General features: G+C 37.6%; 2 protein-coding genes across 4 annotated transcripts; one reads left to right on the forward strand and one right to left on the reverse strand.

The window, feature by feature from the left end:
* Nucleotides 1-17165: 17165 nt before the first annotated feature.
* On the forward strand, nucleotides 17166-59377 carry CMC1 (C-X9-C motif containing 1). The gene is made up of 4 exons (XM_041466252.1): nucleotides 17166-17272; nucleotides 29645-29737; nucleotides 57757-57847; nucleotides 59066-59377. The coding sequence occupies exons 1-4, from the start codon at nucleotides 17248-17250 to the stop codon at nucleotides 59178-59180; spliced, it is 324 nt and encodes a 107-aa protein (XP_041322186.1). The 5' UTR covers nucleotides 17166-17247; the 3' UTR covers nucleotides 59181-59377.
* Nucleotides 59378-65599: 6222 nt separating this feature from the next.
* AZI2 (5-azacytidine induced 2) lies at nucleotides 65600-87743 on the reverse strand. Of its 3 annotated transcripts, none has more exons than XM_041466249.1 (9): nucleotides 87462-87743; nucleotides 83902-84171; nucleotides 79104-79333; nucleotides 76503-76628; nucleotides 76084-76183; nucleotides 74346-74494; nucleotides 71834-71895; nucleotides 69078-69193; nucleotides 65600-66299 (listed from the first exon to the last, which is right to left on the reverse strand). In XM_041466249.1, exons 2-9 carry the CDS (start codon nucleotides 83903-83905, stop codon nucleotides 65911-65913), a joined length of 1176 nt encoding a protein of 391 aa, XP_041322183.1. In that variant the 5' UTR covers nucleotides 83906-84171; nucleotides 87462-87743; the 3' UTR covers nucleotides 65600-65910. The 3 variants fall into 3 exon arrangements, with proteins under 3 accessions (XP_041322183.1, XP_041322182.1, XP_041322185.1); XM_041466248.1 differs by having other exon boundaries at nucleotides 83896-84171; XM_041466251.1 differs by lacking the exon at nucleotides 83902-84171 and having other exon boundaries at nucleotides 87462-87742.
* Nucleotides 87744-144179: the final 56436 nt, after the last annotated feature.

Genomic DNA, 144179 nt, shown 5'->3' on the forward strand with positions numbered 1-144179 from the left:
TGCCCTCTCTCTGATCTTTATTGGCTCTTCACCCCAACAAGAGACACCAGCCTCACACTGATCTGGTTCTGTTTGCCACAGAGCGCTCCCCAGCTGCAAAGTGCCATGAACATGTCTTGAGATAATGGTCCACATTTGCAGAAAATGCTTCAGAGAAATCATGGGCCCTAAATTTATTATTTCCTCCTCATTTACCTGAACCCCAACTTTAGCCAAGTTTAATGACAAAAATTCCCCCAACCCTGAATTATTAAGCAAGTATTAAATGTAGACTTAGTTCAATAATGGAAATCCTGAACTCCCACTTACACCCAAACCTGGTTCCTCAGTCACTAAGACTGTAATCCTTTTATGTATAATCTCTATTTTTTTTTTTTTTTTTACATTTTGCTATTAGCTTTAGGACACAAAAGCAAATATCTGAAGTGCTCCAGCACAGTAAGGATAATTGTAAAAGTGGGAGTTACATGCATATTTATTTAGGGAAGCTCATCTCCTGGAAGGAGTGCTTTTTAAACTGGAGACTACATCCACCAGCAGCAGTGCCAAAACTTGATGAACTGAAATAAAGAGGTAAATTTACACAAAATTTACTTTTGTGGAAATACAAAATGAAACATAGGCTTAAGCATCCTCTTTGAATCACCTGAGACCCACTTCTTTAATTTACTAGACATTTGGAATTGCACACAGAAAAGGAATGAGGTGATTCTTCTTCCCAAGCTAACATAACATAAAGTTGTTAATGTCTAATTTTGAACTCTACCTTTGTGCTTTAGCAGACCAGAAGACAGAGCTTGACAAACTGGAGTATTTATCCAGACAAAAATAGCCACTCAGCTGTGCTTTAGTGCCATTTTCTGTCACACCAGCATGACAGCACTAAGTGTTTAGTTCAAATAAGTGGTTCCACGTCCTCTGATAATACAACATGGTTCCAGCATTCTGTTCACTACAATTTCAGCTCCATCAGGGGTGGCACAAGACAGCTCAGTATTCCCAGAGATTTTCAAACTGTGGTGCATGTGTTCTATTATGCACTCAACCCGTCTGGTCCATTTGGACTGGATTCACCAGGGAATACAATTAGCCGGCCATTTTATTTACACAACCCAGCCTGCCAATTTGTCTGGAGATTTAGTTATTTTTTATTTTTCTCTTTCTTGCAGTCTTGAATTATTTCTGATGTGGCAACTATCTGTAGCACAGATTCTTCTTCCACTGGGCATTAGTGTGTAAGGCAACCAACTGTTGGGGGACTTATCTTGGGGCAGTCAAGATCTTCAGATTTGAAGCAGTAGTTATTTCCTCAACAAACTCAAGTACATTGTTCTTTTAAATGAGCCACTAAATAAGACTTCTTCTTAACGTGCTGCCAAACACATAATGGAGAATACGAACAAACAGCAACAGACAACAGCACAAAAACACAGGGGAATGAATTAATTCTGCTCCCTATTGCACAACTAATCAGTGCTCCCAAAGCAGGACACTATTGCTGCCCTGAAGATCAGAATTTGATACAGGCTATTTAGTGTTTTAGGGAAATATTTAAAAAAATGAGACAATAAATGACTTTATCCAAAGAACAGAGAATTTAAATAATCTCATCAAGCCTCACAGAGCCACCACTGTCACTATATTTGAGATATACTTTCCAAAGTTCTGTTAGTACATACAACACAAATATTTAATGTCAAAAAATAAGACCAAACATAAAAAGAAACATGAAAAACCACACTCATTCAAATGCACTCATTTGAAATGGTAAATATATGAAAATATTGTGTGCTTTTTCAGACAAGAAGGTTCATATATTACTGATTTTATGATGCCAAATATTTTCTGCCAAAGTCTTCACTATTCTTTTCTTCCTCTGTCTGTCTCTCTTCTCCTGCATCAAAGAAAAATCTCTCAGCCTCCATTTTTATATTGAGGCAACACAGTCTCAAAACGTTTCATACAATTAAAAGGAAAACTTAGTAAAATTGAATCACCTTTCATTAGATATGGATTTTTTTTCCTCTGCTACTACTCAAAACAAATTGCCTGCCTTTCAATTTGCCTAATGACTTTAATAATCTTTTTTCCAAAAACATGCTGCCCCTGGACAAGCCCATAAAATATGTCCTAAGGTATCCTCTTGCCAAAAGCTTTTCCCATAAGCTTTTCCAGTCAGCTTCAAGAAATTTACTGGGTTCTTGTAACAATTTATAATCAAAATTTCATATGAAACTTTTGGCAACATATCTATAAAGAATTCAAATTATTTAAAAAGTTATTGTATACATCGCAAACAAAAAATTACTGATGAGATTGCATAACATATCTCATAACTGTACAGGTTTCTATTACTGTAAGTCTTTTTGTGAGCAATAATAAGTCAAACTGAAAGTATTACCAAAAAAAAGGGTTAAATGAGAAAATATTATCCATGCATTTATGGTGATAGACTGCCACAAAGTAGCTGGAGCACATGAAATGTTCACTCTGCTCACTAACACCAAGCACATTCCCATTTACATTAAGAGGCTTGAAAGCAAAAACCAGAACTTTTATGGGACTACTTAGCTCGAGGGTCCCTTATTTCTCAGGCCAGTCCACCGTTTTTCTTTTGGGAAAACATTTGGGAATGTTTTCCCAAAGCATTGTGTGTTACTAGCTCCCTTCTCAGGGAAGTAGAAGGTCCTAAAATCCCTTCTCCCTACTCTGTAACTTCATATTGCGTATATAGCAATTAGAACAAATACTCCCGGTGGGTTCAGAGCATCTATGAAGCTACAGGAGGAGAGGGGGACACATTGTCAGGGAAAATGAAGTGGTTGCCTGGTCGCCTATTCTGTAACTTCATATTGCGTATTTGTTTGGTGGGCTGACATAGCAATTAGAACAAATACTCCCGGTGGGTTCAGAGCATCTATGAAGCTACAGGAGGAGAGGGGGACACATTGTCAGGGAAAATGAAGTGGTTGCCTGGTCACTGTGGCAGAGCACACTGAGCGCTGACCTGTGAAGGAAAAGTCTTAAAAATACTGACAACACACCATAATCAAGCAATTAAACACTTAATACCAAGTTTTTGCACCTTCATCAATACCATTGCAAAGATGTTCTAGAGTTTTGATTAACTGCTGGTAAATTTAACATATTTAGGGAGACTAGATTTTGGGGGTCATAAGGGTTTTCTAGAAAACACACTAAGCATATCATTGCTTTCATAAATTAGGGCACCTCAGCAATAAACAGGAAAACTTCCAGAATACATTTAACAGTGTATAAAAACATCTGAATGCTAGTTCATGGATTAGGACAGTAATTGTCTTTGTTCTCCCCTCCAGCTGAGTAGAAGTCTTCACACATTGTATTGCTGGAGTAGGATTGGTGGAAGAATTTGTGCTCCCACACCAAAAAGCAGAGCTGTCTGGCCACTGTAATCACTGCTGGGATATAAGGTTCATGTAACTTCTTCAACAAGACTGGTAGTAGCTATATTAAGAGCTGTGTGATATCTAGTTATCTATATTAAATACCTTGTAAGTAATTTAATGTTCTTTGTTCCTTGCTGAACCTCCCTCCTCTGTTTCTCTCCTGTCTTCTACATACACAATATTAAGATCAGAGAACAATATTCACAGGGTCATTTTTATTTCCTGCTGATGAAGGACAGTCCCTTGGCAAATATGGAACAGTTACATCAGAAAGACGACATTAAAAAAGACAGCTGTTGTTAAAAGGCAATACAGTAAAAAAGCCAACAATGTTAAAAAGTGCCCAGAATATTCAAATTCAAATTTTCAGAAAACTCTGAAATAATTATATCTGCCCTTAAGCCATTTGCCTGAGTACAACTGCACACAGTGAGTGGGTAGGGACACTTTTCAAAGCCTGTGACTGTGAAGAGCAGATCACTGGGTACTGTTGGTCACAGGCAGGAGGCAAAAACTCTGCTTAAGAGGGAATGGAAGAACATAAAGACAGCTGCTAAAGGTAGGCAGAGTTTACCCTGATGTTGGAGTTTCTAAAGCAATGATGTAGATACAGCTCCTTTCCAAGCCAGAAAGGTGCCTTAACACAATGAAAGAATCAACCCAACCACATAAAGATGGCTTACAGAGTACCTGAATGACAACTTTATTCCATTCCTACTGGAGAAAGTGAACTCTGGGCCGAGGTAAACTGATAAAGGGACAAGTTTTCTCCTATAGTACAGAACAAGCCAAGCCAAAGCCAAGCTCAGAAAGTCAAAAAAAAATGTGTCCACTTCTGTCTCCGTACCTGAATGAAGTTGTTGAAGCAGTTTCTCTTCTCATGAATTTCAGACTAGAAGTTCAACACACTGCACCTCATGTGCAAACTTCATTCAACATTCACAGCTTGACCATTTCCCAGACTGCTTACAAGGATTTCCTTTCAATTTATAAATACAAGTTTACTTTTCACTTTTGCAGTATTCTAGTTTATGCTTAGAAGAAATAGCACATGTCTATCCCACCAAATCCATGTGCACATTTGGAAACGTTTGGGGTTGCTTAAGGTGTTCTTCGTTTTCTATCTGTTTTCAAGAACAGCAGGTTAATTTAAGAACTTATTTGAAAGGCATCTATCTGGTCACATGTTTTCCGCTGCAGTCTCCAGACAGGGAAAGTGAGGAGGGGAAATAAAAAACAACAGTTGTCATTAATACACACAGCCAATTTATTTTGTAGTTTGTATTTCTGCATTCTAGGTTTGAGCATGTAAAAGGGGTCTGAATCTTCTGAGAATTTCTCCTGAAAGAGATTGCTGCTTGTCTGCACTTCTGGATGTTGCAAAATATTCAGTGCTGCTTGAAAGGGAAAAGATAGTTTTCCCAGCCAAAATAGAATTTAGTTTTATAAGCTTTATCAAATAATTTTCCAGGTAATATTAAAAAACAAACATATTAACCGTTTAATATGAAAAATACAAGAATTTTCCTTTCAAATGTGGGTCAAAATTACTTTTAACATTTACAATAAGAGCTGGAGAGAAAATTAAACATTTCTAGCTAAACATTTAGCAATATTCTTTAAAGTTTCCTGCATTTCAGACAGATTATACAAATGTTAAACACCTTTTAATTCCTACACAGATTAATAGTTTTTCATATGTCCCATGGACACTTTTGTCATCATTCACCATCAATTACTCAAATACATCATAACTCACCCTCTCTCAATCTCAATCTCAGGTTTTTTTCTGTAAAACAGATAACATCCATATTAACATTCCAGGAACTAGCCTAGCTCTTATGAAATAGTAAGAGAATGAAAACAAGTATTTTGTTAAGTTTTTTCTGGACATACAAAAGAAAAAAAACCCCATCAGCACACAAAGAAATTATGCAAATCACCTTTGTAAATGTACTTGAACAATCTGGAGATTTGTTAGTTGAAAACAATAGAGTATTTCTGGTCCTCTGATAATTTTAATGGTAAAATGACCTAGGTGTGCCCCCATAAAACCCAAATACTGCATTCTTCATCATTATTGCCATCACAATTGGAGATCTAAAGCTTGACATTGACACATACAATATCTGGTAGTCCAGAAATCAATAAGAGCAGTGACCTGCTTTCAATTGAAAAGCAGGAAAAATCTCTCCCAAAGGTCTTAATGTCTATATGTCCTTCCAGCTAACCACCAATATACAAAAAAAGAAAAATGCAGAAGCCTCAAACATGATGATAAAATGGACAGAAGTGAAAAAAACACTTGTTTTAAACAACTATGATTCAGACTTATTTACATTACTAGTTGGGTTTTTTCATACTGCAGAAGTCAGAAGTGGTCTGGAGTAAATGACAGAGGAGAGAGAAACTGAATGAAAAGGTGTTAAGAAGAGGTTATGACAAAACCACCTAGCCAGAACAGCACAGTACTTCCAGAACTACAGTAGTCTTCTGACTAGAAGTGTGTGAAAAGCTAGGAGGGTATTTCTGATGTACATCAAACACAGTAAAAGCTGAAGTGAGACCTCAAAGCTCTTTTTATTTTCTGAAATAGGTGATGAATTTAATTATGCAGAAACAGAACTGGTATGTGCACATCTTCTTCTGAAGGCCCTGCAGATCCTTCCTAAAAAATGGTTCCTTTATGGTTGCAAAGCCTCCAACTCCAAAGAGTTTTAAGTATGTTAGTACTTGCTGCTCTCCCTTCACTGCAGACTCCAGCTCCTCCCTGAGTCAGAGTGAATGCACTTCTTTTAAAAAAACAACTATTCTGACAATATGCTCATCCTTTCCCAGGGTTTACTGCCAATTTCAAATGCCTAACTGCTCTTGTGAACTGTGGGGATATCCAAACTAAGTGGAATAAAAAATTACCTTTTTCCCTCCTCTAGTCTCTCCCTAACTCAGCTGCAGATTTTCCCCTTTGCTAATGCAAGTATCTTTCCTTTACAATAAAACCAAAATTATCTCTTGATTTCCAACATTATTGTTACAGATCAACACCAATTCTGACTTTGTATTTACATTAGCATTGCTCTTTAAAACAAATTTGGTAGTTTCTCAGCAGTAGCACCACATTTCTTTAATGCTTATTGACAGGCAGGTCAGTAGCCAGTGACTTTTTTTTTTTTAGTGACTGTATTCTTTTGTTCTCTTTGCAGTACCCACAAGGACTTGAATGACAGAAAGTTCATTTTTCTCCGAATGAACATCTGATTAGAGTAGCCCATGCTTTACCCCCCTTTGGGAGACATGCTGTCAGCCAGCAAAGCCATGGTGGTTGTGGTAGCTGTCACTGCATATCCAACAGCTGCTCCGTTACACATTCCCTAACCTGGCAAGAACTGTGCCGCAGAGATTCTGCCACTTTTCCCCACCCTGGCTCTGTGCTGCCCTGGCCCTGTCCCTCCAGCAGGCAGGCTGGCCAGCAGCTCAGCCTGCAGCTGCTTCCCACCCTCCCAGTGCTGCTTCACCACAGCAGGAGCTCTCCTGAAGGTGCTTTCTATGGCCTTGGCCCTGGAGAGTGAGTGTCACCCCGCCAAGGAACCAGAACTCCGCAGCTGTAAGCTCACGGCTCCCTAACCTGCTCGGCACCCGCATTGTGCAGGTACTGGCACACTGTGGGGTCTTTGCTGCACCAACAGAAGGAAATTATGGGGTGAAAATTATGCTGAAGTGGACATTTTGAATTATTTATGCTCAAGGCAGAACATGGCTTGATGAATAGAAAGTCAATCAAATGATCTCTGTATCTTGCCCCAATATGAAAAGAACTATGTCAGTGCAGTAGCCATGCTCTAGCCGAGTGCTAGCTCAGAACATGGGCTAGGTAAGACCTCAATGCAAATTTCATTCAATAGATGGATGTCCTAACCATCACCTGCACAGTCATTTCAGTTTAATGCTAAAGAGTTCAGAATGTTATTTTAATTACACAAAACTAGATATTGTAATATTTTCTTTGGAACAATCCTTTACATTTCCATCTTTGTTGACGATGTGACTAGAACATGAGATATAGATAACAGATATAGAGATATATCTATTTTATATATATTATATATTAATATATATATATTAATATGTATAGAAAGAGTTTAAACTGCCACCACAGCTGGTTACATCTTTGCACTAATGGCAGGTGTCCTGGTTAGGATTATATTTTATGTCTCTCACATATGAGTAGCTCTGTGCTCCACAATGAAATCCAGAACTGAAATCAATGTGAGACATTCTTAAACATCATATGGTTCTAGAAGCCTGAAGGTATAGCAAACTGCATTAATTTTTTTTTTTTAATTAACATATATTCCTGCTTGGGTAAACCATACAGAGCTTAAAAAAATTAAATTCAAAATTTTCCCTAATTTTTTGGCTAAGTGATAGCCAAGTGAAAAATAGTTAATCTGACATTCCAAATGCAGTGTTTCTTTAGAACTCAGGGGTTAAAATCTAGCTGTTACTACTAATCTGCTGCTCTGCATCAGAAAATCATGAAATTCAAACTTCAACTTCCCTTTCTACAGCTTATCCCAGCATGGGAATTGATTCATCACACACTGCAATCAACTTTTTGGTACTTGACTGAATACAAATTATGATACCAAGGGAGATTTACATGTTTGTGTCATAGAATACAGTGCTCATGAAAAAAAACAGCTGGTTTATCCACTGCAGGGATTCAGTTACATTTCCAAATACCCATTCAAAATAAAGCAGAGAAGGACTGAGAGGATGGGCATTTTAATTGTTTTCTCTGCCTTTCTAATTCTCTATGTTTGTTTATGTAACTGGTCATTTTTAAATGGATTGTCTTCCATTTATCTCAATCCTTTGATTTACCAGAGATACCAAATTTGCTCTCCCATAATCTTGTTATAGAAGTTCTGGGAAATCTCACAAATGTTATGAACCTTACTGAAAGTTTAGAGAACTGAATATTCTTTTCTCTAAAATGTGAATTAGTCACTGAAATTAAATAAAAGGTGTTCTAAAAAGTGTGTGTGTGTGTGTGTGTGGGGAAACTCCAAGAAAGAATGAATTTGAAAATACCTGACCAAAAATCCCTGCTTTTCTGAGTTGATTAATACTTAGTCCCAGTTATGTAAAAACATGACAGAAAGCTAAATATTAAAGTTACACTTTTTTTTGACACATCCCCATTCAGCCATGTCTGATGCTGTGCTCCTTTATAATTCTGTACAAAAAGTCAGAAAGAGAATTAAATATCTATATATATTAAACTTTTACTACATTTCACATATATTACCAATGTATAATGGTAACAGATATGCAGTAGATGTTTTTTATGCTAAATATGACATTTGTAATGTCCTCTTGCTCTCTTTGCACTTATTCAATTCTGCTTGTTAGGCCATTTCAATTGTTTATACTGCAAGATTTTTGGAACAGATATGCTAACAATGCCTGAAAAAACAGACTCAAATCTCTCATACTGATGTTAATAATGCACAATGATCAGACTAATGCTGAATAAATAGTAAATAATAAAAATAGTAAATATATAATCCAACATTACATCTTATTAGGAAAAGTTGAGAAATATAGGACACACCTTAACTACGTATTTAATTGGAGGGCAAACAGAGAACTATGAAATCCTAAACCATAGTATCTGTATTCAACTCCCAGTTTCAGTGTGCCCTAAATTAATATTGTCACCATTGTAACTGAAGTTTCAGAACTGTCTAGCACTTCCTAGATCTTAAAGGATTTGTTTTACTAATTTTGCCAAGGGTTTCTATTGAGTATCCATTTCTGTATCAAGCTTCAGTTACATTACAATATATGAGGACATACATGTCCTCATATAATTTTTGGTTGTGAGTAAAGGTTGAACCTTGGTGGTAAAGCAAAGGGCATGGTTAATCAAATGCTTTGCAGCAAAGAACTTGAATGTGGAAGTTGTCAGGCTCTTATGGCCTCCTAAATGCAACTGGAATCAATGGGATAAATCCCTCAAGTTTTCACCTGGATTCTGTGTATTACAACATCTCACATTAATCAGTCTCATATCTCATGTCTTGGACTAATTAATAATTCATGATTCTTTAGACAACACTACGGTTTGACACATCAGCAGTGACCAACCCTTGCCCACCAACCAGCCATTAGAACCCTGGGAGTCACCCAAAGCCTGTATTACTTAGGGATGCACATATATCCCAGGCAGGGAATTAGGTACACACCAGAATCAGATTGCATAGAAATACTTGTTGAGAGCTGAGTTTTCAAATAAGATCTCCCCTGTATTCAGAGCTCACTTAACACTGAAATGAATGTCAGTAGGCGAAAGTACAGCAGCTATAAAACCACACTCAGCAACACAAAAAAAAAAAAAAAAAAAGAGATGAGAAAGGGAGATGAGGGTAGAAATAACATTTGTTTGCAGGTACAACACGAATTTATCCCTCAGCTTGAAAATATGGGACATTATAATTTCACTGCCTTCACCAACAAGTCTCCTTTACTCACAAACAGGCAAATGCTTAACTGCACAACATAGATAAGATACTAGGAAATAAGAAGTTGATTTTCAAAGCAATGAATGTCTTACAAAGAAGCATGCAAGACTTTTTTTTCCCTTACTGAATTTCAGGTTATGGAGTTATATGACTGCCAATTCTTCCTCTTGACAGCAGCCATACCACAGTAACTAAAACCTCAGAATCAGTGCTGGTCAGCTGAGGTTCCTTAGCAGAGTAGTGTTAAACTTAAAGTCACACTGAATTTTCCAGACTGGTGAATATAGAGAAGCTAAGTGTTCAATGTTATTACTGTTGCATCACTCTTATGCACCTAAAAACTAAAGAGGAGGGAAAAGATTTTACAAAAACATGTTCTGACCATATCTGTTGGAGTTGAAAAGCATCTTCCTCTACTCACATTCTGTTTATCAGACTTTAAGTGACAAGTTTGAATTAGAAACAAAGGCAGGATAGATATTCAAATGTGAATGTTAAGGGAAAAATTCCCGCTATCTTGGATGGTATTTTTTATTTAATGGAGAAAAAGACAACCAACCAAAGACTTCTCAACAATATAAACTAAGTAGGTATGTAAGTATAACATCATAGATAATTATGTAACACTGTGAATCTGGTTGGATAGGTGTGAGCATTTTCTGTAAGTTAAATACTGAGAGCTAGGTGCATGCAAAAAGAAGCCATCTGCTGACAGAAAGATTTTTTGAGAGAGCACCAGGATCACATTTGGCAATGACATTCTTTCCCTTTCATTTAATCATTTGTCTCTACATACATTAATAAGTACCTTTTGTTTCATCACCTTTTTCTTCTGACCTGATGACTCAGATCTTCTGTTATCCAATGATGACAATCCAAATGTAGAAGGATGGATTGTTGTTAGGCTTCATTTCCTGTTTATGAGTAGTGTTACAATCTCAAGTAATCTGAATGGACTATAAATTGAGGAGCTTGATCTTCAGATCTCTAGTCTATCACTAGCATTCCTCCACAGTGCCAGGCAAACTGCTTAAGCTCTTTGTGATTTATTTTTCCTTCTCTAAGATTCTTTGTGGTTTAGAGATGAAAGAAGCAGCTACTGCAGTTGTACCTCAAGGCAGAATGGTGATTCTACATTACAGGGTGGTGTGCTCTATGAGAAACAAACATTTCCAGAACTAAAGAAACAGACAATGATTCTTAAGAGGCTCAACCAGCAGTTAAGAGGATTTGTATCTGTAATCAGGGATTTACTAAACAAAATGAGTATGTACAAACAAGACTAGCACTCGAACAGGACTGACTATGTAGTGCATTTCAGTTATTAAAGGCTTACTCTTTCTTTTTCTACAATTCCTGACACCAAGGGTGGAGCTGTAACCTCTCTCTGTGTTAAAGAATGGATTGGAAGGTACCTTAGAATTTCAGAGCTTGCCTCCATAGAGATGTTCTCTGCTGTGGCACAAAAAACCCAAACAAATTAAAACCATACCAAGGAGTGGTTAGGCTAGTACTAAGGCAAAGACAGCAAGAGGGCTCTTGTGCCAGCTCATATACCTAGAGGACTGCACCACACAGTAGTTACTGTGGCCTAGAGCCACATTGAACACTGAACCATTTCTTTTTTAACATTTATCTTCTAGGATTAGCCCTTCTCTGTGTGGCACATAAAAAAAATGGGAAAAGGTAAAGCAAGAAAAAGGGTAAGCAGCTTTTCAAAGAACATCACAAAGAGAAATAAAACTTACAACTGGATGCAGAGCTGCAAGGAGGGGAAATGAAAATTCTAAGCTCCAGTAATGACTCAAATAAATTTCTAAACAAAACTTGCAATACAACTGAGAGTCACCCTATAGTTGTTGTGAATGTATTCAGACAGAAAAGTATTCTGACCACAGCCTGAAAAGTAACTCTTGTAAGCAAGGTAAATCAAACAATGAAAGCTTACAGTCTGCTTTGTTTTGGTGGCGGACCATCCCTTCCTCTTACACTACTGAACTAATAATACCTAAAAATCTTAATGACAGTCAAATGATCTACACCTGCTATAGAGTTTATAATTTTGGGATACATCTGAATCTGTTGATATAAAAGAGGAATTTTTTAGCAAACAAAAGCCAGTGAAAGAGTGTGCTCTTGTGTGCAGACTTCAGAAAAGAAACAGAACTGTTTTTCACTTTGCCAATCCCATCTAGTAGTGACTGGTAAAAAGAATTATTATTTGATGCAATTTTTCAACTTGAGTGGATGGCCAGTTCCCTATATACAACTTCAGTGACACCTTGCTAGGGACAGCAAGTTTTGCTATTCACCCTGATTAGATGGTCCCAACTGCCCTGAAACTTGAGTGGAAATTCAGGCCCATGAAAGGAAAGATTTCATTCTTGGTGAAGTGGTAAGAAACAGTCCACAGGACTCGAGGTAGGCACTACCACCACAGAGCTTACCACCAAGCAACAAGCCATGTGTTCTTTGAGAGCAAGAAAGGCCAAGGCAATGCAGTGCCAGTGCCTGCACTGTGAAAATACTGCACAAGTCTCACATCACTTAAGTGAGGCTTGACAGGCTGCAGGTTCAGAGGTCTGCAACACACTGGCATCCACTAACATCCAGAACAGGCAGAATTAGAGAATCATAAGACAGGGCAGAAATAGTTCAATATGCTTAATGCTCCTACAGTAACAGATTCTGCTGTAAAGATGTCCTATCCTTAAAGAGACATATGGATGGGTTTAATTCTGTAGGGGAATAAATACAAAATGCTGAAACTTGTACAACAGAAAGACACTAAAACTCCTTTGTGTTTTTCCCTCTTCTGGAAAATGTCTCAAGTCAGTGAAAATCTCAGATAGCAATTGCAAATAAGGCCCTCAACAACTTTGCAGTAACTTCAGTAAGAATACTTTCCCTCCAGAAAAGAAGGAAACACTTCTTTGATTCTAAATATTCTCATTTAAAGCTCCCCCACATCTCACACCTATGAATGAATTTCACATGGGTAAGCTTAGCAAAGAATCACAACCCTTTACTGGTAGTCGTATTTCATGAAACAAGATCAAAAACACCAACAGCGAGCAAACATGTCTAAGAGGTGCCACTTGAAAATAAGCCTTTGAACTCATTTGACCAAGACTATTGTTTAAAAAAAAAAAATCACACCTGTGTGCAGACAGATAGGCTCTCTTTATCTGGTAAAAACAAGGTGTGGGGACTCACGGGACAGATAATTAATCTCTATTGCTATCTATAGTTTCTTTGTTAACACTGTCTTGGTTGAAGTGCGAAAATATGTTCACACTTTGGAAAATGGGTGATTAGCTAATCAAATGACAATATGAATCTTAGAAACAGAGAAATTACTGTAACCTACCATCACTACTTCTGACTATATAGGGTTTTTAAAATTTTGTAAGAAAAACATTATCTCAAGCACCCTTCAAGACTATAAGGAAAGTTATTGTATCTTCCCCACTGTAACAATCAGTGCAGAAATTGTGACCACCATCATCAGTCTATTTCCAATACTGCACCCAGTATTTTACCCTCAGGGAATTAATTGCAGGGAGTATTTTCTTTGTATAGACAAACTCCAAGAAACTGTGACAGAGAGATGACATAAGCAGCACCAAACAACCAGGGGCACTCTGCTCTGTTAGGGCCCTGTTAAGGAGCAGTTGTGTGCATTAAATAGTACTGGTCTTACACCAGTGCCCCAGGAGATGTCCCAATTAAGCAAGTTTAGCAGATAAGTGTTTCAGTCAAACGAAGCATACAGTACAAACTTGTATCCAAGTGCTACATGGCAAATGCCCCACACATTTCAGCACAACTTCACAGGGCTGCCCAAGTTGTGCAAGATTCGTATTAAAAAAGATCTGACTAAAGACAATTTGCATACTCCAGATGTCATTTCAAAACTCTCTCCTGGGATAAGATACAAGTTAAGTTAGACCTCATGTTTAAGGAAGACCCACTTTGCACTTCTTTTTTTTTTTTTTTTTTTTTTTTTTTTGTTCAATAAACTATCCCTTTAGACCCTTGGATGCTCCTACAGGATGGAGCTCATTTTCACAGGCACTTCCACATTAATGAAGGAAGTAAATTTTTCTTTTCTCTATATAAGTTGATGATCATATTAACATCAAGACTGCATATAAAACATGTATTTACAAAGTTTTGCTTGTACCACTAAAATTCTTGATATCCACCTAACACTTCACATCTCTCACACAGTAACTTTCTCTTTTCTGGTGGCAAAAACTGTTCTGCTTCTGTTTATTCAAGCTGCTGTAAGAACATAATTATCCTGTGTCATTGAGCCAGCCATTGTGCCACTTCCTGGGATCACTGCACAGGCTCCCAAGTCAGACACAGGATATTACTCCTAATATAAAGCCCTTTGTGGACAGTTGCTACCTGACTGTCTTATGCTATTCCTGCTCTGCATGTCAGCCTTATTTGCTTATCTGTCAAGATAACACTTTCTCTGATACTTTCTAATTTCTGATAATTGCTACTAGACCCAAATAGCATGAGACTGTTATCAGACTCACAGCTGCATATGCCCTCCCTCAAAAACTATTTCTGACCCTCAAATCTCCAGAACTAAGTTGTTCTGTCAACTTTTATTCCTTTGTTCTTATTTCCTCAAGGTGTGTCTTAGTCCCTTTTGCACTTCTCAGCATTCATGGTTCTTGTCTGTCAGACTTGGAAAACTCACAGAAAGTCCTGTTTCTGCTTTCCAGACCTGCTCCTGGAAGAAGCAGCAGCAGCAGACAGCTTCTCCAAGCTACAAAGCTATTGGACATTTATTTTTGTAGGTACTGTTTCCATGAAAGAAGCAGCAAAAGTTCTGGCCTGAAACAGATCAAATTAACACAACACACAGAGCTGACATGTAAGTTCAAAGATCTTCATTAGTAAAAGAAACCATGAGAGTTCTAATTTTGCAGAGCGTATATAAAATATCAGTAGCCAAGAGTTTAAGAGCAGCAAAAATTACTAACTTAAATAATGGTTTTTTTTAAAAGACTCAACTTACTTTGAAAGCATACATTCCCCTTTTTTGGCTCTCATGCTGAAAGCTCCTCTTTGTATCATGTGTTTTCTTGTATTTTCTCTTTGTAGATTATATAAGAACTCTTTGCAGATTGGCTGGTATCTTTTTTTTTAACACTCTCTTATATTCATTGCAGAAGTGGCATAGCCAAAATCCTTTAATAAAACAAATACAAACAAATTCACATGTTGCATTTGCATTGCATTGTTCAATTATAATTCTCAAAACAGTACATAAACATTAACTGAAGTGGTATAAAGTTACAGAAAACCAGTGTAATATTCATATTTTACTCTAAGGAATGAGATCAAACTTGTGGTTAAAAAAAGGAAAGCATAAAGGCACTTAATGGTATAAAGCAGAAATACTCTAGATCAGTAAGGCCAAAAGCATTCATGTAGAAGCTTTTCCCTACATCACGCTCTACTAATTTCTGTGAATGCACCAACACGAAGAACTTAGCTCTTAGTGTGGCCTCAAGTTGAAACAATATATTTCCTAATAAGGAGACTAAATTCTCAAATGGGGAAAATAATGTCAGTCTGGGGAAAAACTTGAAACTTTGATGGAAAATCATTCTAATAATAAATAACCTGGTATTATCTAAATTCCTTCTACTGAATTTTCTAGACTGCTTATTATCTTCCAGAGGCATACAATCTGGAAGTTTGGGGAAGGCTCCTGGGTTTCTCACTTCCCTGAGAATGTAACATTTAAAACTCATCTTTCCACTGTACAGAAAGTAACAGCGCCAGCTAATAGAGGAAATGCTATATTTGGAAGAATTTTTTCAGCCTCCTGTAAGAGGCTACTGTATAAAATGACTGATTTTTCATATAATTAGTCAGTCTAAAATGTTAAAGATAGGAAAAGAGGGTAGGCTTTCTGAAAATTCAGGCTTGTATTTGTTAAAACAAGTCCTGAGTTTTGGATATGTCTCCTTACTTCTCATTTCTCTTAATTTCTCAGGAATCATGTTCTTGGGTTTTTAAGTGTATGACAATTTATGGAAATTTATCACTTTTTAAATTAATTTTTTTACTCCATGTTTTGTGTCCTGAAGTGGTTATTTTTCCCTCATGCAAATAATAACTAAAGGTTGGTCAATTATTGACCAAATATTTCAAATATATTGCAGACTCCTAACTAAGCTGGAGATGGGACACTGGATTTCCTGGCTCCTCTGTCAACTGCACTGCTGTCACAGGAATGTGGTCCCAGCAACACTGAGGCATGAGAAGGGACTTCACGTCCAGCGACTGGGAAGCCCCTTTTTATGGTCAGAAACCAAGTCATCAATAAAAACATCCACCAATCCTTTGCCACTTCAAGTCCTTGCTGTGGAAGCCTCAGACACCCCAAGGGCTGGAGGATGTGACACCAGTCCCCATCAGAGGCTGCACACAAGCAGACACACACACAGGCTTCCCTGAAGTTCCCCGGGAGCCTGGTGCTCAGCACCCAGGCCTGTCAGGAGCCCAGCTCTGGGCTCCTCAGTACAAGAGAGACATGGAGCTCCTGCGGTGGATCCAGCGGAGGGCAATGAGGATGAGCGGGGGACTGGAGCATCTCTTTTATGAGGAAAAGATGAAGGACCTCGGCCTGTTCAGTTTCGAGAAGAAACACCTGACAGGGGAACTTATCAACGTATATAAATATCTAAAGTGGGGGTGGCGGGCACTCCCACTTTAAGAGGATGGAGCCGGGCTCTGCTCGGTGGTGCCAAAGAATAGGGCTAGAGACAACCAGCAGAGTCTGAGGCACAGGGAACTCCACCTGAACATGAGAAAGAATTTCTTTACTGTGCGGGTGACCACGCACTGGAACGGCTTGCCCAGAGACGATGTGGAGTGTCCCTCACGAGAGACACTCCAGAACGATGCGGACGCAATCCTCCAGGATGACCCTGTTTGCGCAGGTAGGTTGGACCAGATGATCCACTGTGGCCCCTTTTCAACCTGACCCATTCTGTGATCCCTCGGTGACCCACTGAGTATCAGCCCACCCACGGTCCCTCGGCGCCGCTCACCGCAGTGGCGGCCCAGTCACGGTGCCTCAGGGCCGCCCACACGCGCGGCACCCTCCGCGCGCGGCACCCCTCGCCCCCAGCGCTCCCAGCCCCGGTCTCCGCCCGACGCGGGGAGGAGCGGTCGGGCAGTGCCGCGCATGCGCCGCAAACCCGGGGAAGCGCGCGCACGGTGTGCGCAGCTGCCGCCGCTGCGTGGGGCCGCAGATGGAGCCTGCCCCCGGCGCCGCAGGTAGGGGCGGCCGACGGGCGGGCGGGAAAGAGGGAGGGAAGAAGGGAGGACGGCGGGGTGGCGGAGCGCCCCCCAGACATACTCACTTCACCCCCGCCCTCCTCTCCCCCCGCCGCCGCTCGCCTCGCCAAGGCTTCCTGTGGGAAACCCCCGTCGCTTTCCGCTGGCCCTTCACACCCCCGGAGAGGGCGGCAGCCTGGGCTGCGGCGCACCGCCGGTGGGTGCTGGGAAGGGCCGCCCGGGGGGCTCCGGCCCGGCCTCCGCGAGGTTCCCGGCGGACTGGGACGTTCCTGGTGCCCTCAGCGGGCTCCCGGAACCACCTCCCTGCTTCCCTCCTTGCCGCTCTGCTGCCGTGACCTCCAGCGGCAGGACGCGGGGCGAAGGCAGCTCCGGGGCGTCCAGGCGCCCGCGGGTGCCTGCTGTAGCCGCTCTGGCTGTGTAACAAACGTAAAGGCAAAGCATCGAGATGATGTTGTCCTCGGCTTCGTGCTACCGAGGTCTTGTTCGAATGGTTATAGACACGTGTCCTCAGGAGTGAATGTAAGCCCGTGGCCTTTATACCCATGTAGTGTTCTCTTACTGTGCCCAGAATTTCCGAGTCAGGTGCCTTCGGCTTGGTGTCTTAAAAGGCCATTCCCTTTAGCTAATGCAAGGTGTTGAGTCTCCCGTAGGTGGTGGGGACCTGCAGTGGTCGTGGCTGTGCACCTCCGTCCCTGCCGCCTGTGGCTGCTTCTCCAAAAGCTGAAGGATGCTGGCCAAGGCCAGGCTCTCAGTTTCTGATGGAAACCTGTCTTGCACCTGGCTCTCCAGGCCTTGCAAACAAGGCGTTCATAGAGTAGTTACATTCTGGGTTTATTGATTGTATCCTCTAAGCATTGATCTATTACTCAATTAAGAAAACGTTATAGAACTTACCATGGCATTTCAATTGGTGGATGTTCATCTGCAGAGCAGTTTCACTTCCCAGTTGTCCTTTGGAAAAAGCCTAGTTACTACATTAGTTAATTCACAGATTCACAGAAAACGCTGAGTTGTAAGGGACCCACAAGGATCATCGAGTTTGACTCTTGGGTAAATGGTCCATAATGGGATCAAACCCACAACCTTGGTGTTATTAGCAGCATGCTGTAACCAACTGAGCCAATCCCAGCGATTCAACCTGTTGTGATTTCAGTGCAGAAAAAAAGGCATGGCACCATACACTGAAGTCATCAGCATTCTGCTTCCATGTTTATGTATGTAACATAATGACATTATCTGTTCCTTCCAAACTATACTGTGGTTGTATATTAGCTGTGGTAGGACTGCTAAGGGTGTACTTTGGGTACCTGCTGCGTGGCACCAATGCTGAGATTCATCTCCTGAGCAGTGACATTGCTTACTGACACCTCTCTAAATCTGCTACCTTGTTATCCACTATTTTTTGCTTCCCTCCCCCCGCTCCCCATCAGTTTCTGGCTTACACAGCTCTGTTGAAAACCTCAGAATGAACGAAACGTGGAGATGTCTAAGTAAGGTAGTAGAGAGACTGGAGCGATAGCTGCGAGAGGTGTGAGCTGCCCTGTTTGTATTAGCAAGGTGTTAACCCAAATGCCCTGGTGCGCTAGGTTTTAATGTCGTCGTTGTTAACTGCTTCTAGGCTCATATATGAGAAAAAAAGAGGGAGGATCACAGTTCTGTAAATTGTTACCATGACTGATACTTCATTTTATGGTCACAAAAGACATAAGTATTCTCATGGCTTTGAAAGGCAGTAGGGAGTGAATATCAAGGAGTCATCTGAAGCTCAGATTGTAGAACCTGTGAATTATGTTGTGATTTGTATGGGAGGAGTTTTTTGGTAGCCATAGTTTGGGAAGAAACTGTGGTTGTGGCATTAGGTCCAATAAATAAATTGGTAGTAAACATGTTCAGAAGGTTTTACGTTCATAAAATCACAGATTATCCTGAGTTGGAATAGACCCACAAGCATCCTCCAGTCCAGTTCCTGGCCCTGATTTCCCTAAGACTTCCCCTAGAATCATACTGTGTGCCTGAGTGTGTTGTCCAAACACTTTTTGAAATCAGGCTTGGTGTCCTGAGAACTTCCTTGGGGAACCTGTTCCGGTGCCCAGCCATCTTTTCCTAATATCCATCTTAAAAAACCTCCCTAACTTAGCTTAAAGCTTCTGCTTTTCCCCTTGTTAGAAAGCTGTAGACTGCAATGAGGTTTCCCTTCAGTCTCCAGGCTGAACAAACAAGGGACCTCCGCTGCTCCTTGAGTGGCTCTAGGCCCTTCCTCTCCTCTAGGCTCCTCACCAACTTTGTAGCTCTCTTTTTGATGTTCTCCTAAAGTTTTATATCCATCTTCTATTGTGGTGCCCAAAACACACAGGCCTTGAGGTGAGGCTGCCGCAGCTCAGAGCAGAGTGGGACAATCCCCTCCCTTGCCTGGCTGGTGATGGTGTCCCTGATGCCCCCAGGACAGGGCTGGTCCTCCTGGCTGCCAGGGCACTGCTGACTCTCATTCAGCTTGCCAGGGTCCCCAGCTCCCTTTCTGCAGTGCTGCTTTCCAGACGCTTTTCCACCAGTCTGTCTGTACATCCAGAATTGCTCCATCCCAGGTGTTAAACTGTTAAACTTCACATGGTTGGTGATTATTCAGCCCTTAATTTGTCTAGGTCTTCCTGGAGGGTCTCTCTGCCTTAGAGGGAGTCAACAGCTTCTCCCAGTTTAGAAAATGTTACGCTATTTTGTTTCATCCTTCTCCAAAATCAATGTGCTGCAGCCCAGCACATTGAATTTGTTTTTTGTATGCAGCACTTCCAAAGCTATGTAGGGTGCAGTTTTTAGTAATGAGAAAGCTCATTTTATTTTTACTGTGCACTTGGTTATATCTTTCATTTTCAGATGGTGATGTTTGGATCCCTAGTTGAACATTCACAGATGCATAAAGTGAAGTCATGGACAATAGCTGAGATAGACAATATAGATTTTGGTACCTATCCTTGACATAGGGCTTAAAAACAAAGGATCTGAAGACTGACTTGATAATTTTCCTAAGCTACTTAAGATGTCTATTTCTTCATGTCAGGTGGAAGTGTAGGTTGTTTAATAAAACAGTTTTATCAGTGGATGGAGAAAATTTGCCTTTCAGAACGGATGTGACAAAGTGTTTCAAAGTGGCAAGGGCAGTAAGACTACAGCTAGAAGAATACACTGAAAGTAATTAAATTATAGCTTCAAAAGATAGAGAGGATGAAATAAGGGGGCATAAAGCAATGCTGAATTTAAAGGGAAAAATGTAGAAGGAAAAGTTGTTTTTCAGCTGTTCTTTTTCAGCTTTTAATTAAACTTCTTTTAGATAAGTTTTGTGACTAATAACATAAGTTGCCAGAATAACATCTGCAATCCTTGTGTTAGTGTAACTGACAGGCTTTTAGCCTTGTCACCTCATGCTCTGAAACTTAAGAGAACGCTGGTGTCTTTTGATCATATCCCTGATGTTAGTTTCCAAAATGTTAATTCATTTATGTTGTATGTACTGATTGTTCATTTACTACAGAGGAACAGAAGTCAAAGGTAGGCATTGTTTTTTATTTGTCTCTTAATCCTTACTTCCAGTTAAAGAATTAAAAAAAAAAATGCAGGAAGAATGGTATTCAGTCCTGTTATTCATAAGCCTTGCTATTCATTTGTGTGTGATGTTCTTTATTTGGAATGAAAGGTGTAAATTTTATCTTGAAAGGAGTGGCTAAAGAGCTAAATATTCAAGCTCTCAAGGAGTTTGGACAGATTTGTTTCAATAAAGAAAGTTTTGTTTGTGATTTACATTGTTTTTCATTACACCTTGTCACACACTTCTGAAAAATTATGTAGTGCTAGAGCAGCTGATTAATAGTATTGAGGATGGTGGTTAACATCTCCTCTTGTAGTAACTGGGGGATTTGCTGGTTGTTAGATTTTCCTGCATCCCTTCCTCATCCATATTGGGTACTTTGCTCTTTCTAGGTCAGATTTATCTCTTACTTATCACTTGGTTCTGGTGCAAGTTATTGCACAGTTTCTTATGTCACTGCTTAGCTCTATTTTATGTGGTCTGTTTGGTTTATAAAATTCAGATAGTTTGTGTTTTTTCAGGACTTTTCTCTGTTTCTTACTTCAAGTGGAAGTAAGCAATAAATTCTTGGAAACCATTCACTGTTATTTACGGCGTAGAAGAAATAGGGATTATACACTTGGGGCTGATTTCAGACAAGAGGTGCTCATATGTGTGGGCTTGACTTTTTAAAAAGCGTGCAACCCTATCCTGTATGTAGGAAATGAATTGTGTCTGTGCTGTTAGTATATTTTGGCATCTCAGAAAAACCCCTGGAATGTGTATTTGGTTGCTGAAATCCTGCTGCATGGTGTTTTTGTTTAAGTGACAAAGTTGTGCTGAGGATTTTGTGTCAGTTACCAAGTGAAGCACTCAGAAGTCTTATAATGGTGGAATTGGAGGTGGCTCTGCTAGTTTAATCCTTGGTCAGTCCATAGCCCTAGTTGTGTTTTCTGCATTTTGCTGGAATTCTTATCTGTTGTCAGATGGGATTTGAGGTGGGCTGAGGTGTTCCCTTTATAGGTAGCTCACAACCTAAGTTTTCCTATCTGGCAAGTCCGTCATACTTGAACAATGTATAGGCTAAGTGTTAATAAAGCTGCATTATAATATTTCCAGTAGTAAATATTAAGTCCTAATCTGTAATTAATTTTCAGGCCCTGTAACTGGATTTGCTGTGTGATCAGCAGTGTAAAAATATCTCCAAGTCGGCTTGGCTTTAGTTATTACTCACTAGATGTATGAGCATTTGCAATCTGCATGTAATTAACAAGAAAGTGTGCTTTGTCAGGTCTGCTTTTCCTTTTCTTTCTAGGCATTACAGACTTGCTGTAATACAGCCATTGTTCACTTTTAGCAAACAGCATTCTCGTAATCCAGTACTGCCATATTGCAGGAACATGAGCCCGAAAGCAAAATGTAAGATAACAAATTCAGCCAGTGAAAAAGGTGAAAATTGACTTTGAGGTGATGATAGAATGGTGACAAGTTAAAGCTTTGGAAATTTTCCCTGGTGTTGTCATCTCTGTACTCCATCTTAATTTAAAATGCTGACAGTATTAGAAAGATCTCAAAATCTGGAATTTTTTAGGTACAAATAAATTTATCCATATACATTTAAGGAAGAAGTAAAAAGGATACTGTATAGAAAAGCTGCATTGGTAAGTTTCTTTTGCTTTTAAATTAGGGTTTCAGGGTATCACAGATCTAGTTTCACTTGGATTATACCACTTCTGTCATTTCATGTTGTCCTTCTATACTTTAAAACCTCTCTAGAAGCTCACTGCTTAAGGCTCTAGTTTGTATGCAAACACTGATGTGCAAATGAAATTACTAAACTCAGTAGCATTTGTTTGGTCCTGGTCCATCACACTGGATGTCTTTGACTGATAAAATTCTTTACCTTTAACACGATTCTGCAGGGTTTTTTAGGACTAAGGTATATACAAATCCGGATGCTGAAATTATTCTGTAGCTTTGACCCCATGAATTACTTGTTGGTAAAGGCACAGAAACCTCCCAAAGGCTACAGGGTTGGATACTTAAAATATTAATTGATGCATTAAATACAATTGTAGGAAAAGACCCTAAGATTTTAGAAAGATAAGTTGTTTTTTTTCTTCCATGACTTTAATGGGTCTATCTCTAAATTAATTTGTTCCCATGTGTGACTTAGTGTTTTCAAACAACAGTTATGAGTAGTTGATACAGTCTGATTCAATGATACAGACTTGTTGGAGAAGTTTTTATGATGCACATATGCATAAATGATTCACATGAATTAACCTAAGAATGGTAATTTTTATTTAATACAAGGGGAATAAACTAGGCAGAATAATGGAGATGAAAATTTTGAGTTGAATGCATTCTTTTCCTGGAGGAGTACTAAGCTCTAATTATATTTGCTTATTCAAAACACTGTTATAGGTGCACTAAAATGGATCTGATTATTTTTTTGTAAAAAAAACAGTAATATCTAGAACCAATGGTGTGATTGATGAAAGGAGTGTTTGCCAATAAGCAGGCAGTGGACACTGTACTGCTCCTTCTGTTATTAAGAAAAGTTTACTTTTCCAGTGTATTTTTATAATTAGCTCATAGGCAAGTGTTCTAAAGCAAATCTTTGTAAAGAAATTGAGTATTTACCTCACAGAAACAATTTTTACTGAGTGACATGAAGAACAACTGAATCCTCTAAATTAATGCAATTTTGCAACTTAGTTATAAACTTGTTATTGTTTCCTTCCAGGAAAACAACTTATTTGCAGTGGAGATTTTCTTTAAATGTGATGTAGGTTAAAAATGGTAATTCTGCATGCATCTCCTTGGTTTTCTTCCCTTTTCTCTTTAGTAACTGCTATTTCTGGTGCTGAAGTTCTTATTGATATCTTTTTGAGTTTTATTTCTTAGTTTGAAAAAGAACAGTATCTTAGACATCTGTCTACTCACAACTGCTTACCTTCGATGGCAACTGGTAGGAAAAAAATATTAAGGTGTAATAAAAAAAAGGTCCCCTTTATGACTCCACATTTCTCAATCAATCTCCCAAAATAATGAAAGTGATTGCTTTTCAAATTTATATATTTAGTGTTGTATTTTAACTTGGATTCATGAACCTTGACTGAACTTTCTACAGTATTTTTTCTTGTAAGGAACATAACTGATGCTTAAAAGTTAATAGAACTAGAATTTCAAGAAAAGCATGAGGTAGTAAAATTGCTAATTAAAATTATGTAAAGTTACTAAAGGTTTCTTTGTTCTTCATAAGTACTGTGATTCTTAATGAAGAAGCAATAGTATTTAAAGTACTATTTTGAACATTTTTTGAATGTGGCTAAATAGAAAATCAAGAAATCCTAATTGTAGGATGTATAACTAGAAATGCACATTTCAAAGACTGTTGCTGGAATTGCTTGGCTCAGTTCCCCTTGGATGGAGAAAAGTGTGAGGTTCTTTAAGTAGCTGGATAGAGCAGATTTCAGCTTTCCTGAGTAATGTGTCCCTGCTACCTGAAGTCATGAAAGAGGTGAGAGCAGAGCTGTGGACTACCAGCAGGATGAGTAAAGGGTGAGCAAGTCAGTTACTAGCTGTGTTAGATGAAGTGGGGAGATTACATGACTTCTCTCAGGATACTCTCCTAGGAACACTTTTGTCTTGGTATCCTCTTCTTGTAATAGTGTTCTAATTAATATGAGAAGCTGCTGGAGTCCCTTTTGTTGTTAGGACTGTAAAGCAGCTTTCATTCATTTCATTCTCCTCTCCCCTTTAAAGGTCTGCTGCATGCAGCACACGGTGCTTGTTCTCGAGATCATCCTGAGTCCTTTGGTCAGAGGCTAGAAAGTCAGCAAAGTATTTGTCACCTGTTTTCCCAGCTTCCATGCAGAGTGAATTTCATGTGTTCTAGTGGTTGGGATGTTCTTGTTCCTGTTAATGTATATTAGTTTCTTGGGGTTTGATCATTAAAAAAAAAAAGAAAACTATTAAACTGACCAGCTGTGGTCCTTGGCCTTCCATGGCAATAAAGAGCTTTTGCAGCTGAGGGTTTTGATCAACTGCAGAAGGCTATTATTACAACTGTAGTCTTGTGCCCTACATATTGTATGCAACGAGAACCATGAGCACTGAGATTTGCCAAACCCCACAGATTTTATTTGTTAAAAAACCCCACAAATCATAAATGTTTCTTAGTGATTTAGTGAATAAGGGTATCTCCCAGTTAAGTAATCTCTCTCTTTAATTCTTTACACTGGGCTGAGGTTTTATGGAAAGCAGTTTCTCTTTCACAAAGGTATTCTCTTTTCTGTAGCTTTCTGACCTTTTGTCTTTTTTCTTTTCCTGCAAACTTGTAACTTCTTTAACTGTTCTTTATGTTCTCATCTGTTCCTTATCCCCAAGAGGAGCATTCTGGAATCTGCTGATCCGTCTTTAGGAAACATTCAGTAGTTCTGTCACACAGATTCCTTGCCTGTAGATTTACATTTTCAAGTAGCTAGTGAGTTAGCTGTAGCCCCTGGAAGCCTGCATTTGGTTTTAATTCTGGCTAACTTTTGTGTATGTTTTTACAAAACACTTATTTTTTAGTATTTGTAGTATTCAGTCTTTGTTTTGTAACCTTTACTTGATTAGCTGTGTTCATCCATCTGTCCCTTGTAATGTTTGATGGTACTTCGAAATTTCATCAGAAGGTAAGGTAAGGGTAAGCTATCAGAGTATTAAATTGATCTAACAAAAATGCCCAAGTTTGGGCTGGCAGAGGGAGAAGAAAAAGCTGCTGCTACATTTGTCTGGCCCTCTGGAAGCTGAGGGGTGGTGTGGTGGTTCACTTTGTGGCAAAAGGCCACAATCTCTTCAAACAGCCTACCCAGAAGACCAGAAAAAGTGTGGAGGATGTGGGTGATACCAAAGGTATCAACTTCCAAATGCAGAAGGCAAACTGTAGGAAAATATATTTCTTACTTGTGTGGGAATAATATTTTCATGATGAAATAAAACAGGAGTAAGACTGTTGAAATGCAGATTCTTCTGTAGAGCCTAGTCTGTAGCAAATCTGGTAATATTAGAGTAAGTACCTTTCTTAGTGCAGAATGGTGAACTTGTGAAAGGGGAAAAATGTTCTTATTTTGGAAACTGTGATATAGTTGAAAAAAGGCAAAAGGAGTTGATGGTTTTACATCGTGGTTGTGTCCTATTTTTTGACGAAGTCTTGCTTCTGAGGTGTTCTTTGAAAGTTGTTGCCATATATGTTACTGCAGAGATGAATAGCTTGAATTGATGGTGATCTTGCAAGTGCTTGTACATCAGTGTCAGAAGTGCAGGTACTTTGCTTGTGAAATTTGCTTGTGACATTTGCTTTAGCTGGTATCTGCTATTTTTAATATTTGCACCTTATTTTTCTTAAATATTTTATATAAATCCTAGGGATACTGACTACAGTGAAGTGTTTTAATATTGTTGAAGGAAAATCACTGTGATTGTAATGCAATGGATATTTTAGAACCAAGGAAGAATATTCAAGATGTTCCAGTAGAAACTCACAAGTAAATACAGTACTGCTTAAACTGAACATCTGCATTTGAGCTATTTGGAGAGGTAGTTGTACCCAGAGCCTGAAACTTAGACAGTATAAGATAATTAAAATTGCTTGGGCTTTTCATGCAGTCACTTAGGCTAGGTTTAAAACCATCAAGTCCAACCATTGTTAAGTACTAAATATTTTCTAATTAAAAATACAAAAGCAAAATTCTGTAAATACAAACATTTTTTTTTAAATTAAAAAAACAACCATGGAAACTGGTACTTCACAACAGAGATTCTTAAAAAACTGTAGATGAGTTTATAAATATCCTTTGCTGTAGTTTCCTTTATACTGTTGTATAATTACTTTTGAACTACTGTTGTAGCTCTTCTCATTCTTCCTACTGGATGCTGCCCAGTGTCCTGATGTACCCTCTCCTTCCTGCATTTTCAGCATTTGTAGACTTGACAACATGGGAATAAAAAGAAGGAATTTGCCTGGAGCACAGTTCTGTCACGGTTCTGGTTGTGCTGGTGTTAACACCAGTAGAGCTACTCCTTGCTATCAGTCTTAGCCTCTTTCTTTTGAATAATCAAACAGAAGATTGGGTGTTTAACCTAAGAGAAAACCCAGCAATCTTTTTTGACTGTTCTGGGCTATCAGGGAAGTCCTTTTTTGGGTTTCTTTTTCTTTGCTTGCTTGCTTGCTTGCTTGTTTTTCCCGGATGACCCTGTGTCCTGTTTCCTTTCGAGCCTTTAGTTGCATTCCTACCCACTTCTCCTCTTTGTCAGTAGAGGGATGGCTGATCTTGCACTGGAGGCCTGTGCTTTGTCATTGTGAAAATCGTGGATGCTTCTGGCCAGCTTTGCCAGCAGGGGAAACCCAACTGCTCTTCCCAGGCCCTAAAGACTTCTCTCCTCTCTGCTACATTTCCATGTATGCTGTGGTATAAAAGTGGAACCTGTGCAGAGTCAAGGGTTGGACTTGGTGATTCTTGTGGGTCCCTTCCAACTCAGGATGTTCTATAATGCTAATTATGGGAAGTAGATAAGTAGATGTAATTAGTCCAAAGTGTAAATGAGCTGAGAAACACTTTTTCACATGTATTTCAGTTAGTTTTCTGTTTTGACCTGCTAACTCACTGCTAGGTTAGGTGCAGAAGAATGATGATGTGATGGGGGTGAGTGAGGGCAATGTGGCACTGGTAAAACTTCCCTTTTGGTGACAGGTAGCAACCCACTTGATTCACTATATCTGCGTTTGTATCTGTGTACTCCAAGCACCAGTATAGCCAAGTTGAGTTTAGAAAAAGAAAGTGTGGGGTGCAGAAATTTAGGCTGTAATTTGAGCCAGTGGTACTCATGATACTTCAGTCTTTCTTCTTGTCCTCATCTCACTGAATTCCCTCGTATGGGCAGCTTTGGAGTTATACCGTGAACAGGATCAGGGAATTTGCCTAGGTGAAAAATTACCTAACAGGAAATTTATTTACCTTTAAAGGAAATGAACTTCCCCTTTCATTGACCACAGGGCTGCTGAGTCTGTCTGTGTGGGCAGAGGGAAAAGAGCATTGTAGGGATGGGGAGAGGGCAGGAAGGCTGCAGTGCCAGCTTGCTTTGACTAGAGTGAGTGGGGACAGGTAGCGTGGTAGTGCCAGTTCCTGCCATGTCATTCAGCTGAACTGATTTGTCCTGTTAACAAAACATGCTTGGAAGTCTACTGACAGCTTTGTGTTGTCTGTAGCCTATGTACTGTAACAAGTGTTTGGTACAGTAATTGCACCTGCAGAAAGTTAAAATGAGAGATATTTGTAATATTTTATCTGTAAAATAATATATTTGTAGAAATCTGGTATTTGTAATATTTTAATATGAAAATCAGTGCATTGAAGCAAATCTAAGTCATGAGCTATTTGTTTTTAGTGTTTCTGTTGTATGTACAGAATAGAGGGTTTTTTTTCCTGCTGTAGAAATGCTAAGAAGGATGTTTTTGAGGAGAAATGTCTTTAGTTCAGATTCTGTATATTGCTCATTGTAATTCTCTGTTGTTGCTAGATTCCACTAGTAATATCACATATGCAATACTGTGTAATCTCATAATGTAATCTCTTAGCATTAGTAAATTTTAAAAGATGTTGACTTAAGAATGACAAGTGTTGGTTTCAGTTGTTTTTTGATGGAGAAGAAACCAAAAATGCTAATAAAAATAGTGTTTGAAAGCTGTTACTTAAAATCTTCTTCTTTCCTTAGTTTCAATATATTGCACTTTTACTTTTTTGTCATTTCATCTCCTTTTCTTTTTAATAAGTGATTTTAAATTGAAATTATTGTCACCCAAAATAACTCTATTTGATGGTAGAGTTTTCATATGATGCTATTTCAGAACTGATGCTATTCTGAAATGTGATATCAACTTCAAAGGATGAAAAAATAGTGTGTTTGAAGATGAAAACCAGGTATTTGGTATAACTGCATTGGACTGCTGTGTTCTGAGCAAATGTCCTTTAAAGGGTTATAAACTCAGAAAGGGTTATAAACTCAGAAAGCAAAACCTGTTCTTGATGAATTCCCATCCCATTGTTTTGAAGAAAGTGGATTTGGAAAAGCAGCATTTTTTTTTTTTTTGTAATGGTCTGTGTTTATTCTAAATCACTAGCTGTACTCAGAAGAATTCTGTAGACAACTGAAAGCAAACTAAAACTTTGCTTTTAAGTGTAGAAATCAGGCAGCAGCATTAAGCTGAATTTCTGAATGAAAAAGCTTCTAGATCGTCCATTGAATAGACTTAATTTTCTTCTTAAGAACTGAAGTGTTCCACATAGCCATACAAATTCTAAGTTGTGCTGTAGTATGTGCTGTTTTTCTCGACTTTGTGTCAGTGAATGAAAGAGTACATACAGATCATGCGTATAGAAAAATATTAGTATCCAGAAATAAAAGTATTTAACTGCTCTGCTGTCTGTGTGTAGATTTTTTTATTCAATAAGGCAGAAATTCACATGTGCTGCCAGAATTTGCTCCTTTGTTTTTGGTTCACAGTGCATATTAAGCAGAGTAGAAATATTCAGGATAATGCTCATATTTGTATTTGAGCAAATTTTGGACTTTCCATCCTTTTGATCTGTGTGGCCCTTTCATGGTACTTTCTGCTGCTGTTTGTGACAGTTTCAGTCTACTCCTGTATGTTATATAAACAGTGCTGTGTTATTTCTTTAGATTGACTTTTTCTGATGTATAGATAATTTTTTTTTTCAAAATTATATTTTTTTTCACTCTTGCAGAAAATGCTAAGCTGAGGCATGTAGAAAAAGATGTTTTGATTCCACAAATAATGAGGGATCGAGCCAAGGAGCTGTGTTCAGATAAGGTGCAAGGTAAGAGTCAAATATTCATTAGGAGATCGGATGTACTCACTTTTGTGACCTGAATATAATCCTTGTTTTTGAAATCATGTAGTCAGAGAATTAGTGTGTGTGATCTCCATCTTATCAGCTCACTGTGAAAACAGTACTGAAGCATATAAATCTGCTGTGTTGACTTTGGCTGCTTGGTGATGTATACTATTTTCCAAAATTACTTACTCTCAAGGGCTGTAGAATCTGGTATGATTATTACATATTTTTTCACATCTCAGTCTGGTGGTGGCAGAGCAGCACAAGAGTTACTGTGTTTCTGTATGAAGTATTTAATGCTTAAATAAATTGAACTGCCTCATACAAACCTTCAGTTAAAGCTTCTCTCATTATAACAAATTAGTTTAAATATTCCCAACGTACTGCATCCTTTCCTTGCCCCAGCATTGAAACGATCCATGCACATGAACACACACATGTTACTAGACAGATGTTGAAATAGGGTGATGTAGTGCCCTTCTGCTTTCATTTTCTTGTGAAGAGTACTGGACTCTTTAAATTAATAACTCTTTAATAACTCTTTGAAGTGGTGTCACCCCTCTGCTGAGAGCTGCTTACACACAGGTTAGCCAAGAATGCTGGTATAAGAGGGATTTAAGAATGGATGAAAAGCCACTGAATTATTCTGTACACGTGTTGGCTTTCAGTAGAGGGCATTTGCATCTGGTCATCCAGATCTGAGCTCTTTAAACTTCTTTTGTTCATGCACCCCATCAGTAAAAAATTTCTGACTGCACAATCCCAATATAGGTGTATTCATTTACAAATTGTGTAAATGTATCACTGTACTGTGTGTTATGTACATTACAAAAACCATAAAAATAGAAGTTTAAAAAAGGATGCAATAAAGGTGAAATAAACAGTACGTTAAATATTTTAAAGTATGTGTCAGTCTAAAAAGATTACTGTTAATAACAGTACTTTTTATTGAGATCTGTATGACTGGACATGCATCATAGTTTTTAAAATCTTTAACACTGTGATGTAGGAATTTGAATACCTGGTTCTAAATTCAGTGTATTTCAACACTTAATCTGAATAGGTGCCTGGAAAAGATACCTTACAGAGGTGCATAGATCCCCGTGGAAGGAGTACACAGTTGCTCGCACTTACTAAATTTTACTTAACTATACTCATTTTTCAGTCCTATCCACAAGTTTTGCAAATGGTTTACTTGAAATTGGGCTAATAAATTATCTTCTCCCCTGATGTCAATCAGTTTTTCCTCCAAACTAAGGAGAAGGTGTTGCACCTCAGTGTTTTCAACCCCCTAAAACTCTCCATGGGAAGATTTTTAACAGGTTAGAAAGTTCTTTTGATATCCTTTTGAAGCGTACAGATATAGGAGGCTTTTGTAGGTGACACATATTTTGTTCACTAACAAAACCAGACCAAAAATTACATAATTAGGTGAACATATCCAAATTCCTGTTTTCAAAATGCTTTCTCCAAAATGCAAGTTTCTTTTGCAAAGGAGTTACTTTCTTAGTCATTATTAAAATGACACCTTCACCTTAAAGGGACACATTGAGTGTTTAGTTTTTGGAAATTCCTGCTAGGTAACAAACTGCTCACAGCCACTTGTCATCACTGAAAAGGTCAGTGGATTCGAAGCACTTGTCAAACCTGACACATTTTTTTTAGAAAAGAGGGCTCTTTGAAGCACTTTACCACAAGTTACCCAGAAAACAAACCTCTCTGTGCTACCTATCTCTGCTAGGGATTTTTGTGGTCCCTCCCCATCTCATTACAAAGTCTGGTAAAGATGCCACTGTTTGATGGCTTGTTTTTGTCAAGTTATAATATCGATGCCATCCTCTAGCACATTGTGCACTCCTGGCTCCAACTATGCTGCAATAGGTCACCCCTGAGTGAGGCAGTGAAGGAGTTTCATGTGCAGTGCTCTTTCTGTAGCCTTAGTCTGGAATCCCTTTTTATTCCAGTCAAAGCTACATTTGCACAGTTTTTCCATAATACATTGTTTTTTATTCAAGATGCCACTTTCTTTTGGGAATAGATCTTCTCTAGTACATCTTTCCTGTAGTGGCTCACAAAAAAATATATATTTTTGTGCATTTCATGGTTGAAATGCAAATACCACAAGGTGTGAGAGGTTAAAAACTTCTGTACTTCCACTCAACTGTATAGCAAACCTCCCACACTATGTAACTTGTTTTAACACTTGTTTCTTCAAATCTTTAGCAGGGTCTTCTATGCATCTTCCAACAGCATTTACTGACAAAGGAGTGCATTTTAGTTTGTTGCCATACTCTTTTCCCTGAATTGTTTCAGCAACTTTTACCATGGCAGGAAGAACAATTGTTTCCCCAGTGGCATGTGGCTTTTTGTGTTTTGCTGTTATTTAAGAAACTTCAAAGGAAGTTTCTGGAGTTTTATCACTAGGGCACTTTATGACTAGAGTCAAGTCTAGAGAAAGTGGACCAGGGTATTTTTAAGCAGCTGCTTTTAGACGTTCTCCAAAAAATTTTAAAAAGTAGTGTTACAGTAATACATGCCAAAGGACAGTGGTATCATGTACTAGGTGCCTTCCAGTGCTGCCAGAAGGACTTAACAGACCTTTTTTTTTTCATTTGAACAATAGTTGAATCATTTTTACTTTGAATTCTATACCTGTTGGGGAAAAAATGAAGAGGAAAAGCAATTGCAGTAGTGTGGGTCATTTGAAAGATGTTGATTAAAAGTATTTTGAGAGCTTGGTATTTTTATAATATTGTTTGAGGTTAACCAAAGGCACAGTGTGAATGCGTTTTTCTCCTCTGAACTTTGTGTAACATGAGGACTTTGGTTTCAGCATCTTCATTTTCTGTGGCAGCAGCCAGTATTGGAGGTTCTTGAGCTGTGAGCTGTGGACCATTACCTTGCAGCTTCTCCATCTTCCTCCCTCCATAAATTTTAAAGGCAAATGTTATGCTTTTTCTGTGATGTTAAGCAAAATTATAATTTCTTCCTTCTTTCTCCTGTGTAGAATTTAGTTTTGTATCTTTAGGAAAATAATGTTTGTGGGTACATCCATCTCCCTGTCATTCTTCTGTCACCTGTAAGCCAACTTTGATCAAATTGTGTGAAAGTTAGAAGTGGTAACTGAGTATTTCTGAAACAATGTTTTTTATCAAATAGGCGAGCAAAACCCCACATTAATACCTCTATTAAAATAAAAAGGTGGTTGCAGAACTTCAGTTATTTTGTTGTACACCTTTTCGTCTGGGTGAAGGGGAAAAACCAAACCATGGGAAATGAAGCTTAAGCAGTTTTGTGATCAGTAGATTTACCATCTCATAAATCCATTGTGAGATTATTCCTGGAATAAATTTGTCTTGTTAGTACACAGGGATAGGTGTTAATCAGAGTAAAGAGGCTATGCTTTTTATGCTGTAAACAATTATAAGCTATGAACATAAGCTGTGTAATTAAGTAATCAAAGCTCTTGTGACTTGGTTTGTGTGCTGTGGAGTGTACACACATGCATGAAATGGAGTTGTTTACACTGAGGGCAGAGATACTCATTTAACTTGCTCTCAATGTAGGATTTTTCTGCTTTATGTTAAGTCCATGTTTCAGAAACTCCTATTAGTAGACCTCTGTTTCTTTTTGTCTTTAGGAAATTGTGATAAATGCATCAGTACTGTAGGAAATAAAGCTATTCCACAAGTATGGGCCCTTACAATTGGCTTGGTCAGGCTGGGTTCACATGTGTCCCTATGGGGAGCCCCTGTACATTCAATAGTGCTCTGCATGAGCACAGGGTCCATCTGTACCCAGCCCGGTACCTTAGCCTGCAGCTATACCACCTAGAGCTGTGTGCTTATCAGAGCTAATAATGCAAGTAATGACAGCCTGTCCAGCACGTGTTCCAGAGCTGTCCAGGGAAAAGAAACCCCAAGGGTTACAAAAATAAATAATAAAAAAAGGTCTTGTTAACTTAAGAAGTGATCCTGCTTCCCAGCACACAGTTAAATGGCTGGCTCTTTGCTGTGCTTGGCTGTCAGCCTACCAAAATGGCTTAGGGAAGAAATAACCATGGAATGTATGTCCACTCTGGCCATATTTCATTTTACTTATATTATTTAAATTTGCTTACAACTTTTTTTTCAGATTGTTCCAGTATAATTTCTTGTGTGCTGCATGTTTCTTAAGAGTTTTGTAGCTCTCAGTTTCAGAATGATTTTTGTGTGATTTAAGATTTTCAAGCACTTTTTTCAGTGAAAATGGATATATTAGTAATTTTGTCAACTTGGGTAGCAATTCTGTTAACATGCTTTCTGGGAAACACTAGTCAATTTTCTGACTATTATGTAAATATGCTTTATTTTGTTCATATCCATGCATTGTAGGTGAAATTGTGGACAAGAGTGTCAAAAAACAAGCAAACAAAAAACCCCAAAAGATTGTCATACAGGAACATTTCACTGTATTTTTACAAACTGTAGCATGAGTTTGCCTGAAACAATATTGAATTATATATTTCTGTATCACAATGTCCTTGCATTTCAAACCTAAGTAACTAAAAGGATCATTTGTTAGCCATTACCTCACTTACTGCTTTTATGAAATAATTTCTTAAATAAACTGTTTTCTTGTTTTGCTTTAATTTCCAGTTATAAAATTTAAATATGAGTAAGCTTCTTCAAGGCAAAATCATAGCAAATTTCAGGAACCTGGAGTTCACAATTCTTTTTCATCAGAATGGTGGCCTTTAGCACATCAAAAGTTCTATAGTTTCATCCAGCTGTGCTTTCCTTTCCATGAGTCCATGCCCTAAAACTAGGGACAGCTTCATGCTCTAAAACTAGGGACAGTCATGGAAAAAGTTGCAAGAGCTGTGGGTGTTTTTCTTGATCATTTCTACAGAGAAGTTTGTCTAATTTCTTGAGAGCACTTACTCTGCTGTCCAAAGTTACAGATACTGAAACTGAACTTAATGGGGTTTTTTTTGGTAACAGAAAGACACAAACTTGGTCTGTCAGCTTAATTTGATTTAATTTTTGGTTACTTGGCTTGGAAAATAGAAGTGACTGACTGACTTTGAGATGTTGTGAGTTTAGACTCTGAAGAAGTTGTACTGAATTGAGATCCCAAAAAGAAATTACTGGGTCATAGAATCAGACATGAAATTAATTCCATATTAAGTTTATTTGTGATCAGATGTTTTGTGTATTTGTTGTATTGTAAAGCATTTCTGCCCACCTTCCAAAACCTCACAACATGTTTTTCTTTTTTTTTTTTTTCCTGGGAAAAGAACCACTTGCTCCAGCAACAAGGGGTTTAAGTTCTGAACTTCTTTCTTCTGAATTTTTTTTTGTTACTGTCACATCATCTGGATATGGGCCTTTAAGGTCACGAAGAGGACCTACAGACATCTTCTGTAACTGAGACTCCTTTGTAAGGTTGAAGGATTCAATAGGAACTAGACCTACAGTCTTTTCAGGGTCACTGCAGGGACAGATAGTCAACTCAGCCTGGTTCTGCCATTAGAAGGATGGTGAGGTGAATGTAGCCATTTCTTATTTTAAGCATATTGTGGGAGACATCCATTTGATCAAGATGATAAGTTGTTCTGTCCTTCTAAAAAAATTATGAATCTATTAAAAAAATTTTATGAGGGAGACACAAGACAGATATTTCTACTTGTACCGAGTTGAGGACTTTCACTGGAGGACACGGTTGTGTTGGTTCTGTTGTCTGGAGGAGCTGTGTAATTAAAGCAACTGGAGTTACATTGCTGAAGAAATCTCATAATACTTGGCAGGGCTTGAAAAATGGTTTGGAAAGTGTGGCTGGAAAAGGACATTTCCAAGCAACCATCCTCCTCCCATTCTCCAGATTTCCCATTAGCCCTCTCTTCCTCAGGGCTCGTGTTGATACTTAGTGAAGATGATGGGATGCAACACTACTGCAGGCTTCTCTACAGTTGAGCATGACCAGTGTCATCAGGAGTTTTGATAATGTGCAGTTACTCAACAGTCCTGTCACTGACATTATCTCTGTCCCCCTAGGGGCCACCTGCTCTAGACCATGACCCTTACACCTGACATAGCAAGGTCCATAAATCCAAAGAAATTTCTGATTGAACTACATGTGGTGCTATACATTTAAATGCCCAAGACCTTTAGATATTCCTTCTTTAAAAACCCGTTCTTTTTAGATATACTTTCCTATCAGAAATGCAGATAATGAAATGTGTGAAATCCTTTGCAAATTGTGCTTGATGTTTCTTACTTCCCCTGGTATTGCAGACTGAGTTCTGTTAATTGATGCCAAGCCTTGTTGAATGCTGAGGGAGGATTAACCTGTTGGTACCAACAGTTCTGACATCAGAACATGCTAAGACTGATAGTAAAGGAAAATTACATGACAGCTCTACTTAAAAATTTTGAAGAGTGTTCTTGTCTTACAGCAAATTAAAACTAAAATCACCATTTACATCTGAACTTTGCTCATCCACTTTGCATCATTGTGAAAATACAGTCCTTACAATTTTTTTTTTCAAGTTCACATCTCCTAGGAGTATCTGGCAGCACAGTGATCTTCTAATTGACCAAAGCAAAAAGATCAAGTGACTGATAAAAATCAATGAGTTAACGTGACAGCTGCTGGTACCTTTTTTTAAATTGAGCTGCTGTGATCAGAAATTGCTTACATGTGCTTATGTCCATATCATTCAGAGACTGGTGGAAAGCCTGAGAGGTTACAGATGGAAGAATCACAAGTTTTTTTTTATGACCACAGTAGCCTTCTCTTAGAGGGTGAAAAAAAAATGCTGCATTATTATCTGCAACTCCATTTTTGTGAGAGGAAGGTTAGTATAATTTGAGAATGTAGTTTCAATTCAACAGCAAAACTGCAGGTGGAGAAGGGAGGAAAACTGTTGTCCTTTGTATTTATTATCTGAATATTGAAGTATATTATAGTAATATCATGTGACCACATGGCCTTACACAAAACTATTAATATTACATTATGTTTTATGTGTTGTGCAGTTGTCTGTTAATTTAAATTATTTTAGATGTTTTGATAGTGTACAGTTATATTTAGTACTAATAGTAAATTGCTAGGAGCTTTTTTCTGGCTTGCATTCCTTGAGAGTAAGATGCTGAATTTTTACGTGATGCTCTTATTTGCACACAATAGCTTTTATTTTGGAAAAACATTATTCAGTGCTATATATTTCCAATGAAAATTTACTCTCATCACATTTAACTATGTGAATTAGTACAATCTCTAGAGGGATTATGGTATATTGAGCTTTGCTGCAACAAACTGGGCAGAGAGAACAGCTATATGTAAATTAGAATTTGAAGAAATGAGCTTCTAGATTTGTGTGTGTTTGTTTGTTTGAATGAATGATAACAGCATTAACTACCCTAAGCTAATTTGTAGAAAGGAAATATGAAGGCATGTTGTCTTGCTTGATGATAGAAATTTCAGTGTTCTAACTAGTTTTGAACACTTTGAAGAAAATGTTCAGGGAGGGAACTTGACTGTTGTGATTATTTTTTTTCTTCCCCCATCCATATCATTTCAAACCAGCTGATGACAAGAAATGGGTCAGACTGCTGCTAGCTTTACTGCTGCAACTTAGTTGTGTGTGGGTTTTTATTTTTTTTTTTTTTTTTTATTTATTAGGGAAAGGAACAGCTTTTACAGGGACAAAGAGAAATGAAATCACTTTCAGTGAAAGAAAGAGGCCTCATTATAGCCACCAACAGCAGTTATTGACAGCTACACTTCCTATTAACAAGGAGCATTTAAGAGTTTGGCTGTTGGATCTTTGGACTTGATCTAATTTGCTAGCATTAATTAGTTTCTTTTGAGCACAGACACTTGGTGCTCACAGCTATAGATTTAGAGGACTAATTAGGACAGAAAATTGAACAGAATGGGGTAAGGCATTAACCTTCAACCATTACCAGCTGGGGCTCTGATAAAGACCACAGAGTCCAAATGCTCCTATTCATGCAAAGAGTACTTTAATGAATATCAATTTCAGCCAGGTTGCCATATATTACAAGCCCTGTTTTGATTTTGATTCTCTTACCTGGTAGAGATTTTATGTATAGATATTAAAGTGGTATTGGTAGTTCAGAGCTCATAGATGAGAACCTCAGGAGGTTACCTGTGTTTTGTGCAGACTTTCAATTTGCTTTTCTCAAGTTACAGATTTTATTGGTTTCCAGCTAAGATCCTGAATTTCAAATTGATTTCCCTGTCCAGCATAAATGTATTAATATAGCCCAGATTAATTACATGTTCTTAACAAATGCTGGTGTAAAAAGAAGATGCCTGTGTGGTTTTGGATTATTGTAGTACAAGGTAGTAATAATATCCATGAGAAGAGCGCTCACCAAGCTAACTGCTGAAAGTTTAACAGTAGGTTTACTTCTTCTGCAGCTCTTATGGTGAGATACAATTATTGTGTTGCGGTGTTCAGTTGGTAATCCAGTTTTAGGAGGAAAACTAGTCTTCCAGATTGTTTTAACATCTGCAGAATGGGAGTACTTTAATTGTATATAAGGAAAGAAAAAACCTAATTGCCTTTGTCCTCTTGTATAATTTCTTAGATTGTTGGAAGAGTTGAACTTGAAATTAAGCATCTGAATCATCAGTTGTTCCTACCATTTAGTCATATTACTGCTCCCTGACAAATTCTCCACTGAAGCTGAAACATTGTTGCTTGTTCATTTGACTTCTGTACCTGGAAATTTTTTGTCCGCTGATGAGAAAAGTTTAAAAGTCTCTTCTCTATCATAATTTCTCCAAACTTGTTTTTTCAGGAATGATGCTAGCATTGATGCCTTTTAAGTGCTCTAATTATTTCCAGTTCTCCACTAGTACACTCTACAGTGTTAGGTTGAATAGCTGGTTTCATGTCTTAGGGTCCTGGTGAGGTAAGATCGCTAAAAATCTGTAAAAAAAGAGAAATGCAACCTTGCCTGCGTCGAATGATCTTGGTGTATTTCATGGTGTTTAGATCAGTCTTTAGGGAACCGTGTGAGAGGAGTGTCCGTGGTGGAGGAGACATGATCAAGTTCTTCTTCCAACAAAAGGGCGAGGGTGCTGTTCCAGCCACTGACTAATGCCTTTTCCCAGGTGTTATATACAGTGTTTGCTGATCTCATAGTTTTCTTTTCCGCTTGACACATTTTGGTTCTTCTGTGTCATTCTTATTACCAGCAAGCCAGCGCAAACTTGGAATTCTGTGAGGGGGTTTTTTGCATCCATTCTGATGGTGGCAGTAACTTATGGGTGCAGTGTTAGAGTGTTACAGTGAGGTGTTACTGCAGCGTGGGTGGACAGAGCAGTGGCAGTTCATGTGACTCACAGTAGCTGTTGTTTTAGCTGCCTGTCCTTAACAATGTATGAAGTAGTTGCTCTGAAATTTTGCATTATAAATCCCTCTTAGGTACTACATTCAACAGTTACACAGTTAGCAGTTAGTGTAAATTAATCTTAATACTTTTAAGAGGTCATGCTATATTCTCATTGCCTGTGTATGAATATTTATGTTGTATATGAATTGTTAATATTACCCTGGGGTTAGTTTCACACAGAAAATAGGTTATTTTTCAACTGTTGATGTCAGAATGTGTTGTATAGGTACCATTAGGTTCAGCAGTGGAAAATAAAACTTAGTTTGATCAAAATGTTGCTTCTGTGAATTCAGAAATACAATAAACAGTGAGCATTCAGGCAGCCTAAAAGTAATATATCGACTTTATATTCAGCATAAGGTGATAGGGGAAAGCTTCTGTCCATTCTTTAGAAAACACATGAAATTGACAAGTGTATTTGCCAAAGAAAATTGCTTATCCAAACCTCAGAAATTGAAATGAAGCTCAACAGGAGTTAATACTAAATGGAAAGCAGAATAGGAGTTGTGATTTTACTTAATATGCTTTGATTTAATGAGACAGTGGATTATGAGAGTTGTAGTTTTGATCTCCCATATGTTGAAGACCTATACCTGTTGTATATGTCTTTGTGGAGAATGTTACAACTCAGCAGAACCAGTCAAAAAAAAAGGAGGGGCAGGAATCACAGGTCTAATCAGGCAATGAGAGAACACAAAGTTGAAACATAGTTTGGCAACTACACACACTTTCAACAAGATGTGGTGTTCTAAATGTTCTTCATGCTTTTTTGGTCTAAGTGCTCTTCATTGCTTTCTGAAAACAGTGAAATCTCAAATTTTCATCCTGTTTTGGGATGGAAACATTTTAAGCTTCTTCTTACATGTAGAGCAGGAGTTCTAAAGATTGCTTAGCTCAAACTGAGGGAGTTGTCCCTCTAGCACTTATTCTTTGATGTAGTAGTTAATGGGTCCTATGGTAACAACACTGACAATGCAAAAGTGGTTTTTTTAATGCTAGAGACAATATTGTCTTTGCTGAATAAAACTTATGTTCTTGTACATTGTTTTTCAGGTCCTTTTAATAACAACAACAAAAAATAATCCCCCTTTTTCCCACACCAAGTTTAGTTTTGTTGCTGTTGTAAATGCTTTCCAGTAGTTGTCTCTGTGGTGCTGCATAGAAAAAGAGCAGGGAGATTTGAGGTCTGATGCCAAGAAGGGAGTAAAGGCTACAGTACTGAAAGGTCATAGAACACTGTGCTGTATTGTCATCCCTCTGAATTTTATTTGTAGCAGTCCTGCAGAAAAGAGCAACTGGAACATTTGCTGCCCCAAATCAGGGTGGATACCTCTGCAGGAAGTGAAATCAAGTAACAGAAGGTGAGAAGTATTTTGGATGAGGAATCAATAGCTGCAGAGCTGGTCAGAGGATAGGAAAGGGGATGATCAAGGAATGCTAGAGCTGTACAGACCTTTGGAGGTATGGATGAGGCTTTAAATTTATGATCAGGGAACAAGAAAAGCAGTTTGGCTGCTGTATCCTAGATTAGAGTGGGAAACTAGTAAAGGATTTGAAAGGAATCATGGAATGGGGGAAAGGTAGTCATGCTGATGGGATAATGAGAAGGAAAGGAAATTATATGAGAAATTTTGAAGAAGAAAATGTAGGAAGACCTGTGCATGAAAATTTCCCTTGGATGGAGTGAACAGATTGTTCTCTTAGTATTTATCTTTGTATTGGGAAGGAGTTGAAATGGTTGTAGGGAATTTGGGACTTTAATTATGCTATTAAGAGATCTGCCTTCTTACCTTTTTCCTGAAATAAGTATAAAGAAAGGTTTCTTTAAGTCACTAATGCCTTTTTATGGGGCTTCTGATATTCAGGTTCTGGATTTCTTTGTATTACTTTTATCACCCATAACGTTGTACACTTTATGATTTTCTTTCTTTCTGGCCATGATCAAGAATCTACCAATAAGGTTCTAGTTGTTATTCTTTTCCCTCCTCCTCAATATACACTAAATAATGCCCTTCAAGCTTTCAGATCAACAACAACATATTCCAGTGATGTTTAAATAATCCTTTGTGAAGCACAAAATCAAAAATTTGGTGTTACATTTGCCAGGCTTGATATAGGTCCTGCTTTGTTTCCTGGTGACAGAAATGTCTCATGCTCTTTGCTGTAGTGGGATGCTTGTGAAGTTGGTGAAAATAAAGCACTGCAGAGTTGTGGCTTGAGATGTAATCTCACCTATGGCTGTAGACTGTCAGACTTTAAAAAAGTTATTTTAGGGAGACACAGCTAATGTTTGCAAAAAGAACTTCTGAATGCTATGTTTAATATATGGGAAATGTACAGAAAGTGTATAATGTGGAAAGACCTAGAGAGTTCAAAGTAGGACTTCTTGATGCAATCTAGACTAGTCTAACTATGCTTCAAAAGCATGGACTTCAGTTCTACGAAATGCTTATCATACCTGATGCCCTTGGACGGCACATTTATCAAGCATGAAGGGATTGCAGGTCTGCAAAGGACTTTGGGAAGACATTTTGGGCCATCATCTTCTCTTAGGGCCATACCTTGTATGCCTGTGTTTGTTCTGTAATCTGGTTAATGTTTCAGCTACTATAGCCTGTTTAAGTGCTTAGTTCTGTTTTGCCATTCAAAGAATGCTTTTTGCTTTCTAAGTTTTTTTGGGATTTAGTCCCTGAACTAATTTTTCTTTGTATATCAAGCAATTTGTGTTCTCAGACATTGGACAGATTCCTGGCAGTAATCTGAATAAAAGCAGGACTTTAAATGGAAGAAAGAGGATGATCTCATTTATGTTAAACAGGCAAAAGGGAAAAGAAAAATAAAATACTTATTCAGTAACCATTCTGGAAATCTGTTTCTGTCAGATTCTCCAAAATGGCTTAGGGAAGATATTGAACCGTGAGATTCCAGAGTTGTTTTCAGGAGCATGAAGAATTTTAAACACAAACCCCCGAAATCTTTAATGCTGTGATGTTAAAAATGACATTTAAATTCACAGGGAGAACTCGTGCTTTCAGGTTGAAGAAAATTATATCCAGTAGACAAGAATAACCACAGTCTGCAACTTCAAACTTTGTTGCTCATTACTTTTTTCCTGCCTTTGGGGTGATAATTTTCTGCAGTGACTCTGACAGCCCAGTCGAAATTATTCATAAGGCCAATGGTGAAAAGAACTCTTTATTTTTCTCTGGTGTAAATAATCTTTGTCATTTCTGATCTGTCCTGATTTCCTCCTTGTGCTCCTTTGCATGTCTTTCCTGAGTGGTTTTGGTTTTTTTACATTAAATGTAGGCTTCAGCATGTATCTAGTTAATGAACAGAAATTTACCATTGCTTTCCATAGAATATGGAAAAGAGGAATATTATAGAATGGTATAGTGTTTGAGGTTATATAATTTAAGATTTAATTAGTAATTAACTAAAGTTTAATAGGGTGCTAGCAGAGCTCACAGCTTCTCTTGTGTCTTCAATGACTTACATCAAAAGTCCTATGTTTAAAATATTTTACATTAGCTACATGTAACAATGCTTCGTGACAGTTGAGTAATAGTATTAATGGTTCTTCAGCTTTTTCTTTGTAGTAGAGGTGTCCCCATACTTTTGAAAACTATTCCAACTTTAAGGAAATTAAAAAGCATATTCATGTATGTGTCTGTGATGATTTTTTATATTTTATTTTATACATTCCAAACATCTTGAGGAAGTTTTGAGTCCTTTGTGGGGAGTCAGAATGGTGTGGAAAAGATGCTTGTGCTTCAGCAAGACTGGTGTAAGTTCATTTCTATATGCTCCATCTGTTGAGTAACTATAAAACTTCAGCAGTTTTAAACTAAAATACTGTTGGGGGAATCTGTCCTCTTCACTCTGCTGTCAAATTCATGTAAATACTACTTACTGTGCACAAACCATTTAGCAGCATTCATTGTTGGGCAGAGAATATTTAGTAAATTACAACCCCAAAAAATGTATTTGCGCTTCTGTAGAAGGAAGGTATTTAACAGAATTGCGTACTTTTGCTTTGGCTACCTTCTCCCACCAGATGAACAGTTCTGGTCTCGTGAGTTTCTTTTCTGCAGTGGTTTCAGTGCAGTGCTGTTTGTTCCACACCTGATGTTACAGATCGCTGTGGCCCTAATATTTGAGTTGCAATGACTTGACTTGCCTGAAAGTAATACAGCCACTCTAATAAAGAGGAGAAATAATCACCTCTGGGAAATGTGTTAAAAGTACTTAAAGGTAACAATGTTTGAGTTGTGGTATCAGGTTCAGCAAGCTCCGTTTCACATAAGCAGTAAATTGTAACAGTGACTGTAATTCTTTTGTGTGAAGCAGGTAGAATCTCCTTGTTTCTAATGTAATATAGTCATTGTCTTAAGTTTGATTGTAAGGTTGGTACACTGATGTCAGGGTTCTACTGTGTTATAAAGAGATCTGGTACTTAAAACCTTTTGTGTGTCCAGACCTGAACTGATTGTACAATAACATTTTACTTGGGGCATTTTAGTACTAATGGTTGTCAAGTCCTCAGATCTCTAAGCCTTGGCTGAACTTGTGACAAAAAAGTCAGAAGGAATACCTAAAGCTTCTTGTATTTCAAGCAGAGGGGATGAATCTGAGTAAGAAACAGAGTCTAGCCGTCCTCTTCTTCCTGAGAGGAGACCCTCTAAGGTGAACACCCTTGGAGATTTATGTCAGCTCCTCAAACTCCTCCTTTGATTTTTGTTTATGTCCTGTAGAATGGAAGACATCTCATCCCAGCTGTAGTCCTCTCTCTCTCTCTCTCTCTTTCCTATCCCCTTACCCCTTCCTTGTCAAGACTCAAGGCAACAAGGACAGGAAGGTGCTTTCAGAATCAGTTTTGGGTGGGGCAAGGAAATTCTGGGTGGCTAAAATGAGGTAGAGTGTATTCTACTGGTAGTAATTAGTCTCTGTTCAGAGATGTAAGTGGAGATAAGACCATAAATGAAGGAGAACTGTCGTGATCAAAGCATATGGGACATTGCATTGGTATGCATAAAGCAAGGATGGCAGTGCTGTCAATTTTTGTTTGGGTATTTGATCTTCTGCAAAAGCCTTGTAGAAACTCTTGAACTTTATAAGTATTTCCTAAGGATTTCTTTGAGCTGTTTTTTTCCTGTCTGTGTCTGGTTGCTTCCATATCTTGGGAATTCCATTGGTTTGTTAGTGCCTTCTCTAACATTAAGCATCAGTGTGTCTGCAGGTTGTGTGCAGGTGTGGACTGGCAGGATAGTAAGTGTCTTTCAGCTCCCAACAGGATCTGAGCGGAGTAGGGGAAAGGCATTTGCTGCCTGCTGGTTCATGTCAAACAAGGCTCAGCTGGACACTGGTTGCCAATTTAAAATTTGGGAAGAGCCCTTGTAATTGAAAATAGGCTTTTTACTTTTATGGCTCAAGTTACTTTCCTTTTTTTTTTTTTACTTTCACCACTGGCAGCAGTCCTGGACTCTAGCTAAAGACCAAAATCTAAATGAAGCCATTTTTCATAACTAATTTGACATCTTGTTTCCTATTTCATCACTTTTTTTTTTTTTTTTTGGTCACCAAATATATACAGCTGAAATCTTGGTATGTAGGGGAAAACAGGCAAATCATCTCAACAGTGTAAACTTCAATTTATAAATTTGAGACTTGCAACCAGACTGCTGTACAAGAAAACAGATGCCATGCAATAAATTAATACTAAGCTGAATAATAAACAAGATGTATTGTTAAAGGTCTTTAATGCAAAGAAAGTGATTTCAGACTTTCATATGCTTGTTTTCTGGCTTTGTTTAAATGAAGCCTTTGCATGTGTTTTCTTCATTGTTCTCATTTGAGCTTTGTTGGGTTGAGGACTCAGTCTCTGGTTGGGCAGTGGTGATTAACTTACACTAAATAGGCAGCAATAATGTGATTTGAGAATGAAAAGGATTCATTTCTTTTAAACGAGGGGAAAAAAAACAAGGTTGAAGGAAATAGTTTACATAATCTGTAAACTAGTTAAGGAGCTGAATATTTATGCAGGTTGAAATTGAAGCTTAGTTGCCCTCTAGGGGTTTTACATTAATACAGCATATGCTAGCTTTTGGGTGTTTTTTCTTCTTTCAGAATAAAGGTGAGACAAGTCTTTGGAAAAAACTTACATGCTGACAAATCTGTGGTGATAGAGGCATGTGTACATCTGCAATCAGTGATTAAAACTCATTTAGTTCAAAACCCAGAAAATGGAGGAAAGATTTTTAGCCACATTAGGTTCTTTTTAATCTCATTGTACCAGTGGAGAATGCACTCACAGTCACCCAATCATAACACTGAAGTCCCAACCAGGAAAGGTCCTTACTTTCAGTCCTAAATAAACAGAAGACAAAAAGTCACAGGGGGTTGCAGTGGCAGCACCAGAGCCCTCAGTCAGTTTCTACTCATGTCCCAGCTGCTGAATGCTGCTTCAGATTCTTGTGTCCTCAGCTGCCACTGAGTAATGCACTATCACTCTACCTTCTATCACTCCTGGTCTTGCAGAGGGTTGAGCCCTGGATATTGGTCTGTGACTGAATGTGTTAGGAATAAACTTAGTCTGCTCCTTTAGAAGGCAATTGACAAAACCAGTAGTTCTTGATTGCTTGGATGGGCGTGTGATATTTCATTGGAAGTATCCTCATGCCAGAAAGAGGTGACAAATGGCTTCTAAACTGGAGCTACGTGTACATATCCCCTTGTCTTAACTTTCAGTATCTCCTTTGCCAATGATTTTGTAGCAGAGGCACTGTTAACGTAATTATTTCAACAATTGCTAAATAAATTCAGAAGAGTTGGGTTGTTTTTCTAAAAATGGAAACCACATCTATGTGATTGTTTTTGCTGTTTCTTTCATAACACTGTTTATGCTGTATTTGTATGTTGATGCTCTAAGACATTTTTACATCAGAAACAAGATTATTGGAGTAGGCAGAATAGATGCACTTAAAAAACCCTCCTGCCAAACTTGAATTCCTCTGCATACAGCTTGAGGAGCGCAGTGTAATGAACTTTTAGAAGGTAGAGCTGTGTCCCCGAGGCTTCAGTGTACAAAACTACACCTGGATTTGTGCTAGTAAAGTCAATGTTCTTACACAGATTTAATGCCATTTGCCTATTAAGCTTTACACTACAGAACAGTTTCTCTCTTTTGAGCGGTTTTCATACCTAGTTTCTGGTGCATTTTGTTTTGCTTTGTAGATTTATCAAAGACTTGTTTGTAAAATCCCTGTCTACCAGTATTTTATTTTATTGTCTTCAAAATTACAACTTTTATTCTGAAGAAATGTACCTGGTTATTGCAGTCCTTTATTTAAAACATTTTACAGAAGATGAAAGATAAATGTTACACAGTTACCACCAAATTTCAGATATTGCTGAGTTTTGATAGTGTGCTTTCCTGCCTCATGGTTTAATGTAATCTCTTCAAAATCATTAAATGAGTAGGATAGTCTGAAATTCTAAATGCCTCCATAGTCAATGATGCAATTTTATTTAAAAAAGTAAGTTTGTGTACTTTATCACACTGTGGCCATAATTGCAGGGGTTGAGTTACTCTTCACTGTTCACTTCAGAATATGGACACAGCAGAATTTTTTTTCCTGGAAAATTTGCACTTTGGTTTTGTCGTCCTCACTAGCACTGAGTAATACCTTAATCAGCAGGAACTCTTCCATGGTGAAGAATTCCTGCCTCCACACCAGCCTATGGCTAGTCGCTTTTGAAAAACAAGACATTTACTGGAAAGTACATGATAACTATTTTGGAGATGTTGGGGATGAATTGTGACCTGTGAGGGAAAGTAACTTCCTCTTTTAATAACTGTATAAATATTTTATAATCCATATATTGGGAATATTCTATATACTCAAAAGACCTGAGATTTTGACCCTATTCTGTGTGCCCCATCTCACCCTCACCCTCCAGCTGGAACCCTGGAACCAGTTTCACTTTTGCTTAGAGGATATTTTTTTTTGTTTAGAGGAGTGAGAACTACTGTTACTGCTACCACCAACCTTCGGTGTTGGAGCTCTGAGTTAAATACGTAATTTTGGAAGTCCATTAAATTGAATTGGGGCAGGGGGAAAAGAGTCCCTGACACAGCACGGTGTAACTGAGAGCTGGTGTCCTGGTGGGATAGCTGGGCAAATGCCTCCTCAGGAGTTGTACAAATGCCCTGCTCTACCCCCACCGTGTGGTAGAAGGACATTACTGTTACTCCTTCCACTCGTGAAGCTCTGTTTTTGAGACATAGATATATTTTGCCTTTAGAGTTCAGCTGAAGAATCAGTCGCTGTGGGACAGAGGGAGGGGTGTTGTTTCTTTAAATCATCCGAACTTCTCAGCTGTCCCTGAGTGGCTCGGCAGCTCCCGAAGGAGGCGGGAGGATAGGCAGAGCTCTGCGCAGCTCAAGTTGGATGCACTTGTTTATATAAAAGCAGGCAGTGACAGACAGTAGCCATGGGGGAACTTGCATTTGTTCCAGTTCTGCCTCTTCCAGCGCCTGGTATGGTAACGCTTGATGTCAGGGATACTTACTGCAGGGTGGGAAGAAAATTAGATCAAGTCAGTCTTAAAGGAAGCAGTTGTTTAAAACCAGTGCAGTTTAACCAGGTGCCTGTGCTTGCTGGGCTTGCTTTACCTGAAGCCTTACAGAGAAGGTGATGCTTGCACTTGAATGTACTTGACAAGAACATTCCTCAAGCAGGTGTCTTTAGTGGACAAATCATTATTTACCCAAATAAAATGCTTCACAGCAATGTGCTTACTTTGCTTAAAAGGGTAGATTTTTGTAATTTCACTAGTAAGAAAAGGAGGTCTGCTTCTCTGGAAAAATTTGCCTGCCTAGCCCAGCAGATTGTCGTCTTTGAGCACTTAAATCTGCCTTGACTGACAAAGTAGTCGCTGTAAAGCCTTATACATAATAGTTATGCTCTTGCTGTTTCTCCTGTGTCCTCTGAGGACATAACCCTCTTGTGTACTGCTGTGCTCTGCCTGTCTTGCTTAGTCAGAAGCAGGAGGACTTGTCTCGTAGCTCTTACAGAGCTGGGTTGCTGGAATTTACTTAAAAACATGACAGTGTACTAGATTCCTGTGTGTTTGGGGCAAAATGTGTGCACACACATGTAGGTATGTGTGTACACTCATGCATACAGAAAATGCTGACAACTCTGTACATCCAGGATGGAAGATCAGGTCAGGATCAGATCAGGTCTATGGCACCAAAACTAACAAATAGATATATCTCTTTGTCATCTCTGCCAAAGCTCCTCTTGCTGTTACAGTCCAGGTTCTGTTGAAATTCTAGTGACTGAACGTATATTGCTAATGAATTCTGTCTTCCATAGTATTTCATCATTTAGCAATAGTCAGGAAAGCACTGCCTGACGTTTTAAGGTATATGTTCTTTTTGGACTCTGTGACTCTTAGGAAAACACTTTTCCTAGTCAAGTTTCATGTGTGCATTCAGTATTCATATGAAACTGAAAACCAACTTTAGTCTTTCCAGCTCTTGTCCCCAGGAAGACATTTTGATCAGATCTCATATGTGCAGGACATAAAATGAGCAGAGCTGACCAGCCCTTGTCCTAATGGCAGAACTAAATGCTCCTTAAAGTATCCTGAGATTGCACATATATGTTATTTTCAGAACTATTTTTTATAAAAACCCTCTTAATTACTTTAATCTGGCATATTTTTGTTAGTACTTTCAAGTATTTGTCTGGGATTTGTTAGTTGAACTGATTGGGTTGGCTTGAATTGCTGTGTTGGCTGTGTTCCTCAGCTTGTTTTATGTGTTTTTCTTAAACAAAACAATTATTCTCTCTCTTAAACTTTGCTTTTCAGTTCCATTCTGTTTCTTGGTGCTTATTATAAAATTGGAAAGAAAAGATGCAACGATATGCTGTAGATAAGGGTGGGTTATTTGGGACAGACAGAAGGGCTTCTCTGCTGTTACTTGAGGTTTTTGGTTATGCTTCTTAGAAACATCCACAATTCTCAGTCTGAATGGTAGCAGATTTTGAACTGCAGAACACATGTAGTGAGTCTGGTGAGAGGGGTTCCCCCTGCACAAGCCTCTGCATCACATGGGGATGGGACTGCATCTTCATGGTTCGTGGCTTCCATGAATGTGTTTGTCATTCCTTGATGGTAGTTTCTTAAGATCCTCTTTTTTTCCCCCACAAATTCTGTCTTTAATGATTGTTGGCTTTGAAAACAAGAGAAACCCTGCTAATATTTCTGTAATAAAAAGATCAGCAGCTGAGCAATGACTTCTGATTTAAATTAACTGATGTTAGAGGATCCCTATGTGTCTTAGATCAGTTTTCGGAACTGCTGTGGTATTGTGGTTTTAAAAAAAAACCCTATATGCTTTTTAAAATAATTTTTGAAGCAGAATGTTTAAATAGGCCATTGATTTCCTGTATTGATTTTAAAAGCTTGTTGTAAGCAGCTGACCAAACCTAGATCCTTGTGATATCAATGTATGCATAACATGAAAACTTTGGAGACTCTTGTTCCTAAGTAGGTAGGTGGCATTTACAGAGTGAGTAACTGGATGTTCTGAAAAAAACCCCAACCAACTCTCAAACATTTTTGATCTGTGTAGAGTGCCTTTTCTCCCTACTGCTCTGGCCTGTTTCTGTATCCAGCTGAGAGATACTTTGAGGCCAATTAATTTTTGCAGCAGGATTTTGAAAACCTGCTAATGAAAAAAGCACGCATGGTATGAAACAAATAACTACAATTGCAATAGTTGGGAGTTTAGCAGGACTTCAGTGGGCCAGGGCAGAGAGATTTTGAAGAAATCTAGGCTAGCATATACCTTTCTGGTTTCAGGAGATTTTTCCCCTCTTTCATCCTCTTGTTTTGGATGCTTGTCCATTTAGACCCCCCCATGTAAGGCATCCTAAGGGTTCCTAAGGGTTTTGAAGGGCATGTGAGAACTTTATGCTTCAAGGTATAAGCCAAGTTTACAGTTGATAAGGGTTAGGAAGAAACTTCATTTGAGAAGATGTTTTTCCATAATGTAGACCTTCTGACACAGTATTTTAAAGTAGCTATTACTGCCTTCTGAGAAAGATGGTGTACAGGACAAATAGGCCCTTTGATACAGTGTGTTATTTTCTCATCTCTAAATGTCCCCTAAAGCAAAGTCTTCAGATTTATTTCCAGGATATTGGTAAGATGCTTTCTTTATCCCAAGGCATTATGTTTAGACAAACAGTTTCTAGGTTTTTTTGGGAAACATTCTTCCTCTGCAGATCACAGTTGTGCTGTTCGCCTTCCTGGTGCTGTATGTTTGCCTTTCTCTGCTGCTGTGTGTTCACCTCAGTCATGAGATGAGGGACGTTTCTGCATTTCATTCTGGAGTGCCAGAGATGCTGCGGTCTGCTGGGGGATCCTCTGTTTGCACTCTTTAAGATAAAGCTGCTTTTCTATGCTGAGAATGCCCTGGAAAAGATTGGCCAGGAGGATGAATATCCCTTCCTTAAAATTCCTGAATTCCTGGGATTCTCTGCTCCCCAGTCCTGTATTGTATGCTAGTATGTATTGATCATCTCTCCTAGGACAGATGCCTGCAGCTAAAAAAGCTGAGATGGAGCAGATTTTGGGGAGCTGGTGATGAGCAGGAAAATGGAAAGTATATGATTTTTATGTTATAGCACATGAATATTTGCAGAGACAAAGTATTTGATCTGATAACAGAGGTTCACTTGAAAGAATCAAGGTTATTTTATGTCAATTTTCTCTTTGCCCTATATAAGATGCATTTAATTATTTCATGCTATCTCCTTCTATTCAAATTAATCTGCCTTATATATATTGTTGCTCAAATTACAATAATTCTTTAATCAGCTGTGTTATGCATGCCATAGAAGGCTAGGATAGGAAAGCTACTCCTAGCATACTGACGATGCGTGTATTTTATTTGTTGTTGTAATTTAAAAGTAAAATCAGAAATATTGATTTCTACTTGACTGGAGAGATGATTTAGTTTGAATATCAGACTGATCTTAATCAGGTGAGAATTAATTGAGTTGGAGGTATTAGATATTCAGTGATGTTAACTGAACCATGAGCAATCTACAGAGAAGCTTTCTTTTGTACTGTGTTGGAAATATCAAATAGCTCGTACTCTACAATGTAAAACAATCTCTTCATGTTCATGCTACTACTTCCTCTGGCTCAATAAATGCACCAGTAATCTGTTCTGTGCATACTGAGTCATCTTCAAAGTAACAAGCTAATGAATCATAATTTTATACAAAATTAAAAGCATTATAACTACCCTTAAAAATGTTGCTGGTAATGTTTTGGATCATTTAATGTTTTTCTGTACACCTTTTGCAAATTTAGGTTTTAAAATTTTGCCCTTGTTTAGATTTTAAAGGGAGCTGTTTCCTCCTCCTTCTACTATCACCCCCAAATCCCCATTGTTATTTGGGCATCTTTTCTCAGTGGTGGTACAGCCCAAGGAATGTCCAAAACACCGGACAAAACTTTTTTTTCTTTTTTTTTTTATTTTATGTAGAGGGGAAAAAAGCAACCCCAGAATCAGTCTGGTCTGGATCATGATGGAAGCTGGTTTGCTTTTTTTTTTTTATTTTAAGAGTGTGATAGCAGTATCATAAGTGTTGAGAAAATATAAATGGTGAGATAACACCTCTGTAGGACTTTCTCTTAAGTAGTAAAATTGTAAAGTCTTTAAATAAACGAGAGCCAGACCTGAGAGGATCAATTTATCTTGATAATGGGAAATATTTCATTTATGTTGTGTACAAGCACATCTGCAAAATAGATGCACAATTATAATTGATAAAACTACAGTTCCAACATTGTATGAAATGTACAACACTTCACAATATGAGACAATATGAAAGTGCCAAGTATTTTATAATCTGAATCTGCAAAAAATGAACTTTCAGAAATAGCCTTCACGCTACAAACAGTTCATACATTGAAAATAATGAGGATGATTCCTTGGTGTTATATCAACACAGTTTCCATCCAGCTGCTTGTCTGGAGGGAAGTCCCACTTTTTATTCTTCTCTTACTTTGCACATGGGAAGACTTTGATGTTTGTAGGAAGAAATAATTAACTATCTAATATTTTAAAATATTTTAAGTAAAGAGGAAAAATCCTTTAGAAATCTGCTACAAATATAGTCTAATGCTTGTTGTTCCTCTTTATTAAATTGCAAAAAAGCTACCACAACCTTTAGTTTGTTTTTAAGCTTGTGGCAGGACATACCATGGTTTTTTTTCATTAAGTCTTTCCTTTACATACACATAACTGAAACTTCAGCAGTCCAACACACCTACTCCACTATTTCATTTTGAATACAGCACAGTGAAGAAACCAGCTGAATTCTGTTTGAGTGTGGGATGGTATTGTAGGGTACATAATGAACACTTGCATCATAAATATGATGCCTTGTTTTTGTTGTTCACTGTTTGTAGTCCTGCAGACACTGAGATTAACAGTGTTAAATTTAACCTTGTCTGGTTTAATGGTGTGGAAAAAAATCATCATCTTTATTCTGCAGAGCTGTGCCTATGTCTTGTGCCAGATGTTGGTTTGTCCTTTTGACTCAAAATCCTACAAGTTTTATATTTTTGTCATAGGGAGCAAATATTTCTTGAATCTATGAATATGTTCTAAAGTTAAAATGGGCAGGACCCTGGCTTTTTATCTCTTTTTTTAAAATTAGGACTTGTATGTCCCAGGACATCTGTTGGTGGACCCCCACCAACTTTGTTGTAACTTTCTGGTAATGTATCTGACCTTTTCAAATTAATACTTTAGTATTAATTAATTAGCCTGTCTGACTGCTTGAATAGACAGGGAAATAATTTGTCCAGTCCTTACTCTGTGTTAAGTGAACTGTTAGCCAGTTTAACTTCATTTTCCATCTGCTTCTCATATTATCTTGTGGTAAAGTCATAAAACGGAGTTGGGGAAAAAGCAATTAGAAATGTTAAAGAAAAACATTCTTCTTAGATACTGGTTTTTCCAGCAAAGATTAGTGTGGACTGTAAAAATCTTTGTAAACAAAGTGTTCTTAACTGTGCCAGCCTAGCTAATTATCAAAAAAACCTTAATAAAAAGAGTGCTCTGTAACTTAAAGAAGTTTTTAATCAACCATCAAATATACTAAGTTGGGGACTCAAAACTAATTCTTCATGCCTCCAACATAATTTGTATGATTCTGTATCTGAAGGGAATTACAGAAAGACTTGGAATGGGATTTTTATTAAAAAAAAATGCGTGTCTGTCCAGCTTTATAGATAAATTAAGTAGGCTTTAAAAAGCTACTTTTTTGCTATTCTGTGACTTTATATATGTCAGGACCTAATTTCTCCTAGTTCTTTGTGTCGTGCTTTTTCAGGTGGGTAAGTTGGGATAGGAAGACCCAGTGAGATCCAGCTCTTGGATCCAGGGCAGTGCCACAGGCTCTGGAGGTGCCAGGGACTAAACTTAGCAGCTTCTCTGAGCTGCTCAGGGCCGGAGATGCTCCCTGCTGAAGAGTCAGTCCTTGGAAGGACTCACTCATCTCTGGCCTCAGCCAAAAAACCCTCCTGTCTCTCCTGAAAATGTGGTCTTCCCATCATAGGCAGATCCCCTGCACATGCCAGCATGCCATAGTGAGCAGGTGAGAACTGGCAAAACTGAATTGCTCTGTATTCAGACATGGCTGTTCAGCTTTTGTTCAGTTGACAGCAGACCTCTGTCTTGGCAAAGATACATTCAGGCCTTACAGACTTGGTTGATTTAGAAAAGGTACTAAATTGCAGGCTTACTTTAGCAGCTAAAATCTCTCAATGTGGCTGTAATGGCCAGAATGTAATGAGACTTAAAATTCTCTGAACTGCGACCAAAACTTATTTTGGATTTGCCTTGCAACAGAAATGCAAAGCTTTCTTCATGAGAGAAAAAGAAGAAATCCAGCCTCAAATCAATGTCGAGCTGTTCAGTGAAGTCTGTCTGAGCTGTACTCTTGAGAAGAGATCTTTGCTCCATGTGCATCCCCTTAGACAGAGCCTGTGGCACAGAGAGGAGCCTGTAGGGTAACCTATGTCAGATATGATGTCATGAACCATGACTGCTGCAGGTGAAAGGAGGGGTCTGTAGCCAGTTTCCGTGGTAACTGGTAGGAACCTGCAGCTTGCTGACGCAGTAGTGGATCTATGCTTGTCTGTGCACAGAGCAGTCAGTGATGGACATATGTAGCTGTCCTAGAAAAGCCTTGGCAAAGGGTTGATTTGATGGAGGGCAAGCTTTTTCAAACCCTTTCTTACAAGGCATTTTCTCTTCTGTGGTGTTGAGCTCTGTTCCTCAGTTTATTTGGCTTGTATTTGGAAATACTGGAGATAACTTTTATTGTTGGAAACATGACTTTCTTTTGTTTGCAATGAATTTGCAGACTGGCCCAAATTTACTTCTTGTTTTGCTCCTGCTTGAGGTTTTGTTTTGGTAGCTTGCTGCTTGTAGGAAGAAAGAAAATGTATCAGCCCATGAACTTCTAAAGCCATGGAAAGATATTTCCTGAAGTCATAAAGATAGTACCATACACAAGATTATGAAAAGATCAGTTCTTTCTATAATGTGCAGTGTATCAGGATGAAGGTTTGTTTGGATTCTTTAGTATTCTGATTACCTCTCATAGCTGCTAAAGTGTTAAATTACAATAGTTTTGTAATCCGATCCTGTGTATCTGCTCCTTTTGTGGTGTCTTGCTATGCATCCCGAAACTTTGGTCAACAACGCAGATATTGCTTGAATGAGGAATGACTAAGTCTTTCTAAGTCAGACATGGAGATTAATTCTTCGTTTGAGATATCTGCAACTATTGAGCACTACTTCTGACATTATTCTCCAAATTAGTAGTTTAAACACTTGTTTGTGCTGCTCAACCTTGACACATTTCATTTCATGGAAGAGTCATAGGATCATGGAATAAGCTGAGTTGGAAGAGACCCATCAGGATCATCAAGTCCAACTCCTGGCCCTATGCAGAACACTCCTATCACACTGTGCCTGAGACCATTGTTGAAATGCTTCCTGAACTCAGGCAAGTTTGGTGCTGTGACCATTTCCCTGGGGGCTTGTTACAGTGCCCAGCAACCCTCTGGGTGGATATCTTTTCCTGGTAGCAAACCTAAACTAGCCCTGACCCAGCTTCATGCCATTTCCTTGAGGAGAGTGAAAAGATTGGTACTTGCCCCTCTGTGAGCAAGACAAAGCACAATTAAAAATAAAAAAAAACAACAAAACATTCTCCAGATCCTGAAAGGTTTCTGGTAAGTATCTATAACTAAGTCTGTCTTGCACTCCTTACATGACTGCCAAACAGAAGAGATGGATAATCAAGTTTTGTGTGCTCATATAAGGAAGCCTAATATGCTTTAACCTTCTTTCTTCCTCTCTGTTGTTAAGCATCAGTAATGTTAAAGCTAAACAGCTGGAAGCAGTTTTATCACTTTGCAACAGTGCCTGGCCGTGTACCACAGGCAGGGCCTTCTGAAGCCAGGGAATGCTGGCAATTGCAGTTCAGGCTTTTTTTCTTCACTGGGACATCACGCCTTTAACCAATCAAGACTGGTGAGTTAACAAGTGAGAGGGACCTCCTGTTGTCTTCAGTGGTTTTTTACTTCACAGCTTCCAGAAGAAATGATTACTACTACAAAAAAAAAAAAAAAAAAACAAAACCCAACCCAAAACCTCAGCACAGCACTTAAAGAAGTGCCTGTAGAGAGTATAAATCATGTTAGACAGACCAAAACCTTTCAAAAGCTTTGTATATTTTTCCCACAAAAAAAAAAAAAAAAAGGTCATTTTTAGAAATGTACTAATAGGTATGATTTTTCTGGTGTAGGAATAGTCAATAAAAATAGTCCAGAAAAGAAGAAATGTCAGATTCACCCTTTAAAACCAAGAAATTATTCTGATAACCTAATAACACATTTGCCTTGTTCTGAGTTTAAACTGCTTAGTAGACTTGAGCTGTCTTGGTGTTTCGTCAAAGCTGTGCTTATGCATTTGGGTGACTTTAAAACACATAGATCTTAGAAACTGGGTGTGGTTGTTAATAGATACCTTTGAGCACAAGTTACAGTGTCTTCCCAGCTGGTAATTAACTGGTTAACTTAAACCCATTTTCTGCACACTCTCATCTGGTTTTCATGTAGGGTGTGGTGGAGTTGCCAGTGTGTAATGCTGTGTGCTGGGCTGGAGAAGGTTTTTGAATGTTCATCAGTAAATAATATGGTTGAAGTAGGTAAGAAGTCAGTTCTTTGCAAAGTTTCACAGTTTGAGGACACTGAAATCTGTCATCGCCACTTTCAGCAAACACTTCCTTGTCTTGTAAATTATTTTCGTGAAAGCCTAATTAATAATAGCTGTGGACAAGCAGATTAATCTCACCTAGGGATTGCCTGCAGCTGTTGGATCACTTTCTCAAAATCTTGCCAGTAGTGTCCAGGATCCTAGGAGGTAGGTAGGTTTGGTTCCACTGAGGTCTGCAATTGCTTAATGCCCATTTCAGCATCTGCTATGAGCAAAGGACAGGAGTGCTGCCATTATAGGCACAAATCTCTTCTTTCTTGTTTATTTAAGTCTTGATGTACCTATACACTGAGCCTAGGTAATGTGATTTAGCTGTTGTGTGATGTAGTACCATTAAGTTTTGATGTTACTAGATCAGCTGTACATTTTGCTAAATATGTGCAAGAAAATAATTTTTGTATGCCCTATATTTGCTGGATATTAAATCATTACCAGGAAGACATTAGAGGAGGATAAATGGATGGAATTCTGGAAGGGGATGTGGTAGGGGTGAACCTTGTTCTTGATCTGGCTGCTGATTGATCGTGGACACATGGCTTCCTTATTCTCTCTCTCTTTCTCTCTCTTTTCCATCTGCTAAATGTAGCTGATTTCCTCTCAGAACAGTTTGAAATCTCCTGATAGAAACAACAGCCAATTCTTATCTAGGGTTATTATTCAGTGAAACATCTGTACAGGGACTTGGATGTATTTTCTGAAAATGGTATCTTTGCTGGTAACAATGAGGCATAATTTTAGTTACTCCCAGATAAACCCCATGTCCTTAGCCATGACTTTGCTGTTCTGTTTTAGTGTCTCACTGACTTGTTTTCAAGTCTTAAGATCCTTAAAACAGACCAGGTACTTTCACTTCATTGAGCAACTTCATTGTTCTTGAATGCCAGATATGTAGGTGGTAGCCCTGAGCAGAGCATGTGAAAAGCAGGCACAAGAATCATGGATTTGCTGCAAGAATAACTTCAGAAATGGTATTAGCAACAGCAATGTGTGTGTGAATGTGCTACATGATAAGGGGAGAATCCCAGTTAAAGTGTTGTTGCTAAACAAGTGACAAAGACCTTGCAAACAGTATGAGAATCTGGGCCAACTATGGTTATGTTAATAATAAATCAGATCTGGTCTGCTACTTCCTACACATAAGGTTTTTTCACCTATTGTTATTTTTCTAACTTCAATTTAGTTTGTGTGTGTTTTTTTTTCCCCAGCATTTACTAAATGCTGTCAAGAAACTGGTGTTCTGATGGTGGTGAAGTGTCGGCAGGAGAACACAGCACTGAAGGACTGTCTGGTTGGCTAGTAAGTCCCTCGTGAGTTTTTGCTGGGTTTTTGTGCATGGCCTGTACTAATCTAGAGATGTTAACTATTCTGAAAAGGGCTGTGCAGGGTTAGGGACTTGGATGTATTTTCTGAAAATGGTATCTTTGCTTTATTAAAACCGTGCTGGTCAGGGCTCTGACAAGATTTTGTTTACCATATGAATATATGGCTACAGAGACTCTCTTCTTGATTCACCTGGGGGCAGATTTCAGCCCAGAGAATCTGCAGCCCATTATTTCCTCTGGTACATCACAGATGTGGGGATAGGGGTGCACAGTGAAGCTTCTTCGTAATGTTAGTGAGACAGGATAAGTTGGTTTTAATTTTGCTTCTATTTTCTAAGATTTAGTCTGTCTTGAAAGTGTCCTGCTGTTATGAAGAGCAGTAGCAGGAGCAATGGGAAATTGTTATATATGAGAGGTCAACTCAATGCCATGGTGGATTGAAGCATCTTTTTTGGAAGTCCTAATTTACCCCCACTGCCATTAGGCTGAAGTGTTAGATTCTTGAATTTCCCAGGGTGAGGGCTGCGAAGTTTTTGAGTTTGACTGGGGGAAAAATGAGGTTGATTTTTGGTGTGTCCTGCTTTCTTAAACCAGCAATTTAGATTAAAAATAAATGCCTTTGAACTAGTGACAGTTACTCTCAAGTATTTAGGAACTGATGAAAAAAAACATGTGCAGCCAGGCAAGAATTTAGGCCTAAGTGCAGTCAGAACTTGCTGGAGTTACTCAGTTTTATTTATCTGTCCCTTCACCTTTTGAAAAAAAAAATAAACAAAATGCTTCTGACAAAAAAAAGTTTATAGTGTTGAATAGTTATACTTCAAAAAATTATGAGAGAAAGAAATTTAATGTAATGATCAAGGACCATTAAATCTACTGTTAAAGACATACACTTGAACCTATTCCCAGTAGTTACTTGGACGCATTGAAAAAATAAGTCATCTCCAGCAGCTTCCCATACTGAGGAGGGTCACTGCAAATGAGCTCTTCAGCTTAACTTAAATGCCAAATGTGTTTCCCTTTTTCTGCCTTTTCTCTTGGTGGCTTCACTACAGAGGCTTGAAAAGGAAAGTTATTTAAGGCAGACAAGTTTTCTTTGGGTCTGGAAGGAAGATCAGTTATGAGTGGTACTTGTGCAATATCTGTTCAATATTCCGAGATGAAAAACAATATGTATTTTTCTGTCTTGTAGCTATTCTGATCCATCATTCTATGAAGAATGCAAAGCAGAATATTTGAAGCAAAGAGAAGAATACAGAGCAACTGGAATTAAGAAAAAAAGACAGAAGTATACTCCAAATGTGTGATTAAAACTTAAAATGAACTTTTTTTATATGCAATTTGGATTTCACTTGATTTAAACAGACTTAAATTGTCTGTACCACTCTGTGTGGAGTTTAACTGAAATACACAAAATGAGATGAATGGAGAATAAAATAATGTCTGAAATTAAGAGTCAACTTTAAAACTTTTCGTAATTAAAGATCTAGAGCATGCCGTCACAGTTTGCAGGAGAGGTTGCAAAGGTGTGTTCCTCTGTCTGGACCTGAGACTTTGTTACCACTGTACAATTTGAGTTTACAATTCCAGCATGTCCATTTGGAATTTAAAGCCTATATCTAGCTACATGAGCCAGGCTACATAAAAACTTAGGGGTGAATAATTTAAGTGGTACTAACTGATCACAGATTGGTGGTCTGTTAGTCGCCACCTGAAGCTGACTGTGTATGGAGATGCCCTTACTAGAAGAGAAGGGTGGCAAATGCAGAATAGCTACTCAGACCAATGTGAATTACCCTTTTCATCAAAATGTTGTCAGATGAGGGCCTGCCAGTACTTGTGTCTGCACCGTAACTCATTTTTAAGTCTACACTGTGACTCACTTTCAAGCCTACACTGTCAGAAGGGATGGATGCCTTGTGCTTTTGCGTGGCCCAGATTGATCATTTCAACTCTAGGGGAGAAAGTACTCTCATCCAGACCTTCCTTGAGAACAGGGAGTAAGCTGCCATGCTTCAGGAGTGAGTGAGTGACCACATTTGCAAAATTGTTCCAGGCAGAGGTGAGTAAACAACTAATCCAGGCACAGAAGATGCAGATCACCTTGCAGGAACTAAGCAGGTCCCTAATTTAAAAAGAGCACACAATCAATCTTTTGTGTACTGATACTTGAAGATGCTTAATTGTGGTTAATTAAATTATTAAGAAAACAATTGTAATTACTTAAATGGCTTCACTTAGAGATACTAATATCAAGTTTTAGAAACTATCTTGAAGTATTGTCCAAACATTATGAAATAAAACGGAATTCTTTAAAAGCACGGAAAGGCTGCAATTAAACTTGGTAACTTTAATGCCCTGCTTGAAGAAGAAAAGTGTAGGAGTAGGATTTGATACTGTTCCATTAGAAGAGGCAACATTTTACTTATTTTAATACTGTTTCACCACAAACAGTATTCTGCTATATCTCTGACACGTGTATAAAGGACTTAATGCTGCATGTTAGTCATTGCCCTTTATTCTGTGCCTGTTACTGGAATAATCATTAATAATGTTGCTTCAGTAGATTGGGTGGAGGACTGGACTTGTGAGTGGCAAACTGAAAAGATGTGTAGCATTCTGCCTTGTTAGACAAACCTAAGTGGCATGCAGCTTTAAAAGTAGCCACCTTGAAACAGCTTATGTGGAACAGTGTCCTACACATGTTCTTGGCTTCTTATCTCAAGCATTTTGGAAAACAAAATATTCCTAATTAGTTGGTTTGCTGTATTTTTAAAATAGATGGTGACATATGTTTTTAATGACAATTACTGTTCTTTTGTTCCGCTATGAAAGTCTGCTATATTTTCAAGCTCTGGAAAGCCAGCCTGGGTGTTTGGAAGTGTTGGCAAAAGCCTTTCCCCAGAGGATTGGGGTGGGAGTGAGCATTCTCTTAGGGGCAGTACTGGCTGCTGCCAGTGGTGCGTGCCTGCACCGAGGGCTCACCTGGGTCATACTCAGCTGTGACTCAGGTCTGAGTCAGGCAAAAGCACCAGCAACAGAGGTCTCCTTTTCTGGCTCAGCAGAAACTGTATGCAGCAGGTGAGGGGGAGCCCCAGTGCAGTGACCAGGACGGCAGAGGAGGAATGGATGTGTGGAATGGAACAAAGCTGAGGCGAACCTGCAGGTATCGTTCCCCACCCTTCAGTACAGGCTGTATGTGAACAGCAGCCACAGCTCACACCTGCACTGATGTCACACCTGAAATTCCGTGTACTGAATGGTACTGTCAGCAGTTTATTTCTATTTTCCTACATCTGGATTACTGGAGCTCCTCTGTTTACTCTGGTATGCACTCAAAGCAGGGATTGGCCCTTGGATCGTGCATCAGCTTCCTCTAATATACCTCTGGCCTTAATGTGATGTTCCCTAGTTTTGAAATCTTGGTTTCACACTTTTCATTTTCTTAGTACCTTGTGCATATTCTGTACTTGAATTGCATTTACATCTTTTATTTAAAGTTTAAATGAAAGAATGAGTACCATGACATGACAAACTCATACCACTAAATTACTTTCAGTTTTGGTTTTGTCTCAGCCGTAAACTCTCCTTCCTACTCAGATTAACTGGAGGCAGCCCTGGATTCTAATCAGTGTAAGAAAACACAGCACAGGGCCTATCTGTCCTCTTCAGAGCACTTGGCAGGCACCCAAGACACCCCTGTTTTTCACTGGAGGCTGCACTCTCTGGCTGTATGCAAGGTCTCTTCGAAATCCTGAGGGGAACCCCCTAAAAATGGAAGATAGGAGAGGAAAGAGGGAGAAGGTGTCATGTATAAATTTAAAAGTTTGCCTTCAGAGAGTAAAACCCAAACTTGGAGGGAAGATGAGGGGCAGTTTGTAATGCACAGGGTTTTCAAAGGGCAGTGGAACAGCCACTGCAGTCTGAGACATCACCCAGAAATTAACCTGCAAGCCAGAAACCCATTCTGCTTCACATTTAGTATAGCCATACTCCTCCTCAGGTAATTCCTGCAAGTAATTCCTCCATCCTGTTTACTCTGCTGATCAAAAAATGGTCAAATACACTTGCAATGTAAGTGTTCCACCTAGTTAAAAATTGGTTCAGTAACAGTAAGCACCTGGGTATTTCTTTCATATGTTTCTTCCTAGATCAGATACTCAAACGTGATCATCTTACCACTTTAATTATTGTATCTTAATGTTTGACTTGATCTCTTCCATCTTAAAATACAATTAAATTCATTTTGCTGGACAGTTACCACACAGGGTGGGTTTTTTTTTAATGGTCCAACTGCAACTCAGTTAAAATCAGTGTTTTACTGCTGGTCATAAAAAAATAAAATGCTTTCATCGACTGCCTTATGTTCTTACAATTGCAAGTAGTAACACCATTCTCCCTAAAGAAAGGGTCAAAAGCCTGAAAAAAACCCTCAAAAAAATAATAAAACTGAAAAAAAAAATCAAACCCCCATATGCCCTTTTTTACACTTAAACTACACAGAGAATCAGGGAAATCCCTTACACCTCTGTGACCACTGTCCTTCGCAGGGCCTGTCTGGAGATCAGAAGACAATAGAGGTGTCAGTCAGGCAGCAGAGCTCTTCACTCTTCCTTTACCAGCCCACAGCATCATTAAAGCTGCAGTTGTCTCGGCACAGGAGTGGCAAAGGCTGCTGCAAGTTGGTTTTGGAAGAAAATTCAATCTGCTTTATCCCACAAGTATAGTTCATGTAATACTTACACAGGCCTGTGGTTTTTTTTACTTGGAATGGGTATTGTTTTACTGTAACTCCACCATATGTCTTGTGCTGCTCTTGTCTTTTTCCAGCTGTAAAAATTGGACAATGCATCACAGCTAATTTGGGGGCTTGCTTTCTTCAGTATGGCTAGTTCACAGGTGGGAAAAACTGATCAGCTGGACACCACTAAACTGGCAGGGAAACTTAAAACTACCAGATTTTAAAAATATTTAAAATTGACCAAACAATGCAAGTTTACATAGAAGTTATTAGAATGTTCATCCAACTCACCAAATACCCAAATACATAATCATCAGGTTGCCATTTGATCATGTAAATGTGCAAAGCACCAACCTCCTCCTGCCCCAAAAGCTTTCATTTCTGTTAAATGGAGACAGTGCTTTCTTCAATTAAAAATTGTCAAATTGGTGGAGGTTTTAAAATGTTAAAATTTTGCATTCAAGTTAAAATTTTCTTGGGTCATTTGACATAATTATTTGAGAACTTTGGTCCTTACTATATGCAATTTTACAGTTTTATGTAACACATCCACACTAACACCAGAACCCCGTTATTACAGCTACTTCTCCATGTAATTTGCTGTCACTGATGAAAAGATTCCACTTCTGAAAATGGAAAAAGCACTGTAAGCCACTAGTGGCATGGATTTAAATGACTTTTCCATCTTCAGTAGAAATCTGATTGTAAGCTTCAGACCCAACAGATGCTTCACAAGCCAGCAACCTCCCAGGTGATTCCAAATCTGGGGACTTCCTTTTCAAATGTTACAGCCTGGACATGGCAGTGAGTGATTGGATTGGAAATGCTGCCTGCAGCAAAGTCTCTGGCATCAGTCCCTTTTCTCCCTAGTTAGCAGCAGCACTCCTGAAGTCCCTCTCATCAAACATTGCTGCCCCTTCTCCACCCTGGGAAGAGCACAGAATATAAACCAAGGGTCAAATGCAAAACCTGGAAATTCTCAGGCTCTGCACAGAAAATCTTAATTTTAATTTCATACAGGACAGGACAGGCTGACTGGGAACCTTTTGACACAAGTAGTCAAAGGTAACAATCCTTCAGATTTCAACATCCAGGAGGATACTTCTCCCTGAAGATGCTGAAGCAGGCTACAGCAGATGGCTGATTTTTTCCCTTGAGTCAAAGCAATGAACCTCAAATCTAATTGTATTTGGAATAACATTTACACACAATAAAGGAATTAAAACTTCAGCAAAAAATTTTGTGCCAAATATGGAAAGGAGATTTGTTAGTGAAACCAATTTCAAACAAAAATAAATTTATTTAATATCTTACACAGTAGCATTCCTTCATTGCACAAATAATATTAATGCCTGTTGAATATGACATTCCTTAATAAAAAACCTCTGTAATACTGAGGTGGGGGACCCCAAAAGTAAACTACATTAGAACTAGGTACCATATAGCTTATGCAGCCATATGAGAAATGCTTTCTTTGTTATTACATAGGTAGTTGGTTCTATCAGCTAAAGCCTAGTGACTTGGATTTGTTTTATGCATATTGGATTTTGTTCTATTACTTTCCAAGAGATTGTACTCCCCTGAGTCAGCTGTGTTCATTGGTCAGAATAAATTCCAGCATCTGACACCATTTCCATTAATCACAGACAAGCCAGTATACGTGAGCAAGATAATAGAAAGATAAAAACAATATCTGGTGAATGGGAAACATTGTTTATGTATGCTGTTTGTATGACAGGAGAAGGTATCTGGAAGGCATTGTTTTTGCCTTTGATAGACAAAGTGAAAGATGGGCTCTGTCTGAAGTACTTACTGTGCAGGGAGAGTGTCTGGAACGACACAGGTCACGTCGCACCCTCGTAACACTTCTGCAGCCCGTCATTACTATGGCTGTGCTACAGCCAGAGCCTCCCCATGTATTTGCAAGCCATCTTAAGATAATTAGCTACTAAGCAGCTGTGAAATTAATTTTTATTATTTTGATGGTAAGCTGGATTTGTGAAGCTGAATACTTCACCCACCCACACATTTGTAAATAGCATATTCTGTATTAAGTATCTTCCTGCCCACTACAAGTTAGGTAGGTATCATGGATCTAAAATACAATGCATTTTTCTTCAACTTTTTGAGCAGTCAAGACATTTCACTTAACCCTGTTGTATTAAGCCAGATATGAAGCAGAGCAGTTTACAAAAAAAAAAAAAAAAAAAAAAGAGCATAAATTAGATTTGCCTAGAAACAGTTCATGGCCTTAAGAGGAAAAAAATAATGAAAAAGTAGTGCCTAGACACCCATAATCTATAAAGCAAGTAGCTGGAATTCCAGTAGCTCTGGTTCTCAGTGGCATACTAAAGACACCACAAAAATACTTATTTTTTTATATCAACAATGCAATAACACCAAGTCTAATTAAATTAAGGCTTTGTTTCTTTAACAAAAGAAAAATTAGTAGCCTTCACCACCACAGGAATGAAGAGTCAGAGTTGTGGTGCTGCGCAAAGGAGGCACAAAATAGAAAACTGCACTGTGAGCACGCCAGGTCCGTGGCAGCACCGCTGTGCACTTACAGCAGCTTCCATCAGCAGGAGCTGAGGGAAACAAGCTGAACCTCCAGGAGTCACAGTGTTCAGCAGCAGCATTACTTACGGTCCTTCACCATTCACAATCAAGCCCTAAATGAGGCAATCGAAACAGGATAGCCTAAGGGTGGTTTTTCTCCTGCCACTCTCTCATCTAAATCAAGGTTGGAAAAAAAAAAACCAACAAACTCACCTTTCTTAGTTAAATACTACAGAAAAATGCATTTACAGACCGGAGGAATCAAAGGTAATTGAAAGGAGGAAGGAAGAGAGAATCCAATTCTTCATATTATCTCTTATTCTGAAAAAGAACACTGTCAAAATGTAAGCTCAGAGCTGGTACAAGTTCTAACACTGGATACCAAGTATTTTCTTGATAACATACAAATAGCAAACAAATACAGAACTGGATTATTTTTTTTATTCCACAAACTCACTTTTCATTTACCTTTAGCAAATGCATGTCATTTGCAGTACAAGACTATCTAGGCCCCGTGCTAGATTTCTTTGTATTTACATTATACCAGCACAGCTTTAACATCAAGGAACTCACTCCTGATTTACAGCAGAGGAAGACTAGGCTTTCTGATTTGGAACTAGAATTAAAAATAAAGAAAGAACATTTCAAGCAATTTGTTTTCTCTCCTTAAAAGTTCAAGCATTAAGGTGCCTATTCAGAATCACTCCAAAAATGCCTCAGTTCATTCTAAAAATTGTTTAACTCTTGTGCAGACAGTTTTGATTACATTGATCCAGGTAATCTGCTGGACAGTTTAACAGAGTTGGATTATTTTTCATTTCCCAAAAAATATTCTCATTGGGCTTTGGAGGACTTGGGAATACCCAGGAATTATCTTCCAGAGAGCTCTTTCCGTAGGAATGGTGTTCCTGAAACGTTTTGCCATCAGCTGGAATTGGTCTCTCATCTGTCCAAGCTTGTAGGGTCACCCTTTCTGATGGGACACGGGCATCTCTCAGCAGAGGGGGAGACACAGCATTGCCGAGGGCTTTATCATTTTGTGACAGGTTTTTATAGACTACCCCAGATGTCAAATTCACCTTTGAAATGTTCAAGTCAACACATTGCACTGGTGCAGTACAGGCAGCTGAAGAAAGAAGATAAAAAAAGATTTAAAAATTACATTATCTAATGCATTTTTCATGTACTCTAAATGTACTACAGTCTAGCAGGGATGTTAAACACAGTTTCTTCAAGCCACAAGTTTTTGGACCATATTCAGTAACTACTTGAAATCTAGAAACAACATACTACCCTCACCAGTCTCAAGATGAACTGAAAATCCTGAAATCACAGTGTCCAAAATACACCCAACTGCAAGGATATCTCCCTTTTCAACACAGATAAACTGATGGATCTTTCTGACCAGACTGAAACGAATGCTGAAAAAGAGACCATTTGCACATGCTTGGGGAAATCATCCAGATGCAGAAGACAATGCTGCTCCCTATTCCACTGATTCTTTAACAAGTTGTATTCTCGTGCCATCCAGAACCCGAATTCTCACTGCCCATGAAGCAGTATGAGGGAAACACGTGGTGTTCACAGGTTCTCTTGTCTGACTTTCAAAAGCAAAGCGACAGACTGCAATGTTAGCCATGTGACACTCTAGAGGAGTTTTAAACTGTTAGGCAGGGGGGGATTTTGAAACAGAGCAGGATCTACCTGAAATGGAAGAGCTGTACCTTCAACACATATCTGAACATATGGCCAAATACAAGCTGGTCATTTTGGTTTGTAGTGATAATTTACATAAACGTGTAATCAGAGTAGATCAATGCTTCCTGCAGTTAAATCTTACATAGAGTTTTCTAGAGCAGCTGTTAATCCTGAACATGAATTGCAATTTTTAACTTTAGTTCTTAAGGGATAGAAAAAGAAGCTGGTATCTTGAGAATATAAGAATACAATTTCTGTTTGTCACAATAAATTAAAGTTTGTGGATGTTAGCCCAAGCCACTCTCCAACAGCATGGGCCTCATGTCTGAAAGACATGCTAAGGCACAGGATTTGGCACCTTTGTGCTGGCAGGTGTAAAAAGCAATCTGAGGCCCACAAAAAAAATTAAAGATTAATTAAAATTAATCCACTGAAAATAGATGGAAAATATACAAAAACAAAGAGAACTAGAAAAAAAAAAAAACCCAAACCCCAAAAAAACAAACAAACAACAACAAAAAAACTAACAAGAAAAAAAATAAACAGAAAACCCCACAAGCACACCCATCTGTTGAAAATGCCTTCATACATAACATTAATAAAATGCCTCTCTACATTCTAAGTAGAATCCACATGTTAACTGATACTGTTCACATCCCACACAAAGTAATGAACACGTGTTCTGCAGAATTAATGCACCTTTGACAATGGCAGCTGGTTTGTAGATGCCAAAAGTCAGTTCTAGAGGTATGGGAAGTGGAAGGCTTCAGTCAACTGTACCCATATTTTGCATAAGCCAAGGTTTGTCTATAGACATAAGCAGAGATATTGCATACGTAAGTGTGGCTGATGACCAAGATCAGACTTGTCCACTCTCACATACTTCTGAAAAATTACTGAAAAAAGCCTACAGATGAAAAGGCAAAAGTCCACTGTTTCCTGATCAAACAAGAATGCCTTCTATGGCTTTGGATGGACAACTGCATAAGAACTGCAGAAAATGAGTCTCCTCTCCAAGGAGAACAGAAAAATCAGTAGTTGTGTAGTGGCAAGGCAGGTTAACTCCAAATTAAAAGTAAGGCCATAAAGACAGTATATGATCACATCAAACCTTGACAGATCTAAGATTATTTAGACTCATTCATTTCCCAGTTTCTCTGCTGCAGTTATTTGACAAACATGTTTTAGAATTGTAGGAACACAGACTCACCTGGTAACAATATGGCCAAGTCTACAAAATGGGTTGACAGTTTGTATCAGCCAAGTACCAGAGACAAAGTGATCATTAGTCACTGCTGACCTCAAAGGCAGGGACTGCTCGGGAGGTGAATCCTGTCATTACCTCACTGAGCTGTTTAGAAACAAAATGTCTTGATCTGGTAATGGACAGGGACATCAGAGACTGTCACCAGTACATTGTAACCAAGTTCACTGTCTTCCACCAGTATTCTGAGCACAGTAAAGACCACACTTGAAGTGAGCAGAAAACAAACGAAATTAACTCTCTCCCACAGTTTGTTTGCCTGATAGTCTAGCATTTGGGCTTGAGAGAAACATATGTATGGAACAGAAGAACTTTCTGATGAAGTGCTCATGGAAATTTTAAATACTTTATGTGAAAAATATTTAACCCTTAAAATTATTTAAGGCAGTTTTGTTTCCCCAGTATTCTGACATTCAGAAAATGTCACACTGTGTAGCGTTTTGTTAGCAAAGACAACTTTTCTGAATACAATAATAAAGAAATAGGGAACCACAAGGAATTTCAGTCTTTTAAAGTCTTATTTTAAAATGTTGCAAATTTAATACTTCATATATTCTGTACTGGGAAAATAAGACTGCATTTGCAAAAAGATTTTTTCCCCCCTAATATGAAGTAGTTGTGGTAAAAGGTCAAATACGAGTAAACTTAACACCTCAGCCTTGTGCACATAAGCAACACTTGACTGAGAAAAAAGCCACAAGGGGAACAGAATACAGTACTGAAGAAAAAACACATCAGCAACACCTTTATGTGTGAAGTTGACCAGTATGAGACAGAAGCAAAAGCAGAAAATGGGGAAGCTGGAACCATAATACAGTCTAGCTTATCAACTTCAATTGATGAGATTCTGAAAAGATATGATAGCTGGTTTATTTTAAAAATGCTACAGCTTAAATTAATGGTTTGTGTTTGTAAGGTCTGTTACTGCCAACACTGACTTGCCTTTCTTGGCTCCTGGTGGGCTCCTTTTCAGTTTTCGTAGGACCTCAGCTTGCTTGTCAGTCACTACACGCAAATTGGACATTTCTCTCTTCAGGTCCCAATATATTTGTTGCAAACTTTCAAAACAAAAATTTATTACAAGTTAAATATTGCTGCCTCTAAAGCAGTCTGTTAACATGCCTATCAAGTGTTGACTGTTAATAAATTGTTCTGCAAATTCTGTTGGAATAACTGAATAGTACTGAGAATTACCTTAAAACAGATAGACCTTTGTATATTTTATTTCCTGCCTATTGCAATATACAATGCATTACATATTGACATACTAGGTATAATAATTTCAACTCCCCAAAGGAAAGAAATATGAAGCTTACTTTTCATTTCAGTATCTGAAACTAACCATCTTCCAATGAAATTAGTCATCTCAAAGGAATACTTTATTTAAAGTGACACCAGGTTATAAAAAAGGCAGAGTGTTAACTCAAAATACCTTCCAATAAATGATCACATATCCCAACACATATTATGAGAGATTGATTGTAATTTCAAATAATCAAAAAAACAGTATTTGGGTCTTACACCATGCACATTGCTACACTGAATTCAGACCAAATACCCAAGACCCACACAGAGTCCAATCTAAAATATAAACCACACTCTTTCATATTCAAGGCCTCCAATTTATGTTAATACACTGCCTAATCAGACAGTGTAAAAAATAGTGTTCCAATTCATTCTCTAAGCATAACACAAGAAACATATTTAGCCACAGCAGCACTGTTCCAACACTGATTTTTCAGGTTAATAACTAGTAAGAAAATTAAGAGGGAAAAAAAAAGTCAGCATTACCATATGTTTCTTGGTAAAATTTCTAGCAAAGGCTCACTGAATATCACATTTATGTTGATTAATAATTAACTTAGTGTTCAAAGACATAAGGATGTAATTATTTCAACTTAAACATGAATGCAATGATTTAATGCTTTTTTAATGATTAACATTCTACCAAATGGACAAATATAATGGATGAGTGTTTCCAGAATTTTTTCTTCTTCATTACATTCACTAAAAGGCATTTATTTGAAAACGGCTGAATATCTCAGGAGTAAGAATTAATAAATTTTATAACTGTATATAACGCTATCCTTCAAAAACAGCAATACAGGATCACTCCTGCATGAAATACCAAGCACAAATGTGTTCAAAATCACTCTGAGCAGTAGCTATTATGTAAGTCAACACTAAGAGAGTTCCCTTAAAACAAAGAAATAGAACTTCTATCCACAGAAATACTTCCCCAGAATACAAACGTTCAGATTCATAAGGTTCTGTTAATGAACACAGGAAGGTGTTATTTTAATAAATAACGTATTAAGTGTCAGCAATTCTGACAGAAGGTTAAAATTTTCGGAACTGATATTTCAAGAAGTTCAGCTCAACCTGTGGCCTTTCTACTCCAGACTCCTTTTGGCTCTTTCAACTCTTAAGAGATGACAACTTAATTTTAAAGCTGATGTGGCAACTACACTTCCTTAATTCTCATGTTTTGGTCTAAAAAATAAGATCAAGAACTGTCCAATACTTAACACAGAAGTGGTAAATATAGGGACTGCTCAAGTGTCTGCCACCAACCAGAAGGGAAGTGCTTGGATGAATTTTTTAAAATGTATTTAGCACTTTTACAAGCATCTTGCAAAGGGCTACAGGTGCCAGAATTCCACTTAAATCACATGCAACAGGATTTGTTTTTGTGGATAGTGACCTAGAATCCCATTGCAAAGCCTAATTCAAGGAATTTGTAATTGAAAACCAAGGATTCCCTGTGCCTGGAGGTTTATCCTGTACTGCCTGCTAACATGTAATATGAACCTTCACTATGACAGCCTGTTTATATCTACAGCAAATTAGATTTGCACACTGATAATTTAAAGTCAGATTTGCAGGCTGCTCACAAATACAAAGTAACTACTTTCCAGAAAGTTAACTAGGAGCAAATGCCTTCATTTCCTATAAAAAGCAGGATTGCTTGCTACAACAAATGTTTCTCATAGGAGGTTTTTCATGTTTTCTCCACAGATTTTTAGATGGGCTTACATATTTATTACACATTTAGTATTATATTACAATAAACACTATATTGTCCATGTGCTATTTTAGATGGCTGCCACCTGAGCACCACTTGGTGGAATAAATCTGCTCAGTAGTTATTTCATCAAATGATCAGTTTGATCAGACCAGTAATCAAAGAGATAACTGCTGTGTCTTGAGAGAACAACTTCTATCAGGTGTGTGAGGCTGACAGCAAAGCTCCAGGAGGAACCACAGGAATAAGTATCCAGTCAAGGTGAAAGGACAGAGTGTGATTTGTGTGTAGTGTGTGCATTGTTATCATCACTGCACCACAGAACAGATGATGGGAAGTGTCTGTATGTTCTCTTTCAGTGACTGAAAAGTCTCTTCAACACCCAAGGAAGCACCAAGGCCCACTGCACTAAAGCCTGGCATTGTGAAGGGCCGCTCTTCCCTCTGGTGGAAAGTGCTGTAAGTGCACCAAGAGGCATAACTATATAAATGTTCATCATCCTGAACTACAAACCCAACAAAGAAAAAAATGTACAACGATTTTGCTAAATAACTATACCTAGACTTTCAATGAAATAATGTAACTTGAAATAACACGCCTAAGCAGTCAGCAACTATAATTTACTTGTTCAACTAACTGTCCCTCAGTAAACTGAAAATAAAGTATTTCATACCTCTGGATGTCTTGCTTTTGAAGGTGGTCTCCATGTAATGGATTTTCCTCTTGAGTCTGGTCCTGCATAACAGAGTGAAGACAGAGAATGAATGAGCATGATTTCAGATCTTCCCTCTCAAAAAACGGCAGTGAAACTCTGTTTTGCCTAATACTGAAATTTACAAGTATAGTCTTCATTTCTGTTAGCTGCATTGGGTTTCAAAAGTGGGTTTCAATTCTACTAAGAATTTCCACTAAAAAATGCTTAAACTACCTACTTATATGAAGGCATTGCTCAGCCACCTCCATGCTCTTCTTTCTTAAAACAGCTGAACTCTCAGATTTAGAGATTGATTACTTTCTTCAATGGACATGAAAAGTCTCAATTTCTGCTTTTTAAACAGGCTTTTTTTTTGTTCTTTCTGTCTCGGTATATAAAGATCCTTAACTTAAAGGAAGCTGTTTCAGTATAAATTTACTTCCACAAGTTACTTTTATGACAGAACACAATCTATCTCTTCAGTCTGAAAGACTACTTTAAAATTGCACATATAGGCAGAACACTAAATTTACCAGGATTGTTTAACAAATCAAACATTGGGCTCACTTTGTTACCTGTGCTTCTATTAGACCCTCACTTGTGATGAGCTCCCTTCCCTTTCATATCCCTTACTTCCATGCTCCCTTCCTATCATTCCTTCTAGCCAAAGCTGTTATGGATTCGATCCCTTTACAGGCTTTAAGACAGGCTGCAAGTATTTCAAGCAACTTGTCAATACAATGTACACACTGCATCAACTACAATGTAAAACTTAAGTAAGAATATCTAAAAGTACAGAAAAATAGAAAGTACACTTGCCTAAGGCAGAAAACATTTGAAAACATGTTTTCCTGTTTTCATTTTCATTATTACTTACTTTCATTACATGTTAGCTAAACTAACTAATGTAATGAAAATAAGTAATAATGAAAACACCAGCTGAGTTGAAATAATGCTGATTTGTCATTGCCCATTGATCACACTTGACTGTATTTAACCTGACAGATTTTCCCCTCCTGAACTTTTTTACCATCTCCCACAGATTTAAATTCATAGCTTAAAAAAAAAGTTGCACTGTATAACTCCACATTTGAAAACATGCACTTTTTAATTTCCTATATTAAGCAGTTACCATGATCAAGAAGAAATTATACTGAAGACAAACAAAAAAACAAGAAAAAAAAAAACCCCATAAAAACAATGTAACAAAACCCCCCAAAACAAAACAAAAAGCTGTTCCCTGTATTTGTTCTGTGCAACAAAAGCTGCTGGCATAAACGTTATTTAAACAGTGTCACATGCAGTATTCCTTACAAATGCTATTTTAGTCTGTTCTCTCTGACATCATTCACTCTCACAATACAATCTGCAATTATTTATGCAGCTGTTACTCTGTTCTAGAGTTACCCGAAGACACCAGAACTTCACACAGGTTACAGCAAGCCTTCAGATTTACAAGGTATTGAAAGCACCTGAAACAGCTCCAGACCCAAGTGAAACAACCAACAGTAAGGGAAGTTAACAAAACACCTCATATGCTTTATCCCCACCTAGTGGAAAAAATGAAGACTCACTCAAATGCTGTGTGATTCCAGATTACATAATCATCATTATTAATGACCATAAGGAATCTAAACCAGTGTGCCTCCTCAAACAATCACATTCAAATATTTTACATTCACTGTGTAACTTCAGTGTGATTGCAGAGTCCTGGAGACTGGCGCTGTACCTTTCATCAAAGGTAAGATGGAAAGCAGAAAGAATGCACTAAGCAATAACTTATTGCTTTTTGTTACTGTTACCTTAGTTTTCTTTTTGAGATACTAACAACACCTAGGTTACTAAATGTGTCCCTCAGAACAGATATTTGCCCCAGAAATGGCAGGGAAGGGTGCCAAAAGAGGTACTTTCCTGACAAGCTTCATGCAACTACCCTAAAGAAAAGTACTAGGCCTCCTTAAACACAGTTCATGACATCTTTAAACATTAGCATCCCATTGCTGTTTAAAAAAAATAAAATAATAGAGGCCAGCTTTTGCCCAAACTTTCTTAGTAGCCCAGGTTACATAGAACTTCAGTGGCTACTTATAAAAAATCATAAAGCTTTATTTTCTGTTGTTATATGGGCAGTGGCTGGGAAATCTCACCTGCATAGAATCATAGAATATCTGGAGTTAGAAGTGACCTGTAAGGATTAAGTTCAACTCCCTGCTCACTACAGGACTACCTAAAGCTAAACTTTCTAATTAAGAGTGTTATCCAGACACATCTTAAATTTGGACAAGTTTGATGCCATGAACACCTCCCTGCGGAGCCTGTCCCTATTTCCAAGAAAAATGACAGTCTATGAAAAATATTTAAGGTTAATTTTACCAAGATATTAATATTTCACTCAATTGTATACTTCATAGTTTTGTTAATCCTTGATTTTGATTGACCTTGGGATTTAAAACAAACCATTAATACAAAAATTCCTTAAAAATTAAGGTACCTTCTGCTTGGAATTTTGCAACTCCTTTCTGAGACTGTTGCACTCTTCCTTGAGTTTTTCTAGATCCTGTTCCAGACTATGCACTTTCAGGTCACTGTTCAGCTTCTCTAATTCCCAGTTAGCCTGAGTACAATTGAGACTTTTTATCACTGTAAAGAAGACAAGCAAGACAATTAGATTCCAATCTCAGTCCAAAGAATATAACTCAATATTCAAGACACTCTTCAACCAGCCCATGCCCTACAAAAACATTGTATTCTGAAGAAACAGGAGTCTATGGCAACAGGGAAATATAACACTGGTAATGCTCTTGGCAGAGGTGGTCTATTTTCTGGGTTTAAAGCATGGAGCCCTACTTTCTAGGAATGCACTGGACATTTGACACAGAGAAAAAGAAAGTACTAGCATAAAAAGGCACTGAAAGTAAAAAAATCAATTTATGGCAAATACACATCATATAAGCCAACTTGCATACTTCTTACATGCTTTGAAAACATGAGTCTTTTTGCTCTCAGATTGGTATTATTACATCACTTACCATTAAGTTTTCCACGGGTTTAACATCAAGAAGTTCCACAAAGAACAACAAAAGATACAATCCAAACAAAAGGGGAAAGCATAAAAGTTATACAAATTTTGTTAGACTGAAGCAATTCACCCCGTAAGAAGCAACCTAAGCTGATGCTACCATCAGATCAGTAGCAGGGCATTAGTGAGACAGCAAGAAAAGAAGGAATGTGACAGGAAGAAAACCCATAAATCTTCAGCTGTGTGGTACACTTATTTCCAGATTTAATATTTAAACAGCCCTAAGTTACAATGATTTTTTTTAACAAAGTACTCTTATGAGTAAAATTGAGTTACAAATAAGGAAATCATCACATTTTCAAAGCTCTCCTTCCAAACTCTGCAATTCTTACCTCCTGAAAGGATGACATCCTCAACAGTGATACTAGCACTACCTGCAATTAGTTTTTCTAGGTTTAAACATTTGTGCAATTGAAGTAGTGCATTACATGCTTGAAGTCCTCTTGGAGAGTAATGAAATTCAATCACAGCTGACTTTATACAGATGGCATTTTCTTGTAACTAAATTAATCAAGGGTTTTTTTCTTCCATGGTGTTTTAATCTATCACATACAGAACACTCTACAACTGCAGTAAGAGATGCTGGATTGGGGCTTTTGGAATTGCCAGGTTATAGTGTTAGTTTCTCTTTCCTCTTTTCACAAGGCTCTCTACAACCAACATCTTTCTATTTTTCCTCATTTCCCAGCCAGCTAAGTAACTGTTGGCAACTGCAGCTATTGCTGTACAAGATCCTCATCTTTGTCGTATCCAACAGTGAGACAAAGCAATTGGAAGCAAAATATACTGGATCCTCTGCAGGTGCCAGAGCAAGTGGGATTGACTGAATGATCTTTATACTTGAACAGGCCTCTGCCCTGCTCTGAGGAAAAGGTGGTGGGGTCCAGAGATGTACATGACACAGCCTATAAACTGTTAGATGGTGCCCATTTCTCAAATTTGTAAATCATCTAGGGTGGAAGAATACAGCAACCTCAGAACATATGCGTCACCATTCATGAGAATGAAGACAAGTTCAAAGTACCTCACTGCTGTTCATGGCTCTCTTACCTTGCCCCTATATAGAGTTAAACCTCTTCATGCCCCAAGATCACAATATAACCACTGCAGCTCCTCAACATACCTTAAGATGAAGTAACCAAATGCATACCTTGCTGGGTTTCCACTTCAGTTCTTAGTTGTAACAGCTCTACTTCTTTAGATTGCAACTGTTCGTTCAAGTTTTTCAAGGATTCCGCACTTTCTTTTGCCTATTTTCAGAGGGGAGAAAAACCCCAACCAAAAATAATTTGTGAAGCATTTCTCTATCATGTTTGACAATTCAATATTTTAGAACAAATGCAACAACAAAAAATTTTGCTTTGATTTTTTAAGCGTTATTCTAGCCCAGTAATAAAACTGAGGTACTTTACATCATTATTTCTACAGAAGTGTTGTCATAAATAATGGTATTGTCATAAAACCAATACCATAGATCTTAAGAATATTAAGTTCATTCTACAGTAAACATGTACTAACTATGCGGTGCTGCTAAAGCAAGCATTGAAGTCATTACTTAAAAAGGCACACCATTTTTTCCAGTTTGCTTTTCAAATGGTCGCGGTCGATGCAGGCCTCTCGATAGGCTTGGTAGGCCTTATTGACTTGTTCCCGCCCAACGGAGCTGCATTCCTCTTCCATCCGGGAGCCAAGCACCTGAACGTTCAACACACAGGAGAAGTGAAGAGTTTTGTATGTTATGCTGGGAACCGCAAAATTTTAAAAAGGCAGTGCTACAGCCTGAAATATTAATCTAACAGCCTTTCCCTTTTTTTTTCAGTTTAGATAACAAATTAAACAAATATACTGATACGGGACAAAGTTTTTTCCAAAAGTGCCACAAAGGCTGTCTACAGATTCTGAAATCTCTAACAATACTTAACGCTCACTAATTTATGGAATCATAAGAGTAATTTGAGTTGGAAGAGGACATTTAAAAGCTCATCTAGTCCAACCCCCCTGCCATGGACAGGGACACTTTCCAGTAGACTGCTATGAGCTCACTCCTATGAGTGCTTCAAAACCATTCATAAGTTATAGTTACTCCCACTGACAATCCCTTAATCATATTTTTCCAGGTTCTGAAAAAATGTAAACTGTTTTTTGAAAAAGGAGTTTTAAGCATATAAAGGCACAACACATAGCAAGTTCAAAGGAAACCAACTATAATTTCTTAAATGCCTCATATTGTAAATAAAGATTTCTTTCAGTGTATTTATGTAAGAAAAGCCAAAGCAGAATTATTTTACAAATATCTATTAATTTTCAGATCACCACCATCTCACTGCCTGCTATGGCAAGAGACAAGCAATGCAGAATAACCACTACCCACTGGATTGCTAGAAGAAGGGGAACGGAGTTAAAATATATTCAGTGTTTTAATAAGACAGAAAAAAGAAGTCTTACATCAAATTATATCCATTCATATAAAAAGTTCTTGCTTTAATTAAGTATTCTATTCTCCTTTTCATTCTTTTTATCCTGCACACTTCCTTTAAGTGTACCTCTTGCAGATATTCACAACAGATTTGCACATATTTTCTTAAAAATTAGGAGTCACACAAAAAAAATTACTAAAATAAAGCATTGACACTCACCTATCTACCTGAAGTATCTCCTCTTTAAAGTGTTTGCTTGAAAGAAAGAATGGAAAAACAAGCCACAAAGGCAGGAAGTTCCTGCCCTTTACTTTTTTTTGTATGTGTATGACTCCTTTTAAGTTTTGTCCTTTATATTTTTCTCCCCCTAATAAAGCCACTCAACTAGAGCACAAGCCTTAATAATCTTTCTGGAAGTTTCCATGCACATTGAAATTACAAACTCCAAAGGGGTAATTCCCCATACATTTTTTAAGCGTACAGGTACATTAGCTATTGACAAAGACTGAAAGTCACTAACAGTCTTGGCCTTCTCAATACCCCCGCTCACAGAAATTCACATACTAAAAAGCTTTCTCTACAGAAAACAAAATAGCATCTTCAAGAGAATTAAGCTAAATCAGGCCAAACCAAAAGACACAAGACAAAAGGAATTGTCAAGGTCAAATCCTGTTTGTTGTGATTTTGAGTAACAACATAAAAGATGTTACACTCAGCATGGTTCGGGTCTAAAGCTCTATTCCTATTCCCAGCATCCCCCTAAACCTTATATAAAAGGCATTCTTGAGATAGTTTTTCCTTTCTGAGAGAAAGTCAATCCTGTCTTCACCAAGAATTCCCAAAGAAGTGTCTCAAAGCTGTGCCAAGTGTGACTCAATTTCTTCATTCCAATGCCACAAAATAATACACACTTGGAAAGCTTTTAAGAGTCAGTAGCACAGTCAGGAGAAAGTCCTAATAAATGTCTCAGCTTTTAACACTAGGATCTATCTTTGCATCTTATATAAGAATGCCATCTATCAAAGTCAAGAACTTCTGCAGTGCAAAGACACTCAGTGTTCTGAACAATGGATATACATTTAATCACAACATTCCTTACTTGGAGAGGAGAAACCTGTGCCCTGGTCAATTTTTAGCTGCAATGAACTTCACTACCATTGGCCATGAGAAACTGCCTATAAAACAAATTCCAATATTCACTAACATTTCAGAATTACTGCATCAAAAGCCAGCCAAGCCAACATCTATGTTAGGCATTGCAGCTTTGCATTTCACACTTGAGGCTGATTAGCTAGACCTAGCTGGATATTCTTAGCAGCCAATTTTTCCATATTATTTTGGTATGACCAAGATTCTTTTGATAGACAATTCCAGCATTCTGATAATTTACAAGCTTTGCACCTCACTGTTCAACAATACTGTGTCACATGTGCCCAAGCTAATAAACACCATTAAGTGGCACCCAAAGTACAGTGACAAATTCTATGCAACTACACATCTGTTGAATCAGCCATTGTCTTTGCATTGCATCATATATGTGCCCATGAGAATCAAAAATGCCAGAATGACACAACTACACTACCAGAGGAACAAACTGCATTTCACTTAAATAAATAAAACAATTTATAAAAACTTTTTAACATGGAAATTATTTCAAGTGTATATTTCAAATCCTTAACCTTCTTCTCTGCCATGCAGCCAGGAGCAAAAAAGAAGCTGCTACCAGAAACTGGTACATCAACCATCTTCTTACCTTCTCTTCTAAAATTCTCACTTTTTTTTTTAAGAAGGAGTTTTCCTTCTCTGTCTCCTTCAGTCGTTTCTTGATATCTTCATATGCAGTGACAAGTGCAAAGTGTGAGGCAACAGACTCATCTCCACTATAGGATGGAACAGGAATATCGCTGTCTCTCTTGTGAGCATTGTCTGCTTTTTCATGGTTCAAAATACAGATGTCATCCTCTACTAACTCCTCCATGACAGCTGTTAAAAAGACAGATATAAGTGCTAAGTTTTCACAAAGACAAATTCATCAAGAGTCTGAAAACCTTCCAAAATAATACTGCAGGGTGTTTCTGTCTAAGTTATGACAAGACAAGACTGAATAATCAGGAAGTATCTTAATATCGCAGAAAAATCTTGAAATCCATGTCACCTTGAAAATACAATGTTTAGAAAAGACACATTTCACTGTTATTTGACATAAATATTTTGAGTACCTATCAGATGTATGAACCCTCAAATTCATTTTTATTAAGTCTTAACACCAATGTGTAGAATGTGGCTGGTACTAACTATCTGAACTCCAAAGGAATGTTGCATCAGAGCTTTTGCAAGCCAGCACTGAGCAGTAAAAGAGTACAGTTCCAACAAATCAACTAATGACTCCTGTGGTTCCTGAGCACAAGTGCCAAAGCCTCTTTATTTTTGAATGCAAATACTTGTATTTTTCTGAATCTTTAAAACAGAATCTTAAATTACACTTGTATTTGTCCTTAAAGAGACTGCATGAGTAGCTATTCTTTCTCTAGTCACAGTAGAAAACCTCCTTCTGAACAATTACAGTAATTTTTGACTGAAAATATGATGCGAATGAAAACATGCACAGTAACATGACCTGCCTCAATATGTGTGGAGAAAACTGACAATAATCTGATCATTAGTAAAGTGTCACTCTAAAATACCAGGCAGATCCACATGAATGACAAATGCAAAGTAGATGTTACACTGAGTTTTTGTTACAACCTACATCATTCAAGCACAGCAAAACATTCAATAAGAAAATACAATCTTAAAGAAATTCTATGTATTTTCTTGAGCAACAAGTCTCCATGGAAAACCCCCAAAAGCATTTTCCTTAAGAGTTACAAGTTATCTGGAACAAGTTTTGGGGTTTATTTAAAAACAAGCCAACCTCCAAAATGCAAAAACAACCAACCAAAAAAAGACACATCTCATTTAGTTATGAACATCAAGACTACTTTTATTCCTATGCAGTACTAAGAAATGCTACAAAGTGCCTGATAATACCACCTCCCCTTTAAACAAACTAGTGATGTGACTTCTACAAAAAGCAGACTTTTATTTTTTCCCCTTCAACAAATCCTTAGGTTCCTGATGCTTAGCTAATGAACCAACAGAAATGCTGGAATGAAAGAACTGAGCATAATGAAGACAGCTTTTTGTACTGCAGGAAAAACTTACTTCAACAGAAAACCTACTTGATCAGCAGAACTTTGCAGAAAAGGCAGGCATTAGTGAAAAAAAACTCACAGCAGTAGAAGTGCTGCTTTTACTGTGTATTTGCTATTTGAATTCAAACTAGACTTCCATCTGTTTATAGATTACAAGAAGTAAAGGCCTGGAGCTTGTCTGTATGGTCAAATTTCTCTCACCATGCTGGAAAGCTTTCAGAATGCAGCATTATGAAGAGTGTAGTACAGCTACTGCTGAACAATAGTGCTGTTATCACATTTGTCTCAATTTGCTCCAAGCCAGTTAGACAACAAGATAAAAAACTGTGACAGCTCATTTCTACTAAATAAGACAGCAGTGGAGTTTTTCAACAGTGAGAAAAAGACAAGAACACTACAAACCAAAGCTGAACTCCTTTTAATGGTTGTGTTCAGGAGGTGAATAGATGCCTTGTATGTTATTTGATGCATTCTGACAAAAAAAAGTAGCCTAAGCTTTCCCTTGCTTGTTCTGCCTTGAATATTCTGTGATTTCTGTGATATTTAAGCAGAAAGAACCCTGCAAGAAAGGTTTGCTTCCTTTTCATTGTAAGAACAGTATCACTCCATGCACAAGGTGACCTTGACCAAAAGCACCACATCATTCAAACTGCATTAACTGACTGAAGGAATTGCTCATTTTGTCTTCCAAGATGAGCATAACATACCAGCTTATCCTCCCCCATTTCACCAAAAACTCTGCAAGTCTTGTCACCCATCTCATCAAATTCCCAAGAGCTTGCCCTCTCAAGGCAACACATCTCCTCTTCTCGGAACACTTGACTCAAATGTTGTTAAAGAAGTGTCAGAGCTTATCATTATCTCTCAAAGAAAGCAGCAGATTTGTGACCTTGTATATAACACAAATCTTTGTCCCTATGCTTTCCTATAGCTCCTAAACCTGAGCATCATACAATCCCTATTTCTTGCACACATCAGTGCTACCAGGAGATGGCAATATGGGAAAACAGGACCATATTTATTCTGCATTTTGTTACCTAAAAGTGCCTTTGTGAGTCTCCAAGAGAGAAACACCTTCCAAATAAAACTCAGCATACACAAATACTATTTTCTAAATACAAGTACACACCTAACCTGCACCTGCTAGGAAGACCAGTTACTCTAACATTTTTTTTTACTTGAAAGATATCATTTAGTTTATAGGATTATTCAACTCTGGTTTTCTGATGCTGCTCTCTAAGCCAGAACTGGAGATTATTTAGAAGAGAAGCATATATTTCCATATAATTCAAAGGGACTTTGTTTGCATGCTTTTCTAAATTTCTACACAGAAGGTAACAGTTCCGAAAAATCCAATATACACATTTTTGACTAACTGTATTGCATACTAAGTGATGACAAGCTGCCATTAAACACTTCAAGATCAGCAGTACTATAAAAAGCCATGGTGAAATGCACAGCTCACCCAGCTTTTTTTGCTGTCAGGATAGACAAAAACCCTCAGTATCGAAAAAGGCACTATATCTGTAAGAAATCCCCGACTCCAGCTGTAGTCTTTAATTTCACTCAAGGACAGGAATCAAAATTTAGATTCTCCAGTACTATATTACCTAATTTTAAAAATATGAACTGATGGCAACAATCAAATAAGTGTTTTGATTATTCCACAGGTTACAGCTCCTCAAATCTGCAAGAAGGATGACAGAAGGTCTTTCAGGATGGTTCACCAAGTCCAGCCACAGACTTCTGCCCTATTTTAATCTGTTTGACTTCTCCTAATTCAAAGTCACACTCGTATGCACTGCTGAAAATGCCACAGAGCTGACACTCTGAAACACCTGAGTGAATACTGACCTCTCTGGAGCTGCAGTTGTGAGATAATCTGTCCTACAGTAACCAGTTCAAGTGAAAGATTTCTCACTAAAATATTTAAAGTAATATACTGACAAGTTAATGTCTTTGAATACAATTGATGCCCATCTCGGCCTCCTTAAGGCAAACTTCACAATCCCATTTACCACACATCCCATCCCAAGAAAGGTCTTCCTAATACTTTTTACTCCCTTTACTTCAGCACAGTAGCTAAGTATTTTGCCTGTGATAAATATATTAATTTACACTTTAGAATGACCTGCACATGAAACAGCCTACTTACAAGGACTTTAATCTTTATGTCCAAAATTAAATACATTAAATGAGTACCAGTTTGTATTAACTAACTAATGTTTAAAAGCCAACAAACAAAAACCCCAACCTGAATACACTGTTGACAGGAAACAGAATTAAGTTCTAGCAGGACTAATTATGTTTCCTGTTTATAAGCAAATGAGTTTGAAGAGGTGGCACCACTTAAGTTTTCTTTCACATAATGTGAAGAAAAGAACTAACAGGAACCACGTCTGTTGCTCCACATAGGTTATAGAATAGCTTTGATTCAATACAATGAATATTTTGAGCAAAATATTGTTTTCCCATATCTTACTAATGCTTGGCAGAAACATCACTTTTCTCTTTAAAGAGCTTTAAGAACACTAGTCATTAACACCATGGGAGGCAGTTAAATACAAAACACATTCTACATACGAGGAACATGGGATGCAGAGGCTCTAATAGCAAACAGACCACTGCACAAACAGAGCTCTGTAGTTTGAAATGCTAATCTTATTCTCGGATCAGAAGGAGAGATAGTAAAAGCAGGATTACATTAACTTTTTTCCCAGTATGAAGCAGATTCTCATTTTGGCCTAATGGTTGATTTGAAAGAGAATAAAACAGTTTTCAAAGTATTTCCAAATATTAAATGCAAATAATTTCAAGATGGTTGTTTTCCTGTTTGCCTTCCAGACTCCAAGGGTTTGACTTCATAATGGTAGTATGAACAGCTTCCAGCTGTTGATAACAACAGCGTAATTTTTGTATGGATTTATCTTGCCTTACAGAGAAGGGTATACATAAATGCATGTAAACATAAAAAAACCTTTAAATCCAAGAAATGCCTTTGAACCAAAGGAATCCTGAGTGAGCATGTTACAACCCTCACCTTAATTTCAGAAAAGCTGTACTGTTTTTTTTTCTTTTTTTAAAAGATACTTCAGCACAGCAAGGAATAATACAGAATTCCAGCATGCCAGCATCAAAAACTCCACACAGTACTTGGAGTATATGACACAAGATGTTAAAACAAGCAAGACTTCCAGTCTCTTTAAGCATCCATCACTTTGCATCACCTCTCCTCCAGAAATCTTAGGTTCTCTTTGATTCCAGTTGTGAACAGACTGTTCTACAGAGAAAGGCATCACTTTTTACACATACTTGCTCCATTTTTAAAGAGTAATAAAAATTCTCACGCACACTCACACATCTTAGCAGCTGCTACTTTGGCTGCTGTTCATTGCTCCGTATGGCCGAAGTCCACAGGCCCAGCGCCCTCCCACGAGTCCCTGAGCACAGGGGCACAGCCCGGCCGTCCCAGCGCACTCGGTGCTCCTTCAGAAACACGTCAGCATGGGAGCCACATCAGACCTCCAGAGCACTTTCGTTTTATTGCCTTCAGGAAATGGAAATGCACTGTCTCTGAGCTCACACTCCAGATCACTGTAGCTCATCTATCCTGAACATCTGGGTAAGCTACAAAAGCCAAGTAAAATCTCCTTAGGTACAATAGGCAATTTTTTTCAATCTCAAGGTTTTTACAATAAACAATCTACTCTCACAAGGACCAGAAAAGCAATAAAAAAACCCATTTTATGACAACAGCGCTTGACAAATTTTACTTTCTCTGAACAGTGTCAGACTCCACTACCTCCACTGCTAATTTGCAAACTTTATGCGTCCTAAATGTAATGTAGTCAATCTGCCTTTCTGTGGATGCTGTCACAATAATCACTTTCCCTGACAACTACCTGAAAAGGGGAAAAATAAAAACCCAGAAGTAGGAATCAATAAAATATTATCCCTTCAGCATCATATAATTCTGTTTATTAAACTATTACATTTAACGTTGAAAGTAATTAAAAGCAGTTTGTTTTGGATTTTTTTTTTCATATCTTCCTTTGTAAACCAAACAGCAGGTCCTACCTCCCAATCACAAGTTTCCTTCTATTAAATTAAATAGATTAATTACCATTCAGTAAGTTCACAAGTTCCGTGATAAGGCTTTTGTAACTGCATTAACTTTTAATTCAACTGGAAATGCGCCTCACCTGTTACAGCTACTTGAAGGCAAGTGAGTCTCACCGATGGCCCTTGGTCATCCTGCAACTCACTAACACAACTTCTGTAGGTTTCCAAGCCACAACTGGACAGGATGCCAGCAAATCTGGTCCAAGCTCCCTTTTACAGGGGGACCAGATGATCTTCCCAGGTCCTTTTCAACTTGGGCTGTCTTCTAAAATTCTATATTCACATTTATAGGGCAATATTTCAGACAAACATGGTAATTTGAACCTAAGTTTCACTTAGCAGCTTCTAAGTGGATGACTTTGAATATTCAAGCCATTTATGTTTCACCTACCCTCTCAAAATTAATTTCTTCTCCCCAAAGGTTCTGTCAAATTTTAGTTTATCTACATTTCATACACTAAGAACGCCATATCCAAACATTGTATAATCAAGTAAAGTAGTTAATTAATGCCATTATAGTATAAACATTTAGCAAAAACATAAGACTGAGTCCAAAGTGAACCACGGATAATGGGCACAGGTATGGAGTTGAGCAGAACTCCCCACTGACTCCTACCAAGCTGGTCCCTATCCTGACCCCTTTGTTAATCCTAGCATTGCCATCTTAGCAAATTGGATCTCATTATCACTGTTTTATTCAATATAGACTGTCAGGCTTCCCCTGTCTAGAAAATCCCTGTGAAAGTATGAAAACATATATCAAAAGGTAAAGCCACATTGCATTTTATCCTGTTTCCCTCTACATGTTCTCTTTTCTTTTCTTCAAATTTCAAAAGACATCAGATATGCATAGCATGTGCAGTGACAGGGGAGTTTCCACTTTCCTAAGCAAGCAACCCACATTTAACATTTTATAGTGCACAATCTCCAATTCAATGCATCTATTGAAATAATACAAACAAATGTTACTGCATTTGCAACTCTGTGATTTTCCAATGCTGTGAGATGAAATTATTCTATTTCTCTACCCTGAGTACATTAAGTACAGTTTGTCCATATATTTGACCAATAATTTTCACACTTTCCCCAGCTTTTGAGTCTCACATAGAAAATAGAGATATACTGAAAACTGAAGTAGAATACTTGCTGAAATTTAGGCTGTCTTAAAACTATCTCTAATTTATTACCCATTTTTGCTGCACAAAGATGTCACTTCATCCTCTTTGCTCTTTTGAAAAACTTTTTAGTATTTAATTTTCATTGTAAAACACAACCTAGCTAGTACTTGGGCAATGGTCACCTCACACTTTTCTAAACTGGAAATGGAGCAAACAAGGCTCTGAATAATTACCAATTTTAGCAAAAAATATGGGTTTGGGAGTGAGAAGGTGGCTAAGCCCTTCATATTGTGTAATCTAGAGTTCAGTGAACCAGTGTTTTCTGCTTTCTGACTTCACTGAGAGTTCAGATGAAAAATTCTGCTTAAAATTTGGGGCAATAATAATTTACTTCAGCTATAGAGCAATTATCTGATAAACACTTCTAACAAAAGTCCTGTTATTAAACAGCAATTATTCAAAAAACAAAAAGTAGTCAATCTTAGATTTCTTTTTGTTTCTACAGTAATTCTAGTAGAGTTACTAAAATTCTAAAATAGATGTGAGAACAGATAACTTGGATTATTAGCAGCAGAAGCATGTGATCATACATCACTATCCAGGAAATGACAAGTTTCCCACAGCCCATAACATCTCCCAGAAAACTGTCTCAGAAGAGAAACTGACCTTTGGAGTCCAGAGCAGACTTTACTGTCCTGGCAATAATTCTCCCCCAACTCTGCTTTTTCCAGAATTTGTGTCCAGCACACTGATTTTACTGCAAACATACAGTGAAAGGCAGTGGGGAAATGAAAGGATTCCTTAAGAAATAAAAAACTCCTAAAAGCACTCACTGGAACAGTTGACTTCTAAGTTGCTAGGGGACCAATTTATTTAAGGAGATAAGGGTATTTTCCTTACCAGGTAAAACACCAGGACTTAAAGAGGCAATTTCTTAGAAGTTTAAAGCACCACTAGCATACACAACTACCTCAATGCTCATCTGCACTTCCCTTTTCCAAACTAACATGGCTTGCAGCACCTGTATTCCTGTCAAGTATTCTATCATGCTTCTGGTTTTACACCCGTAGTTCGCATTTCCTTTGCCAGACTGCTCTGTACCAAGGCACAAACTGCAGCTCCAAGAACCCACGCAGTTTTTCAACTCTGTCGGAGGCAGCTTTGTAACCAGCCTAACAGCCTGTCCGAGGCCCAGCCCCAGCTTGCGGTACCTGTAAGCCTTGCTCACCCTCCTGCCACGGGATGACCCCTTATTCCGGCCAAGAGTGACTGGGCAGGGACACGGCACAAGACCGACAGGCTGCTCCTTCTGAAACTCAGGAAGTTGCACTTCAGCATGAGGAAGAACTTTATATGAAGGAGGCAGAGCACTGAACAGGCTGACCAGAGAGGGTGTGAAGTCTCCCTCTCTGGAGACATTCAAAATCCACCTGCACGCATTCCTGTGTCACCTGTAACCTGCTCGAGGTGACACTGCCTCGGCAGGGGGGTTGCACTAGATGATCTCCCTTTCAACCCTAACAATTCTGGGCTTCGACAAGGACGACACTATTTTAAGAGGAGAAACGAAAGACCAGCCTCTTTTCCCAAGGGGAGTCGCTCCTCTTTCACGGGGCACGAAGCTTCCCGGAGCCCCGGCCGGGGCGGCCCCGCGTTCCCCCCCGCGCCGGGACCAACCTGTCCGGGCCCCGCTCGGCCGGGCGGGTCAGCGGCGGGCGCTCAGCTCGGCGGCGAGGCAGCGCCGCCCCTCGCGGTCTCCGCTCGGGCCCCCTCGGGCGCCCATCGCCCCCACCCCGCCGGCCCGGCCGCGGTTTCGGCCTCCGCCACCGCGGGGAATTCCCGGGGCTCGGCGCCGCCCCCGCCGCCTTCGAGGAAGTCAACAAACGCCGCTCCCGGTCCCCGCCAACGGGTGCGCGCCGCTCCCGGAAGGAGAGAGGCGGCCCCGCCGCCTGACCGGGCAGGGAGGAGGGAGGGCGGACTGCAAATCCCGGCGTGCAGGCGGGCCGCCGCCCCGCCCAGCCGAGCCCCACGGCGAGAGCGGCCGAGGGCTGGCTCCGCCCGGCCGTGGGTGGGGCTGCCGCCTGCCCCGAGCGGCCTGGAGGGTGCTGCGGGCCGGGGCTCCCCTCTGGAGCGGTCTCACAGAATCACGGAATTGTTAGAGATGGGAGGGACCTCTAGAGATCATCCAGGCCCGGCATCCTGCCAAGGCAGGGTCACCACGAGCAGTGCTACATTAACGCGTCCAGGCGGGTTTGGAATTTCTTGAGAGAGGCGGACTCCACGACCTCCCTGGTCAGCCAGTTCCAGTGCTCTGCCCCCTCAGTGTCGAGTTCTCCCCTATGTCGAGGTGAAACTTCCTGTGTTTTAGTTTATGGCCGTTGGTCTCTGTCCTGTCTCTGGCACCATCCTCTTGGCATCCACATTTGAGATATTTATATGCACTGGTGAGATCCCCTCCCAATTGTCTCTTCTCTAGACTAAACAGGCCCAGCTCCCACAGTCTCTCCTTAAAAGAGAGACCCCTGAGAGGTACACTGACCCTTTCCAGTAGCTCCTTGTCTTTGCTGTACTGAGGAACCCAGAACCCGGCACAGCACTCCACTCTTGTCTGGCAAGGGTACAGATGTGCTCCCTGCCAGTGTCCACTCTTCCAGCACCACTGGGCATCTCCACAAGCAGGCAGCTGCTAAAAACCCACTTTTCTCCCTTTTCTGAGGCTCACTGCACTCCCTGCCATCATTCAAAATAAGGCTGTAGCAAAGCAATAAAGACCAGTGGCTTTTAGTGGGAGCTGCCCGCAGCTTGCTCCAAGTACTCCTCAGCAAAGAAGCCCATCCAATTCACATTCTTCAAACTCTTTCCAGTTTCTTGAAGAAGTTACACCTGCACACAGCTGACATTTTACATCCATACTATTTTAATTTTTTTTCCTCCACACAAGCCAGAGGCAGAGATGAAAGGCAATGGATGCTCTGTTGCTACAGCAGGGTGAAAGATCATCTCATGTAACCTCATCTGCCAAAACCACAGCTTTTGTTCCTCCACCAAGGTTGAAATGAAGCAAGGATAAATCTAAATTGCAGATCAGGACCTCTGTTACAGGGAATAAAAGCAAGCTGATTCAACAAGTCTAATGTAGATCTACAGGGGAGAGCAGCTGTGCTCTTCAAGACTAATTTAAAACTAGCAGGAGTTTCCTTTGCCACTAAAAAAACAAGCAGTTTGCTTTTATGTTGTGAGAGTTCTTTAGCCAAGTCCCAAAGGATTTTTGGCAACTGTGCCACAAAGTCAGCTGGAGCAAGGGAAGTGTACTAACGTGCCAAATTGATCTATATATGGAAAAATATTGCAATATTGAGTGCTCCTTAAATGCTTAAAACCAAATGGAAACAGGACCCCTGCTGTGGGTAGGGAATTGTTATTTGGACAAGAATCTAATTTAAAAACCAAAACCACAAGTTCTCCATTAATCTTGCTCACAGGCCTCAAAACAAATTTTTAAAAAGTTTGTAGCATACTACCATTACTAAGATTTTCACTGGAAGTTTATGTTACATATAAACTGCTTTTTATTTTATGAGCCATAAAAGTAGTACAATGCTATTTTCCATTATGTTTCTTACCAAGAGCAGTGGCCTTCAGTTGAAGGACAAAAAATACTATTTCCAAGTTAACGCCTCTTTGTAACAATTCATATGACATGGATACAAATGTGTTTACATGTCATTAAGTTACAGAACAGAGGTCTTACTACATAGATTAACGTTGATTTGAAATAGTGCCATTGTGAAATCCAGAAGGAAAGCACATAAGGATTTGAGCTATCAAATATGCCCACTATTTTTGTGGACAGCCTTCACAGACTAATTATCACATTTATTTTTAATCATGTATTTAATTTGTAATCTTTTTCCCATTAAAATACACAATTGGCATCCTATCTACAAAACAGTTAAACAAAAAATAGCCCCAAACAATGGCCGGTATTGTAAAACCTGATGCTACACATTTAAAACCAGCTTAAAGACAGTCATGATAAAACTAACATCAGAATTTTCCAATAGTAGAGGGTCTGGGTTGTTTTGTGTGTTTTTCTTTGAAATGTTGAATGTTTAGGTGGACAATGGTTCATCATGTCATTTATATTTTCTGAAAGAAACATGGTTTGATTTCTGAAGAAATAAAAATGAATTTATGATCACCCCATTTGCATAGAAAATACTAGAACAGGGTATGGATTAAAAGCTAATCAGAAAATGTAAAAACATACATAGTTCAGCTGCATATAGGCATGCATTGTTCTGTTGAACAAGTATGGAATAAAAAAGATAATGAAACATACCCTTAGATTGACAGATTTTTCTTGTAACACCATCATGTTTCTACACAGCTGTTTGTAAGCTGCCCAGCCTAGAGCTTGGAAGCTACCAGGAATTATCTTCTAATTAGCAAGACATTTCCCTGTACTTCAGTCTAATCCCAGCACATGTTAAGCACATGCAAAGAAAACACATTGCCAGGCACAAGCATTAGGCCTGCAGAACCAGAATACTGGACTTTTAAAACACAAAAGGAAAACCCCACCAAAACCAAATCCCAGCTCTTTTCAGACATCAGCAAATAATTCACCATAACAGATGGCCGCAAGGATGTGTGCCAGAGCATCCGGTGTCAAAAGGTGTGTCTTTAACTGAGACTAGTAACTTTCCAGAGCGAAATACATTCCAGTTCCATGACCAATCAGAAAGGTGTGCTAGCTGATTCCATTGTTTGTTTTTCAGATTTATGGGAAGACCATGTTTTGCTACAAGAGAGAAACGTTAAAAATTCTATCATGAAAAAAGCCCACTGATCATCAATCAAATATAGTTGTTTGGTATAAATAATATAAATGGCACCACATCAGATTTTCACCTAGAAAATGGCAAATAGAAGATAAAATACTCAGAAATGTTGAGGCCCCAGATGACTGTGTGAACCCTGGTAGTGTTCAAAGACAGGCTGGATAAAACCCTGAGCAACCTGATCTAGTGGGAGTTGTCCCTGCCAATGGCATGGAGGGGTTGGGACTAGAGGATCTTAAAGGTCCATTCCAACCACTTGGCATACCATGATGGTTCTGTGGCAGTTAAATAACTCTGATGCATTCGAACTGTGTTCCCAGAACAGCTTATTCCATGTACTCTGTTGAATTCTCTTGACTACTTCTGTTATGTGTGATTTAAATAAGTACAATCAGAATGATACAAAACTCTTATTGCATATAATTAGAACAGAACAAACTTGATATAAAAATCAGCATTCTGTGAACCACATTACATTAGATTTCACTTTGACAGATGCAAAAGCTGTGTTAAACACATCTATTTATGCAGTGCAAGTCCTTGCAAATACAAAAATAAGTCATAGTTGCTTTCTTCTGATCCCTTTCTGTGCTGACATTGTACAGAAGCAACAGAAAGATCACAAAACCTGTCCCGCTCAAAGATAATGGTTCAGCATTCCTTATACTCTTTGCAATCCTGTACTAGTCAAAGTAGGACACAAAGCTGCATTACAGAAAAAAATTTGGAAGTACCAAATAATAATGCATGCAATTAAAATCCTAGTTGTGCGTTTCTTGAGACTACTGATAAAACCTAAGTAACATTTAAAATAAGTTTGCCCCAGCACAAACAAGCAGTCTGTTTAAGGTGAGTAGTTAGCTGTAGAGGTAGAAAAAAAGTGAAAAGAGCCAACAAACAAACCAAGCCCAAAACACTACACAGTGTGATTTCTGAAGTGCATTGTTTATGGATTTATAACAAATCAAGCTCTTTATTAGACATGAAAAGAAAAAAAAATGTGCTATGCAAGGTCATGGGAACAATGCTAGCCTTTCCAAAATTACTAAACTTTGTAAGACTGGTATTTTTTTAGGCTGCCTGTCTTGACAGATGCAGGCCATACTAGAAGGTAAATCTTCATGTTTTTGGTGACTCTAGCAGGCAGCTGGAGCTTGTTCTGTCCTGGCTATTGTTGCAGGGCCTCTTTAGGAAGGCTATGAAAGGAAGGAATTTGTCAGGAAAATCCACAAACGCCAGAGGTTTGTGTCCAAAAAGGAGATAAAGGAGTCCTTCAGCTTATTCGAACAAAGGGAGAGAGTAAACTGGGGCATACACCCTCTGGGTTTTCTCTCTCGAGGTTTCAGAGGGCACAGCCTCCTTTTATCCTAAACTCCCGGCTGCATGTTGCCCTCTTCCTTTCCCCATTGCTGAGGCACTAGGAAGGTACAGCCTTCCCGAACCGCCTGCCACATATTCCCCCTTGTACCTACTATTTTACCCCAAAGTTCAGAAGTTCAGGCTTGTGCAGACCCACTTGTTTGTTCCAGGAGCCAAGCTGTCCGGGCTCTGCAACAAACCCACCGCCCAAAGTCAGCGGAGACAGTAAGATCTATTTCAAAGACATTAACAGCCATACCTTCACCCAGCAAATTGCTTGTAAAGACATTAGGTTCCCTCTCAATTTGATAACACAAAAAAAAAGAGGTCTGTCTGGGGGAAATTATTTAGGATATGTTTATACTTTGTTACTTTATTAGGATTTTTGTTAATCATTAAAATGCAGAAGCATAACTGGATAATTTTATGACTAGCAAAGAGCAAGTGAAGACTAAGAACAGAAGAAAAGCAAAACACACCTTTATTTTCTTAACAAAAGTGGTACATTTTCCTTGATTAATTCTGAGGTATTTACAGTTCCCTAAGAAAACTATGACTAAAAACCTCCACATAGGCTCAGTCCTCTATGAGGGACAGGTGTGGGTGACATTTCAGTGAACCAGCTTCTTTATGGACACTGCAGTGCAAGAACGTTTTTTTGGTTTTTTGTTTTTGTTTTTGGTTTTTTGTTTTTGTTTTTTTTTTTTAAACATTACAGGGTATAAATTATCCCTATTGCAATAGCAAATGGCCTTGCAGAATAATTTCTAAAGTTTTAGTTAAAAAGGATTTGAGAAAGAGCTGTAAAGCTGGTTTTCACCAGGCAGGGCTTGCTGACTTGGGCGCCAGTGGGTCCTGTGCTGGAAAAGGCTATGAAGACTAAGAACTGTCTAAGAACTAAGAACTGTCTTACCCAGCTGCCAGCAAAGAAGATGAAGCTGCAAATTAAAAGTCTGTCGAGCTCCGAGACTGCTGCCCGGGTCCGGTCCCTCACACCCGGCGCTCCCGCAGCGTTTTCCCTCACATCGCTCCGTGCCTCCACCGCCGGACGGGCGCTGCCCGACGGGCTCAGCGAGCCCGTGAACAGCTGCGGAAATGCCCGCAGGGTGCGGGGCAGCGGCTGAGGCTCCGGGTCGGGGCGGAGGCGCGGAGGGCACAGCGGCCCTGCCCAGCCCCGCTGTCCCGGCCGCGGCTCCTGGCGGGAAGCGGGGCGCCGCTGCTGCGCCCCTTCCCCTCAGCGCGGGCTGCGGCCGCGGGCTGCCTGTCCGGCGGCGCGGGGAGCACGGCCGTGATGCCGCTCGGTGACGCCCGGTTCGCCCCTCAGCAGGGCGGCCCGAGGGCTCCGGCGGCGGTTCCGCCTCCTCTGCTCGCTTCAGATGCCCGCAGATGCTCGGGTGCGGCTCTCCGTGAGGCGATGGGTGCTGCAGGAACACCGCAGGTACCGCTCCGGTTCGCTCGGAAAGCAGAGCAGCTCTGGAAACAGGGCAGCCCCGGCCGGGCAGGCACAAAGGGGCCGCCCCCGGAGCCCTCCCCGCCCTGAGGGCTCCTCGCAAAAACCTCCCTTCATTCCCCTCATCCAGAGCTGTAACAGGTTGAAGAAGTTGATCATAGGAGCTTAGTGGCTGGGGCTTTTTTTTTTTTTTTTTTTTTTTTTTTTTTTTTACCTAACTGTTAGCAGGCTTCTCAGTAAATCTGAATAATTTTTTTTTTTTTTAAATCACAATAGGTCTATGTATATTTATATTCCTTGAGCCTAATGGTGCTGCCATGGTGAATTAGCTGAAATGGTGAATCCTTACAAAGAACAGTTGCTTTGGCAGATGAATATTAAGTTCCTAATAAGGAAGATAGTACTTAAAAGAGGCTAAAAATATAAAATACTGAAGATTCAGCTTTCATCATCATCTATAGCTTAAGGAGTAGGGGTGGTTTTTGATTGACAAAATCGGTGTCAAACCTTTCACTAAATTCAGCTGAGCTAAATTTCTCTTGCTGTCTCCTAATGATGTCCCCAAAATCCCTTAGATTTTGAAATACTAAACTGTTTTGTGCATTAAAACCAAACATCTCTTGTTTGTGCTTCAGCAAATATTATTTTTAGTCATTCTTACTTTGTCCTTTCTCTACTTTGACGTTTAAAACAAAATATTAGGTCCTTATTGCATTCAGTAAACTTGACTAACCTTTCTTTATAGCAAATACACATCTACTGGGTTTGTTCTGTTCATCAAATGAAAGAACTGTCTGTATGAAGCTTTGTACAATTTTACAAATGTCTGGAAAACTCTTGGAAGTTCTATTTTGACTATTGTGTGATATTGTCAGAAGGCTTATTTTTGTGTGAATGAAAAGAGAAAGGAAAGAGAAAGGAAAGAGAAAGGAAAGAGGTCTGTCTCCCGAACTAATTTGGTAGTAAACATCATGCTTTGGAGGGGTCACTTCACTCATTTTTTTAATAGGAAACTCTGTTCTGAAATAAAATCTTGGCTAAAAAATGCATAAAATCTGAGGCAGAGCCATTGCCATTCCAAATATGGCAACTTATTGCCATAAACTTTTTCATAGTTTTTACAGAAAAAGGTTTTGGATTGGAAAGGAATCAGGGATGAGGGGAAGAAGTTTAGATATGGACCAGAGTTTTGCTACTGGCTTAGTAGGGTATCAAGCTTCTTAAGCGTTTCTTCTTTTAGTTGACATTTAGTTATTTGTACTTTTTTCTTATCTATTTCATGTGTGCATTTAGTTTTATTCTGCAGTGCAGCTAGGATGTGGCACAAATGGGCCAAGACGAAGCACACTCAGATAATTTCAGAATGATAAAGAAAACATAAAACTATCAGTAGTGTGCAATTCATAAGCTGAATAAACAATACTTTTATTATTAAACTAGTTAGCTCTGGGTCAATTTGTCTGTCAAGTGTCTCCTAAATTAAAGCTGTGTCTGTCTATTCTTTCTTTCATGGATTACAGCAGAAGAAAATGGTAAGAGCTAACAGTACCCTCAGAACATTCCAGTGTCCTGAAACAGCTTCCTGTAGCAAAATGTTTTTTGTCCGATTCCACAGTCAGAGTTCTAATGGATGTTTTCTTTCCTTGTGAAATGCTTTTACTGTTTTGTACAATCCTTGGTTTTAATTACTGTTTAGGTTGATGACTTAAGAGTTAAATTGTTAGCATCTTCTGTCATCCCATTCATAGCCCTTCTTATAGCAAGCCTTTACATTGTATGAGTGCTGTTGTCATTTCTAGTAACAGACTATTAAAATGTCAAAATACAAGGTAGAGAAATGGTCAGGACTCTCTGAAGACATTAAATTATCTTCATTCAAAAACTACCACGTTCCGACCCATAGACAATGCCTTGCCTTGTGGAAGGCACTGAAATAGCTGGCACCTAATGTTTTGTCACTGTAATTTTAGCACTTTTTGTCACAGTTTTAGCAGCTGCAATCAGGGTACCTGAGCCAGAGACCTCTGTTGACTGTCAGGGCAGTGTGTTCTGGAAGCGTTTCAGCTGAGCAAAGGGAGCTGGTCTTCAGCACGCTGAGCTTGCTCTTGTTAGTTACAATGCATTTGAACTTCCATATACCCATATGATAAAACCAGTTAAAATTCCATTACCCTTTCCTGACTAAGCTTTTGAATTTTGTTTCAGTGTTAATCCCAAACTGCTCATCTCTCAGTTATGAGTATTTAGAATTGGAAATGTAGCTACTTTTTTTAGCTAAATGTCTTCAGAACTTGCTCAAATGCAGGCTTCCCTGCTGTTTGGCTGTTTCTTTATGGATTTCTTGTACAAATCTTAGTGAAACACATTAAGTGAGCAAAGGGAAAGGAGAAGAATTTGCGGGGCTCATTTTGTGGTTTCCTTAATTTAATTTTCTTTTTTTTTTTCTTTTTTTGGGGGACAGGGGAGGAAGAGATGTTTTGTGGGAAGTAGGCTATAGGAAGGAAATGTTTGTATTCCTTATTCATGGAAGTTATTATGGGGTACTGTGATAAATAGATGATTTGGTACTATAAAAAGAATGAGTGAGTAATTTTCTGCTGAGATAGTTACATTAATTAGAGACTGGCTTAATAAGCCTCCAGTTCAGTGATACACACTGTAAATGCTTTGTATTCTCTAGTCTTCCCTAACCAATGGAACTCTTTTTCCAACAGCTTCAATATTTTAAATATCTTAGTTGAGTTCAAGAAAATTGTCCCTTTTCAGCGCAGGAAAACTGAATGACTCTTGTGGGGCCTTCAGAAGATAACAAAAACATTGTCCTGCTGCAGAGGTATAGATCTCCTTCATGAACAGGAAGGTCCTTTGGCATCATTTTTCATCTCTGTTTTCTACCAATTAAATACTGATGAGCCAGTCAAATTCCAAGACTGCAGTTTCAAAGCCATTAGCTGGTAAGCGTGATGTGAAAAGAAATGCATAGAGATGTTCCAGTCTAGTCTGCTCCTTGAAGGGTCTGCAGCATTTTCTAGAAGGCCAAGAAAGATAATTAATTTCATTAATTTTGGAGGAATAATCACAATTCAGGGTAGACTAATGTGCTTCTCAGAAAAGCATTTTCCAGGAGGCTTTTCCATTTTTTTGAACCATGAGAAGAAGGAGAGTTGTAGATAGGCATGCTGTACTGAAGGTAGACTCCATGGAATGTATATGACAGAAAAAGAAAAGAGTATGGACCAGCCATCCAGGCATGTCATCCAGATATCAAAATATATTGCTGATTTTTCAATTATTTTTTATTTCTTTTTCTTGCATACATGTACCAGCAATGTCATATTCTGCAGTCAAACCACTTAAACCAGTCTTGGGTTCAAGTTGTGCTTGCTGTGCTTCCTGATCACTGTGCTGTCAATGTAATGTAGGCAGGGGTCATTGCTGTCATACTTAATTTCATTATCAAAGCAATTAATTTTTTAACAAGACTCTCTTCCTCCCTTTGTGCAATATTCTGATTTGACAAAACTAAAATTAAAAAATCTTTTAATATAGTCATTCTTCTGGGATAAAAGAAAACAGACCTGGTTTTGTAAACTGGAAATTCAGTGAAAATGGAAGGCAATGTAATGATTTTGTTGTTGAAATGTCATTAATGTTAATATAATTAATTATGCATTTTAAATATATGATATTAATTTGGATGTAAGAACTATAGGGAAATGGTGATCTCAAAGAACTGTATTGACATATATGTTTTACATAATCCTACTTTTTCCTCCACAACACTTTCTTGCCTTTCTTTCTTTCTACCTTTTTCACAAGGTGAGAGAGAAGTCAGTAGCTGGAGTAATCCGTTGCATATGTACTGACTGACAGTTTCCTGCTGTCCTTGTGGTGTGTAAAGATAAAATGCTTTTGTTACAAGATGTTGCTTTTAGATCATAAAAAGAACTAAAAATAACTTTACTGGTAGGTAAATCTTCCTTGAAAAAATCTTTTGCTTATTTGTTATAACTCAGGGATTTTTGAAAAAATTAGAATAAATACAGTTTGACACTTTGTATTGAAGGATTTGCAAAGCCTTTACTTTCCTATGGCTGAAAAAAGAGAAAAATTTATCTGTATAAAGTGTGGGTTCATAATGAAAATGGAAAGTGTTTAAAGCAGGGACTGATGAAGCAAGTTTATACAATTCAGCCATGGTATTGCAATATGGATTCTCATCCATATTTTAAGTGTGTTGGATTTCTGAAAAGTATCTTCCTGAAGAGACTGAGCCCCGTAAGAGTGAAAGTAATCAGATCTGTCTGGAGCTTCCTCTAGGAAACAGTTCTGGGAAAAATATGCAGATAGCCAAGGTAAGATTACAAGGGCTATAATCCTAAATTTTTGGTCATTTTTTTTTGTCAAGGCATGCACATACTTTATATTATATGCAGAAATATTTTAGATGTGCTCTTTTTCTCAAGAGTTTGAAAAATAAAAATTAGTTGTAGAAAACCACTTATTTCAATCGCTGCTGAATCTGTGCTCCATTACTGGGGGCAGGATGAATTGTATCAAATTTTCAGCGCCAGTGTATTTTTAAATGCGATTGTTCTTCATGTTGTCTCTATTGATACCTATTTAACTTCACTGACTAATGTTTTTAAGGAGTCTCTGTTGTGATTCCCAGCTTCTAATACCAGTTGCCTTTGAGCAAATCTGACTTTTCTGATGACCTAAGGCTTGGGTTAAGGTGCACAGAAACAAGAGAAACATGCAAACCGATCTCATCTTTTCAATAGAGTAAAATCTGACCTGACCTCCCCACCCCACCCCACCCCTGCTTTTTTCAAAGCTTTTTATTCCTCGAAGCTTCCTATTACTCTCTTGGAAACCATACCATAATCTTGTCCACAAATGAATATGCTGAACTCTTGCAAACCCCTGTGTGATGCTCTCTAGCAGACAACTGTTCTCTGTCCATATCTCTGGAGAACCTCACTCCCAGCACTCACCTCTCTCCCACAGTGCCCACAGCACAGCTTTGTATAGAGCCCGCAGACGCTCCTGTGCCCTGGCCTGTGGTTCCCAAGCCTGTTGGCATTGATTCCAAACAGCTGCGGCTCTTCTGGAGCAAAGGTTACCTTTTCTTGCCAGCTGCAGCATTGACAGAATGCCTGGCCCTTTGCCGTGGAACAGGAAAGCTTTCTAAGTACTTCTGTGAATTTTGCTTTTATAACAAAGTTAAGAATGTAGAAAATGCAAAACATGCATCTTGGATGTTACTCCAGTAGAAGTTCTTTCAATTGAAGTTTTACAATCATTATTTATTTTGGGGCAGGATGATCCCCAATTGAGAAAAATTGCACAACTGTGCAATTTGTATGTATCATGTTTGTATTGTAGTACTTTTGGATTTTAGCATCAACAGGTCCTTCAAATTCATTAAAAGGACTTCTGAATGTCTATAAAGACAGTCACAATTGGAAAATTGATCAGTGAAGGATCTTTGAAGCTTTTTATCTTTACTGTCTCTGCTTCTAAATCATAATATGCATAAAGTAAAAAACGAACAGGTAGTGTGTCCTGCTACTGCAGGAATAGCAATGAAATGGAAAAACTAAATTTTTTAAATGTATCAGATTGGACTTGCTCTCTGTTGATACAGAGGTTTATCACAAAATTCAGATGAAGTCATTGTGGACTATAATTGTTCACTTGTGAGAGCTTTCAAAGATAAGGATTTTATTTCTTCCTCCTAATCCATTCCATGCAGTAATTGATGGCAGGAGAGATATGGATACAGCTCCCAAATAGACTTCCTATAAAGGCATTTTTTCTTTCAGTTACTTTTTAGGGTGCTCTGACAAAATTTTTTCCAATCCAGGTAAGAGGCAATGCATGCTGTACAATTTAGATGTCTTTGTTATAGCTATCATGCTGAATTCCTGGTTACTCTTTGTTCCAGAGCTTGGGTTGCACCAAAACACATTAACTGTTATTCCAAACTCTTTTAAGGTTGGGAAAAATAACACATTGTGCACACATGACTGATAGAATATTTTCATATATGAGTTACTGTATAGCCATACTTAAAGGTAGTTGGAAACGGATTTTTCATATTATATAGGTATTAACAGACATAAGAATAATACACTAATTATTTTGGGAATTTTAAGATTTTTTGACTGTCAAAAGTTGAAAAGTAAAACCATGTCTTAGAAATGCCTGGAAAAATTCCATTCAAAAGTAATATAAAAGTACAAAGGAGATTAAAAATTGAAAGTTACACTTACACTCTAGCTGCAAGTACACATGCATACAGTAGTGTAACCAAAGCTGTAGGTTCAATTTGGCAAAAAAGAAGGTACAGAAATATGACTGAAGTTCCTATGATCATGAAGGAAGTGGATAAAAGAAATGTGGAACTGTTGCTTGCCAAATCTCACAGTACTAAAACTAGATGGCATTCAATTAAGGTAGTTGGAGGTGAATTTAAAAGAGACAAATGAATTGCTGCTTTATGCAGTAGGCATTGAACTCTTGGAATTTACTGGAAATTGTGCAGTCAGGTAGTACAAGTGGGTTCAAAAAGGAACAGTTGTCATAACCAAAGGAATTACTTAGTAAGAACAAAAGTAGGCAAGTGTGTGTTTCTGACATTCCTAACCCAGCACTTGTAGGTGCTGTGGGAGTGTGCTGGGAGAAACTGGCTGGATGTCTGTTCTCCCTACACAGCATTTCCTTTTGTTACTCAAAGAGCTGTGCTATGAGGATCTTTTGTCTGACTTAGCAGTACTTACATATAAAACCTTCAGTTTTTCTCACTGAAATATTTTTTTACTCGTGCTTGCTGGCAATCTTATAGGAGCTTAAAACTGATATGAAATATAAAGTAATTTCTAAATTACTTGCCATTTTTGGGGGGTGTGAATTAATTTTTCCTTTTTATAGGCATTTGGAACAACAATGTGCATTTCTTGCCAGTGTATACTAATGAAAATGTCAGATATGTACCATAAAATAAAACTATCTCATGACTATTGCTTTGACTGCTTTTGAGTGCTTGCCAGAGATTAGACTGTGGATATAATTTTGTTTTAATAACTTTATGTTGGGTAGCCCTGCACTCTACCCAGATTTGTGCCAAAACAAATCAAATATGAAATCTCTGTCTTATTTATTTTGGAATTCTAAATGTAATATAGCTTATGGATATTTTAAGAGAGTATGTTCTGTGTGCTGTCATCAACTATAATCTCTTCTTCCTTCTGTTCAGTGTATCAGCACTTGTTCCTTGGTGACAAGCATGTTTTTTCTGGAAGATGTTACTCCTTACATCCCACTTAGAGGAATACAAAACAGAGAGCTCAAAAGCGCAATCTTTTTTGTTTAATATTATTTGAACCATTTTTCAGATGATCTTAATTTTCAATGAATCAATAATGCCTTGCAAGATAGTTGCTATGTTACCCACAGCCAATGCTTGCTTGGTTTATACTGATAGAAACAGCAGAATGCCAGTGTAGTCATACAGGAGTCTTTAAGTCTCAATATTCACTTATTTGGGCTAGAAACTGTTGAAGTGCTGTCATTTTTGAATGTTCAGGCACAGCACAGTTTTCTATCTGAAAATATATACCTATGCATGTATGCATTCTAATAAATTGGAATGTTGAATGTTGAAATTAAAAAGAAATTGGTTTTAAATAAATAAAAATAGTCCTGAGAGATGTAATATTTTGTGCAGAAGGGAGTCCTGGTTAATCTAAAAAAAATCAGTAATATTACTATGAACTTTTCTTATTTATGTATAAGTTCACTATTCCAAGCCTGAATGCCCTTTTTTATTGTTTTTATTTAGTTTTCAGAGTGCCATTATAAGAAAAGGTACACTGAGTTTGTGTATCAGGGTCTTGGTAATGGAGAGGCTACAGGGCTGGCTTGTGTGAGAAGCTGCTGAAAACTTCCCTCAGTTCCAACAGTGCCAGTGCCAGCCTGGCTCCAGGATGGACCTGCCACTGCCCAAGGCTGAACCTATCAATGATGGTGGTAGTTCCTCTAGGATTACAGATTTAAAAACTAAAAAAAAAAAAAAGGGAAAACAGATTTAAGAAGGGGAAAAAAGTGCTGTGAAAAGGTAGAAGAGAGTAATGAGAATACGTGAGAGAAACAACCACAGACAGCAGGATCATGGGAGAAGGAGAGGGGGGAAATGTTCGAGGCACAGTCACAAATTCCCATGCAGCCCATGGTGCAGCCCATGGTGGTGCCCCTGCAGTCCAGGTTCGTGCTGGAGCAGGGATCCACCTGCAGCCTGTGGAGGACCCCATGGCAGAGGAGGTGGATACCTGAAGGAGGCTGTGACCCTGTGGAAGCCTATATTGGAGCAGGCTCCTGGTAGGACCCACGGAGAGAGGAGTCCCTGCTAGAGAAGGTTTGTTGGCAGGACTAGTTACCCAAGAGGGAATCTGTGTTAGAGCAGCCTGTGCCTGAAGGATTGCACCCCATGGATGGGACTCATGATAGAGCAGTTTGCGAAGAACTGCAACCTGTGGGAAGGACTCATGTTGGAAAGGCTTTTGGAGGACTGTGTTTTATGGGATGGACCCCATGCTTGAGCAGGGAAAGAATATGAGGAGTCCTCTCCCTGAGGAAGGAGTGGCAGAAATAGTGTGTGATGCAGTGACCATAATTCCCACTCTGTGTTCCCCTACTCCTCTGGAAGGAGATAAGGAAGAAGAGTATTTAAGCCTGAAAAGAAAAGAGGAGTAGGGGGAAGGTGTTTTAAGGTTTGGTTTTATTTCTCATTACTTTGATCTGGTTTATAATGAATTAAACTAAGTTCCCTAAGTTAACTCTATTTTGCCTGTGACAGTAATTGCTGAGTGACCTCTCTTGTCCTTATCTTGACCACAAGCTTTTTGTCATGTTTTTTTCCTCCTGTCCAGCTGAGGAGGGGAGTGACAGAGCAGCTTGATGGGCACCTGGAAGTCATCCAGGGTCAACCCACCACAAAAGGCTGTCTGTCTTTTTATGTCTCTGATAAGTGTTGGAGTGGTTTCTTTAGGAAAGATAGCATGTTGTCACTAATCTTTAGAGCCTCCAACAGATTATTAAATGTACAGGTGTAGAGTGTAGACAGATAGGCCCCCAAGCAGAGCTGACAATTTAAATAGTTTCCAGTTTGTCTTAGATTGGCTGAAATTATTATTTTTTTTTAATGTGCTTGGAGACAAACTGAACCTTTGGCCTTTATGATGGACCAGAAGTATTTGTCATGTGCCTGATACAATTTATGCTTAATTTGCCCAGCTCATCCTGGATTTCTCAATATTCTCATTCTGGTTTTTTCAGACATTTCAATTATTTTTCTCAATAAAGATGTGTTCATTCTTGTAGAGAGGAAAAAAATTCTTAAAGGACTTACTGTGTTCTTGCCTTTGGTTGAAGCATATCTCACAGCTGAGATTGTGAGGAAGCTCACCACGCCACTCTGCTAGACAAGCAAGATTACACCTGAGATTAGTAGTCCTCTTGACTTCTATCATTGAATTTTTACTAATGCCTGTCTGAAAAGGTGATTACCTACAGCACTGAATGGCAGCAAAATTAACTCCAAATGGGTACTATACATAAGGTCTGTGGAGCATTCCTCCAAAAGTCCTCAGAACCATCTGCTTGTGAGAACTCCAAGATAACATGCTTCAGGACTTTATTTCAATTTTCACATCCATCTGTTCTGATCATTAGACACATCTGATCTCCCTGTTGGAGAGGCTGTTCCTGACCAAGAGGGGCGGGATATGAGAAGCAGATTTATGTAAGTGTTCCAGAACTCTGACCCCTCTCCTTCTGTCCTCCGCTCAAACCTGAGCAAGAGGTGCATTTTCCAGCAGCAGGCACAAATAACAGAGCAGTGTTTTAATGAGCATAAGGGTGTATATATATATATATTCATTCTGGTAGCGCTTTGGGACTAATGTTTACCTTCTCAAGTACATCTGATGCCAGCTTTGGCAAAGGTGTGTAGAGCCCTACCAGCAGGTCTCAACTGCAAGTTTCAAGATTTGAACTTGAAACTACAGGTGCTGCTTTGACCGTGGTATTACACTAAGCTTGCTGTTCAGGAGGGGCCTTGATCTACCTGTAGACAAAATATGACCTAATGGATAGGAAGTATTCACTGTCAAATAGAAGTGGATGGAAACTTGGTCATGAATTGTTTTGTGCTGGATTTATTTTTGTGTTTTTCTGTCAATTGCAGAGTTAATCAGACAGATGCACAGTGAATCACAATGTATCATGATGATTTCTTCTATACACATCTGACAGCAGCAGCATTGACATTTTCCCACCTTTCAGCAGTATCTCCTTTCCATATGGAGAAAAGGCTGCCTGATCCTTATTGTTACATCATGGCTCAGTTCATGCTAGACTAAGTATAAATTACTTTGTAAGTCAAGATGCTTTCTAGAAATGTGCGTGTTGTACAACTTTATGTGTGGGACAAAACAGTCGTAGCAGAGTAAGGTAGTCCCCCTCCTTCTGTATGTATACAGTCACATTATTTATTGTGCAGATATCTTTAGTTTCTCTGGCCTCTCTTTTGGGTACTTCTGTCTTCCCTCTGAACTTACTTATGCCTTGACTAAGAGTTTTATAAAAGGTCATAGTACTGCAATCCTTTTCACAGCAGTAACTCTGTTGTATGACTTCATCCTGTTGCTGAGAATTAGATTTTTCCATCTGAAATGTTCAGAAAGCACTTTGTTTATGTTGCTGAAGACTGTATTTTTATTACTTAAAAAATAGATATGGGAGACTTTAATCCTCACTTTGTTGTATTTCTCATGAATGTATTTAATTCTTGTCTAGGAAAAGCATACCTGCAACTTAATAACAAGGGAGCATTACTTATGCTCATTTTATTTTGTTAATATTATATTATTGCCAAGATTGTAATTTGCTTAAAAAGTTTATGAATGTGATTTGCAACACAACTGAGCTCTTGTCATATATAAGCTTATTCTAGGCTGTTAAACCAAATACTAATTGAGATTTCAGGGGGAAAAAAAAACTCTTAAAGAAGGTTGTATAGGACTTTCTAAAGAAGTGAACTCTTTTGTGGTTATTGTAGCAGATAAAATAGGAGAAATTCAACAAATCTAAATGACTGTAAGTAGAAAAAATAGTGTGGAGTTTTAAAAACACTTTCTGTTACTTTATTCAAGAAATACTGTTTTTCTGATTAAAAAATTCTGATGAGTAGAATAATTTTACTTTTTTATATTAGAAAATTTCACTTGAATAAGTATCTTAGTGACCATGTTATCCAATATATTTTATGCAATGAAATTCAACATGAACTTCAGTAGGGTTGGGCACTGGTTCAGGCTCCCCAGGGAAGTGGTCACAGCAGCAGCCTGACAGAGTTCAAGAAGTGTTTGGACAATGCTCTCAGGCACAGGGTGTGACTCTTGGGAATGGTTCTGTGCAGGGCCAGGAGTTGTAATCAATGATCCTTTTGTGTCTCTTCCAACTCAACATATTCTGTGATTCTGTAATTATGATTTGCCTTTAAGATTAAATATTCAATCTCTTTGCAAACCTAAAAGTAGGTGAGTGAAAGTATCTGTACAACTTAAAATCTTGTACTATAGGTGTGAGAAATTCAACATGCCTCTTTCTTGTAAGGATCTCACAATAAAATTTCAGTATTTCTTTAGCTATGTTGAGCTGAATTGCTCTTCAAAGTTGCACAGAGCCAAAACAAAAGTTAGGAGGAAGTTGTATTCCAGTAGGGTTTTCAAGTAAAGAGATATATATTTTTTTTTCTGAGGCATGGGTCTTTAAGATGTCATATCCTTGTGTCAGCTACTGTGTCATGAAACCCAAATCCAATTCCATTCACAGCTGAGGGAGCGATATTCAGGTGGTCTGTGAATTTTTGCATTCAGATTAGGCTTAAAATTTAGTCTGTTTTTCTCAATAATTGAAGTCACATTTAACAGTGTTAATGAAAGCATGTCTGTTTTAATGATAGAACAGCATTTGAATCAACTTTCTCTTTCATATATCACTAATAACCTCACTTCTTAAATTTTAGAAGAATACCCATTTCTATATAGAGAGCCTATAAGTTGTGTACTCTTCTGATTTTATTCCGCCTGCCCCACACCACTGATCACGTCTTCAGTGTCTCTGCTTTTAATATCGAAGGCAAAACAAATGGTGCTCTGCAGCACGGTGTCCTGGGCTGCACTTAGACCGTGTGACCACGAGATGTCACAGCCCAGCTGCGGGTGCGGAGCTCGGCTTCACCCCACCGACTGCCCCCCCTGCCCCTGTTCTCCTGGAGCATCACACACCACCAGCTCCCAATATTGTCTTCGGAAAAGTATTCATTTCCTAATGGCAAGTATTTCTGTCTTCAACTGCCTTCATAATTTGCTCTCCATTTGCTAACTCGGTAGTCAAAATACTTTGTTCTGTGGTAGACATTCATTTGGCTTCCTTCACAGCTGTACTGTTATGCTTTTCTCCTTTAAGCAACTGCTTCCCCTATTGTTGTCTGTAGTTTTGTGAGAACACAGTGAAATAGGAAATAATAAAAAATCTCTTCACTTTCTCTATGCCAGTCAAGACTTAGTATATCTCCATTTTATGATCTTGTTAGCCATCCCTTTTCTAAGGTAAAGAATTCTACCTTATATTGTGGCACTTGAAATGTGTTCTCTACCTTGATTTCCTTGTTACCACTCTCTTTTTTGTCTGTCTTTTTCTTGTCAACCAAAAAGCATGCAGCCTGTAAGATTTAGGAACTTTGTGAAATCATGTGGTGGCATGGTGATGTGGCCCTCTGTTCTATCTTAATAATTCCAAATACTTGATTTCCTTTTTTTGATTGCTCCTGAACATTGAACCAATGTTTTCAGAGAGTTGTCATAACTTCAAGATCATGTTTAAGTGTCAATTTTTCAGCTTGTAATTTTTATAAAAGTAAATTATTTTTCCCATATTTATCACTTCAAAGTTTTACTTTACCCTGTATTTCATCTGACATTTTATTGCCCAGTCAGGTCTAGAAAGGTGTGTAAGGTTTTTTGCTATTTTATAGTTGGTTTGTTGGTGTTGTCTTTCAGTTCCTTATCCCCATGCCTTTCCTCTTTCTGGAACAAGTCAGTATCAATATTAGAGCATACTTAGAGATTCCCCTTGGTGTTTACTCAGTTTTCCAGATAATTTATGCACATGTTGCACAAAAAAGGCCAATTTTTGTATTTCATTAGTGAAAAGTCATAACTGAGAAAGCAATCCAAATATGCTTTTACCCTTTTTTCCCCCCCTTTTTTTGTCATTGGCTTAGTCATCTGAGGATCCATAAACCATGACATTCTTACTTTTCTCAAAAGTCTCTAGTGAGGAACTAAGTGCCTTTCAGAAATTCAAGGTTGTATTAACCTGATTTCTTTGTCAAGATACTTGCAGATGACTTCAGGGAGTTTGAGTGGAAGTAATAATCTTTACATCTATATTCATTCTCTATGATAAGATGTGATTCAGTATTCCCATCACCTGAAGGATCTTTGAAGAATAGTGTTTTTTCAAAGCAGTGATTCAGCAGCATTGCATAGATCCATTTTCTCCATACCATCATCACAGCACTGTATCCTAAAACTCATCTGGTACAGCCTTTACACTCTCATTGTGGATGTTTCCTCAGCCATGACAATATCTATCCCAGTTACATAACTTCAATGTTCAGAAAAATAAATCAAATAGGAAGATTATTTTTTGGTGCAAGTTAATTTGGAAGGAAAAGTGGCAGTACTTTTCTGTGTGTTTTTCTGTCTGATTGATTGGTTGGCTTGGCTTTTCTTTGGAATTGTGTTTGATCCCTGTTCATAGTTCAACTAGTTCAACTTCTGAAATCCTGAAGGCTCATTTAGAATGAACCTGTGTGTATAATTTCATTTTCCCAATGCTTTAAAAATATCAAACTTCAAAAAAAAATTCATTATTACTGACATTTTTCTATTCGGATGGGGTGCTTATAAAATTGAGGTATCAGTTTGATTTTCATTGAGGGGTCATGCTGGGCTCTCACAGAGCATTCTGTCCTATTTTCCTGAAAAACTTGGTGAGTTATCCAAATATTAGGTACATACCTATCTGCTGCATCTTCACTGGTAAGTCTGAATGAAGTTCCTGTCCTGGATTTCAATTAGTCTACATACCTTAATCTACATTGCCTTAACTGCAGAACCACAAATCAAAATACGTAGAGTAGCCATGGGAGAGTTAATGTCTCTTCTTCAGTAGTCAGCACCTTAATCAGAAATTCTGCTTAAATACTATGCTTCCTCTTTTGTTTAATACATTTTTCCTGTTCTTAACTGGAGAAAAATTTATACTTCCTTATGTTCTGTGCAGGGATTTTTACTGTTACCATAACATCTACTGAGGTCTGTGAAGGAATGTGGTTTCCTTGCTAATAATGGTGATTCCCTAAGAATCACCACAAATTCTCTGCCACTTCATTTTCTGCATCAAAGTTTACGTTGCTCAAGGTAACATCACAGTCAAAGAGGTTTAACTCAGTGTGTGGTCACTTCACTCTCAGATGTTTCCAAGTTATTTTTTATTAATGTTTTCAAGAACGATGCCACTGAAGGAGGAATTCCCATTCTTTCTTTTGATTTCTCACTCTAAAACAAAAGGAAGATTGAAATCAGGCTGGCAAAAGTGAATTTCCATTTGATCAGGCCAGTTTACAATATAATCATACTTGGAAATGGGATTTAAAATAAACATTTAACTTTCAAGTGTTCATTTCAGTGACCCTGAGTTTTGTTGAAGGATTTTGTTAAAGGAATCAGAGGATGCTAATTCCACAAACAACAATATATAGAAGTAAACCTTAATGGTAAATTTTCTTCAATAAGATATGCTCAGGAATTTAATTCTCCCATTGATGGAGTCTCTCCAGTTTCAAAACTTTCTTAAGGTGCTGATTTATTTCTCACAGTTTGCTGGCAAGCTGCAGTTCATGAGGACCTCCACCCTAAAGGGTGGCATGGAGCAGAAGACAGATTTTTTTCAGGGTGCTGAGGGTAAAGATCTTGGACAAGAGCAAACCATTATGATAATGCTACTCTCAGAAGGCTTTAATGGAACTTGCATTAGTGTCCAACAGCTGTGTGTCTAGTCCAGCGTGATTGAACCATGTCCCAGTCAAGATGAATATCGTGTTGAATAAGAGCCATCAAGTTATAATGCTGTCCAAAGAATACAAAGTACATATTTTTGTAGTGGTCTTTCCACCTCATTTGAGGAGTGCTGGGTATCATCAGATGCAAGTCCTGGGTATGGCAAAATCCAAGAGTGCTATGAATATGTTGAAAATAATCTCTGTTTTCAGATGTGAATATCTGCTTAAGCTTAGAAGCCAAAAACTTACAGGCATTCACTTTCTTTTCTTGTCAAAAAGTGAAAAGCATAATCCCAAAAATATCTGATCCTTCATGGTAGAATTTTTGATCAAGTTACTAAGTTTCAGTTCAGCTCTTTTACCAGTACAGAGGATTTCAGACAGGCTTCTTTAAAGCTGTGAAACCAGAAATCTCAAAAGGACATGAGATTTGAACAGAAGCCATAAAATAGATATTGAATCTAGAAGCCTTTTATTTTTGTATACCAGTTACAAGTATAGATTTTATTATTGATTTATTAAAGTAATGTCTAATATCGAAGACTTTAGTCCTAATACATGTTAGTATTGGGACGTGCATCAAATTTAGAAATAGTTACTAAAAAGTTTAATTATTAATTATATTCTCTTTTATGCTTAATATTTTTTTTCAGATTCAGAATCACTAGTTTTTATAAGTAACACCTTAGGAAAATAAACCACATTTTAGCTTAGATAATGCCATAGCATTCTACAAGTCACTCCACCATTAGCCTGATGGTCCCTGAATGACACGTTATGAGAGTTGAACAATATTCTTAGTGAAAGAGAGAGATCTATACTGGATTTCCCACAGATGCCCAGGGAGTTTTCATGTCTCAGTAAATATATAGAAAACTACTGCAGTGTTCTCTTTGTTTTGATGCTGCTTTCGAGCAACAGCTCTAAACACACTTAATAGTTGTGAAAGTTCCATTTTTTGATTCATACTGTCAACTTCCACACAATATCAAACTGTAGGTAGGTACAAGGGTTCAGAGAACACTGTAAGACTAGAATCAAGGTAGGAAAAAAGTTAAGGTGAGCCAAAGAAGCAGAATTAGGAGTAACACAGAGCATCTTAAAAAAAAAAAAAAAAAAAAGAAAAAAGGCAAAAAAGTGATAGCATACTCAGGAATCAGACTTGGAATGAAAATGCCACAGAATCAAAATATATACAATATAGAAGGGCAAGGTGAGAGTTCATTTCAAGAAGCAGGCAGGCAGACTGCTAAGGATTGGGAAGTAGAATGAAGCAGGTATTAAGCGGGTCAGAGAAGGAAGCCACAAGAACGAAGTTGCAACTGATCACAAATAACTGAGATCTCACCTGGATGGCATCTCAGAGTTTGATGGAGCCAACAGACAGACACACAACTCAGTACCCACAGAATCACACAACTGTTCAAATTATTCAGATTTATTGGGTCTTACTGGGAGAATTCCTCTCCCTTCAGTAGAAATCCAGATTAATAGGCACCACCAGCAACATGATATCTTTGTTGCTGTTGTTTATTCTCCATCTCGCATTGCTCATACTTACACATAGCTCCTCCAACTAGTCTGTCTTTAAAAAAGGGAAAAACCCCAAAGCAAAACTGCTGCCCTCATTTGGTCAGATGGTCACCTCAGGTATGGCACATGAGGTATCCTGGGGGAACACTGGGTGCTCCACAATACATACTTATTTTCAGTGTATTGTCTAAATTCCCATTTCCATGTGCCTGCTTAAGTGGATTTACAGATTGTATTAACTAGTTTTGATTACATTAACCCTCACAAAATGGACAAGTGTCTTAAAAAGATTCCTGCAAAGAAATTGTCATTGAAGATAATTCTAAACACAAGCAGGGAACAAGAATGGTAGAGCTGACACTTCTGTTCCAAGTGTGACTTCTTTGTCGGCCACGAGACATCAAAACCAATGGTGATTCTGATTGGATCTGACAATAAGTTGGTTAAACACATTAAAAATTATCAGAACTGAAATATCCTTTGAGGAAAGGCTGAGAGAATTGGGTTTGTTCAGCCTGGAAAAGAGAAGATTTTGGGACAACCTAATTGTGGTCTTCCAGTGCTTGAAGGGAACCTACAAGAAAAATGGAGAGGGGATTTTTACAAAGGGGGCAAAGAGGACAAAGGGGAATGGCTTAAACTTGAAAGAAGGTAGGTTTAGATTAGATATTAGGAAGAAGTTTCTCACTGTGAGGATGGCAAAGCAGTGGAGCAAGTTGCCCAGAGAAGTGGTGGATATGTCATCCCTGGAAGAGTTCAAGGCCAGGTTAGATGGAGCTCTGAGAAACCTGATCTAGCAAAGTTGTCCCTGCCTATGGCAGGAGGGTTGGAACTATCATTCTTTGATTCTATGACTCTATGATTCTATGAACTGACAACCACTGTTAATGAAGTTCACCAAAATGTGTATTTTGTCTTGAGATATCAGCTAAAGGTGGTATGAAGCCACTATGGTTAGCCAGATCTTTAGAAAGCTATGCATTCAGAACATGAAGATAGACCTTCACAAATATTTTTCAGTGATGTTTTCAGTCATGCTGCTCAATCCAGCACTTTGCAAAACTTAATGACAAAAGTCTGGAAGTTTCATAGATAACAGCAAAAGACCACATGCCATTGAGGAAACAATTGTTATTCCCACAACAATAAAAATCACTGAAATAACACAGGTAGAACAATATAACAGCAGTCTAAAATGCACTCTTGTCAGTAAATACTGTTGAAAGATGCATAGAAGACACTGCTGAACATTTGAAGAAACAAGCATTAGGACAATTACTGATCCAAATGTACTGCAGAAGATCTATGCTCAACAGGAAACAGTTTCTTTGATGAAACCGATGTATTATGGAAAAACTGTGCACATGTAGCCACTGATGGAGCGGCTGCTTTGACTGGAATAAAAAGGGATTCCAGACTAAGGCTACAGAAAGAGCACTGCACATGAAACTCCTTCACTGCCTCACTCAGGGGTGAGCTACTGCAGCAAAGCAGTTGGAGCCAGGAGTGCACAATGTGCTAGAGGATGGCATCAATATTATAACTTGACAAAAATGAGCTCTTCAAACGGTGGCATCTCTGCCAGACTTTGTAATGAGATGGGGAGGGGCCACAAAAATCCCTGGCACCACACAATCGTTCTATGGATAACCTGTGGCAAAGTGCTTAAAAGTGTTGTCAAACTTAATACATTTTGTTTTTACAAAAAGACAAGTGCTCCAAATCCACTGACCTTTTCGGTGATGACAAATACATGTCAGTAGTTTGCTACATAGCAGGAATTTCCAAAAAATAAACAGATTTAATATGTCCCTTTGAGGGGAAGGTGATGTTTTAACAATGAATGAGACATACAATTATTATATGTTATTCATTAATGGTATGATGTTTGCTATTCATTAAAAATAATAACAGAGACCACAGACCTACACATCTAAAATGGAAGTAATTTGAAAAGTGTGATGAAATGGTTTCTTATACTGGTTTATTGTGACATAATAAATCAATTACAACACCTGTATTAATATTTCAAAGGTAAGGAGTACATACATATTATGAATAACCAGTATAATATAATTTATTTTGTTTGTCAGATGCATTTGTCTTCTGCCTGTATTGGTTTTGAAATGTTTTTTGGCAGTACTACAGCATCAAACAGGTGGTAATGCTCAAGTGAAAAGTGAAATCTCTTATAAGATTTGCTGTAAAATATAAATTTCTAACATTCTGATTAAAAGAGATGATAAGAAAGGTATTAGTATCATAGTTTTTGCATCTCTTACCTGTGTTTTATTTTACTGTCAACCAATTTTAGACTTGTAGCTCTTAAAGTAGTTTGAAAAAAAAAAACTTGAACCTCTCCATCACAACAATGCCCAATTGTTCTTTAGGACATACGAAACCCATATTTTTTAAGCGTAACTAGGAGATTGTAGTAATGTGTTTTATGGTATCATAAAAGCAATTGCATTTGTAAATAATATTTGAGTTCTGAATTTCTTTCATATTACTGTTTTATGCATATTTTTTTTTCACATGCCCTTTTTTGTGCATTATTTTGTATTTTAAAAGTAGATATTTGAAATGTACCAGTGCAGAACTGTGAAGCACAAAGGGGGCATGTTTTGAAGGGCAAGAAAGCAGAATCAGGTGTAAAATCTGAAAAATTCTTAGGGGGTTTTGATGTGTTTATGCATAGTTCAGACTTACGTGGTCACATATGAATGTTATTTAACAAGTGGCATGTAAAATATTTGCTTTGTATGATTATGTTGAACAGTATAATTCAGCTATCCCTTGAAATATGTCTCGATTTAATTAAATGTGTTAGAATTTCTTTAAAATTTTATCAAGGCATATTTCTGTTATCTAATAGTCACTCTCTATCGAGTTGTTGGAAAACTAAATCCCAAAGTAACTCTTTCAATGCAAAGAATGTGAAAACAAATAAGCAAAGAACACATTCAGTGCTCCCAGAAGAGACTCCCAAAGGAGCTGCCACAGTACAGCTCATTGGTATGAACAGTAAGAGTTACCATGTATGCTTAAATATAATCCAGTTCCTGCAGGTTGATGTGTTTCAAGACTCCATAGTTTGTCAAGTCTCTCATGCAAAATCATGAGCTCTAACCATGCTCAAAACTGGCACCAAAGATTTTTGAAGGTGTCTCCATTTTTTTCCCCTCTCTAAGATTAAACTCCCATTTAACATTCATGAAAACAGATTACCTATATTTTGGAGGTTTTTGATGATTAAAAAAAGAATATTTTAACTACCTATATTTTTTTTTTTTGCATACTTCACTTTTTTTGATGCCAAATAATGGCTTTGGACATATAAACAGGTGCACAAGTTTCAAAAACCCAAAATACTAAGTATCAGATTCTGTTAAATATCAGGTCACAATATGGCTATGGGTCTGAGGGTGTACAAGATCTGAAAGTCTCACACCACATATAGGAGACAATGCTTTGAAGAAAACCGTGAATTTTGGAACTTTAGAGAAATTACACCCTGCCTGAAGTTTCTTTAACTCGCTGATGTTAGTAGCATTTCCAGATGTTACACTTTGTCCAGATGTACAAGTGGTACTACTTTTTTATTTATTAATTTACTAATCTCTGACTTCTTGGAAATTAATTTAAAAAAATACTACACTTCAACACAATTAAATGCATACTTATTATCAAAAATATGGAACAGTTGTTAAATATGGGATTGAAAAAGAACTTCTAATGTGCTATCAGATAGTAGCTGTACTGTAAGAACAGGTTATGCCTTTGTCCCTGTAACTGGAACTGCAACTGTACTTTTGTGACAGCTAAAATTTCTGATTTCCAGTCTGAAATGCGGTTTCTAATAGATGTATAACCATTTTCTCCAAGCTTGTGTCGTCCTTATGTTTAAACATCTATGTTCCTTCTCAGTGTTGCCTTTCAAGATATGTTTATTAGTAAACAATGATCTGCACTTGCATCATAAATTTACATTGTTACTCTTAGCTTCAGGCCTTATTTTCTGTGTGCCACCATAGACTTACATACTCAGAAAAGAAATCACATCAGGAAGCTGATGATTGAAAGTTTTTTATTGATTATGAGTTCCTTGACTCAGTTCACTGCATAGGTACAGGAGCATTAGGGCTGGTAGAATGGTGCAGATGAGGTAGAAGCCAGAACAAAATGTGGAATTGGAGGTAAGGAAAAAGAGTAGTGAGCTATCACTTTGTTCAACTTTGATCTTACAAAATAGGGAAATTTCCATTCTGTGATCACCCTAGTAACAGTTCTCCATGTGTCCCAGTTTGAATCCATTTTTCTTTAATATAAGTTGCCATAATTCTCCATAGCAGTCTACACAGGGACTCATTAGTGCAATGTAAAATAGCATAAAGTCTTCTCTTACTCTACTGAAATGATAATTTCTGATTTAAGGTCATGTTTGCCTTGTAGGGTTGCATCACATTGGTGGCTCAGTTGTCCTGAGATTAACTAATATGTTATGATCTTCATTTCCCTAATAGGTTTTCAGAGTATTAGTTTCTGAGGAACTGTCACAGAACTAGATTTAGGCATGAATAGTTGTGTATGATGACAGACTGATGTGTCTGCAGAATCATCATGGTACAGAATTGCTCCCATATTTCATCCTCTCTGAGCAGCTCAGGGTGCCAAGATCACATGAGCATTAATTTCATGACTGCTGCTATGCTGGCTGTGTACTTGTCCCATCCTGCTCACACCTTTTCCCCAACACTGTCTACTTGGTTGCTAGAGAGGATAACAAAAGAGAAAATAGTTCATTTCAATATGGGGGAGTGGAAGATAGATTTAAGAGTTTAAGCTAGTCCCTGCTTCTAACAAGGCTGGTTTAAGTCTCATAGCCACATATTATTGGGACTGGAAGCTTTACTTAATTGTGACCTTTGTTGCCTCCTCTTAATTTCTCCAGACTGGAGAAAACGGAGTGTTCTAGGAGGATTTGGCCATTGACAGAGGTGAGCACAGAACAAACGGGGATCTTGGCTATCTGATGCGGGAACTGGAAGTTCTTTTCACCTGGGGTGTGCACATTTCACTTTTCTGCTTTTGGTTCTTCTGCTCAGACAGGGTGCATGGCTCCAGCCTCGAGACAGAGAGAGGGTTGTGCAGAAGGCAGTGGGACCGTGGCAGTTTGCTATTGGTGGTAGGGATGTTGCTCAGCTTAGCAACACAAACTTCTCAGGAAAGATGTTCCTGTCCTGGTTCCTCTGTCATCACCACAAAATATGGTTTTGAAGCCTGTTCATGTTGAGAAAATAAGTAATTTTATCCTCTCCTTGAGGGCATCAAAATCCAATTTAGTATACGCTGCTAAGAAGCCTTGAGCACGGAGCCTGTGCCCCAACCTCATACTTCGTATTATTAAATGTCATGACACTTCTATTACTCCAGTCCCTGAGTCACCCCGTATTTCCTTTATCTTCGTTCAGTTCTCTGTATTGACACATGGTTAGGAGGCATTGACATCACTCCTACTTTTTATGCCAGGGAGTTTTAAAAATATTTAATAAGATTGTTCTCAAAGATGATCTTTGAGAAACTCTGCTACTAACTTCACTCTAGGGCAGAGGTCTAGCTCATAGGAGTTGAGATCTCCTCCACAGCCAGTTCCTTACTTCTTACAATTGCAGCAATAACCCCAATTTTATGTAAAACTTTTTGTGTAGAGTGTTACAGAGATCTAGACAAATACTATTCTGCTTTTCATTTGTTCATAAAATTTGCTCCTTTTTTAAAGATATCCAGTCATTCTAGCAGGATTGCTTTGCTAGTCATGTCATTTTATCTAATTTTCCATTCACCCTTATATATTTAATGATTTATTTTCTCCAGAAGGTGTTCTAGATATTTTGTACTCTGTTTTTAGATATTTTTATCTGTTTTTAGATATTTTTAGATGTTTTTAGATATTTTGTACTCTGAGATCAGAGTAAAGTATTCAGGTGTGTAGATCACTTTTTTTTCTGTACTGTTTGCTGACATAAAATAGGTATAGGAATAGAGAAGTAGGAAAACATTGGCAAATGGCATAAGTTAGACTTGCTGTAATATTGCTTTAAGTGATGGTTGTCATATTTCAAAAAAAGAAAAATTATTGAAAAAAATATTCAGAAATAGCTATAGGAATGTTTGTGTGCTACTTGTAATGTGGGTTATGATGAGAGGCTTAGAAAGCTCAGTCTGTTCAATATGTTTGAGTGAGGATTCAGATGTAATTTGATCGGAGTCCACAAATAGATGCATGGAAATAAGATTTCTAGTATTTAATGGTCTTAAATGGTATAGAATGTAATAAGGTCCAGAAGCTTGAAACTGAATGTAGACAAATCCAGACTAATAAAAAATGCGGATATATCTTAACAATGAGGGTAACTAACCTTTGGAACACATGATTAAGATTGTCATTACTTGGAATCTTTACAAAGACATTTAGTTTTGATGTAATAGCAGGAGATTCTTTGGCCTGCAGAGGAAGTGTGGTTGTGCTAATGTAGTTATAGTCCCTTTTGGCCTTGATATTCTTCTGCTTCTTTTTAAAAATTCTGATACATAAAACAAGTCCCTCAAACATGCAAAAGAATTGAAATAACATTAACCTCTCCTCTCAGCTTGCCATGTACAATGCACTTATCTTAATTTTCTATACTTACCAGGAAAAGACCTTACAAAATGAAATCTGCCTGCCCTCCTGCCTTGATAATCTGTAAATGATGGCACTTTACAGCCAAGAAGTGTTGGAAATACTATCTTATTTTTATAGTACAACAGAGTTTGTTATTTAGTCAAGATTATTTCAGCTTGAATTAATTCCTAGGCAGTCTGTTTTCAAATGAGTATTTCTTTCTTTGTGCTTTGGGACCTAAGAATAAAAAAGCCCCATATGCTGGATATTGGTAGCCACTTAAAAAGGCAAAATGCTGCACTTCTATTGTATGTGGGAAACCCGTTGTAGACAGGGAAGTATTGGGGTTTTTTTGAGCCAAGTTTTATGGGAAGAGACAAAAATTCATTAAGAAAGCTGGGCAGACATAGAGAATAGCAATGGTACTAATTTTATTAGCTATAAAAAGCATAGGAGTAGATGGGCCAGTGCTTGAAGTGACTCTGGCACAAGGAACTCTGGGGTTTTTTAACATAAAATTGTGTAAGTTCTTCGCTTTACATTTACCATTCAATGGAAAAAAAAAAAAAAAAAGAGAAAAATTATTTAACCTTCCATATCTCTCCAGACTTCATTAATTAGTAAATAATTAAGAAAGAGGTTTCTATTAAACTGATGGAGGAAATAGGAAATGAAAATGAGTAGCTTAAAAATATTGCATCTTAAAATATTTCATTATATGACTTTCTTCTTTTTTCTCATGTCTTTTCACTTGTTTGTGTGTTATTGGAAAGTTGAGGAAAAGAAAGCATGAATGGAGAGATAAACATAGACAGGCTTTTTATTCATTTGTTTTAGTTTAGGAACATTTTCACTTTACAAGCACAGAACTACTGATTACTGTGGTAACATTTCTTGACATTGCACACAAGGTAAAATTCAGAAGACTGAATTAACTGTGACCTTTAAAAGAAATCTTTACCTAGATGATCAAAGTAAAAATGGATAAGCAGTCTTTGACAGATGGATTAATAGACTGTCATCTAGTACATTTTTGATATAAAATTTGTTTAATTGCTGCACTATTTTGAGAAAAACATATTGGTAGATTAGAGAAGAAAGTTGAAACTGATAAATTGTCATGAATCTTGAGGATCTAAGGAAAGGAAATCAACAGGGTTTTATAGAATTGTATGAAGAGAATACAGTGTTCTTAGGTGTTCAATAACAATTATACTGATTTTTTGCTTGGCACCTGGTTCAAGAACATTAAAATATGGTATAGAATCTTATTGCAAAAGCCTGCCTTTGGCTTCTAATTATTGAAAGTGCAAATGGGCACTATGGTACTTAATCCATGCCTGTAATTTTTTTATCTGGAGCGTTTTGGTCCAGAATATTTATCATCATTTATTTGAACATATAAAGGGTTTAGGAAACATTTACTTGATGTTTGAAAAATGATGAGGTGAAACGTAATAGTATGTCATTATATAATTTCTTTCTGTAAGGGCAAATTTGAAGCGAAAGTACAAAGTTCATCTGGATTTGTCTGTTAGAGCAGATGTCTGTGATGAATACTGAATTACTTTGGTCTTTAAACCGAGGATTTAGAAAGCTTCATGTTTTGAGTTGAAGTGGAAATAGCTATAAAAAAAGAAAGTTATTTCAATGCTGAAGATATGTGAGTTTTTGTGTATAATGTACATTATATAACTTTAAAATTGTAGTACTGTTGCTGTTCCATTCTCAGCAGCTTTTATGTGTCACATTAAATCATGCCAGATTGGTGGGTTTTGCAGTGATCTAGTAGAGGCTACAGGAATACTACCTACTCAATTTTTAGATGTTGAACTTGCTAAATAGTAGCATATTGCTTCAGCAGATTTTTAGTGCACCATTTTGCCCTATAGAAAAATGTGTAGGGGAAATGTGCAGCAGCCAGCACTAAAGCATATTAGTTTATCTGAAGTATATTCTCAGTATAGATGTTTTAAAATTAACTGACAAATTGGTATCATCCTTCTTTAACTTCTTGTTAAAAAATGCACAATGTATTAGAACAAGCCTCAATCCAAACCTGGAATTTACTGTAGCATTTTCTGCTGCTCTCAATTAAACATGCTTGTTCTTCACACAGAATCATTTGATAAAAATTTCTTATTAAATGAGTGCAGGACTTTACACACTGTATGGGACTCCTTGTTCATTTGAACTTGCAAAGAGTTCAAATATATTGTCAAAAATGAATATCAAAAAGGCATAAAATTAGTATCACCTTAAAGTAAGTTAAACATACATGTTGAAAATATTTAAATTGCTATTTCTTAAATTACATATGAACACAAGAGCTGTAGTTGTTGAATACAGTATTACTGATAAGTAAAAGGTTTGCAGATTGGCTGCACTCACAACAGAACTTAATAGAACAATATTCTAAGACTGAGAGAATCAGATAAGTCATAATGACATATAAAGCAGACTCTTCTAAGTATATAATTGTTAGTACTCTAAGAAGGGAAAGTAATAATTATTGTTATAACCAGTAATATTGGAGTGACTGAAGGCTTGCAATAAACAGACCTGGAGAACAGTAATGCATTTTCATTTGCTAGAATTTCTAAGTATAAACTTCAGGATTTCTTGTCCTTCTAGGCATTTGAAAAAGAAATATGGGTGGCTACTGAATTTCGCTCGTGAGTGTCTGCAAATGCCCAAAGACATTTCTGACAGGGTGGATAGTATCTGAAATTCATGAGATTTGGGGAAGGAGAGAGAAGATCTTAAAAGAAAAGAAAGGAAAAGAAAAGAAAAGAAAAGAAAAGAAAAGAAAAGAAAAGAAAAGAAAAGAAAAGAAAAGAAAAGAAAAGAAAAGAAAAGAAAAGAAAAGAAAAGAAACCAGGCTGGTTTATGTATAAGACAGGGTATTAGACACAATTAAGTTTTATTAAAACAGAGCCTTTCTGAGAACTGCATGTATTTATGTAGGTACAGGTTAAAGTGAGGGAACATAGGTTTTTCTTTGTTTGCAGGGCTTATATTAGGTTTCTTAGGAACAGTTACAAGGAGAAATCTTAGCTTTGCAGAGAGGTTTAATATTTGATGTGGGCGGTAACTGCTTAAGCTGACTTCAACACACAAGCTGACAAATCAAGAAGTTGCTTTAGATTTTAAGTGTAAGCACATTTATTATTTGGTTGATTTATGCTTCTGGACTGAATGTGACCTGTTAGTATTTTTAATGATTACTTATCTACCATCAATGGAAATATCCCAATAAATTTGCCTGGTTTTCCCTAGTGTGTACTAATTTAGAGAATCTTAATAGATAATAGTAGACTTTCATTAATGTATTAAATACATCAAAAAGCCTGCTGCATGGGACACTGTAGAAATGCACTGAAAACTAACCCCTTATATAGAACCCAAATATTTCCCAACACTGTTGAGAGGAAGAAGGTCATTGTTGTTGCAAGACCCCTGTAATAAAGAATTTTGAATAAGACACGGGTAATATAATAGTTAAAAATTGCAAGGATCACCAGAGTAAATATGCAAAATATAAAATTATTTTATTCAGAAGTTAGACACACTCTTAAGTAAGAATTATTTCTTTCCTTTTTTTCTCCAAAATCACATCTGCTCCTCGTTAAGTGACTTACTTTTATTTCTAATTAGTTAGATTTTCATTGTGATTTTTACCAGGTTTTAATTTCTGATCCAAGCTATGTTAATGAAAACAACAGCAGATACAATTCTTATTGGGTAATAGGACAGGCCATTTATACCTTCAGTGTCTCATTTATCAGTGAAAGTAAGGGTCTACGTAACTTAGAGTAGTTTTTGAGCTATTTAGGCAAATAGAAAAGCTGTTTTTCAGAGTGTGGAATTGTGGAATTATTTCCCTGTTAAAAAACACTAGCAGAACAAGCTAAATAGTGAAATTATTCTTTTCCCACAGTCAGTTTCCAGCCACTAACTCTTTCATGAAATGATATGTCTGGAAATAATATTTCACTATTCGAAATGGTGAGACTTATGGGTGTTTAACGACATTTCACAAAACTATACAATCTTTTTAGAGGAAAAGTGTGCTAAGATGCTCTGTTGAAACAGTTCCTGTGGGGAGGTAAGACACATAGAACTCCTCATTTATGAGGGCTTATGAGAAATTACTTATATACAAGCCATATGAACATGTGAAATGTTTAATACTTTCTTTGTGAGGAGAAAAGAGTTTGTTTCTGATATATCAATATTTTAGCAATCAAGTCAGTTGTATACTTCAGGCCCAGCTTTTCTTGTAGTGTTTTTTTTTTTCTCCCAGCTGCATTACTTTGCCTTAAAAAAGATTTTCTTCTTAGAGTATTTGATTTGTTTGGTTTTATTATTTTTTAATATGCTCAAATTATTACAATTGGAATGAAACTACTATAGTTGCAATAAGTATATATATATAATATACTATGATGTGTGTATATATATATATATTATACAGTATATATAAATGGTGTAAGAAAAAAACAATTTCCAAGATATTTGTTATTGCCATACCACAGTTTACTTCTAATAATTTCAAGATTATATAAATTACAAAGTCAAGAAAAATCCTAATTTTCAGCAGCCACATCCTTAGTGTTTCAGTATAAGTAATAGTTTTAATTTTGGCACTGGAATACAGGATGGTTTGCTATCCTACTGGTGTACCTTATTGTTTTATTAAGTATTGTGTAAGGAAAGATTACAACATTTACTTTGCCTCACATTTTTTAGCTGAAAGCTCTGTTGGACTAGATTTAGTTTTGAACCAGGTAAACCAACATATAAGTAAAGGTGTCATTGGCATCCAAAAGAAAGGTTCTACTAGGTTTTGTGGTATTCTTATGCCACACATTGTTCTGTGCAGCATCTCAGATGATCAGTTAATTTAGCTAATTATTTTATAAACTGTGTGGTGTGAAAAAACTTCACGCAGGAAGAGCTATGAAATTTAGGAGTTTTAAATCTAGATCTGTTGGAAAAAAATTAGGCTAAAAAAGCCACGTTACAGCTCCCAGCCAAATTCATCTCCATATAAACTGCAGAGCAATTGGAAAGAATGGGATGGAAAAGGAGGAGCAGGCCTGAGGGAAGAGAAGGTGGACTTGCTTTGCTCTTATCTTGTCTGGATATATAGTTCTCTATGTTCTTTATCTTGGAGGTCCAAAAAGTGAAACTTAGGAAACCTGAACCTCATCTATACTGTTAATTATAAAAGCATTTTTGAAATAAACAAGAATCACAGAAGTAATTTCAGTATCAGTATGAGGCTTTCTCTTCCCCAATTTTACAGGAGTAAGTATTCACAAGTTGTTTTGTCATACTGATTCCAAGTGGAGTTCCAGCTGTTTCTGTGTAAACCTTCTGAACCACTTGTATAATTTTCTTTAGCCAGTCCTGGTTTTGCTGGATATCCCTGTGCTTTCCAGGGAGATAGTTAACAGGCAAACCCAGGAAATGAAAGCAGATATTTGAGCAAATTCTATTCTCAACTGCACTAAAAATTCCTTAAAAACTTCACAACCAGTTTTAGAGTATGTGGTTTTGGTAGATAAACCTATGAAATGACTGCAAGTTGCAGTACTTAAAAGTGTAAGAAAATATGACTAAGTGAAATAACCTTCAGTGCAATATTTAAATTATACTAGAGGCTAAATGGCAACAATTTCTTTTATTTCCCTATTTTCTTGTTTGACATTCCCAACAGCTGCAGGTTGATTTAAAAATCCTTGAAAATACTGTATGGAATTTTGTATAAGCACATCTATAGGTGGTCTTCATGAAGATATGTACTGTCAATCAGACAAAAAAAAATGAAGTCAGGTCTCCCAAAAGAAAGCAAAACTAAGCATCCTGAAATAATTAAAACAGAATTTAAAAAGTCTTCTGTTTTTGTTTTTCAAATTTCTTGCTGAGCATTCTTTGCAGTGACATTGAAAGTAATTAATAGTATTAACTTTTAGGATGCAGAATTGTTGAGTACCACTGTTGTGTTTCCTTAGCTACAGCTTTGAGGGACACATTTTCACAAATATTCTTAATTGTCTAAAATAGTCTGACTGCAATAGACTACAATATGTAAAAAAAAGCATTGAACTTTTGAGATTTCATGTATTTTTAAAATATTTCTCCGTTTCTTGGTATGTGTGTTTCCTTCTGAAAGAGGAATTTTTATCGAGAAGGAAGAAATAAATCATACATAAAATAACCATTTGTTATTCTGGTAGCTGATTTTCACATAAACAGCAAGAAGCTGCTGTAAATTAAATGTTTCCTGCTGATCCATTTCCTTTTAAAACACAGTAGGAGGGGCATTAGTTAACATTAAGGCAAACACAATTATCTGCTGACTACATTGTATTAAAAATAGCTAGCAGCAATAATTCTTTGACTTCTTCCATCTTTGCAGGTATGTTATAAAATTAGTTCATGTAAACATGCTGGAAAGCAGTAAAATACTTCTTAATGATTTCCTGCATGCCACTCTGAGCCTTGGCTAGAGAAGTAAATGTTAGTTGTGAAGAAACATATTAACCATGTAAAGTATGAGCAGTTTCAAATTATCTTATTTTCAGTAGAAACAATGGAAAAGTATTTGTGGCAAACAGGAAATAAACCACATTTTTTAACATATATACCAATATATAAATAATTTATTTCCCTCTTATATTTGCCTTATACCCATGTATGGAAATATGGAAGATGGCTGAGTATGGTCCTTTGTCCCATAGTCCTCTTTTCTCCAAGCAGAACTTCCAAGCTGTCCTAATTTTGTGTCTGAGAGACAGATGAGCAAAAACCAACCAACCCAAAAAAAAAAAATCCATAGCCCTTTCCAGAGAGTTCAGCCTCACAAAATTTATTTTCTCTTGTGGTGTTTTGTAACAATTTTCCCAGAGTGTTCTGCCCAAAAAGGTGAAGATATCTATTTTGATTTCTGTGTATAAATAATACGGTTTTCTTAAGTATTCACTTTTAATAATATTCCTACTATCATCAGTTATAGTACTTACCCAATAATTTAATATTCATATTTGAATATTATTCACTTATTTCAAATAAGTAAAAACTCTGGGATAAACTATGCCCTAACCCAAAACAGAGTTAATCTCACTTTAGTACCAATGAGATTCTGATCTTTTTGTTTGCTTGTTTTAGCTCTATATGCTTTGCTAGTGTGAAACCCTTTTTAATGGTTAAAATAATATTTTTCTCACAAATTGTGCCTTTTTGAGATACTATTTTAAATAATCAAATAATAGAAATAATATTGCATAAAATATCTGGAACTCAGGCTTGTTGCAGAGCTGTTGCTTTAAAACACCTTGTGAGTAATGTAGAAAGAAAAAGGTATAAATTATACTTATTTTTGCTGGTAACTGATGATTACAGTAATTCTTGCATTTTGCAAGTATATTCATGATTATAAAATGAAATTTTAAAATTTCTTCTCAATAAATAAAAATAATTTCTAAAAGCAAATAATGTTGTTGAAATTGCTAAGCATTTCTTATATGGTGACTAATTCTTATTATGATGTACTCCATAATTTGAACACTAAAATTTGAATCCCTCCTTGTTGGCCTACAGAAATTCTAGGTCTGTTAAGTGGTGCAGTACTACTCATTCTGAATTAACTTTCTTGACCCATCTATAAGAAGAAAGACTACTCTTAGCCCAGTTTAGTCTTTTAATATGTACTATATTAGTCAGAACTGCAACTCTGTCCACATATGTAATTAAGTATTTATATTTCATTGTGATTCCCTTGATCAGTGAGAATTTATTGATTTGATCACTCTGACATGAGTCAAATCCAGAGTCTTGCAATTCAAAGGGCTGCATCCTATAATTCTGTCTGTATTTTTTTTCAAGGCAGACTTTTTTTTCTCATTTTGCACCCAGTTTCTCACAAAGGGTCAGATATGGAAAGTCTTTTTCACATTGTACTGACATTTCTGCTGCCTTTCTCAGACAAGGTAGGATGCACAGGTTGGAATGCTGGTAGTTTGTTTGCTGTAAGCTTTCAAGTGGTCTATCACAGTCTTCATAAAGGTCTTCAATGTACTTCTAAGGTCAGACCTTTATGGAAAAAAATCAGAGCTATTCCCTTCTGCTTCATTGTGTGCTAAAATTCTACACCTGAGGTCTGCCTTTCTAAGTCTAAACTGGATTCAATACAAGTTCTGTCTTGTGAATAGGAAATTAATTTATAGAACTGCAGAGAATGATGATATCTTGCATAGTCTTACTGTATCTGGTGGTTTGTGGAAATGATGAAGTGTAAGAATCAAGTGAGAATGACAGTCTCACAGCAAACTTTTTTTGATTACACAGAGCTGGTGTTTCAATGGTAGTTACAAACATAACAGTAAGTAGCACACATTGGAATTTGAGCAAAAATACAGCATTTGAGCTGGAAAAGATAATGCCAGAATAGATCCCTGCTCCAACTTTCTCACAGCTATCAAAATTTATTATTTAATGTTGGGAATTTGTAGAGATGTATAATCGGCTGCCTTTTTTGATGCAATTTATTTCTAATTGCTTTTGAAGAAAGAAATTTCCATACCTCATAAAGATGTCTCAGAGTACTGCAGACTGTTTTAAAAGACAGCATTATAACTCAGCATTTGTTAATGTTTGTTGTTCCATGCACTTTCTTTTATTTGAAAAAGAAATATTTTGGATAATTTTCACATGAATTTTTTTTTTTCAGAGAAATGGAGCTTGTCACTTGGGACAACTTTTTTGACTCTGTTACACTCTGTTCCTTTCACAGCCCTTGAAACATTAGTGGTCTGCATTGTCTTTGGACATGAGAATACGCTTCTTTTGCTGTTCCCTCCTGGGAGCATTATCCCAGGAAAGCCCAGAGTTTGTTCTATCTTATGCCAGGCTGTTTGGTTCCCATTATACTATTTATTGCAGGAAAGCCCTTTAAGAGTAATGCTTTTGATATACTTGAGCTCTCTCAGCTTTCATCTGTTTCTTGTCTTTATTTTCTCATCATGACCCATTAGGTCAGACACAGTAAGGCTATGTTTATGTAATCTACATGTTATTAGCATTGAAATGCACCCTCATGCACACTACTTGTAGAGCCTCTTGGGCAAGGTTTGGAAGTTCTTTGCTTCACCTGTGTCGTACGGCCTCGTTTTGAGTCAAAGTTGATGTGAAAAAAATAGAAATGTACCTCCCTGCTGCCCCATCCCCCAGAACGAGGTCACGAATTCATGTGCTTTTTTTTTTCTACAGTAAGAAAGAATCTGCATCTACTTTAAAAAGCATCTGGGAAGGGCTATATATGCATGATCTGAAAGTTTTCTTCATTCTTTTCACAGGGTGGTTTTGTGTTTACATGTAGAGGGAGGTCAGATTGAAATTATTTATAAGGCAATGGGTCATAGCTTTTGCTTTAAGAGAAACTTTAGACTTGTGCATTGTCTGCTAGTGCAGTGTGCTTTGAGGACAGCCATACCGGCCTAAGGCATTTCTTCAACTGCAATTTATTATACATCTTTTCCAAAATTTGCAAAACCAAAAGTTGTCCTTTGAGATATCAAATAGCATGTTTGACTAAATTAAATGCATGAAGCATATTTCCACATAGTTGAAGTCAATTGTTCTGGAGGAATTTGATCCAAGACATCATCCAAAGGGATGGAACTCAGAAATTAAAGTCTAGAAGTGGTCATCTTTTAAGCTTTACCTACTCAGACATCAGGACAGAGTTTATCTTAAAATTCTGAGTTTTTGACAGGGAAATTTGCAGTTGATTGACTTCTAATAAAACAAAATTGATGGTAGCAGCATATCCTGTGTTGGTAAGGAAGAAATTTTCTTGTTCCTTCATTATTTCTAAGTAAACTATTTCCAAATGTTAAAAGCAAAATTGGACAAAATACAAACTCTGTTATTTATGACTTACATTATCTCCTGTAAAAAAAGTTGGTATCTTCCAGCATTTCCAAAAGCCTTCTAGCAATTAAAAAGTTTTCATCAAATTACCTTTGTCTTTTGAATGACTTTGCTACATTCTTTAGAGCATTATCTCCTGATTATTTACTCTCTATTTTAAAAAATTATTCCGGCAAGATTATTTGTACTATAATTTCTTATTGAAAGATAAATATATCAGACTTCAATCATATTTCTTAAAAGTGATCATATATGTGCAAAAAATTAGGGAAAAATTATCTGGAATATGTTTAGAAAATTGTCCTCTTCCTACAAATGCTTTTAAAGAAAATAGGAGGAGCAGCAGTACCACAAGGGACTGTACTCCTGGTACCCTCTTGAAAATGAAAAACATAATGATTCAGTATAGTTTAGTAACTGCGTTCACAGGGTCTTACCTTTCATATTTCTATGCAGTAGAAATTGTATTTTTCAATCTCCCAGTTATTAATATTTTATTTCAACATATTCTTGCTGTGAATCTACAAATGCTTTGAAATGCTAGAAAATCTGGACAAAAACTCTGTGTCTTTTTACTATTGCATTGTTTTGCCTTTCCTGGTGCAAAATTACGCCATCATGAAAGGATTATCACAGAAACACAAAATGATGGAGGTTGTAATAACCTCCCAAGGTTGTCTGGTCTGACCATCCTGCTCTAGCTGTGACATCCAGAATTATTTGCCCAGGACCACACTCCAGTGGCTTTTAAATATCTTCAAGGACAGACTCCACAGCATTCTTGGGCAGCCTGTGCCAGTTCTCAGTCACCACCAAGGTGAAAAGGTATTTCCTGATTTTCAGGGGGAGAGTCCAGTATCGCAATTTGTGCCCATTGGCTCTGGTCCTGTCACTGGTCACCACTGGGAAGAGCTTTTATCTTGTTTGCACTGTCCCTTCAGTTATTTGTATACATTGGTAAGATGCCCCTGATCCTTCTCTCCTTCAGGCTGAACTGAATACTGCTTCTTGCCACAGTTCACTTCAGAAGCACATGCTATCTGAGCAGCCACTTTTTTTACTCAGTTTTTTTCAGAACCATGATACCTCACCTTTGAGGACTTTTTTAGAATCTGATACCAGGAGAAATATTGTAGAGCCACCCATTCATATGAGATAGAGCCAGGCTTAAAAATACAGTAATTTTTCACAGTCCAGAATAATATTGTAGCTCTTTATGAGATACTTTTAACAGCATGATCTTTTCACAATTATTTTTTTTTTTTTTTGCATATAATTTTACGTAAGCTTAGATGGTACAGAAATAATGACTGCATCTAAGAAATGTTGCTTTATTAAGTTTATTTTTTCAGAAAACCACAGATTGCTTTGGGTTAAAAGTAACCTCTAAAAATCACTGAATCCAAGTCAGCAGCCATGGGCAGAGATATCTTTCCCTAGATCAGGGTGCTCAAAACCAGATCTTTTGCATTTACTTTATAACATACCTTGGGATTCAGCCATGGAAAATCACTTAGTGACTTGTATCACCACATTCTCACTACTGCCCTGCTGAACTCTACTCAAATATAGCCCATTTTCTCACAAATTCACTGGTTCTTCATGAAGAAGCATAGTTTGAACTATTAAAAGCAACAATTAAGCGGTAATTCCTATATCTATAAATCTTGCTGTATTTTCTAGTTTAAGGATGAAAACTGAAGTAGTATTTTTTTTCCACATAGATATATTTTTATTTTGATTTAAAAAAAACTGCAGATAACTGAAATATGACTGTTTAGATAGCGTCTAAAATAAAACCAGTCAAGTTTCTCTGAATCTAAATCAATTTTTAATGCATTATAGGAAAATGATGAATATTTATATGTTTGGAACTGATCTGCACATATCTTTCAGAAAGTGTATTTCAGCTGTATAGTCTTGACCCTCCCTTTTTTCCAATATTAAACAATAGTGGGTTTAATTGTCCTTTGATCCTCATATATAATCCCTTTTGGTTAACATTAAGTTCAGTACTGGAAAATTTAACTCTAAGTAGTCTCTAAGAGTTTTTTCACTTCAAAAATAGTATATTTGTCCAGAGGATTATTAGCTGCTACACAGCTTTTAGTTATGATAGAGAACATCCAAGGCATGCTCATTTCACTGTCCTACAACTAAAATTATACTTAAAAAAGAAAAACCTACAAAACAGAATAAAGATCAAAGCAAACCTCTTTCCTCCCACCCTAAGGAGTAGGGAAGGAATAGAGAAACAGAACAAAGTGGATAAAAATGGAATTAGGAAACAGGCAGAAAGAGACAGATAAAATATTAATTTTAAATATAAAGGCCTTCCTTTTGCTGTTTTATGGGATAAATGGTCACCACTCTCACATTAATTTTTCAGTGAAAAGCCCTTTAAAATTATTTTGTGCAATTTTTGCAATAAGTTAATTCCTTTTGAGACTTTTTATAAAGAAAATATTACTGAAATTATTCTCAAAACAGTTCTATTTCTGACAGCCCTTGTTATTGAGGTTTCTTAAAGTGTCACATAATTACATATTAATGTTAAAAATATTTTAAGTAATAAATAATGTCATTTAGGCCAGTCATCTTTTAGTATTTTTATGGCCTCAAGCAAACATAACTTTGCTACATGTTGCTTGTGACTAAAAGACAAAAGAACTCAGAGCAAAAGAGAAACATAAAATATGAAAGTGAAGATCTAAAATCTGTACATCACTTAAAGCAAAAAAAATGTGATGCTTGAAAACTGGCTAGCATTGTTCCCATCTTTAAAAGGATTTGAGAATGACTCCAGGTATAACAGGCTTGCAAACTTCTCTTCAGTATTGTAAGAATTGATGCAGTATAGTTAAGGAGAAAGCAATGAAATGCTTGGATAAATATATGCTGATATGATCAAACCAGCCTAGCTGCCACAAGGGTAAATCACACATTCTTGACCAGCTAAATTCTTTGAGTCAACAGTACAGTGTATAAAGGGCAACTTGAGGAAGTAATTTACTGTGATTTTTCAAAAGGATTTCTGACAAAATCTCTCAGATGAAATTAGGAAGAAAAATAAAGCAGCCAAGAGGTAAGGCCAAAATTCTGAGAAGGCTTAAAAGTAAGTAAGGAAGCCAAAATAAGCAAATTTTAGTAAATAGTTTCTTCACAGACTAGGGAGGAATTCTTATCAGGCAATATGAAACACTTAAGGAAAAAAGGTTTTATACTTTTAGTATAAAACCAACTAGCTAATAATTTACCTTGTTTCAATAATTATGCTACCTAGATTGGTGTTTTCCAGGAAATTTCTCATGACTGCCTTTTCATCACAGTTAGCTGGGGCCACTGATGTATTTTAGGTACCATTTTATTTTAATCACACTTTTCTAGTATCACAGCTTCAAAGCATTGAATTGACATTGCTGCAGTCCAGTCGTTCTGACTTTGGTGCTTTGTTTTTTTCAGTGTCCCTTGATGCAGTGAAGTATTTGTCTGAGTATTTAGTAAATTAGATCAGAAAACCAATCTGGATCAAAATAATCCCATATCCCCTCCAGCAAGGAGTTAGAGATTGTCCAGGTTACTTTGTTTATCCTGTTCACTGTGTAGTCACATAAGTAAATCTGGTGATGTAAGAGAGGGAATAGAGCAAGGACAGGAATAGTGGCTGCAGGAGATTCCCTCTTTTGATGGCAATACCAGTTTATTCTTCCTTCACATTATTTTTGAAGCTGTGTCTAAGAGCTTCAGAAAGTAGAACTGGTAGTGAAGTCAATTATAGTCAGTTCAAACTTGAACCCTAGTAGTTGCTAGCTCAGACAGAAATGCAAATGGTGAAACATTTCTGATAAATGCAATGATGAGAGGTACCCTAAAAAGTCTGCAATAAAAATATGATACAACTTTAAGCTATATATTGATTTTAACCAATCACATCTATGCTGTGATCCATTTCACTTTACTGAACCAACAGTCAAACTGGTAATCACTAAGAAAAAATATTAAATTATTTTGAGTTGGGAGAGTCTTGTCTGCATTGTTATGAGAAATACTTAAAAATGTAACTGAACTTCACAGGATGCTTGAAGATTTACAAAATAAAATAAAAGCATGCATGAGGTACTGTATTAAATATGCTTACTAATACAGCATTTCACATATATTAAGCAAATTGATCTTTTGTATTTTTTCCAATGTTTAGTAGGAATAGAGTCAGAAAAAGCTGATTAATTAGGTTAAATGCTAGGCTTAGAGTTTCCTGTCATACAGATGCCTTAACAAAGCAGTAAAATTTCACCATTAAACAAACTACTGAATAAATAGCTTTATATTTTACCAAAATTAATGTAGAGGTGAGAAAGATATAAGAGAAAATTCCCTGGTTCCTTGGTATCTTGATTACATCTGAACATTTTGACCAAAGATTGTTGGTAATGGATATTGGAGAGAAGTTATTTCTGAGTTTTTCACTGTTCAGGTACTTGTAGCAGATGATTGACATCCAAAATATTATGAGCAGTATGGGCACAGTACCATTTCTGGCTACTTTGCAGGACGATAAACAGCATATCATCTTGTTTCAGATGGCTGTACTTGGACAAGAATGGCATGCAGAGCAGGATTTTAGCATGCATGGAAGGAGCCAAAGTTAGAGTTAATAGATTGATGTGGCTGGATAGGACAGTTTCTTCAGCGCAGTGGATTTATAAAAAAATCTCTGGATTTATAAAAATCTCTAGCTACATCTACAATCTGTGAATCTTCTACTTAAATTTAGCAAAACCTGAGTTTGTGAACTCTCCAAGTGTAAGGTAGGAGTGGTTTTTGTTGAAAGATCAGAGAGATGCCAGTTCCTCAGAACACAATATGCTCCCTAAACAATGTGTCCCACCATTTATTCACATTGATCTTTAGGGAAACAGATTTCTTCAGATTGCGTGCTATGAAGAGTCATTGAGACTGCAAGAAAGGAAGCAGCACGATCTCTTAAAAATGCCTTACTTAACAGTATTATTAGTAATCTGAAAGAGAGGAGTGTTAAGAAAAGGATAGCAAGCAAATTAGAAGGTGTTGCAAAATTATTGAAAACAGGGATAAAAGAGAAGAGCAAAAGGAGGTTGCAAATACAGGAAGGAAATAAGTAAACCAAGGAAAGTTTGCTTAGAAAATTCAAAGTTAATTATATGAAGAAAAATAATATGAAAAAAAGTTCAGCATTAGAAATATGGAAAGTAGTAAAAATAAAGAAGCTACGAGGACAATAATTGAAGAGCAAATAGTATATGACTGTGAATTGGAACATGAAATAAAACCAAGCAATTTTATTTTGGAGGCAAACTTCCTTCTCAAGCTCTCTGATCTGCAGAGCATGTAAATAAACGGTATCATCTTTCAGAACAGTGCATCTTGTTCTCTCAAGTTTATCTCGCCAGTTCTGTGAGCTGGTTGCAAGAGAGGATGTATCACCAATGAAGCATTTTTATAATGCACAAAATTAATGGATGATGTGAGCTACATTGCTATGATAAAAAGAACTATAATCTCTCACTATCTTTGAGGCCAGAGGTAGGTGCAGTACAGCTGTTCATGGCAGAGGGAAAGGCTGTGTCCCATTTCCATAGTTTCAGGTCGTTCTCTGCAGGCTGGGTCATACGGAGGGGCATTCTGCCAACTAAAGGAACTGCAAGGCATATTTTTTCACTCACATTTTCAGGTCCTGCACAGCACTGCAGTTTCTCTCCATCACTGGAGGAGCTGGAAAAAAACTGCAGTGCTTCACTCAAGTCAAGACTGAACAAATGAGTTGCTGTTGCAATGGTGGAGAATGAGAGAGCAGGTGGAACTCTGTAATAATAATGCTGTCAAGTAATTATTATAGTTATTTGCTCTAAGTATCTTAGAGCTTTCTTTTCTCTCTAAGGAAGAGTCTAAATTGAAACACATTTTGATATTGGAAGGATTGGCTTGTGGAAGAGGGTAAAAGCACTAGACATATGATCATGAATATGATGATGTCTGCATGGGACCCTAGGGGCTGGACCACAGAGCTCACTAAGGCTGTTGTGCCCTTGATGTGTCTTAGTGCTTTTCATGGTCAAATACAGGACACTTGTAGCACTCCCTACAGGCTAAGAAAGGCTTCTGGAGGTCACACAGCCTACAAATCCATCTGCCTTTGTATTTCATAACATTGGGACCTGCCTATGAAGAGTCACGTGGCTGACTTGTCATTGGCAAGGTTATGGCACTGCAAGGCAGCTGATGCATGGCCATGTGTGAGTCAGAAGCATGCTCTAACTTGCTTGGACATGATCTAAGTTTGCAGTCTGCAGCACACCCCAAATCTATTTCATGTTCAGTTTTCCAGTATGCAATAAACACATTCATACCCAAACAGCAGGCCTGGGACAGCCATGGGCCTTAAGAAATGGGCTTTAAACACACACTCCACAAAAACAGAGGCAAAGCCTATATAGCATGCCTAATAGCTAACTGAAGAGAACTTAATGAGCATTCCCTAACAAAACAGATCCTGCACAATAAAATGGAACCTGGCAGGTGTACAGTACTGTGCAGTTTAACATGAGCAACAGTAAATGTTAGGATGTTACTTAGTGCTAACTCTTAAAACACCTTGGATACGTATCCTGCATTCCAAAGCATGCTGAATGTACTGGAAATCTCCACTGCTATTGTCACTAAACTATTCTGCAGTTGTTTGTCACTTTGTTGAGCCAAACATGGAAAGTTTGCACAGCTATCATCTTCCAAGGGTGTTGCCAGGTTAGAATAGCTTTATTTTATGCCATGATCACATTCATCCTTTCTGGCTGCAGGTATCTCAGGAAATGGTGGTTCAGTCTGTCTCCTTAGGCACTGGGTGTCCTTCATACCTTCTTCAGAATTGCACTTGACATTTCAATATCCCAAACTTAGTATATGTGATGCATCGTGTTGATTTCCAATCTTAAGTTAGGCATCGGGAAGAGTTCAATGCTCCTGCCCTAAAGAGAGAAAATATTTCAAAGGACTGAGGATTTAAAAAAAAATTGAAAGAAGAAGACATGAGAGAAAGGAAATTACTTTAAAAACAGTGCAATATGAATATTTTGTAAAAGATACATATATGTAGTGCATTATTGATAATCTTGGCAGAAATACTGCAGTCCTATGTTAAATAAAAATAGTTCTAAAAGAGTAGAAAAATGTCAACAGCTAGGCAGCTGTTAGGGAAAAAACCTTATCCTAGTTCTAAACAATAAGCTGCAAAGAAGCAGGGATGTATCTAATGTATCCTCAGCTGGGATACTGAGCATGAACATGGAATCAGTGGCAGTGAAATGTTTTCTCAGGACAGGGTTCTGTTTTGTCTCTGAGCCCTAACCTGAGCCAGTGTTAGTACAAATAGGGCAAGTGGATGTATCTATTTTTGTCAGTCTTCCTCCAGATAGGCTAAGTTAAACCTAAAACTAATTCAGTTACTCTGAGATTAAGTTGGCAACAGTGGAAAGTACAGTCTTACTGATCTCAGATTATTTCCATTGGCACTTGCTTTGATATTTCTTATGTAGTTTAAAAGTCTTAAATTATATAGCATGGTCTCTAATGTCAGAATTCATTTTCCTATATAGCATTAATGCCTACTAACATTTATACTAATACCCAAGTGCCTATTAAAATCTACCTGAATTATTACATCCCCCCCCCAGTATTCTTTTTTATTTTTGTTCTTCGGAGTAGGAGTCATCTTTGTTCTTTCTCTTCTCTCTTTTTTATTTTTTTATTTTTGGTACAACTCCTGGCACAATGGGACCCTGATCTGAGACATATTTTCTTAAAGTTCTAGAGGAGATATGTTGGAAGTAAAAGTTTCAAAATAGATCTATGCCATCTGAACTTCTGTGCTTCACTGCATGATGCCCATTTTAAAGACAGGGCCAGATTCAGGAACAAAATAGTTGGAAAGATAGAGTGGGGGCTCTGTAGACTTTAGCCAAAAATAAGATCCTCCATCTATAGTTCTGCAGTCTCTGAGACTGACCTGTAACGTTGTGAAATTATGAACCTCATGCCAGCCTTCATTTGTGTATTGAACAAACACTAGGACAGAAGGTTACAAGTGCTTCCAAAAGAAAATAGAAAAATAATACTAAAAATATGGAAGCATCATGTGAGGCTTTGGTAATTGTTTTAGTAATTATTCGATTGACTGAGATTCTTTATCTTGTACTCAATAGCATTTCGATCAAAAAGAGTGAATTCCAAAATATGTGAATCTTGTATTATTCAGTTGGATAATATAAACTGAAAGAGTGACTATGTGAGATTGAGAAATAATTAACAAGAAATAGAGTTTACCATTATTAGCACAGTTCTTGAATTTCATTCTTCTTGATTGTAGAGGGAATTTTAAAGAAACCTCTACTACAGAACAGGGAAGTATTATGGAGTCACATAAAGAGTACTTGCTGATAAGCAATCCTTTGAATCCTTGAAAATCTCTTCTCTTTAATAATTATACCAACTGCCACTTCCAACCACAAAGCAAAGCTTAACTGGCACAGTGACTTGAGAAATGCAGCAGTTGTCTAGGGAGGCTAAACAACATATTATTCTGCACTTATATTAATAAAAATATACATGCATATACAATTTGAAAGTGCATGTACTTTCATAAGCAATAAGAACAAAAAGACCTCAGCAGACAATACTGTTGATGATTTATGATTCCATAATCCCCTTTATAGCCCCCTAATAGGCATTACATGTAGCAAAAACAAAAAAGGAAATTTTCTGTTTTAACCAGGCCTCTTAATCCTGAGAAGTATTTAATCTTTTGGAAATGTCTCAGTGGCACATTGCTGATGGCATGCAATAAAGGTAGTTGACCTGTCCCCTGTGGAGCAAACCCAAGGCAATCTGCTTAATCTCATCCTGGGAAACACACCCAGTATCACTGAATCTGATGAAATCACATGGGTATTTTTTCAGATGCCTCGCAAATGCATACACAGAAATTATTAAAACAAGCTTTGTTCAGTTCACAATTCAGCCTTTTTGAAACATCTCCCATGCCCTTGAAGAACAAAGCAGACAGCTGCATTTAAATTTTGTTTTTTAAGATTGTCTGCAAAATGACTCTCATCCCCTTGAGAGGAAATAACTCAATCCCCACAATGCTGGGTACAGTTAAAATCTAAAATAAACACATAAGAAATCCCCTTATTTAAGACACTGTCTTTTCCCATTATTAAGTGTCTTCAGATAAAATACAATTTTGCTAAATTTTAAATACTCAACTCGAAGTATTCCATGGCAGGTGTCTGCCTCAGGCTGAAATGAATGTAGTACTTTACTTGTTTTGGAAAGCTTAAGCAAGCAGGTCCATACCTCACAATAGATTTCATAGGAAAATATTTTTGCTCCTATGAGAAATATTTACAATTACCAAGGAAACTGTATTATCTTTATGTTCTGGAGCAGTGGCCTAAAGCTTGGCATGAGCAATGCTGTGAAAATCTGCCTACATTTGGCTTGCATTTATAACCTCATGAAAAAAAAACTCAAAAAAAAAAGCCTCAAAAAAAAAAAAACAAACAAGGAAAAATCTCCATGTTTTTAGCCACAAGAGTTTGGCAGTTGCCTTCTCCATCTTCACTGGATCTGCTCCTTGCTTGGACTGAAGGGGCCAAGTGGGGCTTTGTGCAATTTCTCCTCTCTTTGACAAGTATTGTGGTTTGGAGAACGGAGTTTGTAGCAGGAGATTATCTCTCTTTTAGTGTCAAAGAACCCCTGCTGATGCCACAGCAATAAAAGGAAAACTGCCTAAATGGAGCATTAGGAGCCGGGCCTGAGTGTTTCAAGGATGGGGAAAATGATGGAGCACAGGGCAAGAGAGAGTAACTGAAATTATTAGGGAAAATAAATGAAGCCAGAGAAAAGTGGAATTAAAATGCAAAGTTAATAGAAAGGAGTGGGAACAGTCTGGATCTCAGAAAGAAATTACTTGACTGGGAAGGCCATGGAGGAATCTGTGACTGTGATATGGAAGTACAGGAAATAGCACCCGTGGAGGATTTCTGTTTAGAAAATGATAGAGAGGTATTACCTTTGTTTTCCCCTGAAACTGGTGTTTTGCTCCAGCCAGGCAATAATTCTCTAGGCCAGATGAAATGCATGTCTCACCTGCCTCTTGTGGCTGATTCACAGAAGAGGGACAGTTTTTCACAACTCAAGTACTTTTCTAGGTTACATGTCAGAGGTCTGTACCGCACCCACCAACACAAACAGGTTGAGAATCTGTGCATATGATGTAATGTCTGTTTAGAATTTTTGCTTTTAGAAGCTAGGCAGCTGCATGAGCTTTCCAAACATAGTCCTGTTGTTTTTTGGTCTTTTATGAATAACATATATCTATTTCCTCAAAAATTCATAATTGCAAGGTTTTTTTTACTGAAACATGAATGAATCAGTGATTCTTAGAATACCTTCAAGAGTCTACATTGTACTTTGTTTTTCTTTGTCGCCATGTGCCTCTGAGGAGGAAAAGTCTAAATTGGAATATCCAAGTAATGAAAGTATCTGAGACATATTTAAGCTCATGAAGTTAAAACACAGGGGTGTATGTGGAAGCTCAAAATGCTTTTCCAGCTGCCTGGAAAAGTTCAGTGATGAGAAATTTGAAAGGTCAAAAAAAAAATCCAGTAAATTATTTTCTGGTCATTTTAGCTATGTTGCCCAATTTACTAGAGCTCTGGAGACAGGAACTGACCCATTCCCACTCGCTGTGTGGTGTTCTGTATTTAAAACCGATGGTGTTAATAAGTATTTAGGAGTTTCCTTTGTCTCTGTACAGTAGAACTAACTGGGTTATTATGCAACCTTTATACTTTTCTTTTTTCTTACTATTTACCATTTCTTCCCTGCTGTCATTTTTAACAGCACTGATATTTACTTCTACATTAAATTACAAATGAAGTTTTGTTATGAAAGAGAAAAGAGTATTTTGACTGTAGCTCTGCTAAGTATGCAGTGCTTTGTCATGGTAAATGCTCCCCACAGATATCATGTCTTATGATCACGCTTGCTTAGAGTTAAAAAAAAAACCCTAAAATACCCAAGTGATAAAGTGTATTGCAAGATTGGTGGAACATACTGAAACTCCATTCTAGCTAGGAATATTGAGTCATTGCCATGATTAAGGGAAACGAGATGACTTACTCATAAATCCCTAGCAATCACCATCTCTCAAATACCACAGCTAATAAATAACCATTTGTTTACAAATAGGCTGTATCATCCTCTGGTGGCTGAGGCCTATGAAGCTGGATCATATTTACCTTTTTCAGAAGCCTTCCATTAAAATTTCTAAAAGGTTTCCCTTTGACGATCTTATGTCTATAAAAACTGAATCCCCCTTAATCTCTTTGGATATTGTATTAAGTACAGCTCTTCTCAGCCCATGCAAAAATCTTGAAATATCACTGTGAGAATTTTTTAAAGATCGTTTAACTGTAAGTCATTATAAGTGATATACAGTAGCTGCATTTCCTTTAGCCTTGAATTGTAATTAATGGGTTAATTATCTTTTGCATTTACAATTAATATTTTTTTCCAAAAAGTTAGGCCTATTAGGCACCTGAACAGTTTTCAAGATAATAAACAATGTTGAGTGCATCCCAGTTATTACAAATGTTAAACAATAAGAAGGAAAACCAAAATTTGATTACCAATGAGCACCTGAATACTATGACAAAGCTGTTTTCTCTGAATTAAGTATTTCACAAGAATTTTTAAAAACTTCTCTCACCTTTAAACTGTTTTGTTTTGAAACCCCTATTTTTCAGTGCAGAGAAAGTTTATTGATGTAAAATTCCTTCTGAAGAAGAACAGGGATTTCACTCATCAAACCATCACCATCAGTCATAAAAGCTGTTCATACATCAGATTCCTTTCCAGTTGCCTCCTGAAAACAAAACATATTTAGCCAAGTATTAGTGAGATAACAAGAAGCTGTATTTTTACCAGTAGAGATAACTTGGTTGCTATGCCAAAAAACTTAAGTGTTTATTTTTGAAAAAGAAATTACACCAGAGAATTTTTTTCCCCACAACTCTTAAAATATACACCAGCATCATGGATATAAGCAATCATGGATTCACTTGAAGACTTGAGCTGTGAAATTGCATCTCAAGCAATTAAGAATTCTTTGTACTATGACAAGTAATGCATACTAAACTTGTTACCCAGAACGGGCCAAACGAGATCTTCCAATATAATAGTAACTTTTTATCTTTTTAGTGGAATCAATACTGTAATTTTAACTTTACAGATTTTCTGAATTTCTGCTTGAGAGCATGTACAGCCAATACGGTCCTACATCTTTTCAATTTGTATCTCTTCTTTCTGCTACTCTTGAATCATGAACTTGTTCTCCAGCCAGTCTTCTGCATCCATTTCATCTAGCTTTAGCTTTCTGCTCAGTCTTTTGCTATTCTATTAACACTTATCTACAATCAGCAACACCAATTAGCTAATTTCTATTAATATTAATTTCTTTTTCCAACATTTTAGAATTGTTTCATCAATCAAGATTTTATTCTGGGTTGTTTTGGGTTTTGTTTTCCTCCCCTGGAGACCGCTTTTCAATTGGCCTTTGTCTTTGAAGGGAACTTTTCAATTTCATTGATAAACACCATTATTTTATTTTATTATTTTATTTTATTTTATTTTATTTTATTTTATTTTATTTTATTTTATTTTATTTTATTTTTTTTCCCAATACCTTAGCATTTCTTTCTTGTAAATGCTTTTCTAGTTCATCCTGAAACATGGCAAATGACAAGCAGGGATGTTTTATTTTACCGTATACCCACTATTCCATGTCACATATGGGGCGTTAAGTGCATCCATATGATATGGAAATACATGCTTTATATATGTTTGTGCTTTATATAAAGATACATACCCATATGTTTAAATGCACAAATACACAAGATGGTTTGAGTGGATGTTCTAATGAAATGTAGAGACTATTTTTAATATTTTCTTGTCCTCTCTATTTTTGTAAGTTGCAGTTATACTTGAACCATATTGTTTCCTAAACAGAGAATAAGAAAGCTCTCACCCTAAATAGCATTTGTGAAGTCAGTTCTTCAGAAAGAATGGCCCAAAGGCATTATAATCTGCAGGTACCTACTTAATCCTCCCATCCCTCTGAATCATGTGCCAGAACACAGGTTTTTTTAGTAGGAGGCAAATCTTAAATAAGAGCTCTTTAAATAGATTGTTATGTTGTTGTGACAGGTAGAAAAAAGTTAATGAGCTATTAGATGTCACAGAACTGTAAAATCACCAGATTGTTTAGAGCTTCAATCTGACTGATAGCACTGCACTGCAAGATGCAGCTGTAGAAATAAAAATGCACATCTAAACAACGCTGAGTCATTACTCATGTTTGAGAATGTAATGTCTGCTCATTTGCCTTTGCTTTGCTGTACCTTATTTCGGAATTTTAAAATGGCTTTTAAATTTTTAGAGTATTAGACCTTTATATGGGTAATGAGAAAAACAGTTACAGGAGTTACAGCAAAAAAATATTTTTACACTGTAGATACAATTTGCTATTTTTGGCATAAATTAATGACAGTGTGGTGGTAATTAAGAGGAAAGTCTAGTACCCACTAGTTATTGCATATTTATTTGACACTTTTGTCTACTTATTTTCCTTTGAAGTGTATTTGACACTGAGCACTGTCAGGGTAGCGGAGTAGGAGGCCTGTTGGTCTTAGATAAGATATCAACTCCTAGTTTTCATCTAATTTTCTTTCGAAAAGACAGAAATGCCTAATACAGTAAACACAATTATTCCAGAGCACTTAATGGAGGGCTAACAAAATAGATAACTTGACAAGCTTATAAAAGCCGTATAAATATAGCAAAGTATGTAAACGGCAATGTTTTTCATTAGAAAGTAATAGAAATGCAAATTGATTTCAGAGAAGGCACTCAAAATAGGGGGTTTTTTTCCTGCAAAATTGTTTTCTTATTGTGAGACACCAGTGTGGTAATGCCCCAAGAAACAACAGGCATCTTGCCGTTGGCTTCTAAGAAAACAGAGATTTTCCCAGGACCAAACAGGTTATTAAACAGCTTTATTGTTTCTAGTAAAAGCTGTTTAGTACTTTGATTATCTTCCAGACAAATTTCCAGTATTAAACCAGAGAACATTTGCTAGATCTATTTCACACAGGCCTTCTCTTCAGGGACACACCCTCTAGCTCTCAAACTTGAATTCCATTTTTAAGTATACTGCACTCTGCTACAGAGGGACACTGTTCATCTGATCTGGAGGATGAGTTTCAATTGGGTAGATACAGGTAGATCCAAGGAAAGTACCTTTTGGAATTTGAGAATAGATTAAGTGACTGATGAAGAAGTAAGAACACAACCTCTTGGATTGCTGTTGGATTCTGACTTCAACTATTTTCTGCACCTATGAGTTCTTTTGGTGCTCCCATGAAACAAGATAAATAGCTGTATAGATAAACTCTCAGACTATGAGTGAATGTGGTTTATTATTTGAGGGCTAACATTGTCTCTTAGAGGCAAATGCAAGAACTATGCTGGACAGTGACCAGCTTTATAGTCCCACTCTTCTCCTTGGCAGCTGGGCCTTGTGTTTCAGAATTTAAACACTTATGCTAAATAAATTTTATCTAGGTCTTACTAAAATACCCTGTGAAACATGAATAAATATAAAAATACTATATATTAATGACAAATACACAAAGGCCAATGGATCCCTGTGCACTGGGGATAGCTTGGACTGTGCTGATACAGAATTTGGTGTAGGGCCTAGCTCAATGCCAAAGATGGCACAGAGAGAGGTTAGCTGACTGACTCAGCCTCACACCTCTCCTGATCCAGGAATTTTGGCTCTGTTTCCATGGCTGACACCACTGTAAAGAACAGACCTGCCATGAGTCTTCATGGCAGGATCAAACAAGAGTGCTGAGAGTTATGAATTGTGTCTACTTGTAGTAAAGCATTAGAACCTTCTCTGAGGTAAAGTGACCCCCAACAACTGTCAAAATTATAAACTACTTCACTGTCAATTAAAGGGCAAAAGAAAGGAAACAGACAAACACACTCTAACATCTGCATGATGTCTGGCATCTTGTTTGTTTGATTGTAAACTGGTTATCTTATTTTGGTGTCATTGCTGGAAATAGATTAGATTCTGTCTGAACCATTGTATTGGGACTTTTTGCTTTTTCTGAGCACTACTCAGAACCAGAGTTTCAAAATATGACATCTATTTTTCAGGTACAATTTGAGCCCTGCTTTTTCTGCAAGCAAATGATAAAATATACAGATATGCATACAAACCTCAGCTGTATGTGCTAACTGAATACAAACTAAGCACAAACAGGCTTTTACAGATGTAAATTCTATCATTTTCTTGTACAAGTGACAGTGATAAACAACCACACACCCCAGTGATTTGCATACACAGAGCTGAAGTTTAGCTTTGAGTGCTTTTTGAGACCTTAAGTGTCATACCCTGTTGACAGCATATTTGACCTGAGAACTTCAGCTTTTAAATCAAAACATTTCCTTGCAACTTCAGTTTATTTTCTTTATATCCATTACCATGTCTATTTATTTTTAATCTGTCATCAAAACATCTATCTTTGAATAGTTAGGCTGACTGGTGTCTCTTGCTGAGCTATTGCTAATATGCTGGGAGGCATTGCTGTTTAAGTACATTTGCTTAATTTTAGATCTAATTCTATTCATTTTGCAATGACTGGACATTTTTCCATTGGCTCTTTTGATTGTACATTCCTTGGGGCAGGGATGTGTCTTCCATTGTTTTTTTGAGTGAACTACCAGTGATGGTGTCCAAGAAATACAAGTAGACAATAACCTATTCTTTCAAGGAACAAAAAGATGTCCTTTTTGATGCATTATTCTTCATCTCTCTTGAGTTTGCCATTCAGGGCCGGAAAACTGTTTACAGGGTTTGTAATTTTCATCAGTTTCCTAGGTATTTTGCATCTTCTAGTCTTCTCATTTCCTCATTAATTTTTTCACTATTGTATTCATTAATACTCCTTCAAATGTCTATTTTAAACTCTACAATTCTGAGTAGAAAAATTAAAAATAATTTTTTCAGGTTACTTTTTGAAGATATATGATATCCCACTCAGCAAAGGTTTCTTTCAAAATTTTACTCTGTGTTTTTTTTTTTTTTTTTTTTTCTCTATAGCATCCAGAAAAAACAGAAATAATGAAAACATGTCTTTTACAATTGAGGAGACATTGCTAGCTCCAAAGTATAGATATATTGAAACTATTTATGGAATTTAACATTATTTTGCAAAGGGAAATTTCTGGATTTTGTGTTTACCCTTCACAACCATGTCCTTTATTTCGCCTTGTAGCTGTAAAACTGGCATCCAATCAGGGTTATCATAGGCAGAGACAGCAAAGTCAGACTCTTTTCTAAATATTAAAGTGCTGAAGACTGTACTGTTTAAATACATACTCTCTGTCTCACTGGATTCAACCAGTTGCAGGTTAAGACCTGAATACAGTGGAAAAAAACTGGAAAATCCTGTACTCAAGTCCCTGCACTTGAATAGAAGAGGAATTCATAATGTATACACTTGTTATCAGTTCTTAGCCTTTAGAAGATGCAATGAACTGTGTTCAGTCTCATTGATGCTTAACACTTTGGGGTTTTTTTACTCCAAAGGTTGATGAGTTTGAATGTATTTCCAATCTGCAGAAAGAACAAGGAGAGAATAGGGCATATCTCAGCAGGACCAGAGAGCCAGCAGAAGTTGAAAGAAGTAGTCAAATTGAGCAGTATGCATTAGTTTAAGAATTAAAAGCAGAAACGCTTTAAGAAAGCGTGTTTGTGCATATTGTTTACACAGATACTATCAAATAGATTAGTCATCTATTTTCATCATCAAGAAAAATTTCCAGACTTCATTTTGACAGTTTTAAACAAAACCCATCATCCCAGCTCAAAACTGTATTTGCATATGTATATATGCAGTCTGCTATGAAAAAAAACAAGATGCTATTAGCACACTGAGTCCTTATGCTTCACCCTACAATAGACAGAAGCTATGAAAAGAGATTGGGAAAGGGAAAAAAAAGGAAAAGAAACCCAAGCAAAAAAGGTATTGCTGGACCTAAACACATAATTGTTCTGGGTTTCTTCCTTATCCCATGGCATGCCCCTATTCTGATGATGTTTTCCTTCAATTGCACTGGAAATATCAGATATAGAGGCACACATGAACACTCCATGGCATGGAAGATCAGAGAGGAATTGGTGCTCCTAACACCTGCCCTTGTTCCTCCACAAATCTCCTCTGCACTTTACAGGACTGTG

Source organism: Pyrgilauda ruficollis, unplaced genomic scaffold (assembly GCF_017590135.1).
Source record: "Pyrgilauda ruficollis isolate IOZ18807 unplaced genomic scaffold, ASM1759013v1 scaffold2, whole genome shotgun sequence".
In the NCBI taxonomy this organism is placed as follows: Eukaryota; Metazoa; Chordata; class Aves; order Passeriformes; family Passeridae; genus Pyrgilauda; species Pyrgilauda ruficollis.

Bases quoted from the DNA above. Each gene is read 5' to 3' on its own strand.
- CMC1 (XM_041466252.1), top strand. From the start codon at position 17,248: ATGGAGCCTGCCCCCGGCGCCGCAG. The intron at 17,273-29,644 runs GTAGGGGCGGCC...TCACTCTTGCAG, and splicing joins GCCTGCCCCCGGCGCCGCAG to AAAATGCTAAGCTGAGGCAT. The intron at 29,738-57,756 runs GTAAGAGTCAAA...TTTTTTCCCCAG, and splicing joins GTGTTCAGATAAGGTGCAAG to CATTTACTAAATGCTGTCAA.
- AZI2 (XM_041466248.1), bottom strand. The intron at 76,629-79,103 runs GTAAGAAGATGG...TTGAACGTTCAG, and splicing joins TGAGAATTTTAGAAGAGAAG to GTGCTTGGCTCCCGGATGGA. The intron at 66,300-69,077 runs GCAAGTCAGTGT...TTCTTTCTTCAG, and splicing joins CCCACCAGGAGCCAAGAAAG to CTGCCTGTACTGCACCAGTG.